General features: G+C 38.0%; 11 protein-coding genes, 1 long non-coding RNA gene and 1 pseudogene across 14 annotated transcripts; 7 read left to right on the top strand and 6 right to left on the bottom strand.

The window, feature by feature from the left end:
- Positions 1 to 6,683: 6,683 nt before the first annotated feature.
- Positions 6,684 to 9,196, bottom strand: LOC106655280 (zinc finger protein 570-like). Its single transcript, XM_023463315.1, has one exon. It carries the CDS (start codon positions 9,125 to 9,127, stop codon positions 7,175 to 7,177), a length of 1,953 nt encoding a protein of 650 aa, XP_023319083.1. The 5' UTR covers positions 9,128 to 9,196; the 3' UTR covers positions 6,684 to 7,174.
- A 3,863-nt stretch (positions 9,197 to 13,059) lies between these two features.
- On the top strand, positions 13,060 to 15,231 carry LOC106655279 (annotated as a pseudogene).
- A 15,686-nt stretch (positions 15,232 to 30,917) lies between these two features.
- LOC106655273 (tankyrase-like) lies at positions 30,918 to 32,564 on the bottom strand. The gene has a single exon (XM_023463432.1). It carries the CDS (start codon positions 32,562 to 32,564, stop codon positions 30,918 to 30,920), a length of 1,647 nt encoding a protein of 548 aa, XP_023319200.1.
- A 1,041-nt stretch (positions 32,565 to 33,605) lies between these two features.
- LOC111694623 (tankyrase-1-like) lies at positions 33,606 to 35,371 on the bottom strand. The gene has a single exon (XM_023463429.1). It carries the CDS (start codon positions 35,157 to 35,159, stop codon positions 33,606 to 33,608), a length of 1,554 nt encoding a protein of 517 aa, XP_023319197.1. The 5' UTR covers positions 35,160 to 35,371.
- A 6,849-nt stretch (positions 35,372 to 42,220) lies between these two features.
- On the top strand, positions 42,221 to 45,220 carry LOC106655296 (serine/threonine-protein phosphatase 6 regulatory ankyrin repeat subunit A-like). Its single transcript, XM_014375622.2, has one exon. The coding sequence runs from the start codon at positions 42,370 to 42,372 to the stop codon at positions 44,935 to 44,937; it is 2,568 nt and encodes an 855-aa protein (XP_014231108.1). The 5' UTR covers positions 42,221 to 42,369; the 3' UTR covers positions 44,938 to 45,220.
- Positions 45,221 to 54,869: 9,649 nt separating this feature from the next.
- LOC106655272 (tubulin glycylase 3A-like) lies at positions 54,870 to 65,249 on the top strand. Its single transcript, XM_023463427.1, has 12 exons — positions 54,870 to 54,985; positions 55,469 to 55,856; positions 56,516 to 56,627; positions 57,704 to 57,915; positions 59,051 to 59,308; positions 59,634 to 59,894; positions 61,331 to 61,538; positions 61,604 to 61,694; positions 62,042 to 62,187; positions 62,227 to 62,296; positions 64,179 to 64,438; positions 64,984 to 65,249. Exons 1-12 carry the CDS (start codon positions 54,870 to 54,872, stop codon positions 65,238 to 65,240), a joined length of 2,379 nt encoding a protein of 792 aa, XP_023319195.1. The 3' UTR covers positions 65,241 to 65,249.
- A 740-nt stretch (positions 65,250 to 65,989) lies between these two features.
- On the bottom strand, positions 65,990 to 94,253 carry LOC106655276 (zwei Ig domain protein zig-8-like). Its single transcript, XM_014375593.2, has 6 exons — positions 92,195 to 94,253; positions 77,570 to 77,736; positions 75,027 to 75,237; positions 70,191 to 70,318; positions 68,909 to 69,077; positions 65,990 to 66,667 (listed from the first exon to the last, which is right to left on the bottom strand). Exons 1-6 carry the CDS (start codon positions 92,280 to 92,282, stop codon positions 66,528 to 66,530), a joined length of 903 nt encoding a protein of 300 aa, XP_014231079.1. The 5' UTR covers positions 92,283 to 94,253; the 3' UTR covers positions 65,990 to 66,527.
- Positions 94,254 to 95,963: 1,710 nt separating this feature from the next.
- LOC106655271 (zinc finger protein 62-like) lies at positions 95,964 to 100,646 on the bottom strand. The gene is made up of 2 exons (XM_014375587.2): positions 100,353 to 100,646; positions 95,964 to 97,208 (listed from the first exon to the last, which is right to left on the bottom strand). The coding sequence occupies exons 1-2, from the start codon at positions 100,644 to 100,646 to the stop codon at positions 96,267 to 96,269; spliced, it is 1,236 nt and encodes a 411-aa protein (XP_014231073.1). The 3' UTR covers positions 95,964 to 96,266.
- A 5,513-nt stretch (positions 100,647 to 106,159) lies between these two features.
- Positions 106,160 to 108,572, top strand: LOC106655270 (fatty acyl-CoA reductase 1-like). The gene is made up of 5 exons (XM_014375586.1): positions 106,160 to 106,344; positions 106,720 to 106,941; positions 107,008 to 107,268; positions 107,363 to 107,590; positions 108,260 to 108,572. Exons 1-5 carry the CDS (start codon positions 106,160 to 106,162, stop codon positions 108,570 to 108,572), a joined length of 1,209 nt encoding a protein of 402 aa, XP_014231072.1.
- Positions 108,573 to 108,935: 363 nt separating this feature from the next.
- LOC106655269 (A disintegrin and metalloproteinase with thrombospondin motifs 12-like) lies at positions 108,936 to 113,143 on the bottom strand. The gene is made up of 12 exons (XM_023463416.1): positions 113,124 to 113,143; positions 112,342 to 112,506; positions 111,972 to 112,203; positions 111,746 to 111,905; positions 111,379 to 111,686; positions 110,978 to 111,102; positions 110,754 to 110,900; positions 110,497 to 110,643; positions 110,273 to 110,424; positions 109,634 to 109,722; positions 109,331 to 109,540; positions 108,936 to 108,947 (listed from the first exon to the last, which is right to left on the bottom strand). The coding sequence occupies exons 1-12, from the start codon at positions 113,141 to 113,143 to the stop codon at positions 108,936 to 108,938; spliced, it is 1,767 nt and encodes a 588-aa protein (XP_023319184.1).
- A 1,027-nt stretch (positions 113,144 to 114,170) lies between these two features.
- Positions 114,171 to 124,002, top strand: LOC106655278 (A disintegrin and metalloproteinase with thrombospondin motifs 7). Its single transcript, XM_014375596.2, has 18 exons — positions 114,171 to 114,574; positions 115,176 to 115,294; positions 116,571 to 116,719; positions 117,345 to 117,703; positions 118,289 to 118,553; positions 118,765 to 119,138; positions 119,208 to 119,482; positions 119,559 to 119,705; positions 120,493 to 120,643; positions 120,711 to 120,800; positions 120,871 to 121,186; positions 121,287 to 121,414; positions 121,576 to 121,823; positions 121,896 to 122,013; positions 122,134 to 122,396; positions 122,465 to 123,018; positions 123,092 to 123,265; positions 123,365 to 124,002. Exons 3-18 carry the CDS (start codon positions 116,641 to 116,643, stop codon positions 123,514 to 123,516), a joined length of 3,693 nt encoding a protein of 1,230 aa, XP_014231082.1. The 5' UTR covers positions 114,171 to 114,574; positions 115,176 to 115,294; positions 116,571 to 116,640; the 3' UTR covers positions 123,517 to 124,002.
- A 1,341-nt stretch (positions 124,003 to 125,343) lies between these two features.
- Positions 125,344 to 136,357, top strand: LOC106655277 (ras-specific guanine nucleotide-releasing factor 2-like). Of its 3 annotated transcripts, none has more exons than XM_023463365.1 (25): positions 125,344 to 125,812; positions 126,948 to 127,101; positions 127,175 to 127,305; positions 127,371 to 127,487; positions 127,694 to 127,800; positions 128,270 to 128,417; positions 128,649 to 128,977; positions 129,051 to 129,280; positions 129,357 to 129,553; positions 129,923 to 130,048; positions 130,308 to 130,410; positions 131,001 to 131,249; positions 131,312 to 131,478; positions 131,550 to 131,932; positions 131,991 to 132,097; positions 132,181 to 132,294; positions 132,378 to 132,584; positions 132,658 to 132,849; positions 132,930 to 133,195; positions 133,258 to 133,403; positions 133,499 to 133,883; positions 133,959 to 134,056; positions 134,125 to 134,407; positions 134,838 to 135,035; positions 135,195 to 136,357. In XM_023463365.1, the coding sequence occupies exons 2-25, from the start codon at positions 127,074 to 127,076 to the stop codon at positions 135,408 to 135,410; spliced, it is 4,527 nt and encodes a 1,508-aa protein (XP_023319133.1). In that variant the 5' UTR covers positions 125,344 to 125,812; positions 126,948 to 127,073; the 3' UTR covers positions 135,411 to 136,357. The 3 variants fall into 3 exon arrangements, with proteins under 3 accessions (XP_023319133.1, XP_014231081.1, XP_014231080.1); XM_014375595.2 differs by having other exon boundaries at positions 132,915 to 133,195; positions 133,279 to 133,403; XM_014375594.2 differs by having other exon boundaries at positions 132,915 to 133,195.
- Positions 136,358 to 142,646: 6,289 nt separating this feature from the next.
- LOC106655268 lies at positions 142,647 to 143,618 on the top strand. Its single transcript, XR_002763672.1, has 3 exons — positions 142,647 to 142,805; positions 142,875 to 142,995; positions 143,066 to 143,618. It is a non-coding gene; the product is annotated as an uncharacterized LOC106655268 (long non-coding RNA).
- The last annotated feature ends 561 nt before the right edge of the window (positions 143,619 to 144,179 follow it).

Genomic DNA, 144,179 nt, shown 5'->3' with positions numbered 1-144,179 from the left:
AATCGAGCGAGTCGTAAATTATTACAAGAATAAAATACGAGCGAGCAAAGAAATATTTGAAAAATTGAGACCCTTCGGGTAGTTTTACCCGAGTCCACATATGAGAAAATGATCAATCTCTCGAGTGGTGGACTTTTTCTGGAATTCTTAGCATAAACGTCCTTTTTCCGCCCGGACGTCGTGCGGCTGAAATTTCATTCAACCATGATAAATGATCCTGTGTATATACGTACGTACACACCGGTATCAGAAGCGAGATGTTTGTAGTTATACCATGGTATATGTACGGGGCACTACTGCAGCTCCGAGAGTTCACATACATAACGTGCGAAATGTAAATTAGTTTGAATGAAGGGCATGTGTGTTGAGATGGCTGGATGTGGGTGGAGTACGCCGTGTGGCGCGGCACACACACACACACACACACACACACACACACACACACACACACACACACACACACACAGACACATAAACTCTACGTCATGCAACACGTATAAATCCATGGGATGTTTCCCGTGTTCATGCGTGTCGTAGGGAGTTTTTAATTTAATGAAAAATTGGTTTTTAGGCCTTCATCGAGTCGACGCGAGCTCAGCATGTAGTGTACGACGTAACATCTTTTTCTCGCTAATTCAAAAAAGTTTTTTGTAAGAAATTATTACATATAAATAATGTTACTACACGTTGACAGACTACTAAACTTGATTATTTAAATTTCACAAAAAAAGTGCAATTTTAATCTTTTTTGGAGAATTTCATTAAAAAAGTATCATGCTTTTATATAGATTCTGAGAGTTCAATTTAACAAAAATGGAAAGATTATAAATAACTTTGAAAAACGTCCCTTATCACGAAATAACCCAATTACGTAACAGTGTTCTTCATTAAGCCATTTTCGAAGTAAATTTAGACTTGCATTAATCTGGTGTGCATTATGGTCGTTAGATTAATTGCATTACTTTACAATAGTATTTGCATTAGTGTTAATACATCAAATGAAGTCTGATAATAAACGATGAATTCTCTCAATTCGTTTACAGAAAATAAAAATCTTTTTATATAAATTATAGGTTAGCTTACTAAAAACAATGTGTTTTTGGAAGCAATCCTACATAAGTTATAGTAATAAGTAATAATTGTGATAATGTCTCTCTGGCACATAAAAAATTTTCCAAAATTTTTTTTTAGTAATTTTTTAGCAACGTTGCCATACTTAATTACTTTCTTTCTTGCGCAGTTGTAGAAACGGTTTCCCAACTTTTCCTCAAATATCTAGCCCGTAACGTTTGGAAAGCCGAAGATCGAAGCTGCCGCTCTACTTCAAAAATAATATAAAATAAAAAAAATTGATTTTTTACCCTTACAACTTTATATTTTTTCACATATGATCCACATAAAATTTGATACTTTTATGATAAATTGCAAGTGTGTAGAAGACGAATAGTAAAAAGTTATGGTTTACAACATACAACAACTTTTTAATGGCACATGTATACACTAGAAAATGATGCGAATAAATAACTTTTCATGCACCTGAATGACACAGTATTGCGCTATTGTATATACTCAATGTTTTTTTTTCTTTCCGAATACAAACAGAATATGTCTCTCATCATTTTATATTGACGTATGCAGATTTATCGATTCCCCTCGGTGCGAAAAGTTTTTCATGTATAGATATAAATTTTCAGCTTGAATAATGTTAAAATAAAATGCGCTGTTTGTAGCAAATTCTGAATAATTTACCATTGATTTTTCACATTTTCCAAAAAAAAAAAAAAAATGTGAAAAGTAAATGCTGTAAATACTCTCGTCAACGATCGAATGAAATCGTTGTTAAAATAAAAAAAAGAAACCGGAATAGATACATCGTGGAAATAAAATGCCGAAGACGATAATGTAAAAAAATTGCTTAACGCAAATCTCAAGACATTTGTATCCCAGTTTCGCGCGAATCGCACCGAGAGCTTGGAAACACATAAGCACGCGTGAGGCAAAAGTAAGAGCGCGGGTATACCCAAGCACGTCGTTATAGGTACGGGTCGGGCGAGGGCAAATCGACTACTCGCGATACACTCGATGCACGTGTGTATGTATGTGTGTAAGCTGTATAGGCAATATATCCTGGCAATAACACGTATATAGCTCGCAGCTAAATTCGACTCTGCACAATAGCATATTAAAATTCGATTTAATATCTTTTTCTCGATAATCAACTGCTGTACTTTATACATCGAGCTTATGTACATTACAACATATTTATGTACTTTGAGTTAAGTATATAAAGTGCGAGAGAGAGAGTAAAAGCGGAACTATCGAAAAACAAGGCAGAGACGTCGCACAGCAGCAGCAGCAGCAGCATCTGCATACATAGAATAAGAAAAAATCGAGAGAGAGAAAAAGGCAAAACATCGAGCAGCTGCAGAGCAACGCTTTTAAGCTCGAACATCGATGTGAATATAGATGTAAAAAGTAGGATATACGAAAACGCGTCGCGCGGCGCTATCGCTTAAATCCCTTTCTATCTCTCTGCTTCGCTTTCTATATCTCTATTTCTACTTCCTCCGAACTAGAAAATAGTACACACACGCGCACAATCGAATGGAATAAAAAAGAGAGAAAATCAAAGGACAATTCACAAACACGTGTATGTGTTTCTTTCAGCTTTCTTCCTTGACGATTTCAACGCAGTGGCGGCGGCGGCGGTACTCCCTTTTATCGTACGACGTACGTAACGCTGGAAAAGAGAGCTCCGGGGTTCATTTCTCCTATAGGTTTTTCTCTCTCTCTTTCTCAAACAGCCACTTTTTGCCGCGAGTGCAGCTCTCATGAAGTCGCGCGACGACGACGACGACGACGACGATAAGATAGTGAGCGCGCCTATGTAAGAAATAACGGATGGTGAGTTCGATGAGTTCTGTCAGAGAGGAAAATGGCGCACAAAAAGCCAAGAATTTCTCCGTCTGCTATTATACGAGTGCCGGTGCGACGAAAAACTTGAATTTTTTTTCACTCGATGTTCACTATTGTAACGCGACTCCTATTCTTTGATGTTTGACTTTGTCACAACAAATTTTTAGATATTTTTTTAGTACCAATAATCGATAGTTTTGTTAGTAAATTTTACTACATCTTCATAACTTACTGCTATGATAAAAAATTCATTTGTTCTCTAGTAGAAACGCCGAACGTTTCATGGCTAGTTTGTACTTAACGATGAAGTATTTATTTTCAAAACGAAGCATGTAGCATAACTCATTTACTACTATAGACTATGTACCGACTTATAAGATTATTATATAAAGATAATTAAACCATCAATGTAATTTTTCTATAACCTTCCTTTGACTTATACAATTATTATGACGTTACCACTTGCAGATTTAGTTGCAAAGTAGTATTGTCTAATTTATCGTGATTCAAAACTGGTCTCAACGTTACGAAATTTTAATTAAATTAACATTTTTAATGATAATTTTTTGGTCATCATTATTTGTTCTATCTCATCCTCGTGTCAATTACATTAATGCAGTCAACTCCCTTATATATCCTTACTCGTGTCAACAAAATCGACTTGTATCGCGATATAAACAAGTACTTGCCGTTTCTACAATCATGTTTCAACGTGTAAACAAAATAGCCAATGTTACTATCGGTGTATATTACGCAGCCGTGTAAATAGCATTAGTTTGTTTTAAAAACTCGAATCTCCCGGCAAAAATTTCCAACTTATCCAGCTGCACTGCTCATCCATACTTTTCAACACATCCGCAGCTTCTCGTGCACCCATGTAATCCAATCAGTCACGGCATTAAACGGCACAGATATAAATTCATGACGTCCAAGCGAGCATTTACGTGGAGAATTACATATGTCGTCTCCAATATAGGCTCGGCGCTTACACATACACACACACACATGGCTCGGGCTGTTAATAAAATTCCAAAAATTTGCATGGCACCTGGGAAACCCTCCCGAACGCTCGACTTGCGATTCCTGATGTTCGTAAAATTTAAAACGAGAGCTTTGGGGTGGTGGTGGTGGTGTCGACGGACGCCGGGGCTTATATGGTCTCGCCTACCTATCCTCGCAAATTGAGTTTTAAATTATTTCCATATATAGGCCGCACGGGGATATCAGTCGTGGGGCGCGTTAGTGTTATACCCATACGCTCGGAAAATCCAATGTAGCATCCGAAGTTACCTCTCGCTCGCGCGTATTTACACGTACGCGCGTGTACAAATCATCCCCCCATATATATCTATATCCATCTATCTATACCTATATATTACGGCATGTATAATACATTCACACAGAGATTCGCACGCTTCTGCTGCTGCCTCGTGTATATATATACACATATATACATCTGGGCGCGCGCGGAGCGCACAGTGCTCTCGGAGCTATCTATATTTGCACACATACGGGCGGCAGTGGTGTGTGCATATGCACAAACAAATTGAATAGCTTTGTTCGTAGAGCCAACAGAGCAAACGAGCACTCTGCTGCTGCTGCTGCGCGCACAGACGTGTATATACAGCATTCAATATTGTGTATTGGCTTTAATATGTATTGGCTCGTGTGTTGTAACGGCGGCACTTTTATAAATGCCCGAAAATCTGCAACGACGAAAATGTTATGTGTGTTACGTACATGTATAGCCGTGTATACTGTGTGCGTGTGTGGTTGACATCGGAGAGAAATATTATACGCGGCGCGCGAGATCCGTTCTTGTAATTGTGGTTTGTGAGCTCCGCAACCAACTTTAACGAGCATCCGCGTGTAAATTATGGCTTACCGAAAGGAAAATACACGAGTTCGAAAAGTCATACTATTCGCGTGCACACGATGACTGAGATTCTTTACACATTTTTATACATCGGAGAAATACTTGTAAAAAGAAAATCAATATTACATCAACCGAGATAAATGTATGTCAAGTCCCTTACGTGCGAACCAATTTCCGAAGGTCTGAACTCGAAAAATCAAAGCAAATTACGTATGCGCATCCGCGCGTTGTACATGCGTGTTTAGCGGAGCGTGCGCCGCTATTTCTGCAGCCCTGCAGAGCGCCCTAAACTAACTCGGGTATGCGTGTGTGTGTACATATTTTGCTGTACTGTGCTCCTTTTAAAAGCAACGCGATCTCCCTCTCTAGTATAGGTATGTGTGTACGACCTGTACGTACCACTGTACGTACGCTCGTGAATCTTAATACTCGCGTGCGCGCAAGGCGAAGATTGCGCGAAGCCTCTTATGCGCAGATATATAATTCGAGCGAGACAGAGAGAGAGAGAGAGTCGTGTGTTGCATCGCGCGTCCTTTGCATATGTGCGAAGGGAGAGAAAATTCAAAGCATTCGAGCATCCGAGCAAAAGTGTATGCAGGAACTGTGACGCGTCGTAGATTCTTTTACTTGCCGCACGTGTGTGTTAGGTGCCAACTTGAAACTGGAAATATTTTTCAAAATTTGGAAAGACTGTGGTCACGATTTGAAGAATCGATCGTTATCGCTTAGGGTAAATATAAATTTGACTGATGATGAAAAATTAATTTTTTTAAATTAATGATTTTGAGAAGGAAATATTTACTCGCATGATGTCGGACTAAAAAATGAAATGAGGTAAATTAAAAATATTCTTTGGCTAATTTTAACACTTTCATGTTGTTTACATTTTTTGAATAAAGTCGTTCTGCACCGAGATGAAAAATCGCAAACATCAAGATCTTGATTTTTGTATTTGAATTGTTCGTGAAATTCCATCTACCATCATTCTAAATCATTCGATTGCTCTAAATTCAGTTTTTGAGGGGTGACCGCCAGGATTCGAGACATTTGGAGATTATGGATCTCCGCAGTTTAGAATAGCCTACGATGTACAAAATAAGGCTCAATCGACACAATGCAGTGTGATTATATTGTCGAGAATGTAACGATGGACTTGCTAGTTTCCAATAATACATCTGTTGATAAAATCGAAAAGCTCATAATAAAATATGACACTTTTTATCACAATAAATATTTTTATTCAATGGAGCGTTGCAATTAGTGGTATCAGAAATTTACATCAGCTTTCCTCTTACAAATCAATAATTTCTGCCCATCAGAAGAAGAAGACGAAACGAGAATTCGAGTGATATATCGTGCACTGAGGAGAAATAAGAAGAAACAGTCGGAATGACCATACATATATCGCAGCGAGAGAAAATTGAATGTGTCACTCTTCAAAGTTCCACTTTTATCTTTCCTCTGTATTCGTGGCTCGTGTGGCGTGCTACACCTGCTAAAAGAAAAATTTTGACGCACCCCAACGAGAATTGTAATAAATGTGTATATATTGAAAATTGTTTAAATTTTCTGAAAAAAGCCTCCAATTTCGAATTAAAATCTAATTCAACTCAGACTCTTATTATCTGAATATTCAGTAAACGCTGATAGGTCCTGGAGCATAGATAGTCAAAATATAAAAAAACTTATAGTTAATGCCTTATTGAAGTAAACTCAGACATTAAAATTAAAGGAAAATCTGGTAGTTTGACATGTATCCTTTGTTGAAAATGTATCAGTACAGACTTATGCATGAAATATTTCGAACTAACAATAAGAATGAAGTTTAATGATTAAGCTTAAACCGTAATTTGAGATTAATTATATTGTGTATTGATTATATTGTGTCATGTTGTGTAGTTATGAGAGTAATATATTTATTCTTAGTACTTACAAATAAAAGTTTTGGACAGTATAATTTGTAATGAATATCAATTTACAAAACATTGACTGAATTTGTTTAAACTTGATTATAAGTAAATGGATCACAATTAATTTTTTTTTTTTTTTAAGAAATTATTCCCTGGTATTTTAAGTATCCCATAATAATACTTCTAATGTCCAAGCTAATCAATATTTATAGTTTCCTAAAACTATATTTTCTTCCAAATGCCGTAATGTACCTTAGATTCGATATCTTTTCGTCACTAGTGAAAAGTTTTCTAGTGCCGTCAATTGTGTATAAGTGTTGTCAATTGGTTGTGTGGTCAAAACCTTTAATGGCAAAGGATGCAATCGACGCACTATAAAAATCTTTTTTGATATCCGTTGTTATCAAGGTCTTATTACTATTTATGAACTGTCTTTTGGTGTCTTCTCAAGTTGCTCCGATCCGAAAATTTTTTATGGCGCATGTTGCACTCGAAGTCCTTCCGTCCTTCGTGAACTGTTTTTATGAACTGTTTTTATGTGTGTATTCAATCGGACTTTCTGTGTGAATGTTTGATGGCACACGTTGCACTCGTAGTCCTTTTGTTTATCGTGAACTGTCTTTATGTGTAATTTCAAGTTGTTCTTTTGTAAAAATTTTTTCTGACACACGTCGCATTCGCAGTCCTTTTGTTTATCGTGAACTGTTTTTATATTGTGTAATTTCAAGTTGTTTTTTTGTGAAAATTTTTTCTGACACACTTCGCACTCGTAGTCCCTTCGTCCTTCATGAACTGATGTTAAGTGTGCTTTCAAATGGCTCGAACGTGAAAATAATTTAAGGCACACGTGACACTCGAAGTCCTTTTGTTTGTCATGAACTGTTTTCATGTGCATTTTCAAAGAACCTTTCTGTGTAAAACTTTTCTGACACACATGGCAATGAAAGTCCTTTTGTTTTTCATGAACTGTTATTACGTGTATCTTCAAATGGCCTTGGTTTGTAAATATTTTCTGACACACGTCACACTCGTAATCCTTTTGTCCTTTATGAATTGCTTTTTGGTGTCTTCTCAAGTTGTTTTGCTTTGCAAATGTTTTCTGACACACGTTGCACTCGAAGTTTTTTTGTCCTTCGTGAACTGCGTTCTTGTGTTGCTTCAAGTTGCCTTGCTCTGAAAATACTTTGTGACACACGTCGCACTCGTAGTCCTTTTGTTTATCGTGAATCACTTTTTTATGTATCTTTACATAGGTCTTACTCGAAAATCTTTTCTGACACACGTCACACTCGTAGTCCCTTTGTTTGTCATGAACTGTTTTCACGTGTGTCTTCAAATGTCTTTGCTGTGTGAATGTTTTCTGACATACATTGCACTTGCTATCCTTTCTTTCTTTGCAAAACTTTTTCTGAACTGTTTTACGGTGCTCATTTTGTTCTTGATCACAATTGACTTCAGTTCTAGAAACTTGGATAAATGAAGTCTGATGAAAATCATCACTTTTGATTAGTGACTCTTGACAAGGATTTGGTTCAGTTGTCAAAATTTGTTCATCCACATCCTCCTGTACATCTTGATATTTGATTAACTGCGGATCGAGATCCATATGTGACTCAAGTTCACAATCCAATTCTGTACTTGGAACTTCATTAAATGTAGTCCAATCGAAATCGTCAATTTTATTTTGTGACTCTTCACAAAAATATGGTTCAGTCGCCAAAACTTGTTCACCTAAATTCTTCTGTACATCCTGTGGTTCAGATAATAGAGGATCGAGGCCTATATATGACTCAAGTTCCCAATCCGCTTCTATACTTGAAACTTCATTAAATGTAGTCCAATCGAAATCATCGATTTCATTTTGTGACTCTTCACAAAAATATGGTTCAGTCGCCAAAACTTGTTCACCTAAATTCTTCTGTACATCCTGTGGTTCAGATAATAGTGGATCGAGGCCTATATATGACTCAAGTTCCCAATCCGCTTCTATACTTGGAACTTCATTAAATGTAGTCCAATCGAAATCTTCGATATCATTTTGTGACTCTTCACAAGGATTTGGTTCTGTTGTCAAAGTTTGTTCACCCACATTCTCCTGTACATCTTGATATTTGATTAACTGCGAATCGAGGTCCATATGCGACTCAAGTTCACAATCCAATTCTGTACTTAGAACTTCATTAAATGTAGTCCAATCGAAATCGTCGATATCATTTTGTGGCTCTTCGCAAGGATTTTGTTCAGAGGATGGAACTTGTTCGCCTACATCTTGATGTGATGTATCTGTTAACCGGGGATCGATGTACACTTGTGACTCAAGATTATCATCCGATTTGTAATGGAACATCAACTGGTGAAATTCTAAGGTAATTGCACAGCTAAAATTAATTTGACACTTGAAACACGATGTCACAGGCGAAGACATTTTTTTTTCCTTGAACAACTAAAATTTCGTTGTTATTATTACTTTATATCGTACCGTCTTACTGCTCGAATGAGCCGATGGCTACTAATTAGTCCAACTCACTGACTCAAGAAATTAAAGTGTAAATAAATAGTCGATTAATCGATCCGATCAGGGCCGTAACCAGAAAATTTTTCCGTTCCAAGGTTTGGGGGTCAGCCCCCCCCCCCCTGCTGGGCCCTTGATCCGATTGAAATCAAAACATTATTTTTCGTCGTTATGACTTATAATATTTTATGCTCCAGTTTAAAAAATTAATAATAAAATATGGCGTATGGAACTAGTCTGAATAAGTGTCAAGAAATATCTTTAATTTTGATTCAATAGCACTCTAATTTATAAGTTGCAATTCGGTCACTACTTTTGGGCTCTTGTGCTATAAAGTATTGTACGCAACTTTCCAATCGCTTCTGGCATCTTATCGTACTTAAACTTACAAACTTTAATTTATAAGACTAGAAATAGTTTTATTTTAAACATAACTCTCAGACTCAACCATTCAAGAAAAATTTTTGTTTTTTCACGTATAAAAATTCTGCATAAAGTTAAAAAATTCGAATTGTTTAGGTGCCAGCGACCCAACTGAATTACCAATCGCTTGATCGTTATTTATATTCTTATCGCATGAAACTCGCATGAAACTATTTTTATTTTCGGGCTGTGAAAGAATTAAAATTTAACATAATAGTTTGAAATGCCGAAGGAACTTATTTTTGTTCTAAAAAAGCTGAATTGAAACATTTATTTTATAATTATCAAAGTTTATTGCAGGTGGTCGAATACTCGATATCCTATTTTTCCCAATAGTTTGATATTTGACCAGGACAACTAGGATAGAGTGTAAAATCATATAAAAAGAGATTTGATTACTTATAAGTGCATTAAACACTTCTTTCTAAGTATATAATGTTTAAAAAATTACTAATTAAACTAAAGAAAGAGCTTTTTACTTAAATAATAGCTCAAGTTGGTCAGTGACGATAATGAGTCTAGAAAGCCTATTTTGAACTTTGTTAAGTGTATATTTTGTTATAAAGTACCATTTTGATCGATAATTAAGGTGTTAATACTGATCGAATATTTGCGCAAAAATTTAATCATGATTAAAGCCAGCACCAACCATTAAATTGTAGGTTTATCTGTCCAACATATGGTTATTGGAATTTGAAACTCATCTCTTTCTTCAAAAATGTTTATAATTTTAGAAAATCGTAAGCATAGACTTCTACCGTATTCACTTGTTGTATTATAGCATTTTCAAAGTCGATGCTCTGTCGCGAACATGCTGTACGATCGATCCAAAATATATTCACTTACAACAGCGTAAAAGTAAAAAATACCATCGGATTCATAAAGAAAACCTTGAAATTAACATTAAATTACATTGTTCTTAATACAAGTGGAGAAAAAAAAAATTACCTTCGCTATACTTTTTGAAATTCGTTCGCACTATTTTCTCGTGAAATAATTCGAAGAAATCTCGATCGTCGGAATAATTTGTGTATCACGCGCGCGCGCGACGCGTTGGATCCAACATTTTTCTGGCGATATTGAAGGAACGCCGTGTACTCTCTCGCGCGCATAGAGCATGGACATATTATACATACACTACACACATGCCACTCTCGTTTCTCCACAGTCCTCGTATACCGTCTGTATGTACGTGTATGTGTTCCCCCCATGCCACAAGAGGTATAACGTTAGAGAAACTACGTGCACTACTACTACACTTTCACAACTGAAAACACGCAGAAGTTCTCTCTCTCGCTGACTTTAGACGCGCGCGCAAAAAGGAGGAAGTATAAGGAAAAGCACAAAGCACATTCGCACGGAGAAAATTGCATTTTCAGCTCAAGCGCGCGAGCACAGGTATTCTTTAGTGATGCCGGTGTGACGACGACGACGACGACGACGACGACGACGACGACGACGAAGGGAGTAAAAGAGAAGAGAAGAGAAGAGAAGAGAAGGGCATGTACGCGCGGGTGAGAGTATGGAGGAGGAGGAGGAGGAGGACGTGGACGAGAAACGTGAACACGTTCGTGCAGTTCGTTGCTGCTGCTGCTGCACTACACTTATACCTCGCTCGCGCGCGCGACACATTCTATACCGGAGAGAGAGCTAGGCAGCAGCATATCCTCGATATTCATATCTTTAATGTCACGTATATACCGGGAGCAGAAGCGAGAGAGAGAGAGAGAGTAGTCGGATCGTAGTATTATGGAAATCTACCCCTGGTACGGATGCCCTACATATACATGCACACAGACACACGCTCAGCAGCAGCAGCAGAAGCGAGCTTTCACGTCTTCTTATACCGCGAAGGAATATTTAAAATGCTGCGACAATTGGCCTTTTATTATTATTTTACTCGTCTTCTTCTCATTCTACTCTTTCTTTTTTCGTTGCTGCTCTTTGATGCGATGGGATTTTAAAGGTAACATGGCTATTTTATGCTTGAGCGTTAAAATTTATTTAATAGTCCGCGCAAGTGTATATATAGCCTCGATTCCGAGCTTTCGTAATCTTGAGAATCGTTAAGCTTTTCTGCGACTCGAGACGTAAGGACGATTTTTGTTCTCTTCTTTTTTTTCTTTCTTTATTCCGCATCGAGTGTCGTGATCGTGGAACAAATTTTATATGTATTTTATGATCGAGGATGATTTTTTTTTTCTTCTCTCTACCATGCTGCTGCTGCTGCCTTTGAGAAAAATTAAAGTATAAAATTTACATAATAAATTTGACTTTCTATTTAAGCTGAATGAAATTAGGAGTATTAAATTCTTTTAATAAAATTTAACAGTTTCTATCTTTGTGACGAGATTTTATTAGTAAACATTAACTATGCTCTACAATATTTTCAGCTTTGTGATGAAAAATAGCGGCAAATGCATTAGCTAAGAATTCCCTCCTAAAAATTTGAGTATTACTATTTTTATGTAAACATTATGCTATGAGTAACCATTCTGAAACATAAAAAGAAGACATTTCATTTTCAAGATATGACTTATAAAATATTATTCATTAAATCTTGACTCATTATTTATTTCAGAATACTACTAAACCAAGAAAAAAATATAAAAATAGTTATTTATGTAACAAGTGCCCAAAAGGCGTTTTTGGGCACGAGTGCCGGCTATGCCGGCTATTGCATAATTGTATATTTTGTAACAAGTGCGCGAAGCAGTTGACTCATCCAGGAGTTGTTTTCACCCGAGCGTAGCGAGACTAGTTGCAAACGATATTTTTCAACTCTGCTTGCGAGAAAATAGGATTTTCTGACGCTTTAAGGTTAGAAAACCCGTGTTTCGCGAACGCAGTGTTAAAAAATTTTTTTTACTCGCTACGCTCGGGTGAAAACAACTCCTGGGTGAGTCAACTGCTTCGCGCACTTGTTACAAAATATACTAGAATGCAACACGTGCCCAGATTTTTGCGCACAGTGTGCGGGAAAATCACCCACTCGTGCCAGCATAGCCGGCACTCGTGTCTTTTTCCGCACACTCGTTCCCAAAAACGCCTTTTGGGCACTTGTTACATAAATAACTATTATTTTTACATAAAGGGTTGGCTAAAATTTGACATTTCTACCAAAAAAATGCCGATTCAATCGAAACACAAAATGCTTAAATTAAATTAAATTAAATTAAAATTAGTTTGGGGTGATATGAAATTAGAAATGAATATATTTCTTGATATTTGTTCAGATTAGTGCCATACGCAATATGTCATTGTTAGTTTCGTAAACTGGAATATAAAATATTAATCATAACGAGGAAAAATGATGTTTCAATTTCAATCGGATCGATTATTCGACTATATTTATTTATACTTTAATTCATCGTGTCAGCATTCACATTCTGCTATTTACTCGAGTAAGTCGGACTAATTAGTAGCCGTCGGCCCATTCGAACAGTAAGACGGTTCGATATAAAGTGTAATTACTACGAATTTTCGGTTAATCAAGACAGAAAAAATGTCTTCGTCTGAGACATCGTGTTTCAAGTGTCAAATTAATTTTAGCTGTGCAATTACCTTAGAATTTCACCAGTTGATGTTCCATTACAAATCGGATGATAATCTTGAGTCACAAGTGTACATCGATCCCCCGTTAACAGATACATCACATCAGGATGTAGGCGAACAAGTTCCATCCTCTGAACAAAATCCTTGCGAAGAACCACAAAATGATATCGACGATTTCGATTGGACTACATTTAATGAAGTTCTAAGTACAGAATTGGATTGTGAACTTGAGTCGCATATGGACCTCGATCCGCAGTTAATCAAATATCAAGATGTACAGGAGGATGGGGGTGAACAAATTTTAGCGACTGAACCAAATCCTTGTGAAGAGTCACAAAATGATATCGAAGATTTCGATTGGACTACATTTGATGACGTTCCAAGTATAGGAGCGGATTGGGACCTTGAGTCATTTATAGGCCTCGATCTACTATTATCTGAACCTCAGGATGTACAGAAGAATTTAGGTGAACAAGTTTTGGCGGCTGAACCATATTTTTGTGAAGAGTCACAAAATGAAATCGATGATTTCGATTGGACTACATTGAATGAAGTTCCAAGTATAGAATCGGATTGGGACTTTGAGTCATACATAGGCCTCGATCCACAGTTAACCGAATATCAAGATATACCGGAGGATGGGAGTGAACAAATTTTGACAACTGAACCAAATCCTTGTCAAGAGTCACTAATCAAAAGTGATGATTTTCATCAGACTTCATTTATCCAAGTTTCTAGAACTGAAGTCAGTTGTGATCAAGAACAAAATGAGCACCGTAAAACAGTTCAGAAAAAGTTTTGCAAAGAAAGAAAGGATAGCAAGTGCAATGTATGTCAGAAAACATTCACACAGCAAAGACATTTGAAGACACACGTGAAAACAGTTCATGACAAACAAAGGGACTACGAGTGCGACGTGTGTCAGAAAAGATTTTCTCAGAAGAGCATTGTGACGAAACACAAAAAAATAGTTCACGATAAACGTAAGGACTACAAGTGTGACGAGTGCCACAAAGTATTTTCAGAGCAAGGCAACTTGAAGCAACACAAGAACGCAGTTCACGAAGGACAAAAAAACTTCGAGTGCGACGTGTGTCACAAAACATTTACAAAGCAAAACAACTTCAGAAGACACCAAAAAGCAGTTCATGAAGGACAAAAGGATTACGAGTGTGACGTGTGTCAGAAAATATTTACAAACCAAGGCCATTTGAAGATACACGTAATAACAGTTCATGAAAAACAAAAGGACTTTCAGTGCCATGTGTGTCAGAAAAGTTTTACACAGAAAGGTTCTTTGAAAATGCACATGAAACAGTTCATGACAAACAAAAGGACTTCGAGTGTCACGTGTGCCATAAATTATTTTCACGTTCGAGCAATTTGAAAGCACACTTAACATCAGTTCATGAAGGACGAAGGGACTACGAGTGCGAAGTGTGTCAGAAAAAATTTTCACAAAAAAACAACTTGAAATTACACAATATAAAAACAGTTCACGATAAACAAAAGGACTACGAATGCGACGTGTGTCAGAAAAAATTTTTACAAAAGAACAACTTGAAATTACACATAAAGACAGTTCACGATAAACAAAAGGACTACGAGTGCAACGTGTGCCATCAAACATTCACACAGAAAGTCCGATTGAATACACACATAAAAACAGTTCATAAAAACAGTTCACGAAGGACGGAAGGACTTCGAGTGCAACATGTGCCATAAAAAATTTTCGGATCGGAGCAACTTGAGAAGACACCAAAAGACAGTTCATAAATAGTAATAAGACCTTGATAACAACGGATATCAAAAAAGATTTTTATAGTGCAGCGATTGCATCGTTTGCCATTAAAGGTTTTGACCACAGAACCAATTGACAACACTTTTACACTATTGACGGCACTAGAAAACTTTTCACTAATGACGAAAAGATATCGAATCTCAGGTACATTACGGCATTTGGAAGAAAATATAGTTTTAGGAAATAATAAATATTGATTAGCTTGGACATTAGACGTATTACTATGGGATACTTAAAATACCAGGGAATAATTTCTTAAAAAAAAATTAATTGTGATCCATTTACTTATAATCAAGTATAAAAAAATTCAGTCAATGTTTTGTAAATTGATATTCATTACAAATTATACTGGCTAAAACTATATTTGTAAATACTATAAATAAATATATCACACTTATAATACAATTAATCTTAAATTACGGTTCAAGCTATTGATTCGGAACGTAGTGTAAAATAATTTTTTTCGCCGTCATCGCCAAATACCTCACATTCTCATTGCAAGTTCCGAGCTAATAGATCAAACTTACCGATCCTGTCCACTTTAACGAAGTACACGAAAAAAAAATCGTTTTTTTACAATTCAAAATTCAAAATAATGATCTAACATAAAGAACAATTTAATTGAATTAACAGCCCGAATCAATAATCATTTGTTCACAAACAGCCGTATAAAGGAAAACTTTAAAAAAAAGTGAAGGAACTGAAAACCCAAAGTAAACCGAAGTTTTTCTTCTGAGGCCAAAATAAAATGGGTAATAGTAAACAAACTTGGCAAGAAGTGAAACTTTTTTTGATTACCTTTGTTTTTCAATTTTTTTTTCTTTCTCTCTCTCTCTCTCTGTCTGTTAAAAGTTTCACTTTATACCGTTGCTCTCATAAGCTAATCGTTACCGATCTTCATTACGATATTTTTGTTCCACTATAAAACAGGCACCCGATCTAAATCATAAACGATAACAATAAAGCAGCGTTAGTCTGCAAAAATTCACTAATCCTCATTTTTTTCTTAAAGCTCCTTCGGGCGCTTTTACACAGCTGACGGCTGGCAGTCACCAACCTGAGGCTTTTTAACCCTTTGCAGTACGCGGCCGCAACAACGAGCTTTCGTCAATCGTCAATCATGAAAGCGCAGTACGGCGTATCTGCGATACAGCTTGCGTGCGGCATTGCAGTAGCCCCCGGCCCGTATATAGCCGCTTACATAATATCCTCTAATAATACTTATATTTATCGCGCAAGCTCACGCGTATTATATTGCCCGGCAAACACCACCACCACCACTCCTCCACTTAGCTCGAAACGGACTTAATTTATGTTTATCGTGATTAATAAACACAGGGCGAGCTGTGTGGCACGTATTATACGTATTATACACGTAGGCGCGAGGGCCTACTCGGCAGCTTATTATTGCCATGTATTTAATGTATGTTTATGAAGCTCGTTGAGAGTGGAGGTAAATGGAAAAATGGCTATAGCCGCGCGTATCGCAATAACGGCATCGATTGAAAATGCGTTTCAAAATTGGTCCCAGAGTTTAAATGTATTTTTCGTTTCGAGATATGATAACTATGATAAGCGAAATGCTTTTCTGAAAACCACGCGTACACGTATACATCTCGGCGGAATACATTTCACGGCACTGCCTGGCATAGATTCTAGTTGAAGTAGTAGTAACAGTAGTAGTAGCAGTAGTAGTTGTTATAGTAGCAGCAGCACGTGGGACTCTCTGAGAAAAAGTAGAGACGAGATTTGTCTTTTCGCGCAAAGTTTGGACATTACGGCGCTCGAGCCGCGCGGCACAGAATATAGTTGGGTAATGCAGTCACGTACTAGTTTGTGCTTGCAGTGCGTGACGAGTTCATCGCCTCTCGCCTCGTACTCTCGCGCACATATAGCAGCGGCGCGTTACCATCGCTACACGCTATACCGCTATAACTACTGTACGACTATACTTGTGCAGGCAAGGCCTATATGTGTGTGTGTGTGTGTGTGTGTGTGTGTGTGTGTGTGTGTGTGTGTGTGAGTAGTGCAACATCGTCTCCGTTCAATATGTATATTCGTCGTGGGGTTGCGAGCATTATAATCAGTAGACAAGGACGAGCACGAGTAGTTTCCACACACGTGCCCGTGCGCACGTATATATTTACTCCGAGTGAGTCGTGGTTTACGCACTTGTGTGGAAGCGTTGGGCGATTGTTGCGAAATCTCTTTCTATATAAATCAGACACTGTGACGTTCGAGTCTAGAGTGGGTGTTATTTAAAGTGTATTAATAAAATGTCTCGTACGTTCCTTTCTTTAAGAAATAATGACATTTCATCGTTAGATATTTTTTACACGGGGATGTAGTTGAAGGGATTAAAATAAAAAGTTGAGTCATGACAATATAAATAGCAGTTTGAGAAGTTATTGTTCAATTTAAAATTGAAAAATATGCACGAGAAAGATTTTATAAAGTTATATAAGCGTACTCATGTGAGTGTAGAAGTCAATGTCTCCCGACAAACTTAATACTCCTCGGGTTTGCATCGATCGTGTAATTCATCTATGTTCTTTTCAAAGTGACCTTTTCGTCCAAATGATTTTTTAATGAATCTCACTTTCGAAAGGTTTCCTACCGATATGTATTGCTTTCATATGCATTTTCAGGTTTCCTTTTAATCCAAATGATTTGTGGCAAAATTTTACATTCAAAGGGTTTGCTGCGATCATGCACTGCCATTATATGAGTTTTGAGGGTAATTTTTTGCCCAAAAGATTTGTAAAAAATGTCACATTTGAAGGGTTTGCTACGATTATGTACTGTATTTACGTGTGTATTGAGGCTATACCCTTTTGTCCAAATAATTTGTGACAAGTATCACATTCGTAGGGTTTACTCTTATCATGTACTGCACTTATGTGATAATTGAGATATCTTTTTCGGCCATATGATTTGTGGCAAACATTACATTCAAAGGGTTTGGCCCGATTATGTACTGAATTTATGTGAATTTGGAGATAGCCGTTTTGCCCAAATGATTTGTGACAAATCTCACATTCGAAGGGTTTGCTACGATTATGTACTGTATTCACGTGCCGTTTTTGGTGACTTTTGTGTCCAAATGATTTATGACAAATATCACACGCGAAAGGTTTGCTAAGACTATGTACTAAATTTATGTGAGATTTGAGGTTATATTCCAATCCAAATGATTTCTGACAAATTTTACATTTGAAAGGTTTGCTTTGATTATGTATTGAATTTATATGTCTATTGAGACTATTCTTGCCTGAAAAAATGCCTCTCTGTGTAGAGTTTATCTGTGTATTTAACCTCGTATTTTCTTTGTGTGTTTTTTGATACATTTTGCACTCATAAGATAATGTGATTTGAGAATCTTTTTCAAATATTTCAAGCTCATCATATACATGAATTTTTAATCTAGGATTTACTTGAAATTGGCAATTATTACGATAGTCGAAACCTTTTTTTATCAAGATGATTAGATATTTTTTGAACTGAATTTGGTTTTCCACTTTCACGATTGGTGGATAACTCTTCAGTTCAGATTTAACATTTTTGCTCTCAAAGTTTATGAATACTTTTTCATCCAATTGTTCCGATGACGCCATAACCTCATTCATGCCATTTGCCTAAAATTAAAATTTTGTAATAGTATTTTGATAATAGAAAAACAGAACAGTATTAAACTTATGAAACTCACTGGTAATTCATCAAACTTGAATGTCTCAACGTTTTTGACTTCGCAAGAGTCCACCGAATCGAAAATGTTATCGTCGCGTGCATCAGGCCAAGTATCGTTTGGCTCTTCTTTTACTCTAAAGAATTAAAAAAAATATCGTTGCATGCACAAAAAATGTCATACCTCACAGTTATCCATTGTGCTCGATTATACAATTCGAGGTTATGTGCCTCGAGAAGCCGACAACACTGAAGCGCGATTTCGCCAACTTGTAAACACTGCGGGCTTACCAAGGAATTTAGCTCTTTGTTAGCAACTGAACGCACTAAGTACTCGCGTATCAGCGAGGAGACTCCGCGATTGCGATGTTTCATTGTCGATGCTTTCCCCTTCCACAACCGATGGCTTGATTACATGTCTCCGGTATAGGGTAGTCAGATCAATCAATGACCGGGTAACAGTGAATGACCATTTTGAAAAATATCATATGAAAAACAATTAAAAATATATTTGTTTGGACGTAATTCAATTCTTTAGTGAACGATGCATCTTGTTTTCTATTTTCGATCATAATTTAACAAGGAAAAACGATAATTATTGCACATCCAAAAGTGGTCATTTACTGATCGAAAGCGGTCAATCACTGGTATAAGTACCCTACTTGTCGCGATTGGTCTGTATTTGAGTAGGTTGACACTGGTCAGCGATGCATTGAGCGCATATTTTTAAATTCCTGATAACGTAATATGAGTAAATGGGAAATAAATGTAAAGCTAACAAAATAAAACTTATATTATTATATTAATAGGTCATTGACTGTTCGGCAACGTACTTAATGCATATAAGTAAGTCACTTAAAACTTCTACAATTGTTGCCATAACTATAATTAACTTCAACTTCGGATGCGCATATTGCCATATTATTCACATTTAAATTTCAAGCAAAGGATAATTGTTTCTATTTTAATAGAAAGGTACGCAGGAGATTATAAATATTCTTTAAACTGACCGCTCGCTCGAGTCTCGCGAGCATAAAATTGAACATTGCTCGATGTCATCAAAATTATATTCACGAGAGACGCGTCGTACACATACACACAGCTTTACGTTCGCCTGTTTATATATAAAACGCGTATATGGCAACAAAATTTTAATTAATGCCTCACTTTTTAATTAAAAATACGAAAGCTTCGCCGTAGCATTTAATGTGTTGAATATGCGGTGTAATTGAAGCGGCCCGCGGTCTTTTATTATATTGATTTACCTTTATCTCGGGGATTACTTTGCGTGCGTGCGTCTACACACAAGCCGGACGCCGGGGGGTGGAGAGAGATACGATAACGCTTTTAACTCCGACACCATTTTCTTTTCGCCGAGCAACGACTTGAAATAAATTTTTTTCGCTTGCTAAGTCGCGTAGGCACGAGTATGAGCTTTTAGTATTTTATTCAGCTGTACTTATATTATGAATAATTCTCACAAAGTTAGAATTAATCCTTAATATTTTGCAAATTCTTTAAGAACTTCAATACCGAGCAATGTTTTTGTTTTTCAAGTTGTTCATTGATTACTCCCTATTTATTATTAGAAAATAACAACAAGATTTAATCAAACTTTATACTAGTCAGCCCCAGTATGTTTCGGAATATCTGGATTCGAAGTATAATTAAATCTTTCGTTACACATAGTATGTATAACTAGTCTACACTGCAAAACAACTTATCTTGTATGGATACATATGGCTTTTTCTCTGTCAAATTGAATATTATAACATATTTTTCAGTTTATATAATCAACAAATTGTTTGAATTCATTAAAAAATATTTGATCCTCTATTAAAATTTACAAGTAAAATTTTTACTAAATTTTTGGTTCATAATTGTTGAATTGAAAAGAATTTTATCACCGAGTCCTCGGTATTTCGAGAAAAAATTCTTTATATGGTTCCTCGCAATAAATTTATCAAAGCCTCAGGGAAAATGTCTCGGAATAATACCAGCAGTTTTTGAGTAGTTTATTCTATAAAAAAATATGCAACTCGAACTGTAATCCAGACTTTTATATGGTCTAAATGTCAAAAAGACTCGCAGCATAATAAATTCACGCTAACTCAATTCCAATGTATCTATAATTTATACCAATATTTTAAGTTATACCTTCCTCAAGAATTTTAACAAATCCAGGATCATTATCGAATAACATTTTGTGTAAAAATAAATTTTTTCTTCTTGACCATCGGATTTGACAGATAATCGACCATATACATAATACGGTATACGCAGCCTCGGAACGCTTATTGCATAAGCAAGTAAAGGAGTACCGGTATCGTGTCCTCTTCGTTGACATAAGGCTAACTTTGCCCATAATCTAATTCGATCGTACAACGACTAGAGAGAGAGAGAGAGAGAGAGCGAGAGAGAGAGAGAGAGGGAGTCAAACAAGTTTGCGGCAATAGTTTGTGATATCGGCAAACAACGTGTGTGTATATGTTCGCGTCTAAGTACATTCGCGTGTGTACGAGTATATGCATATGGTATAGAACAATTTACCTCACCGCACGAGAGAGAGAGAGAGAGAGAGAGAGAGAGAGAGGCACGTCGCATCTTCAAATGCGAAATCAAGATGTAGATGCAAGAGTATAGTAACAAAAGAAAAATATTCACTTTGTGACGTAAATATACGCGCTCGAAATTGAATTTTAAAACAAAAACAATCTAATGATTAAAAACCATTTAAAAATCCAAGACGCAGTTTAGATGAACTCGTTTGCGCGAGCACCGAGCATAGTCAATTTATTTGCTTCAGTTGTCGTCGAGTGTATTTATATAATATATAGTTCGCGTTTTCTGCTCAACGCTTCTTTCGCTTGTTACGCGCGTTATATATTTATGCGGGTGGCACAAACTGCTCTGCGCGTAACTCAATGAGCAATGCGCGATATATGCCGGCGCCTAAGTACACGTACAATAATAAATAAACTGCAATCGCACGAGTTTTGATACTTTCGGGTGCTTTGTTTCGTTTGATTTTACGTAAGAATGTGCATTTGGTTACTTTGCGCCTTTACAATGGATTAATAATACTCGCGCGAATGTGTATAGTATAACAACTACACCGCGTCTCATATCTCGCGGAGACTTTAAACACTTACTATATTCTATACGGCACTAGGCGGGAAGTTGGCGCGAACGGCTTTGCTCTTGGTGTAAGTATACGCATCGGTGGATTTTCCGAGTTTGCACTGCTGCTGCAGCGCGAGAGCTTCCGTCGAGTGTTACACGCATTTCTTGAGCTTGACAGAGCACATACGGTGTATGGAGTATGTGTACACGCTTGTAAGTTTATATGTGCATACTGAAATGAATTTATTTGAAAGTCTTAAAGAAGTTTATTTCGTATAACTCGTGTAATAAAGTGAAATAAATAATAATAATAAGCAGCTGTGTAAGAACAGCTGAGATGTGAAATTTCTTTGAATGAAATAAAAACACAAACACATTCTCGAATTTAAGTAAATTAATAAATTCCATTTATTTATTTGATTACCAGAAAATATTGAAAAATACTACAAAAATGTTCATCGCCATTAGGTATTTTGGCCAGCAGCTGCTAAACAAATATGATACAAGTCTTTGTTTATTAATGAGTCATCGAGGATCATTTCACAGCAAAGAATCGGCAGTTGGTAGCGCGTCAGCTTCAAGAATGAGTCCAAAGCGTAGCGTCGAAAAAATCTTCTCGACAGTTTCTCGCACAGACGTTTCACACAAGCCTCGCCGGGAGTATTATGAGGATTCCAATGAGCATCCACACGCGCGAACTTGAAGAAGTCCGAACAGGTAGGTAATTTTGCCGCTTCTCCGGGCCGTAACTGACTCAGATCATAGAGCGACAAACTCGGATTTATCATGGTTTTTTTCGCTTCCCTCTCTTGCTTGTTATTGTACCGACATTTTGCAAAAACAAAATTAGTATTCAAGAACAATTCGTACTCGTCGAAGAGTTGCATGATCGTCAGGGCGTTGCTTCTGCCCAGTTCGTATCCTCTATTCTCGAGGCGCTCGACGACGGTCAGAAGACCAGATGCTATTTTCAATTTGAAACTTTTACATTGCGGATGAAAATGTTCGCGAAAGTGACTTGCAGTCGGAAAAACAAAACTTGTTAGATCAGCGCCTTGATCCAAGAGTAAATCAATCACATCCGGCAATAATCTTGCCACGGCGCATTGAAGAGGTGTCCGGCCTGAGTTGTCACGGGCGTCGACTTGCACCAGCTGATCAAGTTCTTCGTTGGTCTTGAAAAATATCTCCAAGATGTCAAGGGTTTCGGAGCATTGGATGCAAACAATGTGCAAAGGAGTCGATCCTTTCTTGTTGGTTGCATTGGGATCCGCGCCATTTTTGAGCAATAATTCGACCAAATTTTTGTAGCCGTGATAGTCGATAGCCAAGTGCAATGGTGTGTTACCCCCACTGTCCCGAGCATCGATCTGCACTGGATGATATCTTTCATCGCTGGTTTCGAATAACATCTTCACAATTTCGTCATAACGGTCCCAGCAGCCGTTGCAAATAACGTGCAGCGGAGTCAGTCCGTCCTCGTTGGCTAAATTTGGGTCGGCGCCGTTTCTCAACAGCAATTCGGCGACGTTCTTGTGTTCGTTCACCACAGCAAAGTGTAGCGGCGAATCACCTGTTTCTGATATAAGTTGGTTGGGATCCTGACCGGCCTCGAGGAATTTCTCGACTTCGTCCACACAGCCAAACTGGCAGGCCACATGGAAATGTGTCGTTCCATCTTTGTCGGCATAATTCACATCGAATCTGTCGTATATTTGAAAAAGTTTGGAGACGATGGGACCTTCTTCGTCGTAGGGCACACGATGTATTGGCGTAGTTCGACGTAATATTGACTTGCCCCCTCTATCAACTTTGGGCTCGTCCTTGTAACCGGTGTTTATCACAAAGTCAACTATGGAGTGTTCATCCTGTTCTACAGACGCCGTGAGAAGACCATCGATTGCATCGGATCGAAAAATATCTCCAAGATTTGGAAGATCGCCCCGATAATTCCTGATCAAGTTCGAAACTGCATCAAGAAATTGATGATTCTTTTTTTTGATCTTCTTATAGGCCTCCTCCTCGTGCATACTTTTCAAGTTGCTTAAACAATTTTGGTTGTCCTCGGCCATTGTTCTACACACTCACGCAAAAGTACAAAAACTACTTGAAATTTAAAATAATTTTTTTTTCACAAAACCACTGACTACAAATACACCAACTACAATCGATGCGATTTTTTCTTGATGTCCTCTCTGTGGCGTCGTAAGGTGTACTGACTATAAGCGATACCAAAGAAGATAGATACTTAGGTATAGAAGTGTATTTCCCCATCAAAAACTGAGGCAAGTTCTGAGCAAAGTACTGCTCCCAAGAGATGGATGGCGCCACAAGCGGGCGTCGATAAATTGAGAAAAAAATATTTTTTTCTTCCCGTACCGGGATTTGAACCCGAGACTCCTGCGTGTCAGGCGAGCGGGCCAGCCACTCGACCGAACAGACATGTTACCAATGACAACCTAAGCCTCTCATTTGAACTATGCTCATACCATGATTTTGACATGCACTCGGATTATATATTTTGGCCATTATATTTTTTATTAAAAATTATTGTACACTCGGCAACAAAATTATCGCAACAAAAAAATTCATCGAAATTTCGTCGATTTTCAAATGCTTCTATCTTGGGCTAGATTTATCGTATCGACACGCTTTTTTTTTTAATTTCTTGGAAATTTTGTCCTCTTTGAATCCATATAAATTAAGATAAGATTCAAGTTAATGTTGAGTTACCAGTAGTATTTGAGCGCGACACTAAAAAGTACTGAAAAAAAATGACTGTTTGAACGTGTACCAGTACCACAGTAATTTTTCTATGGAAATTTAACACACACCATCGCGAAGTGCTCTTTTCAACGAGTAATTTAAAAAAAAAAGGACCTCTCTACGATTTTTTTAACGCCCTGTAGGTCGTTTTGAAGGTACGGTTTGTGTACGCAAAATGCCCAGAAAATCGTCTTGATTTCAGCTAAACGGGGGATTTTACGTACCTTAAATGGTATCTTCAAAACGACCTACAGGGCGTTAAAAAAATCGTAGAGAGGTCCTTTTTTTTTTAAATTACTCGTTGAAAAGAGCACTTCGCGATGGTGTGTGTTAAATTTCCATAGAAAAATTACTGTGGTACTGGTACATGTTCGAACAGTCATTTTTTTTCAGTAATTTTTAGTGTCGCGCTCAAATACTACTGGTAACTCAACATTAACTTGCATCTTATCTTAATTTATATGGATTTAAAGAGGACAAAATTTCCAAGAAATTAAAAAAAAAGCGTGTCGATACGATAAATTTAGCCCAAGATAGAAGCATTTGAAAATCGACGAAATTTCGATGAATTTTTTTGTTGCGATAATTTTGTTGCCGAGTGTATAAAAATGAATATTAATTTAATATAAAATTATAAAAATAATCTCTCACGTATACTTATCATAAGAATTGTGCAAATACTTTTATCGATGAACCATCTTACTTCTAATAGCTGAAACTGAAAAATAATTAATCTATAAACGCAGCGAATAATTAATCGTTATAGTGTTTTGCACTCGGCTAAATCCAGCTACATTAAATATTAAGTATTGTGTATTGTATATTGTTAAATTACGTTCGAAAAGTAAAATTTTACTATCAATTAGTAAGCATGAAGCATTAAAATTATGAAAAATGCAGCTGAAATCACTCGATGGAAACCAAGCGGGAAGGTGGCAAAACATTTCCATCAGGTTGGGGTACTGATGGGATAGAATAGGATAGGAATGGGATAAGGTATGGTGATGTAAGATCCTTGAAGTTTTGTATTGAAATTCCTTTTGAGTGAATATAACTTAACTTGAAATATTTAAACATTTTGAACATAATTACAAGTGAAATTAATTATTAACAACAACAAAACAATAAAAAAAAATTCAATCAAAAAGTATTCTCAACATAGCTTCAAAGACGAAGATATATTTTTTTTGAATATTTACAATATTATCAATTAAAAATTGTATGAAAAATTGAAAAATTACAATTAGAATGTATCAATAAAAAATGTTTGAACAAATTATATGAAATAATAATAGATCATAGTTTATAGTTGTTAAAAATGAGGGATTCGAAAATCAAATAAAAAAGAAGAAAAGAAAATTAAAGATATGATATATTATTAAATCATAAATCATGAATATTATGAGGAATAAAATTATAAATTAAAAATATTTGAAGTTAAATTTAAAACGAAAAAATAAATTATGAACTGAAAAATAAAAGCACGTTAGATTTGACAAACTTTTTGCATTTTCGTATCAGGTTTAGCAGCAGAAGTTTCTACATATTTCCTTTTAGAGCTTCGAAAGTCCTTGCTCATCCATTTGGAACGATATTTTAATTGCAAATAAACGAACGTTTCTATGATACATTTATGATGCTTGTGTTCGATTTCATCATGAACCCAAAACTCAGGAAATTGAAGAATAATCGCGTCTCGAAGTAAACGATAAAAAAAGTCTGAAATATTTTTGATTCGCGCGTTCTCTTCAAAGGCCATATCAGAAACTTCATAGCATAATAAAACTACTTGGAACAATAAATCGGACGGAACATTTAAACTACCAAATACATCACTTTGCGCGGAAGGATAAGCTCTGAAAAAAATGAGTGTGTCGCGAGATGAGTCTATTTGTAATTTATCATTTATAGTGTATTTCGAAAGACAATCTGCGCATTGATGCTGTTTATTTAATTTGAAAGCTAAGTACCCCGCGATGTATTTTTTTGTCTGTATTTCCAGTGTAACTGTTTCCTGCTCCTCCTGTTTAGTGGCGATCGTTGTTTGTGTTGTATTTGTTACTTGTGTCAATTGTGTTGTTTGTGTTGTTTCTGTCTCTGTTTTTTCTAGTGTTTTCGTTGTATTTGTTGTGTGCAAAGCGGATATTTTACTTCTAAATTGTGTATCATTCCTAATGTACCAATCTTCTACTTTTTTATCTATTTCTTCGGCATCGATCTTTTTACTTTTAACATACGAATTAAAATTAGAAATTAATAAACGCGCTTGATCGGCTTCGCAATTAGTTCCGACAGGGGGTACAAGCAAAGTGACTAACACCGCGTATTGCATATTTTTAATGCACTGGGTAAGCGTAGGGTTATTATTATAACCACAACGCTCTCTCAAAAACCCGAAAAAATTTTCTAGTTTATCCTGATTCAAACGAGAAGTTAAAACATACCGAATATCTTTGGATTTGAGTCTATCCCATAACAATAAAATACCGTTAATAGTTAAAATTAAGTTGGGAAAAACAGGTGAACGAGTTTCATCTACTATGGTTTTAATCCAATCTACAGCTTTTTTTAATTCGTCTTCAACCCTCGTACTTTTTGATAAACCTTTCCGGTAAGGATTGGGATCGTTAAAAGAACGAGCATTGAGACAATCGAAAATTCTATTTAATCTAGTACAAAAATCGGATGTTGCAGCGGCTATTCCGAGATCGGCTGTGTTTAAACCTATCTCTTTATTAAGGGCCGCTGTCATTAAAGCAGCACCCACGGAATGACTAAACACTTGAACAGCTAAGGAAACTTTCATCTTTTCGAAGGCTTTAGGTTGAATATGACGTTCAGTTAATTTATGTGCTGCTTTGCAAGATTTACCTTTCTCTAGCTCATAGAGCTGTTTTATAGGCAACCAAGAAACAATATTACCATCTACAGTGAAGTTATTATTTAACAAAATATTTCTAATACCTTTGAACATATGGGGAACATCAAATCCAAAGGAAATATCATTACCTTCAAATGTGAAAGACGGGTTTTCGAGAGTAATACCTAGTCTCTTAACAGCAGATCGATTGCTTGACGACTGGTCACAAACCATGTGATGAATGATAAAACCTGCCTCAAAAGCGAGTTTTATCACTTTTTTAATTATAATCTCTAATTTATATGCTGGAACTGTGCCAGCGGAAGGAACATAAAAAAATGGCTGCTTCCAGTCGTAAATCAAGCCACCGATCATGAAAACTAAAACGTGAGTAGCAATGAAATCAGAGGCTTTTTTTTCTCTAGTCTCATGCTGCCCTTTTTCGTTAAGCGGTATATCATCGAACTCTAAACCTAAATCTTCGAAACCCTCTAAAATATCTAATTTTATATTAAATTCTAATCCCGGTTTGATCATTATTTCATCCCACATCAAAACCCCTGATTTTTCCAAAAAATTTTTTGACTCTAATTTTATTTTTAATTGCTCAATTAAATGAATATTTTTCCCAGGCCTTAAGTTAATATTATTTACCCATTGATGAATTAAAGAAAGACACGGAAGATGAAAAAAACCCTTTAAATATTTATACGCTTTCGGAGACTTATAATATAAACCTAAAGCAAATTGCTTTTCGCTTTCTTCCCATTTTCGTTTCTTGCGATGATTAATTTGCATTTTAAAAAAATCTAAATTTTTACCCTCAATAAATTGGCTTGCACCCTCGATTACATCTTCTTCCGATAATTTAATCACGCGTTCCTCGGATCTTTTTAGTTTTTGTTTTAGTGTTTTTACTTTTCTTTGCAATTGAATGATTCTTTTATTTAAATATTCATTTTTACCAGCTAGAAAAATTTCTTGTCCACGCGGTCGCAAACTACGCTTCGGAAGTTTATTTACGGATGAGCAAGTACTAGGCAAAATTAAATTTGAATTTACTGATTCTAGTTGAACATCTTGGGGAACTTCTGCTACTATCTCTAATTGTTGTTCAATAGGAACGATATTATCAACAAAATTATATGGTTTTGGACTAGCTGTATTTATTACCGTTTTTTTTCCAACACCGCGAAATATAAAATCAGAATCTTGGAAATGACTACTGCATACTCTTTTTTCATGTAGCTGCTGGTCAGTTAAAGCATATAGAGATTCGTTGCCGCTCTTCATTAACCAATCATCCCGACTGTAATGAAAAAAGAGACAATAGACCCAGTTGAAGAAAAAGAAAGAATGATAGATTAAAAGAAAAATTAATAAAGGGAAGAATTCAAAAAAAATTATGCAATCCATGCAGCTCAAATACCCAGCAATGTTCAAGCAATAGACGTGAAAAAATCAAGTTTCACAGCTGCAAAAAATCAAACTCAAAGATCTCAGCCTAGTACTGAGTAATTTTTACCGAGTACTTACTGTGTAAGATCGAACCATTTGACATTCGATCAAATTGCACTTACCATGCGTTTAAGAATGCTTTCCTCATTCAGTATTGTCAAATCGTTTGCTTGAAAAATCACATAAAAATTAAAGCACCAATTGAATGCTCATAGACGATAACGAGTTTTATACCGTTTAAATATTCCGCGCGTCGAAGATCCGTAAAAACATACATTTTGATTTTAAAATGCTATTTTGCAATTTCGATTATTCTTTAATTTTCATCCTCGTGTGAACGTTATGAAAAACGATTGTTGTATGTTCGTGTGTACATTTTGAAAAACGATTCTTGTAAGAACGAGCATAAAAAATAGCTTTATCACAAAGGCTAATAGAGATATAAACGACAAAAAACATTTATACGTGCGGAATCGCTACTTTCAATCGCGCATACCGACATTTACATTAATTCACGTATTTTTCGTCAATAACATTTCTAATTTATTAAAACGTTACAATTTATAGCTTTTGTAAAGATGTGATTGACTTACGTCTGCTGAATGTGGACTATAAAACGATGTAAGGTGATACCAGGTTCTTCGTTGGTTTTGCCACAGCCAGCAAAACAGCACTTATGCCTCGTCATTTTCTTTAAACTAATGAACAATTTAACTAACTTATTGTAATGCACACACCCAAACACTGAGAAATAAAATAGTACACTGAAGCTAGATAATATTTTAGTCAAACGAATTACTGAGCAATCGATTGAACGTCTCGACGCAACAACGAACTTGCCCAAACTAGTCGAATGCAGAAAAACATACGATTAGGTCCAGCGACACGACGATGCTATGAGGTCGTCGATCGATTTTGTTATGATGAAGATGTTGGCGCGAAAAAATCGCGCGCGCCAGTGCACGAGTCTCGCTTCACTCGCATGTTTACACATGTATTATTTTCGGAGAATTGCGTGACCGTTGCAAACATTGCCAAGATGCGTGATATTCATTCTTCGTTGAATAAAAATTGTTGTATCTTGTATATTTAATGCTAAAATTCGTTCAGAACTATATAATAATGTACCTACCCACTGCGCAAATATATTGATTATTTTTTAGAACTTATTTTTATAATTTTATATTGAATTAATATTCATTTTTATACAATAATTTTTAATAAAAAATATAATGGCCAAAATATATAATCCGAGTGCATGTCAAAATCATGGTATGAGCATAGTTCAAATGAGAGGCTTATGTTGTCATTGGGAACATGTCTGTTCGGTCGAGTGGCTAGCCCGCTCGCCTGACACTCAGGAGTCTCGGGTTCAAATCCCGGTACGGAAAGAAAAAAATATTTTTTTCTATATTTATCGACGCCCGCTTGTGGCGCCATCCATCTCTTGGGAGCAGTACTTTGCTCAGAACTTGCCTCAGTTTTTGATGGGGAAATACACTTCTATACCTAAGTATCTATCTTCTTTGGCGATACACAGTGTGAGCTACAGTAGAGTATAAAATGTAAACACTTGTGGAAGCAGCGAGGTAGAAAGAATGCGATTTGACAACAAGCAGTGCGCACAACCCGAGCGAGGCAAGTAGGGGAGAGAGCGACACTGTACACAAAGACGTTGCAAAGGCATGTAAGCGGGTCAAGCAGTCGCCACCGCCGCAGAAGCTGTGAGTGGAGGGAGTCTCAGCAATCAAGATGGCCGTTCAATCACGTCGCAGCCGGCAACGCGCAAAAAACTCCGTCTCTGCAGAAGTTTAAATTCCCACGATTATGAAATGAGTAATTGCAACATTTGAAAGCTGAAAGCCGATGTGCTTTTTACATAAAGGTAAAATTAAATAAAACCAAAAAATTGAAATGAAAGTAAATTAATGAATTGACTTTTAGAAAGATTTATTTATCAGAATATAATAGAAAAACTGCAAAATTGAAAAACACCAGATATTTAAAAAATGTATGTATGCTTATCACCATTATTAGTTTTGGCTCGTCGCCGCCAAGCAAATATTCCATAAATCTTCATTCATCAGATTTTTGATAATCGTTTCACAGCAAAGAATTGGCAGCCGGTAGTGTGTCAACTCCAAGATAGGATCCAGGGCCCAGCGCCGAGAAAGTCTTCTCAACATGATCTCGCACAAGGGCCCGGTACAAGCCTCTCTAAACCATTTGGGAAAATCCCACCAATTTATCAAAAGCCAAAACTTGCAGTGGTCCGTGAACGTAAGTAATTTTTCTGCCTGTTCGGGTCGTAATCGAACCACGTCGTAGAGCGATAGAGTCGGATCTTTATCTCTTATCATAATTTTTTTCGCTTGTATCGCAAAATCCTCCGCGTCGCGCCAACATTTTCCAAGATCCACTGACTTCTCGAACAATTCATACTTGGAAAAAAATTTCACGATTGTTCGGACATCGCTTCGATCAAAATCGTATCCTCTATTTTTAATTCGCTCGACGACGCTTACAGCACCATAAGTTAATCTTAATTTTAAATTATCATAACAGTTATCTACATCGTCTATCTGGTCAAAACTCGTACCAAAGTAACTCGCGGTGGGAAAAACGAAGCTGGACAGATCAGCGCCACGATCCAAGAGTATATCGATCACATTCGGATTGAGATTTGCCACGGCTAATTGCAACGGTGTCCGGCCCAACTTGTCACGAGCATCGATCTGCACCGACTGCCGCACGTCGTCGGTGATCTCGAAGAATACGTTTAACACGTCGTAGTCATCGTGACGACTCTGGCTAACAACGTGCAGAAAAGTCGATCCTTCCTCATTGGCCAAGTTTGGATCGGCGCAATTTCTCAGCAGAAACTTGATGGAATTTTTGTCACACCAGAACACAGTCAAGTGTAACGGTGTGTTACCTAGCTTGTCCTGGGCGTCGACCTGAAACGGCTGATTTAATTCGTTGCTGATCTCGACTATCTTCTTTACCGCCGCGTCGTCTCCGCCTTCCGCACAAATGATGTGCATAAGGGTCGTTCCTTTCGCATTGGCCAAGTTCGGATTGGCGCCATTTCTCAGCAGGCATTCGATCAAATTGTTGCTACCCCAGGTCAGAGCCAAGTGCAGCGGCGAATCACCTGTTTCTGTTACGATGCAATTGGGATCCTGACCGAGCTCGAGGAATTTCTCAACTACGCCTTCATAACCATATTTGCAGGCCGTGTGAAAATGCGTGTATCCAGCTTCGTCGGTGTAGTTCACGTCGAACCTGTCGTATATTTTAAAAAGGCCAGGTATCACGATACTCCAGTAAGGGACCAGCCAGTGTCTAGCCGCAAGAGTCAGTGCTGTGGTGCGATGCAGCAAAGGCTTTCCATCTTTGTCGACTTTGGGCTCGTCTTTGTAGCCAGTTCTTATCAGAAAGTCGACCAGAGGTTTTGGTTCAATTTCGCTGTCAGCAGACTTTACAGACTCTGCGAGAAGCCAATCGATTGCACCGGGCTGAAAAATGTCTTTGAGATTTGGAAGTTGGCCTTGATAATCTCTGATGAACGGATACAGCTTACGAAGAAATTCGTGACTCTTTTCTTCGATCTTCTGATACGCCACCTCCTCGTGCATATTTTTCAATTTGCTTGAACAATTTTGGTTGTCGTCGGCCATAGTTCTACACATTAACAACAAAACACAACTACTTGAAATTGAAAATATTTGTGTACGGCGTCGTAACGGGTACTGACTGTGTGTGTATACTGTAATCCACTGACTAAAGTTTTAACTTTAGACGACCGACGTGCACCAACACGCACAGCGCGAGTAACGACGCGAGTAAGACGGAGACAAGCGAGAGAGAGACCGATACACGACGCTACACATCAAGACGTTGCCAAGACATTTGAGCGCAACCAAGCAGTGGCGCCGCGGCAGAAGCTGTAAAGTGGGCAGACTCACGAGGCTCGGCACTCGAGATCGCCGCAATTCACATCGCACGAAAAAGTCTGCCACTGAATATTCGATGTTAATTCCGACGATTATCGCGCTCGATCGTTTTTTACGAGTCTATGCTTCTATGGCCCAACTCTCGTGAAAATAATTTTTTTTCATAAACGTTCATGGTAGTTAAGTAATTTCTTTTAAATGCCTATTTAATATAAGTCGTACATGAATGGTTTATTTTTTCAATACAGAACTCGTGCAGCTAAAACAAATTACGACATAAAATTTTTTTAATCCTTTTAGTTTTTAATTAAAAATCGATTAAACGCTGCCCCACAGCAGGACACGTTTGGCCAGATCGTGGGGCATACTTGGCACGGTCAAATCTCAATTTTATTTGACTAATTTTGCAAATAAAAATACTTAAAAACTATAAGAAATAATTGTTGGGATCCGGAAGAATGATTAACATTTTACTATCATATTGTTCTTTTGCTGATACATCTAAATATATCAGATATATTTATAATGCATTCAGCAAAAGTAAACTAACAAACATTATTAATAAGTAATATTCGTCAAACTACAACTGTATGATTTTTGCTAATATAATAATAAGGAGCTGTGTAAAAGCAGCTAAGATGCCAAATTTCTTCGAATGAAATAAAAACACAAACTCATTTTCGAATTTAGGTAAATTAATTAATTCCATTTATTTATTTGACTACCAGAAAACATTGAAAAATACTACAAAAATTTTTATCAACATTAGGTATTTTGGCCTGCAGCCGCTAAGCAAATATGATACAAGTTTTTGTTTATCAATGAGTCATCGAGGATCATTTCACAGCAAAGAATCGGCAGTTGGTAGCGCGTCAGCTCCAAGAATGAGTCCAAAGCGTAGCGTCGAAAAAATATTCTCGATAGTTTCTCGCACAGATGTTTAACACAAGCCTCGCCGGGAGTATTGTGAGGATTCCAATGAGCATCCACACGCGCGAACTTGAAGAAGTCCGAACAGGTAGGTAATTTTGCCGTTTCTTCAGGTCGTAACTGACTCAGGTCGTACAGCGACAAACTCGGATTTATCATGGTTTTTTTCGCTTCCCTCTCTTGCTTGTTATTGTACCGACATTTTGCAAAAACAGAATTAGTATTCAAGAACAATTCGTACTCGTCGAAGAGTTGCATGATCATCAGGGCGTTGCTTCTGCTCAGTTCGTATCCTCTATTCTCGAGGCGCTCGACGACGGCCAGAAGACCAGATGCTATTTTCAATTTGAAACTTTTACATTGCGGATGAAAATGTTCGCGAAAGTGACTTGCAGTAGGAAAAACAAAACTTGTTAGATCAGCGCCTTGATCCAAGAGTAAATCAATCACATCCGGCAATAATCTTGCCACGGCGCATTGAAGAGGTGTCCGGCCTGAGTTGTCACGGGCGTCGACTTGCACCAGCTGATCGAGTTCTTGGTTGGTCTTGAAGAATATCTCCAATGTGTCAAAGGTTTCGGAACCATCCATGCAAACAATGTGCAAAGGAGTCGATCCTTTCTTGTTGGTTGCATTGGGATCCGCGCCATTTTTGAGCAATAATTCGACCAAATTTTTGTAGCCGTGATAGTCGATAGCCAAGTGCAATGGTGTGTTACCCCCACTGTCCCGAGCATCGATCTGCACCGGCTGATATCTTTCATCGCTGACCTCCAATAACATCTTCGCCATTTCAATAGAATAGTCACAACAGTTGTCGCAAATAACGTGCAGCGGAGTCTGTCCGTCATCGTTGGCTAAATTTGGGTCGGCGCCGTTTCTCAACAACAATTTGGTCACGTTGTTGCGATCGTGTTTCAGAGCCCAGTGCAGTGGCGTATTACCTTCTCCGTCCGTGATGCGATTGAGGTCCTGCCCGACCTCGAGAAATTTTAAAACTTCATCTTCGCAGCCAAAACGGCAGGCTAGATGGAAATGTGTTTGGCCATATTCGTCGATGTAATTCACATCGAATCTGTCGAATATTTGAAAAAGTTTGGAGACGATGAGAATTTCTTCGTCGTCAGGCACAAGATGTATCGGTGTGGTTCGATGTAACAATGGCTTGCCGTCTTTATCAACTTTGGGCTCGTCCTTGTAACCGGTGTGGATCACAAAGTCGATTATGGAGGTGTCAAGCCGATCTACAGACTCCTTGAGAATCCAATCGATTGCTTCGGGCCGAAAAAAATCTCGAAGATTTGGAAGATCACCCTCATAATTGCTGATCAAGTTACAAACTTCACCGAGAAACTGGTGATTTCGATTTTCGATATTCTGAGAGGCCATTGTTCTACACACTCACACACAACACAAAACACAATCGTTTATACAATGAAATATTCGTTCTTTTTCAAGAGAATCACTAATTACAGATACACTAACTACAATCGATGCGATTTTTTTTCGACGTTCTTACTATGGAGTCGCACGTTTTACTGACTAATACACAGTGTGATCTACAGTAGAGTATAAAACGTAAACATGTGTGGGAGCAGCGAGCTCCAACGAGGCAAGTAGGGGAAAGAGCAACACGAACAGACAGTTACGCGACACTGTACAGTGTACACAAAGACGTTGCAAAGACATGTGAGCGCGTCAAGCAGTCGCCACCGCAGCAGAAGCTGTGAGTGGAGGGAGTCTCAGCAATCAAGATGGCCGTTCAATCACGTCGCAGCCGGCAACGCGCAAAAAACTCCGTCTCTGCAGAAGTTGAAATTCCCACGATTATGAAATGAGTAATTGCAACATTTGAAAGCTGAAAGCCGATGTGCTTATTGCATAAAGGTAAAATTAAATAAAACCAAAAAATTGAAATGAAAGTAAATTAATGAATTGACTTTTAGAAAGATTTATTTATCAGAATATTATCGAAAATATGCAACCAGATATTTGAAAAAAAATGTAAATATGCTTATCAACATTATTAGGTTTGGCTCGTCGTCGCCAAGCAAATATTCCATAAATCTTCATTCGTCAGATTTTCGATGATCATTTCACAGCAGAGAATCGGCAGTCGGTAGCGCGTCGACTCCAAGATAGGATCCAGGGCCCAGCGCCGGGAAAATCCTCTCAACATGATCTCGCACAAGGGCACAGCACAAGCCTCTCTAAACCTTTTGGAAAAATCCCACCAATTTATCAAAAGCCAAAACTTGCAGTGGTCCGTGAACGTAAGTAATTTTTCTGCCTCTTCGGGTCGTAATCGAACTACGTCGTAGAGCGACAGAGTCGGATCTTCGTCTCTTATCATAATTTTTTTCGCTTTTATCGCGAAATCCTCCGCGTCGTACCAACAGTTTCCAAGATTCGCTGGCTTCTTGAACAATTCGTACTTGGAAAAAAATTTCACGATCGTCATGACATTGCTTGGTGTCAATTCGTATCCTCTATTTGTTAGTTCATCAATGACGCCTATAGCGCCGTAGGCTAATCTCAATTTAAAATTATCAAAATTGTCATCGTCTTTCTGGTCAAAACTCGCACCAAAGTAACTCACGGTGGGAAAAACGAAACTCAACAGATCAGCGCCACGATCCAAGAGTATATCGACCACGCCCGGTAAGAGATTCGCCACGGCTAATTGCAGTGGTGTCCGGCCCAACTTGTCTCGAGCATCGATCTGCACCAGCTGTTGTTTTTTGTTAATAATCTCGAAGAATACCTTCAACGCGTCATGGTCATGGTAACATTTCTGACTACTAACGTGCAGAGGCGTCGATCCGTCAGCATTGGCCAAGTTCGGATCGACGCCATATCTCAGCAGACGTTCGACCATATTTTTGTAGCTCGATTTCAGGGCAAATTGCAACGGTGTCCAGCCCAACTTGTCCTGGGCGTTGATTTGCACCAGCAGATATTTTGCGTCGCACAAATCGAATATCATCTTCAACGTCGTCTCACCGCCGTCAAAATCGCGAGGTTTGTCATCTTTGCAAACGACGTGCAAAAGGGTCGATCCCTCTGCATTTGCTAAATGTGGATCGGCGCCGTTTCTCAGTAACAGTTCTACCACCTCCTTGTTTCTGGCGACATGCAGAGGCGTATCGCCTGTTTCCGACACAAGATAATTGGGATCCTGGCCGAGTTCGAGAAATTTCTCGACGAGGTCGAGACATCCTGTATCGCTGGCCACATGGAAATGTGTAAAGCCCGAATCATCGGCGTAATTCACCTCGAATCTGTTGAATATTTTGAAAAGCTCACGAATCACGATATCAATACGATTGACAACACGATATTTTTCACACACATAATGCACTGGGGTGGTACGATGCAACACTGGTTTTTCATCTTTGTCGACTTAGGGCTCGTCTTTGTAGCCGGTGCTGATCAGAAAGTCAACAAGAGGTTTTGCTTCCATCCCGCTGTCATTATCAGGCTTGAATGACTCCTTGATAAGCTAATCTATTGCCTCAGGCCGAAAAATGTCTCCTAGATTCGGAAGTTGGCCCTGATAATCTCTGATGAAGGGATAAAGTTTACGAAGAAATTCGTGGCTTTTTTCCTCGATCTGTCGATAAGCCATTCCTTCATTCGTATACTCTGCAATGTGTTTGGAGCCAACTATACAAACAAAATCGCCCGTTATTCGAAATATTTATTTTTTTTCTTGAGAATCACTTGCTGCAGTCGAGGCGATCTTTATATCGTTTGCACTGCGGCGCCGTAACGTCGTACTCGAGGTATTTACAGCATCTGCAGTCTGACAATGATACAGGTAACACGTCGCAACAAGCACTGCGCTCGAGCTCGAGAATCGAGATACTACACAAACTGTCTGTGGCCGCCGCAGCACATGCGATAGAGTAGACTCTTGGCTGACTCGGTACTCAAGATCACCGACCACAGCGCGCTCGAAAGACTCTAAATAATATAGCCAGGCTCGCTCGCTTTTTTTGACGTATTGCATTATTATTATGTGAAAAAAAGTGATTTGCGGTGTCTATAGATTATTTTACGTCTTACCAGTACATTATATTGTACTTCGTATAAAAAATTGCAAAAATAAAATTTAATAGATAAATAAGCAGCTAAATGAGAACAGCTGCCAAATGTGAATCTTCTTGATTTTCAGTCAACAAAGCTGAAATGATATCATAATACTAAAAATAATATCTAAGTAAATTAATGAATTAATTTTTTTTTCAAATAATTTATTCGATTGATATGTAAAATCTACAAAATTTAATGACACCAGATATTAAAAAGTACTAAATAAAAATTAACTGCACATCACGAGCTTCCGTCTGCAGCCGCCAAGCAAACATTACACAAATCTTCATTCATCAGCTGCCCAATGATCATTTCACAACAAAGGATTGGCAGCTGGTGTCGTGTCAACTCCAAGAAAAGATCCAGTGCCCAGCTCCGGAAGAATCCTCTCGACACCATCTCACACAGATGCACAGCGCATGTCTTAATTAAGCATTTGGCACGGTTATTTAAATCGCCTCGAAGCAAGAATTTGAAGTAGTCCGCATACGTGAGTCGTTTCGCCGCTTCTTCGGGCCGTAACCGGATCAGATCAAATAGCGAAAAATTAGGATCTTCATCTTTTATCGTTATTTTTTTCGCTTCGATAGCAAACTTCTCGTCGTTGTACCAACATTTTTCAAAATCCGTCGACTTTTTAAACAATCCGTACTTGGCGAAAAATTTCATGATCGTTAGAGTGTCGCCTCGATCTAATTCGTATCCTCTTTTCTCAAGATTTTCGACGCATCTCAAAGCACCTGACGCTAGTCTCAATTTAGAATGATCAAAATAGTCATCGTCTTTCTGGTGAAAACTCGCGCCAAAGTAACTCTCGGCAGGAAAAAAGAAACTAGTTATATCGGCGCCATGATCTAAAAGCACATCGACCAAAATTGGATTGAGATTTGCCACGGCCAACTGTAGCGGTGTCCGGCCCAACTTGTCTCGAGCATCGATCTGCACCAGCTGTTGTTTTTCGTTAATAATCTCGAAGAATACCTTCAACGCGCCATGGTCATGGTAACATTTCTGACTACTAACGTGTAGAGGCGTCGATCCTTCCTCATTGGCCGAGTTCGGATCGCGCCATATCTCAGCTGACGTTCGATGAACTGGTCACCACCCCACGCGGCCCACGCCAGAGCCAAGTGTAACGGCGTGTTACCTAGCTTGTCCCGGGCGTCGACTTGCACCGGCTGATATTTGTCGCTACTGAGTTCAAGTATCGCTTTTATCAAGTCACTGTCGCAGCCATCCTCGCAAATAATGTGCAGAGGCGTCCGACCCTCTGCATCGACTAAATTTGGATTTGCGCCGTGTTTTAGCAATAATTTGACGACCCCCGTTTCGACGCCCACCAGAGCCAGGTGTACCGGCGAATCGCCTGTTTCTGTTACGATGCAATTGGGATCCTGACCGAGCTCGAGGAATTTCTCAACGACGTCTTCACAACCAAATTTGCAGGCCGTGTGAAAATGCGTGTATCCATCTTCGTCGATGTAGTTCGCGTCGAACCTGTCGTATATTTTAAACAGACCAGGTACAACAACATCCCAATAAGAGAACCAGTCTCTAGCCGTAAGAGTCAGTGCTGTGGTGCGATGCAGCAAAGGCTTTCCATCTTTGTCGACTTTGGGCTCGTCTTTGTAGCCAGTTCTAATCAGAAAGTCGATCAGAGATTCTGCTTCAACTCCGCTGTTAGCAGACGTTATGGACTCTGCGAGAAGCCAATCGATTGCACCGGGCTGAAAAATGTCTTTGAGATTTGGAAGTTGGCCTTGATAATCTCTGATGAACGGATACAGCTTACGAAGAAATTCGTGACTCTTTTCTTCGATCTTCTGATACGCCACCTCCTCGTGCATATTTTTCAATTTGCTTGAACAATTTTGGTTGTCGTCGGCCATTTTGCTACGCACTCACACAAAAACACAACGACCACTTGAAATTTGAAATAATTTTTTTATCTCGAGAACCACTTTCTACAGTCGATGCGATCTTGTTTGCGATTCGACTTTGTAACTAGTAATGCTCATTTACACACTCTGTACGATCTATATGATAAAGAGTGAGATATATTTCGTTTGTTTGCATGCACCAACACGCACAGCACGAGCGAGACCGATAGCATATGCACGACGCTACACAAAGACGTTGCAAAGACATGTGTGCGGGTCAAGGAGTCGCCACTGCAGCAGAAGCTATAAAGTGGGGGCAAGCTCTCGACACATGTCGCTACATGTCGCAGGGCGCGAAAAACTCCGTCTCTGAGTAAGTTCGATGCTTATTCCGTCGATTATCGCGCTCGATCGTTTTTCACAACACGGAGAGAAAAATCCGATGATCATTTCGCAGCGTTTATCTTTTAGTCCAGGCCCCAGCTTCGCAATGGTCAAAAAAATTTTTTTAGTCGAGTTTTTTAAACATTCCCATGTAAAATTGCCCGCTGAATCCGAATTTGCATGTTGCCAGGCCCAAAAACGTGCCCAAAATTGTTTAAACAAATTTTTTTAAACAAATGGTCAAAATTAATGTTTTTCGACCTGGCAGTACATTTTTTTGAGTTAATTGGATCATTTTAAAGAGAAAAGGTCTCTTGACATTTTTCTCTAAAGTTGATAGATTTCGAGTTATTCAACATTTTATGTTGCAAAAAACTCGAAAATGGCCAACTTCGACATTGAAAAAATTTGTGAAAAACGTAAAATTTTGATGTTGCCATGGCGTTTTCTTACACTTCAAACATCCCTTTATAAAGTCCCGAAGCGCTTTAGACGATAAAATTGTTGAAAACCTGTTTGTTATCAACTTTTAAATCAGCGAGTTTGACGGTATGGTTAGCCATACGCATTGCTCCCGCAACTTGCGCTTGAAATTTTCATCAATTTTATCGTCTAAAACGCTTCGGGACTTTATAAAGGGATGTTTGAAGTGTAAGAAAACGCTATGGCAACATCTAAATTTTACGTTTTTCACAAATTTTTTCAATGTCGAAGTTGGACATTTTCGAGTTTTTTGCAACATAAAATATTGAATAACTCGAAATCTATCAACTTTAGAGAAAAATGTCAAGAGACCTTTTCTCTTTAAAATGATCCAATTAACTTAAAAAATATACTGTCAGGTCAAAAAACATAAATTTTGACCATTTGTTTAAAAAAATTTGTTTAAACAATTTTGGGCACGTTTTTGGGCCTGGCAACATGCAAATTCGGATTCAGCGGGCAATTTTACATGGGAATGTGTAAAAAACTCGACTAAAAAATTTTTTTTGACCATTGCGAAGCTGGGGCCTGGACTATTTACACTGCTTTGTTTTGAATAGACGGAAAGTCGAGCGAGCGTGGATGGTCTCTCCAGCGATTGTCTTTACGGGAATGTTTTAACTCAGTATACATACGTCAAAGATTTTTATTAATTTCATTGAAACATAATAACGACTACTTGTGCGCTTTTTGTAGGCAATATAATGTTTTGTGAGTTATGGATACTCTACTTTTTCGACGTTTGCGAGGAGATCGTCTCGACTGTAATTCGGTTTCGTAAACAGCTTTCATAATCAATCGCGTGTATTTGTTTAAAGTAGGCGGAAGCTTGAAACTCGCACCACATAAGTGTAAGGCCAATGTGAGCATTTTTGCTCATGTCTCTATATTCGCTCAATAATTTAATATTAAAGATCTAATTTAACACAAAAAATTTCTTTTTTAATTGGTCGTATTGAGCTGAGCATGTTTAACATAAATATATTATTTAAATACTGGTATTAATTTTTTAATTCACGTAAAAATTTAATTCAAAGTTGAGCGAAAATACCCACATTGACCTTATGAGCCGTTTATAAGTACACATGTGTCAACGGCCAATTTCCATTTACTTTTATTCATTATTATCTTTGTTATAAATCAAGAGTATTTTGCATTTTAAATCGAAGACGAAGATACACAAGTATGCTATCAATTTTGCGATACGATGCCGTAATCGGTTGTCTTTGATTTTTAACACTAGGTACATTTCTTCAATTGAGCATCACTTTACAAAGGCAATTTTTATAACAAATGACTACATTTTCTCTGAGTCGTAAAAACTCGCAAAGGCAAATAACAAAAAACTTGAATCCTTGTCAAATCAGATATTTAATTTATCAACACATATATAAATAAAATAGGCGGCATTGAAGAAAATAATTTTCGTAAAAATCAACGAAATGAATCGTTACTTTTTACATTTCACGCGCTGTCGTTCCGTCAAGAATATTATAATTTTTAATTCATATTTAGCCGAAAATAATATCAAGCTTCGACTCGATATGTTTACATTGTTCGCTCGTATAGGCGCTCGGTTCTACACGATTTCGAGCAGTCTCCCGCCGAATGTCGTTCTGTGTCGAGTGCCGATCAAATCGCCGCTAAGTAACACCAGCGAAATTCGCGTCTACCGCAGCCAGTGATTCTTGTGAAAAAAAAGTAAAAAATACCCTCGCCTCGTGAGTGACTTAGTGTAGTGCGAGCTCGCTGATACGATGTCCTCGTCCGACAAATTAACAACGTTCAAGAGGCTACGCGAAGAGGCCAATGATTGGAATGACAAAAATAAGCGTCGTGAATTTATCCGCCAACTCGTCTCGTTCATCGGCGATTGGACGAGCGAACTTCCGAATCTCCGCGACTTTTTTGATCAAAGAAAAATTAATCAGCTCCTCGTCGATGCGGTAGAAATTATTTTCACGGGACAATGTGAGAGCGAAGGAAAAGAAATTATTGCTTTCGTGATTAGGACGGGCTACAGAGACGAGCCCCAGTTTGATAGAATAAACAAGCCAATATTGCATCGCCTCACGCCACTGGTTTATGTGGGTTCTTGTTTACCTACCATTAACGCACGCGAGACAGTCCGTGAACTTTTTAAAATATACGACTTTCGATTTAATTATTTCGGTCACAACCGCATAACACATTTCCATGTGGCCTGCGCGTATGGCTTCATAGACATTGCCGAGCAGTTCCTCGCCTCGAGACAGAATATCAATTGTCAAGATCGAAGTAATAATACGCCACTGCTCATGGCTACGTTACAAGGCGAAAAGGAGATGGCAAAATTACTGCTTAAACGAGGGGCCAATGTGTGTTTGTTCAACGAGCAGCGACAAACGCCTCTCCATCTCGTTTGCCAGAAGTACGAAGGAGATCACGACTTGGTCGAATTGTTGTTCAAGAACGACACGCGGCAGAGGATGCGTGTCAATGCCAAGGACAATAAGGGTAACACTGCATTGCACTTGATTCTGGAATATGGAAGGGAAATCAAGGAGACAGTCGAATTACTGCTGGCAAGAGGCGCCGATGTGGGTTTGGCCAACGAGCAGGGACAAACGCCTCTCCATCTTATTTGCCACAAATACGGAAGAGATCACGACTGGGTCAAATCGTTATTCGAGATCAAGCGCAAGATGCGGCAGGGTATGCGGATCAATGCCCAGGACAATAAGGGTAACACTGCATTGCACTTGGTTGTGGAATATGGACGGGAAAGCGAGAAGACGGTCGAATTACTGCTGGAAAAAGGCGCCGATGTGGGTTTGGCCAACGAGCAGGGACAAACGCCTCTCCATATTATTTGCCAAAAGTACGGGGGAGATCACGACTTGGTCAAGTCGTTATTCAAGATCAATGACTACAGGAAGCAGAGGGAGTGGGTCAATGCCAAGGACAATAAGGGTAACACTGCATTGCACTTGATTCTGGAATATGGAAGGGAAATCAAGAAGACGGTCGAGTTACTGCTGTTAAGAGGCGCCGATGTGGGTTTGGCCAATGCAAAAGGAGAAATCCCTCTGCTCACGATTTTTTCGAAGGGCGAAAAGGACCTTATGGAAGTACTTTTAAAGACCATTAACCGGTTTTGCAGGAGAAAAAGGTGCCAGACGTACCCGGTCAATCATCAGGACCGACGGGGTTGCACTGCGTTACACTACGTACTCGAACGGCACCAAAACCAAAAATGGTTCAAGTGGCTACTGAGTAGAGGCGCTAATCCGAACCTGCGCAACAACGAGGGAATGTCACCCGTCAATCTTATTTTTTGGAATTGGATGTGTGGAGCAGATGATTGGATCTTCAATTCATTCGTCAAGCACTGCAACGACACGCAACAGGCAGTGGAAGTCGATGCCCAGGATAAATCTGGTCGAATATTGTTGAACTGGGCTCTGAGATACCACGAAAGGACGAAGGTCGAATGGCTACTAAGGGCAGGCGTCGATCCTAATGTGGCCGATCAGGAGGGATCGACGGCTCTGCACGTCATTTCCCAGGAACTAGTTAAGGATCACGGCTTCGCGGAGTTACTCTTCGAGATCTGCGATGCGAACCATCGGACGGTGCAAGTCGATGCCAAGGACGAGTCAAATCGGACACCCATCGAGTATGCCCTGGCGAATTTCTATCCGAATATTGTCGCCGCTCTGTTGGATCACGGCGCCCGCCTCGTTTGGCCCACCGATAGCCACTTCGATGGGCGCCGTAGACGATGGGCCGGATGCATTCTGACTTTTGAGAGTAAATTTACGCAAATAATCGGCGCTCTGGCCATCATGGAGTGTGTAGAAAACAGAGATTACGATTTCGACCGAAGCCAGGCCCTAAGGATCATGAAATATTTCACCGAGCTCAAAATACTCGACGATCTTAAAAACGATCAGTACGATGTCAGTTTGCTGTCTTCCACGAGTGACGAAAATATGATGATCAAGCCGAGTCTGTCGATCCGCGACCTGGACCAAATGCGCCTCAAAGAGGCGTGGAAACAGCTCACGTATCAGGACTGCTACGATTACTTGTGCTCGATCAATGTTCGCACGATTACTCTGAGATTTCGAGAGATTTGCGCCCGAGCGATTGCCAAGAAAATGTTGAGAAAATTTTTACGGCCCTGGGCAGTGATCTCTTACCTGGAGCTGATTCGATATCGGCTGCCGATCGAGTGCTGTGAAACGATCATCGATCAATTGCCGAGCCGAGATTTATTGAACATCTGCTTCGCGGCCGTCGATAAAAATGTCAATTCGGAAGAACAGCCCGAAACGAAGTGAAGGGTAAAAATTACCCTAATGGATGTTGTACATTAAAACGAATGTAAAAAGCAACAATTGTAGATAGTTTTAAGGTGTGTTGTCACTTGAACAGCTCTCCGAAATTTAAGTCTTTAACTATAAGATAGATATTTGAGATAGAAATAAATGAAAAAAAGAGGGCTAATAATTTTATGATAATTAAATTTGAAATTTTGTTTTAAAACTATTGACTAATAATTGTAGTTAGTACATGATTAACATGTATCATCTGTAAAAATTCAAGCTTGATTTGTATAAAAAATAATTTTAATTAATTTTTATACAAATGAATTTTCAAAAATAAATAATTTGAAAGTAATGAAAATATACACAAGCAATTCTAATAATTTACCTCGAAACATTAAATATATACACATATGTTGAAGGATGTGAAAATATTGGAATAAACATCTCAAACCAGATTATCACATAAGTCCGAAATGAGACAAAAAAATTACAAAGAAGTGAGTTTAAAACAACGCAGTATAACACAACACGTTAAACAATTTTTTGACAATTAAATTTGAAGTTTTGTTGTAAAGCTATTGACAATTCATTGTAATTATAGTACATGATTAGCATGTAAATCTAAAAAATACAAAAATTAATTTATTTCACAAATGAACTTTTAACAATAAATAATTGAATTGCAATGAAAACGCACATAAATCGATATATGGGATGTCACATTCATCGATGAACGAGCTTATACTCATAAAGTAACTGTATATTCGTATACACGTACGTCCGTGATGATGTATAATTTGTAAGATTGACTCTCGGCTCTGAAACTGAGAAACTCTCCTGTATAAAATTAAATGAAATTCGCGTATATCGAGTGTACTTGATGAAAAGTCGGATTCGTCTGCAGAGCGCAAGATCACTATCGAATCTTGAAACAAACCGAAAAGTATTTATGAAAAATTGAATCAATTAATTATGAATAACAGCGGTAAAAAATATCTGAAAAATTAAACAATCGAGTAAATCTAAAATATTGAGTTAGCTGTCTATAGACAGCCATCAGAGGTTGAAAATTAATTAGCTGAAAACATCAAAATATGAAAGAAGAAAAATCTAGAAAAATTTTAAAGGAAAGCGTGTAAAATAGCAGAAAAAATTTTAAATAATCTAAAAAAATTGTAGTTCAAGCAAGTCAAAAATTTCATTGATAAGCAAACATTCAAAATCAAGAAAAGTTACAATTTCAGAATGAAAATACAACCAAGGAAAAGGGCTATGAAGTTTCACTTCTGGTGTTTAGATTATCTAAAATTCATTTAACTATATAAAAGCACCAGAATTGAAATTTTATAGTCTTTTTACTTGTTGGATTTTTCATTCTAAAATTTTAACTTTTCTTCATTTCAAATGTTTCTCTATCGTCATAAACCTCTGTCTCTCATGCGCAAGCGCGTACAAGTGAAAGTCCAGCGAGTTTCAAGTCGCCTCTGCGCATAGCTTATATAGCTTGGACGGTGGACCTCGTGTTCTTTTACTCTCTTCATAGATCAAAGTGAATGTCTACAGACAGTACAAATTACAACGTCGCAGTGCGAGCAGCAAAGTCCCATCTACTATAGCGAGTGATTATTTAAAGAAAAAGTATATATACTTTTTAAATAATCAGTGTTTGTGTATCGTGTGTTGGTGTTCGAAATATAAAATGTCTTCGTCAAATAGCGAAAAATCCGTAGGTGAAAGTGAGGCAGTCGACAAACACGTGGAGCATCCAAAATTAGAAAAATTGAAGAGGTTACGTGAAAGTTTCAATTGGAAGTTTGAAAATCATCGATACCGATTTCTCAATGAATTTGGACCTATAATAAAAGATTGGAAGGAACAACTTCCAAATCTGCGCGACATTTTTACAAAGCAAGAGATGGATTGGATTCTCACGAAGAGCATCAAAAAGTCTCTTTGGAGTGAGCGAATCGTCGATTTCGTTATTCGTAGCGGCTACAAAGACGAACCCGACTTGGACGAAGAGGGTAAGCCACTGCTGCGTCGTACTACAGCAGTACACCAGATAGCTGAATGGCACCACTGGGCTTCGAAAAGTGAAGTGCTGAAAAATCTTTTCAAAATTTACGACAAATTCCACGTAAATTATACCGACGAGTTGGGCTACACACATTTCCATGTGGCCTGCATATCTGGCCTCGACGACGTCGCGGAGAAATTTCTCGAACTCGGCCAGGATCCCAATTGCCTCGTACCAGGAACACGTAATTCGCTGCTGTACTGTGTTGCAGAACCGATTATACGATTGCTGCTGAAACATGGCGCCGATCCAAATCAGACCAACGAGGACGGATCGACTCCTTTGCATGTCATTTGTCAACTTCGCAACTGTATTACTCACTCCGTGCTCTTGATGCTACTTGAGAGCGTCGACGAAGTTCAGCAGACGGTGCTGATCAACGCTCAAGATAATAGGGGTGACACACCATTGCATTTGTCTCTGAAGGACGGCAATAATGAACGGACTGTCCAAGAGCTGCTGAGAAGAGGCGCCAATCCGAATTCAACCAATGCGAAAGGACAGGCTCCTGTGCACTTAATTTGCCAGAACAACTGGAACATTTACATTTTAAAGCGATTCTTCGATATCTGTGATGAAAAACGTCTGCCGGTTCTGCTCGATATTGGAGATAATGAGGGCAACACACCATTGCATTTGGCTCTGAAAAACGGCAAGGATATCTGGACTGTCGAAGAGCTGCTGAGACGAGGCGCCGATCCGTGTTTGGCCAATGCGGAAGGACAGACACCTCTGCACGTAATTTGTCAGAGATACGAGAATTTGGACTGGTTAGAGCGATTCTTCAAGTTCATCGACGAGTTCGAGAAGACGGTGCAGATCGATGCCCAGGACAACGAGGGCAACACACCGTTGCACTTGGCTATTTTGTGCGGAAACCCGCTGATGGTCAAGTCGCTGCTGAGACGAAGCGCCGATCCGTGTTTGTCCAATGCGAAAGGACAGACTCCTCTGCACTTCGTTTGCGAGAAAAACCAGGGATGGAACTTGTTAAAGCTATTCTTCAATTTCATGGGACGAGGCGCCAATTCGAATTTACCCAATGCGGAAGGACGGACACCTCTGCATCTCATTGCCAGGATAGATGTCCATGGCAACATAATTAGGATCTTTTTAATTACGAACGGAGAAGGGCAGCGGATGGTGGGGATCGACGCCCGGGACGATTCGGGCCGAACAGCGCTGGAATGGGCCGTGGCGAGTTGTTTGCCGATGGCCGTCAACAGTCTGCTGGATTGTGGCGCTAACGTGTCCGACTTCGTTTTTCCGACCCCGAGTGACTCTGATAGGTACTGGAGCGAGTATCGTCAGGGTAACAATAATCTTGGCAGAGATTGTTCTGTATTTAAACTGACTGCTGCAACTGGCCTGCTGGCCATCGTCGAACTGCTCGAGACGAGAGGCTACATAATGAACCGAGACGACGCCCTGAAGCTCATGGGATTTTTCGACAAGTACGGATTGTACGAAAGTACGGATTTTTCGACGAGTAAGGAGGTCGATGATTTGGTCGATTCATTATTCAAAGAGATGGCGAAAAATCCCACGTATATGGACGACTACAAGTTCGCAAGCTCGTACAAATTGCCTGAGCTTCCCCAAGAGTTTAGGGAGGCTTGTTATTCGCGCCTGTGTGAGAAAGTATTGACGAAATTTTTCCGCGATTGGGCCCTGGATCCTTTTATGCAATTGATACATTACCGACTGCCCACCGAGTGCTGTGAAATTGTCATTAAGAAGCTGAAGAACAAGGATTTGTTTAACATTTGTCTGACGGCTCCGGGACGAAGCTGGCGACAATAATCATGTTTGCAATTATTTTTTTCATGTACGATGTTGCTTTATCAAATAAATGAATATATTTAAAAAAATGAGGTTCAATTTTTCCATTGATAATCACAAGATAATAATTCTCTTCCCATCGACTCTTCTATCCAGCTATCGTCTCATCAATAATGCATTTTGAAAACAAAATTTTCATACTGCGGGAGCACTGGCAAAATCCTTTGGTTTTGGTTCAACTGAAAACATAAAGTTTCCAGTTCCACTTATGGTGTCGCTAAGTGTCCCGGCTAGGCTATTTTTTAAATTTGAAAAAGTGATGCAAAAATTTGACAGCATCGCTGAATATTTACGTGCGTACAAAGAAGTTTCACGTCAAAGCAAACGTAAAAAATTTCAAAATGAAAATTCAATCGAAGAAAAGGACTTCGGAAAAAGAAAACGTTTTTCATGGATTTTTATTATCGCGTTTTTAATATTTTTTGATTTTTTATTATGAGATATAGAAGCCTTGAATGAAACAATGAACACATATAAATTTTTAAAGATTTTTAGAGGATTTTCTTTGAAAATCGATTCTAGTTTTTTGGGTTGAAGCACGTATTTACTATTGATTTTTGAACCTATTGTCGTGTTTCTTACCATATAGAGCCTAAATACAAAGAAGTATCTGGATTGGAGATCGAAACAGGGTGAAATATAAAAACCAGTCCTGTAAGTTGATATGCATACCGAAATTAATTTATTGATACAACAGCTGTATGAGAAAAGCTGCAAGATGTGAACTTTTTTTTCGTGGCAATTTGCATAAAACTAAAATAAAGTGATAACAAACAAAATTTACATCAAAGTAAATTGAATAACAAAACAAACAAAAATAAAAAATCAAATATTAAATAACAAACAAGAAAAAAAGACTTATATAAGGAAAAAACCTTCATAATCTTCTTTATCTATACATTAATCTGTCAGGGGCTTTTCTATCTCTTCTGGGTCTTGGGTTATGACGTTCTCTTTCATTCAAATGAACATCTTTTTTATCCTTTTGATTTTCCTCCGTAGCCGCCAAGCAAATGTTCCATAAATCTCTGTTCAATAGTCGCTTGATAATCATTTCGCAGCAGAGAATCGGTATTCGGTAGCGAGTCAGCTTCAAGAAACTATCCAAAGCCCAGCGACGGAAAAATCCTCTCGATAGTTTCTCGCGCAGATGAATTAGACACGAATCGCGTGATTCATGTGGAAGGTCATCTAGTATCATCGTGCACGCGAACTTCAAATAATCCGAGTACGTGACTTTTTTCGCCGCCTCTTCGGGTCGTAACCGGATCAGATCGAATAGCGAAAAATTAGGATCTTCATCTTTTATCATTATTTTTTTCGCTTCGCTCGCGAACACTTCGTCGTCGTACCAAAATTTTTCAAGTTCCACAGATTTTTCGAACATTTCATAATCGGAAAAAATTTTCATGATAATCAGGGCGTCGCTTCGATCCAGTTCATATCCTCTTTTCTCGAGACAATCAGTGACAGCCAGAAGATCCGATGCTAGAATCAATTTATCACTGTCTCTCAGAATCCGCACTTCAAATATTTTGTGCCAAAAAGTCTTGGTCGACAATTCAATGGGAAAAACGAAATTTGACAGATCAGCGCCATTATCCAAGAGTACATCGACCAAACGCGGGTCTGGACCCTCGACAGCCAACTGCAGTGGTGTACGGCCCGAGTTGTCACGAGCATCAAACTGTACCAGCTGACCGAGTTCCCTGTTGGTCTCGAAGAACACCTCCAACGTTGCGGATGCCGTCCAAAAGCCCTTGCTCGTAATGTGCAGAGGTGTGAATCCTTCGTTATTAGCCAAGTTCGGATTGGCGCCGTTTTTCAGCAGCAATTCGACCAACTCATCGTTTGGGTACTTCAGAGCATAGTGCAACGGTGCATTGCCCCACTTGTCCCGGGTGTTGACCTGAACCGGACGATATTTTTCATTGCTAAGCTCGAATATCATTTTTGCCAAGTTCTTGTATTTGCCTTCCTCGTATTTGCAAATGTAGTGCAGAGGCGTCGATCCTTCCTTGTTGGCCAAATTCGGATTGGCCCCGCCTCTCAGCAGCAATTCGACCAACTCGTGCTCCGGGTTCCTCAGAGCGTAGTGCAACGGCGAGTCGTCGTCTTTCGTGAGGCAATTGGGGTTTTGACCGGCCTCGAGGAATTTCTTCACCTCGTCCGCGCAGTTCTGATAGCAGGCCAGATGGAAATGTGTGATTCCAAATTTGTCGGCATAATTCAGATCGAACCTGTCGTATATTTGGAAAAGTTCAGGAATGATGAATGCTATATCGTTTTCCAACGCATTATGTATTGGTGTGCAGCGACGCAAGATTGGCTTGCCGTCCACATCAATATCGGGCTCGTCCTTGTAGCCGGTCTCGATCACAAAGTATATAATGGAGATGTCAAGCCGATCTACAGACTCCTTGAGAATCCAATCGATTGCTTCGGGCTGAAAAATATCTCGAAGATTTGGAAGATCGCCCTCATAATTTCTGATCAAGTCACAAACTTCACCAAGAAATTGGTGATTCATTTCTCCGATCTGTCGATAAGCCACACCTTCATTAGAGCCGTGCAATGTGCTTAAACAGTTTTTGTTGTCCTCGGCCATTGTTCTACACACTCACGCAAAAGCACAATAACCATTTGAAATTTAAAATAATTTTTTTTTCACAAGAACCACTTGCTGCAGTTGATGCGATAATTTTTCGTTGTTCGCACTGCGGGCTCCGTAACAGATACTGACTTTAACTGACTGTGTGAGCGCGAACAACGCCTATTAGGCACCGATTTATTCCTTTTCACGATAATCACTCGCTACAGTTGATGTTATTTCGTTCACGCTATGGCTACGTAACGAACGATTTCACGAATAATTTTGCCTTTTCACATGTACTTGATGATCTATATTGAGGATCGCGCTTCGCGCTCCCTCTGGCAAGTATGTCAAAGAGAGCTGCCGCGTACGCTTCCTCACATACAATTGAGTTTTTCGCATCCCGCGAAAACTATTTTTCACTCTCATTTAAATTTGACAGTAGATATACTTATTCTGATAAGTGTTATGGATTTAATTATACACTGTTATAATGGGAGCGAACTTTAGCTATGGTCGTTTGTGAACATGCACCAACACACACTGATAAAAATTTACGAACTCCGTCATGAAATCCGCTGTGGTGAGGGAAGTAAAATGTTGTCTTGGTTCATGAAATCCTATAATTCTTGGGCCAACCACAGCGGATTTCATGACGGAGTTCGTAAATTTCTATCAGTGCACACAGCTCGAGTGAGCCAAGCACTATGCATGACACTGCATGAAGGCCTTCCATTAATTAAGTAAGGGTCTTTGGGAGGAGGGATAGGAAAACCACTTACATGACGGGGGGAGGGGTCGGAAAAATCGAAAAACACCATTACGTAATTAATGTAAGGCCCCCACAAAGACGTTGCAAAGACACGTGAGCGACCCAAGCAGTAGCCCCGCAGCAGAAGCTCGGCTCTCAAGATCGACGTCCACTTACATCGCATCGCGCGAAAAACTCCGTCTATAAGTATTCGATGTATTCAAACAATTATGGTGCTCACTCGTTTTTTACAAGTTAATGCTTCTATGGTCCAACAAACGTGAAATAAATTTTTCTTCGATAAAGTATACATGCGGAAGTAAAATATAATCTCATTTCCATCGTAACTTCTTGCAATTCTCACCCGCTTTCATGGCTAATTGCAGCGGTGTCCAGCCCAGCTCGTCCTGGGCGTTGACCTGCACCGGCTCATATTTGTCGTTACAGAGTTCCAATATCATATTTATGAAGTCATCGTCGGAGCCATTCTGAAGCAATCTAGCGAACTCTGTCTCTGAGAAATCTCCTTACATATACGATTATCACATGTTCGCTCGATTTCTATAACTTATCTTCTCCATCCAACGCGCCTATAGAAGTTTCAATTCAAAAACGGTTGTCATACAAGAAAAGAGAGTTACATCTCATTTCGCAGCAATTGTCAAAGTGACGAGGCAAGATACTCACGACTGTTCCGAGCACTCTTTAAGTGACTTATTTTTTGTTTCGCGCGACTCACGCAAGTTTACCGTGCAGAAAGCGTACAACGACGTATAAAATACATATCCTGATCCTATTTTGTGCTGTCTTGCTCGTATATATATACATACATAAATGCATATATAGCCCCCGTCGTACAGACAAGTGTTTAATTGACTTGTTCTCGCTCGAGAGGCTTAATAAGGATTCGTCGTCGTCGTCGTCGTCGTCGTCGTCGTCGCATCGACTTCTGTGCCCCACGTATATATTATAGTATATAGTTTCTCCTCTCGTGCGGATCTCCTCTCTGTCTCGAGTCAAAACCCTTATATATAATGGTATAGATCTATATATATGTACAGCAGCAGAAGCGCAGTGTGATGTCGACGACATTATGTAGCAACGTTGGAACACGCGATCTCTCCTGCTCTCTCGGTCTCTAAAGACTTTCTCTCTTCGTTCATTGCAGCCGCCACCACCGTCGAGAAGATAGAGTTCTCTTCTGTACATATATATCGGGAAATATAAGACGCTTGCAGAAAAGGGGAGCGAAGTAAAGATAAAACGCCCGCAGCAGCTGATCGGGTCTCTGTGAGTTAAATTATACACACTAAACACATATTGCGCGCGCGCGGCAAAAAAGCAAGTAAAGGATTCGTCGCGCGACTCTTGCCGCGCGAGAAGCGAGAGAAGTAAATTAATCGGTTTTATATTTCACGCGGCGGCCTAAGCTGCGAACGACTTTAATATATAGACTTTTCATCAGAAATATTAACCTGAGTTGAAATATTTTTCAAGCTAGCTGCTCTCTCTCTCTCTCTCTCTCTCTCTCTCTCTAGGTGCTCTGAATAAAGTACGTCGTCATATACTCGGTCTCTCTCTCAATATGAGTTATTTCCTACGTGTCAGGCCGAGTATTTGAATGAGGGAATTTTAGGAATTCTCAGTTGAGCATTGCGCTTCGACCTTCTAATTCAGCTTGCGAGACTTATAGTAGTGAGCTTATAGCTGTGCGAGAGAGAGACAGAGAGAGAGAGAGAGATCTGATAAATTATACGCGATTCTTATAGGAGCGATGAAGCCTCGCGTTAATTATCAGTATTTCTTTTTGTACAATATTACGTCTTTTCGCGGGAGACTTTTCGTAAAGTAGTTGATTTCGTTGAAAGTGGGTAATTTTTGAGTGATTGAGAGCCAAGGCTATGATGTTATGCAAATAGAAATAGATTTTATACTTTGTGCGCGTGATGAAATTTGGAAACGAATACAGTTGAGTCCTTTGGAGAAAATTTTTGATTCCTTTGCAAAATAATAAAATATCTTCTGCAGAGTTTGAAATTTAGTCAGGCATCGATGCTGCAATTAACGCAAACATACGTAAATTAACTGTAAATAACTATAATAAACTAACGTAAAATTAAACAGAAAAATTAGCTGACTTTTTGATGCAAAACTTCTAACGGGATGTTTGATAAGACAATTTTAATAAGTAAAAAACACATATTTCATTAAAAATTCATTACTAATTATATATTTTCACAAAGTTGCTGATTGTTTTTGAATACGAGCCATATTTAAAAAAAAGTCCTCTTACAATTGATTTTTTATCGTAACAAGATTTATCGTCACATTTGATTGTAAGCTTTTTGATACCGTCAATCGATGGTGTATTGCAAACTGCTAAGTGGGAACAAAATTTTCGTAGGGTACATTGATTTTTTACATTTAAAAACATAATTGTCACTTGCAATCGGGTAAATCTCATCTTGATTTACGAATTTTACTTTGCTTTATAAAAATCAAACTTCGATCGTATGTACTCTGAAGTTGGCTCGATCGCAGACTAGTTCTCCTCGTGTCATTCTCGGTTCGTCGTACACACAAAATTGTTTGGTTAGTTCATCCGTCACACCGGTTATTTTTTTTTCTTAATATTTTGGCTACTTTTATCACCAAAATTTCAATCAATTTGCGAGTCGATCATGGATAAAAACGGGCCGGACGCACGGGGGTCCAAGTGCGCGCGTGACAACGGCGTCGTCTGCGCGGGCAAGAGCAGCAGTGACTCTCGTAAAAAACGTCCCCAAGACCCGCCAAAGTATTACAATAAAAATTATCTCAGGCGTTACAATCAGAACGAGTCCACGACGTCGTTAACATCGTCGAGAGTCGCGTCGCGTTCACCCGCTCGAGGCATCCCCAGCAGCAGCAGCAGCAGAAGAAACACGTCTGCTGCTTATGCTCCGACTGATCAAACTTCTTCTGCGGGCAAAAATCAACAAAAGTATGCGTAATACTTACTTTTTCACTTAAACAGTAGCTGAAACTCTGTGCTTCTCAAAACACCGACTCTTCATCACGTCCACTCGGTAGAGAGATTTACTTTTAGTTCAATTTCCTTTTTTTTTCAAGTTGAAATCACTCCTGAAATGTTGAAGAAGTTTCTACAACTTTTTACCAATCATGAGCTACTATTTATATTTCTTGATTGATAAAACGTGATGTCAATAAATTTAAAAGATATAAATTAATGCTTTATTATCTCGTTACAAAATATCAATAATAATAATACGACTTTCAGAACAGATCCCGAAGTAAACAAAAACGAGAGCTCCGTCAATCCTTACAATCGAGCTCTGCGTGAAACCTCTCAGGTCTCAGCTACCGGTGCTGCTTCTACTGGCCAGCAGCAACAGCAACAGTCGTCGTCGCCGCCGAGCGAACAAGATTACCAGTACAGCAGTCTAGTTAATACGATGTCCTCGCCGGTCAAATCAAACAGCTATTTCAAGTGCAGCGTCGAGTCGTCGTCGGGCATTTGCAGCCGAGTCGTCGAAACCAGTGGTGGCATGACTAATGAGCTTCTGCTTTCGATTTCCGGCGAGGGCGAGGCCTCGAGCGTAGGCGGCGAGTGGACGAGACACGAGAGCTTCAAAAAGATCAAGAACCACGTCGAGGATGCCGTGAAGGTAAAATGTGCTTTGTGCGTCTGTGTGACTGTGATTACGCGATTTTAGTACTTGCGAATTTTTATCATCCGCTCGGGAACGTTTTTCGACGTAAGCAGATTAAATTATTTGACTTTTAGTAAAATATTCAAGAAGGACGAAAAAATCTCAAACATTTTTTAATATTTAAAAATTTTTCTTTAATGCATTATCGAGAGACTTTTTTTCCCTGAAACACAGAATTAAACTTGTATAATGCGCACAGCATTAAAATATTAATGAGAGAAAATGTACAAAAAGTCGATGCCTTTGACAACTTCTCGATAGAATTATACCTTGTACGAATGACAAAAAATCAATAATTTCTTTCTTCTTCGTCGACATTACCCCGTTGAAAAAGCAATTAACGCAGTATTTTTACAGCGTGACACCGATGCTGCAATTTCTCTTTTTTTTCGCTCGTACATAATTTGCACGTGTTCCGACTCGTGTAGAAATGCGCCTCGAGCCTGCGTAACAATGATAAAAAAAAAAAAAAATGGAGAAATGAAATTTAGATCGTCACATAAGATAGACGCGTAATAACCTTCCTCTCGTTTCGCTCGTTAGCTCGCGCCTCCGAAACTTGATTTTTCACCTCTCCTCTTGGTTTTATTTACCTCCCCCGCTTTTACACGCAGAAGCACAAGGTTTTCCTATTGCGAGGCGAGCTGCCAAGGCTGAAGGAGGCCCTTGAGGAGCGCGGCTGGATCCAGAAGTACGAGTCGACCAGGACGAGATCGCTGCCGTATGGTTAGTTTCCCTCGCTCTCTTTATATTCTTGAAACTATATTCAATCTCACGGTCGCGCGCGTAAGGGCCGACGTACTACAAACTCACCCACCCACGCATACACATGACTATAAATATGAGCTCGTGTGTGTGTAAAGCAAATATTGTCGAGAAGGAGAAGAAGAAGAAGAAGAAGAGAGAGAACATCGTTTCCCAGGCAGCAGTAAGCTTTATACATAAAGCTCGAGAATAATGACCGTATGAAAGTTTTGACGAGGTTCTCTCACTCTACGGCTTGCACCCACACACACAGCACACACGATGTAATATCGTTTATAAGGGAAGAGAAAATAAGCGTTGAGTGAGTTTTATATATATGAACGGCTTATTCTCTCTTATACTCGCTGCTGCTGCTGCTGGCGCTTATATAACTTGTAGGTTATTTTTATTATTATTTACGCACTCGCCGGGCTAGCGAAGAATTTACGCGGTTTACAAAACTATTATTACGCTATATATATTTTTGCAAAACTCGAACTGCGAGTAGTACGATATTTACAGAAGGGCTGGTCGTCGTCGTCGTCGTCGTCGTCGTTGTGAAACGTTTAAATTACACACAATGGGAGAACTTCAATTAATCTTTAAAAGCGATCGCGCTGCGTACACACGAAGATCGTTTACTCGAGATTTATTTTATAAACTTTTCTCTCCCTCTCTCTTCGAAAATATTCCGTGTCTGACTAAAATCGGTGTAAACTACTGGATTCTATACCACTGACTTTTAAGTTTTTGATACTTGGTATAATATTTTACATTAATTGGTTTCGAAAATTTTATAAAACTTTGTAAAAGTTCTAGGTTGACTGATGGCTCTCTCTCTCTCTCTCTCGCGCGTATAAAGTCATTAAAAAAAAGTGCAAAAAAAATAGTAATAAAATTTCTCTCTCCCGCACGCTAATGCAATACTGACGAGGACGACGACGATATACATACATATACAGCTACGACGACGATGATAAAATACGATACTCGACTCTTCTTTTTAACCGCGGGTGCACTTTATACACCACTACTTTACCACTACTATATATACACAGGTTGCTCGACGTCGCTCGAGGCCAAGTCGCTGGGCGACGTGCGTATGCCGGACGGCACGCTGAACGAGCGGGCGCTCACCTACTTCCTGCTGCGTCACGCGCAGCCCGACTTCATCTGGGACTGTCGCAACGACTTCGTCGAGTGGGATCGCGGCATCGGCTCGGCTGTGCTCCTCAATCGCTTTCAGAAGCCCTCGTTATACACTTCCAAGGTAAGGTACCTATACACACTAAGTCGACGGTTTGCGGCAGAGAAGATTCCGCATCTTTGCCATGCATATAAGCATCAGATCGGAGAGCGAGCGACGCTATCAAAGAGTCCCGTCATCGACTTGCTTTGAGCTTTTTTTAAACACGAAAGTTAGAGGCAGGATGATGTATTTTTCATATAGACATCGAGATCGTCGAGGGTTTCGTGTATGCATGATATTTAATTAAAGTGGTTTTTGATATGTTTTGGGAAAATAGGGTAGTAAGGACAGTTAATTAAAAATGTTTTGGGAGGAATAATTTTATTTTAGAAAATGCTTACCCCGTTAAATAATTATCCGTACGTTGATAAAACGAACATTTAATTATAAATCCAATTAGTTCGAATGAATATTTTAATTGGGTGAATAATATAATCTAAAACGTTCAAGCACGATAACTGATCAATGAAAGTTACCATATTATAAAATAAGGATACTTTTTAGTTTTGTAAAAAAGTGAGTGACGCAACCAAATACTGAAAAACCTTCCGACGTTTTATGAGCTCGCGCGTTTAGTATTCAAAGTATTCAACGTATGTTTCGTAAATAAGTCGGAGTAAAAAAAAAGCACCTCCAGAAAATAAAATGACTATGAACGCGATCAAAGTGAAATATCGATGTGAATAAGTGAAGTGGCCATTTGGGCTCGAGAGGAGGTAAAGAGAGAGAGAGAGAGAGAGAGCAAGAACAGCCTCCCCTGAACAGGACGTACGAAGCCATAAGTCGAGCTTAAGCTTCCCCCTACGATGTATGCTCTCGATACATCGCAAACGATCCTCGGATATATCAGTTCAAGCTAAAACGTATATATGTATAGACGATGATGGCGTGCACACAGGTTACGCACTCGAATGTCTTATTCTCCTTTTTTTTAAAGGAATGTAGTAGTAGTACTACGTCTATGTGTGTGCAGTGTGCGTAAACAATTGCGGCAAGGTGATGCCTCGCGTGTAATACTCGATCTCTCATGCCGCTTTGTCCTTTTTTTCCTCCTCTTCTCTCTCGTTTCCCGCCGCACATTCTTCTTGCTTCGACGAACACACAACCAACCAACCAACCACCATCACCCTCTGCTCTTGCTCTCGACGCCGCACAGCTCGGAATGGCTCACGTGCTGCAAGAAGCGCACTGGCTCCACGAGACGAATGTGGCGGACGTGTTTTTTCCGCGCTGCTACAATCCCAGCCGCGAGCTCTCGGCCCTGGTGCAGGACTTTCGTCGTAGCGCCGCCATAGTCGTGCTGCGCTGCTTCGTCGACCGCATGCGAAATAACATAGCCACTGGCTTGACACCCGCGCCGGTTTCGCAGGCGGAGAATCAAGCGGGAGCAGCCGTTGTTTCGACTGACAAACAGGTGAGACGAGAAGAGGTCATTTTCATCCCCCGTTGTGGCCTTTTTTTGTTTTTTTTTGGCTTTGTCGCCGCAAAGACGTGTCCGTGCGCGAAACACGAGTGGAATATATTTCTGCCGACACGTTTTATGGGTGACGTTAAAAACTTCTTAGTGCAGCGATTTATCAGCGTTTGTGCTGCTTGGATATTTATTTCGGTAAATTTAACACGTGTAAAATTTAACATCATTAAAAGTTTGTTTAAAAACGTAAATTCGAATTCAAATAAATCTCTCGTGCGTCCGATTCAAGCCTCTGATTACTAATTAATTGTAACGAGTTCATTAGCGAAATGATGAAAACAACAACAACAACAACAACAACGATGGTCGTCAGAACGAGATTTATCTGAATCTGGAGCCCGTGGAATTTTGCATCAGGGCCTGCCGGGAGTACGTTGCGGAACTCGAGCACGAGGACATCGACATGGACTCGGACAAGGAGATAAGCGACGAGGAGTGGCGCTCGTTCATCGAAGATTACGACAAGGTTCTGTACAAGATCGAGGCGCTGGATGAATTTTCCAAAATTACCGCCAGTGGACTCGAGGTATACAATTTTGATTATTTTAATCAAGATATTCATTTCGTGTACTCGAGGCGCTGAAAAAGATGATGGCGCAACCTCGATCCAGTCGACTCGCGCATTTAGAACTTTTTCATCAGCGCGCCCGAAGGCCATAATAATAATAAAAAATGGGATACACGGTAGTAATTGTAATATTGAGCCGCGTAAGTAAAAGCGGAGGGCGCGGACGAGAGCCGTACGTACATTAATCATTCTCCTGCGGGGAAAGAAGAGTATATAGCAGTGGTATAACGGCACACTTCCTCGCGCGATGCGCTGCGCTTGTTTATAACGGCGGTGAAGCCGAGTAGCCAACAACGCGCAAAAACTTGAAAAATAACGAGAGAACAAAGTGCAGTCGAATGGTCGGGATTTGTATTTCCAACCCCCGAGAGTTTTCGGAGGAAGAAAAGGAGATAGCTGGGTCGAGCAGCGACTACTTAAAACGAGATGCATATCTGTTTTCCAAGTGTAAACAGGAGGAAAAAAATGGGACATGGAAATAATTGCTCGAGTAGTTGTGTATTTTACAATTATAAATAGAACCGATGATTCTATACGTCCTCGTGTGTCTTGCGTAGTTAAAATGCCAACTTATTCAACTCGGTTAAGCAGAGGAAACAAGATATAGACGTGAAAGGGGAGCAAAGGAATTCGTATACGTATAAAGCTCTATTCCGTTGGTATTCGTTTATTCGCGCGCCACCCTAGATTCTTTTTTTTTGTATGCAACTGCATCGCTCGCGCGTGTATATATTCTGTTGATTTTCGCCCTCCTTTCTTCTCAATCTCTCTCCTTGAGTATACGGACAAAAAAAAACTGCTGATTCACTTGAAAAAACACCACAAAGTTTCGCTTTATGATAATGGACCACCACCACCCGACCTTCTTCTCTCTCAAGCATGAGCAGAGCAGCAAGAGAGAGAGAGATGAATTATTTCGAGCGTTAGCGATAAGGGAGCGCGGCAGCGAGAGTAGTAGAGCTAACGTAGCCAACACTTTTTGAGAGCAGCAGCAGTGCTGCAGGACTATGTATATGTGTGTGTGGGTGTGTGCGTTTGAATCTCGAGTGTCGAGTTGTAGGGTTGATGGAGTTATTACTAAGAATCGAGAGAGAGGATCTATTGTCGAGTGACTTTTATACACGGAATAAATTTACTTCGCCTTTGATAGATGACCACCGCCAGCCGACACACTTTTCCGCGTGCTTTCTATATTTTTATACCGACTCATGACTGATGCGAATTTATTCCGAAACGATACTTCCGTACGTACGTACGTACGCGAAAACTGAAAAATACACAAATTTTTTTGCACGCCCTCCAAGCGATGTCTATTCATGATTGATCTGTTATTTATAATAATTATTTTTCGATACGTACAAGTTTTTTTCTTCCCCCTTTTTGTTGTACGATAGGAATGTTACTCCGTGGCACAAGCCGTTCTGGATAAGCTCAAGTGCCTCGACTCGCAGTACGAACTCAACGGCGCCAGGAATATCTGGATCGTGAAGCCGAGCAATCTCTGCTGCGGCTCGGGCATCTTCATGACCCACGAGCTCAAGACGATCTTGAGAAAAGTCGAGTCCAAGCCCAAGGATTATTACATCGTGCAGAAATACATCGGTAAAATTTATTTATTCAATTTTTAATGGAATGAAATGTAATTTTATAAATTTTTTATTTTTCAGAGCGTCCGTTTTTGGTGTATGGAACGAAATTCGACATACGTCAATGGTTCCTCGTTACTTCGACCTATCCCATGACCATATGGTCGTTCAAGTATGCTATTTATAAAATTAAACGAAGATAATAAGTTAGACTCTAAAAGTTCGATTTTAAAATAAACCTTATCGTCCATACTAAACGATTTAATTCGAGCTAGTACAAATCGATATTAATATCCGGAAGGCAGTGGGTATAGTTTCGAATCTCCTTCGAGTGCGCACACACGACACACATTCGAAAGAGTAGTCCCTCGCAAGCTTGGGTCAACTCGCGATCCATCTCAATTCCGAAACAAGCGATGGGAATATCGTATTTGTCGAGCGAGATAGCTTTGGACTCGTGCGACTTGTAACACATACATAATATATAATGGGCTCTTGCCTCCTTCCTGCGTCCTTCAGGGAGGCACTGCTGCGCTTCAGCTCGAGGCCCTACACGCACACGACCTATCACGAGGCCATCCACCTCTGCAACACCGCCGTCCAGGAGAGGTACGACTACGAGCGCCGGCGACGTAAAAATCGCTACGCAGCTTCGACGGCTAGCAGTACCACCGGTGGAGAGGAGCAGCAGCAAAGGGATCGAGACCGGGATCTGCTCGAACCGACGGTGCGAGATCAAGGATGGGATTGCGAAAAGCTGAACGAATATTTGAAGTAATTTCACCCGATTTTACTCTTCTTCTTCCCCCTTTTTTATTATTTTTCGAATCCTCGAAATCTGATGTATGTGACGCGCGGTGTGGGTGGGTTGGATGAAAAAACTCACACAGCGCAGCAGTGGCAGCAGCAGCACACACGATTCATTGGATTTCAAGGTTTTGCTGCGCTCGTTTTTTGCTCCGTCGTGTGCCCTAGCTAAATTTCTCCGGAGTTTGCTATTTGTGATCTCTGCTGCACACACACCCAGAGCTACATCATTCTCCCTCTCTCCCTTTTCTGCGTTACTACCTCTCTGAATACCTCTTTTTTTTACAACTCGAAACAAGCGAAACTTGTTATCCGTGTCGCTCTCTCTCTTCTCCTGTGTACACTCTGTACGTATACGCGTAGCGCGGCAAAAATATACAACTACGCTTACACACACGTTTATGTATACGCAGTTTAACAAAAATCACTCGCTGTCCCTTCGTTGTTCCCTGCGCGACGACGAAGTAAATATATACGCGGACTTTTTTTCTATATACTCCCGCGACGCAATTAAACTCCTCCAATTATTTTACTGCGCGACGGACGCGTATTTCCTTCAAAGGATATTCGTTATAATGAATTCGCTTCGCGTTCTTTTGTGCACTCTTTTTCTTTATTCTTTATAATGATTTTATATTCTCTTTTATAAATTCGATATCGAAGTTATATATCGTATCAAGATTCGAAAAAGTAATCAAATAATTCATCGTGAATATTAATATAAAAATCCACGCGCGAGTTTTCAGCATTTCACCGCGAGTGTATAGCTTCGGTATAGTGTCGGATATCACGAGTCAAGAGAGCACGTTTTCATTTACCTGCCTTTCTTTTCATTTTTCTTCTTCTTTCTCTGCATTTGTGTAAAAACATCGGAATCGATAATTTTTGTCTTTTTTCGATGATTGTCGAGGTACACTTAATTTCATGAATCGCTGATTAATTGTTTTCATGATTTTAATACATTAGCGCTTGGGAGATTTTTCATTCTCGTAATCCCCGCGGAGGTCTCTTTGAATCAACGCATACGTACAAGAATAATAAACGTTTGACATAGCGTGGCTTTATGGAGCAGAGAGTAGGAGGTTTCATTAATTTCTCAAATATACACTCTTTTATATACATATATCGCGCGCCAACGATTAGCCCTTATATTTTAAAAGGGATTAAACGAGCGTACCGAGGGAGTTCTCTCCGTATTATAACATATAGGAATATAAAGGAGAGGATTCGCCTAGGAAATCTTTGCTATGACGAGAAGCTCGCTGCGCCTCGTCCTCGTCGTCGTCGTCGTCTTCCTTTAACCCACCAAAGAGACTTTGAATTTCAAGTAACTTAATTCTTCGCGTGCTCTCTTGATTCCTTCCAATTTATTTAGCATCGTCGCTTACTACCACTACTCTCCTTTCTCTCTGTGTTCTCTCTCTCTCTGCACTAATTCAATAACAGAGAATTTATGAAAGTTATAGTACACCAAAGAGTTGGGTTAAAGAGAATAAAAAAAAGAAAAAGAAGAAGAGGGAAGAAAATGAATCGTTGTATTAATTACCTTTTAAGATCTCGCGTTTTATTTATGATAAATATAACATACATCGTAATATGTTACCCCGCATTGAGAGTACATTTTTTACAAGCAATCAATTTCCCAGCGTTAATTACACCGGGTTCGGAAATTTCCTTTTTTTTCTTACACAGCGGCAGCAGCAAAACGTCGACAAGGGAACTTTCTTTGCTGCTGGTGCAGCTATTTTAAGCTGGCGCGCGCTCGCGAAAAAGGCATTCATTTTATCGATAAAAAAGAAGCGTTTAAAAAAAGTTTTTTTTTCTTCTTCTTTCCTCCTTTCCAACACAGGAGCGTGGGTTACGAAGGTGAGCCGTACTACGAGAAGATATATCCGAAGATGTCGCAGGCCATAGTGCTGACCATGCTCGCCGCCCAGGACTTCATGGATCGTCGACGCTGCAGCTTCGAGCTCTACGGCGCCGACTTCATGATAATGGAGGACCTCTCCGTGTGGCTGATCGAGATTAATACGAATCCAAGGATGCACCCGCCGAGCTCCAAGATCACCCAGCGTCTGTACGGCTCCGTGCTCGACAGCTTGGTAAAAGGTACGTACGGTCGAGATATGATAATATGTAAATTGGAGCAAAAATTTTCGACCAGCGATTGTTTGCGCTGTTCGCTTGTAAATTTTATCTTCTTATTTACTCTTCGATACGATTCGACTCTCTCGCTCGCTCGCTCGGCTCCGATGAACGAAAAACTCTAAATAGGGCGCGAAAAATAGAGAATTTTACATCGAGTTTTTCCTCGTTTATTGCCTGCTGCTTCGCCCGGAAACATTGATAAAAAAATTGACTTTTATTCATTTTCATCCGGAGAGTGAGCTCTGGAAAACAAATATGCAGAAAACAAAAAAAAAAAAAATAGAAGAAAAATGCGCTTGAAATATGTGCATTTTCACTCCCCGTTGTGTTCTCCTTATTTTAAAATGAAATTGCATTCAAAATTCGCGTTCGTCTATTATTTAAAAAGGAAGAAAACAACGGCATTAGAAATGTTTTTCCATTTCTCAAAAAAAAAATAAATAAATAAATAAATCGTATTCACGCAAATAGCAGTGAAAAGTAAACTATATACGTAAAAAATACAGTGGTAATGGACCTGTCGACGAATCCCGCGGCCGACACGGGCGGCTTCGAGCTCATCTACAAACAGATCATACCGGAGACTCAGCCCTACCTCGGGCCGTGCTTCTTCGCCTTCGGCAAATCGATGGTGCTGAATGAGCCGGTGCTGAAAAAACGACCCGGTTACGGCGGACACGATGGAAGTAACGGCAGTGGCGGAGGTAATAGCAGCGGCTCGTTCGTGCCCATGGAGCCTTGCTGCGGTCATCATGGCAAATAGAGATGTAACTGGCGGCGATTCGAGAGTTCTCGGTTTTCGGTATATAAATTTCGAAATGTAATCGTTGAATGGAACCGAGTCGAAATTCCAAGTGTAATAACAGAAACTCTCAATTAAAATATTGAGAAAAAAATTTTTTTTTCTAATAAAAAGTGAAACGCCAATGTATTAAATTAAAATAAAGTCTACTAAAAATGATTCGTATCGATAGCAATCGACACACCATCTCGAACAGTCGTTGATTTTATCGCCCTTTTTAACTCTCGCTCACAATATCCTCGGCACACACAAGTAGCCGTATATAGATATGGACAGTTGTATGTGGCGATGGTGCTGAAACTCAAGAGAGAGAATCCGAGCTGCTAGATTACCGCTGATTGTTTTCTTGAAATATACTGCTCGGCAGCTTCGAGGGGGGCAGTCTCTATTATTACGATTGTTATAAGTGTTATATGTGTATGTGAGTGGTGAGCTCCATGTGTCATTTAGTAACGAGCGACTATGGCTGAAGTTTATTTTGTCGAGTTATTGCGAGATGAAGAGGATGATACGTGAGAGGAATGGAGGTGTGTGTTTGAAGAGGCGACGTAATTTTTTATTCATTATATATCTTTCGCAGAGATCAGAGCAAACATTGGTCGGAAGATGAAATGCTAAATGAAAAATCAGAAGAAAAAAAGGAATCGAGTGAAGGAATGGTAAGTATAAAATTTCGAATTAATTTTTAAGACTTTTTCACATCGCTTTATTTAATAGATTTTTATACTATTAATATGTACATCAGAGAAACATAGTTGAGTAGTAATTTTTTTTTTTTCATTTTTTTTTCTCACTAGCTATTGCCTGTCAACTAGTCGACGTTGTCATTTCGCAGCGACATGTATCTCTCGTTAAACACATTACATATACGCATTTTTTTTCGGATGTGTGTCGTCAATCATTTTATAAACGGAAGGAGTATAATTTTTTTTTTATTACGGAGATATTTTTTTTTCTTTAATGATATGTATATACAGAAAAATCGTATCGTTATTATGTACAAAAATTGCATCGCGGGGGCCTTTAGAAGCCCTCGTTTTACAAATTATCATTCACGTTCAAATCTATATGGCTTCGAATAATAAAATACTAATATTTGTTGTTTTTTTTTAACTATAGGTGTATTGGATCGATTTTCAAGTTTTTTCGCGTCTGCGTCAACAGTTTTCTTATTAAATAAGTATATATACTCTTATCTTACACACTCACTCATTCACAGCTTTAATAAACTCTACGAATCCTGGCATTTTATAATTTACACAAACCCTTGACCTTTGTTACAAAAAACATAGCATCGGCCAGTAGTCCCAGAATCAGCAGCAGCGTCAGCGAGGGCGCGTACAGCGTCGTGCTGCCATCCCCGTGATACATTGCCGCCGGATGCTCCTCTGCAAAGAAAGACAGAAAAGAAAAATATAAAAACGTAATTTTTACTTCGAGAAGTTATTGCGTCAAAAATGTAAGTATGTAACTTTGCATAAAATATAGGCCATGACTTTTTCCCTTGAAAAGAGCACAGAGAGAATATTGGGTGCATATCCGTTTTAATATATACACGTATGAAAAAAAAGGGAGCGAGAACGCAAGGGAGAGGTCTCTTTGGTACATATACACGTAAGAGAGCTCTCGGGTGCCACTGGCGCGGCTTCATAAGTCAACGCGAGAACTTTCCTAGGCAGACGCAGCAGTAGCACACGAAGACAGAAGTAAAAAAGACCCTCTCTCTCGAAGGTAAAACGAGTGCAAAATGTGACATAACGCGGCGCGTGCCTGACTGCCTGCCTCGGCGCGCGAGAAAGATAATAGATTTCAAAAGAGACTGAGAGAGAGCTAGCGTAAGTTGAAAAATTGGCCCGAGACTTCGTTGCGACTGTTTGGATTTGCAGTAGCTCGCGAGAAAGAGAGAGAGAGAGAGGGATGACCAAAAATGGATGAAGTTCTCTTCTCTGCAAGCTCAACCCAGCCAGCCATCTTTTTTATCCCTGTCTCGAAGAAACGTCGCGACGGAGACAAATCGTACGTCGTATATCATCACCGCGGGTGCTCGTGTTAACCCCTTAGATATAAGCATTACACACACACACATTTCCCGAGTCAGAAGTCCTTACCGTGTGTCTCATTGCGGAGGGCTCTAAGGACACACAACGTCTTTATAAATAAAGTAGGTGTACACGCGAGAGTTTATGTGTGTCAGTGGCAAACACGTAAGCCCGGCCCGACACTTTTTTTTCTCTCCTATGACTCCCGATGAGCGGCGACGGCGTTAACGTTTACTTTTATAACTCGAACAAGTGCCTTATATATGTATTACGTGCGAGAGAAAGCGAGAGTCTTATGTATTAACGACGGCCATTCGAGCAGCAACGGCGACCCCCTGCTATACTACTACATCCTGCTGTGTGCTACGTTATATATGTTGTACACACATTATACATGAGCTATACAAGGGTGTGGAGAGAAATGCCGATGCTCGATAATACACACTCCTCGAAAAGTTTTCGCACTCGCGCCTTTTTTTGCTCTCTTCGTTGTAACAGCTCTTTGAGTGCCTTCTTATTCGACAAAGTGCTCTTAATTACTCGGCGCGAATGTTATCTTCTTTTTTTTTTATTTACGCTCGCTCGCGATGTATCTCTCTTTCCACTTAAAAAAACATAAGCTGCCAGAGGGGATATGTGCTACTATGCCACGTACGCTACACATAATTAATATTTTTTCTGTATTATATACAAAAATATACGCTCATATAATGCGCTAGTGCGCGTGTGTGCCTGCATAAACATCGTCGCAGCTCTCGAGTGCTTTTTTTATCCTTGAATAATAACGAGTCTCTTGCTGCGTGAGCTCTGCTTTAAATATTATAATTGCACTTTAGTATGACTGATGATGATTTTTTGTGTTTTGTGCCGCGCTTTCACGCGCGAAGAGCCAACGCCAGCTTTATACTATATATGTAGCACGCGTGCGTAAATAATATAAAGAAATAAAGTGTGTTAGCTCGTTTACTCGACTTGCGCGCGCGTTGCAGCTTAATCTAACGTGATGGGCATAAAGTATGAATATTCATCATCATCTCTCTCTCTTTTTTTTAATCGCGAGCACGAAGACGGTTGAAAATGGCCCGATGCGAGAGCTCTCGCGAGAGCAAGGGGAAAAAGTATTAGGCGAAAATTATAATTAAGTAAATAAATGAGTATCTCAGTTAATGACATAATGTTCATAAGCCATCTAACTATTTGGTAGATATAAAAAAAGATCTATAGGTAGAGGGATGTTTTGCCATCGCGATTCATCACGTTATTGGCCTCCGGGTCAATGAGGCTTACACATCGCTCCCGACATCCCGTGAAATAAAACGATGGCTGGCTTTTCTTCTCTCTCTCTCTCTCTCTCTCTCTCTCTCTCTCTCTCTTACTCTTTCTTTTCTCGCCATAAAGTCTCTCGAGCAAATAGAAAAAAGAAGAAAAGAAAAGAAAGAAAAGGAAAAACTCGAGCGTCGGGGGAGAGTATAGAAATGAAATGTATATGCTTCTTGACACGTATCTCTCTATCTATATAATAATAGCCGAGCGAGACGTTGTAACGCAACGAGGCACTCCATAATAATAAAGACGTTGTGCGATATTTACCCTTGACAACGTGCACTCTTATGCTGCCGGGATTGGCGTTGCTCGGCTGGCAGCTGTAGACCCCGGAGTCGCTGGAGACCGCGCGCTGGATCATCAATCTCGACGTGGTCTCCGGGCCCTTTTCCGTCACGAGGCTGATGCCGCCGCGCGGCGAGTCGAAATTAATTTCCTGCGAACGAGTGAATAAATGCATTATAATTATTATTATTATTATTATTATTATTATTATTTTTGCTTCGTAACCCGATCGATCGAAATTCCGATTCCGTGATAATAGTATGATATAATCTAATACGAACGACGGTGTATATCGTGTGCACGAGTGAGCTTGTTCAACACGTACTAGTATTCCATACTCTATGTACTGTATACGCAGAGAGGACTATTCTATTAATTGTCTGTACTCCAGCGGACAATTAAATATGTACATGTGTGTTGCGTGCATGACGACGTCGACGTGCCGAATCTCCTCTCCGCGCATCGACCTTTACTCGGTTCTCTCCCTCTCTCGTGCATCGATATTAATTATAATTTAAAGGCAAACTTTCTAATTGTTGACTAGGATGTATTGTGCATATATATACGCGCGCATGGGTGTATATAATCCCAGTCAGCGTGCAGAGCTCCGAAGACTCTTACGCAACTGCCGTCGCTTCGTATAGTCGTGCAGGGGTGCATACGCTGCTGCACACGCTAGAAGGAAATTACCGAATTGTGTATGTGTGCGCCCGTGTGATATGTTCAACGACCTGAATTGTGTGCGAGCTTCTACGTGCTGATATGTGCACTTCCAACTAATTTTGCTCTCTCTCTCTCTCTCTCTCTCTCGCTTGCTCGCTGGAGCGCACCCTCGATGCGAGTGCAGAGCTAAAGTATTATTGCAATTATTTATTAAAATTTTTGGCGCGCAAGAGGACGAGAAAGAATTTTTAATCTCTGGGCTTTTTAGAATTATACGCCAAAAACATCGTTGCGAATGTATTCTCGCGAGAATCGGTATATATGAAATCTCTGCGCGCGTATAATTTCGTCGTAAAAATATCTACTTGTATAAGAAATTAGATTTTCCTAATATTGCCTACGTTTGTGCACTCGCGGTGATATCTGCGTTAATTAACCGCATTCGCACGTGCGTTTAATGTACTTGAAATGTTTATGTACAAGCAATAATCTACCTAAGCATTATTCATGCCTGGCACAATGGTCCATGGTTGTATATCTATATGTGTGTAGGTGTGTGGTATAAGGAATGCGAGTTCCTATCTCTCTCTCGAGTACTCACCTCCGTGTTATGACTCCAGGTCATCTTCGGCGGAGGCTCCGGGGCAAATTTTACGAGGCAGGTGAGATTTATGGTGCTCCCCTTATTGACGAAGAGATCCGGCGAGCCGACGATGATGGTTTCCGGCTCTGCAGCAAATTCGTTGTATATATATTATGCATTATTTATTATACACATCGGAGAGTTTATACAGAAAAGATATGAATAATTGCACGGACTTGAAAATTAGAGGGGTAAAGCCCGCATATGCACACACACCCCGGCTAGATTCGATCGATCAACTTTTTACTATATACGACGTCGCTTGGCGTAATACCCTCTGATTGAGTTACGCGGCTGAGGATTATGACATAAAATATTCTTATTTATACATTATGTATCGCGTTGTGCGAATTGCGCTAAAGTCGGGACGTGCTTTGCATCGAACCCTATGTCGAGAGTTTCGATGCGAATGCACAGCATTTAAAATTAAATATAGACGTTTTGACGTTTTCGCGCGAGACCCGAATTTCACACGTATAAAAATCGGGAAAAGTTGGCATTAATTATTTAAGAGTCGTGGCAGATCTGTCACACAGCATAAATTAATACCATTTGATTTTCGCTTGTCGTTCTCGTCGAAAAAAGAGTCAAAAGATTAACAGTTTATATAAAAAAGTTTGAAAGAGTCACCGAGTCCGAGGAGGTCACGAAAAATCAGTTGCCCGAAAGATATACTTATATGATCCCTTCGTTAGCCTGAGTAAGCAAGATGCGATGTTAGCAGTTATAGTTATAGTCTAAAATCGCGATTAAAATATTTGCCACTTGACGCGTGTACCGGACATTAGAAAATTTTTCGGGGAGTCTTAGAAACGTGGTAAAACGAAGGAACAATTGACTCAACATTTGCTGATGATTTGTAGAATTACTCATAAATATACACGAATTAAAGCATAAAACTAGCATCTCTTGAAGTATTTTTCGCAACCAGATTGTAATACACACACAGGACAAGGTGACACATAAAACGTATGCACAATATTAACTGCGTATGAACGTATTGGACGGTAGAGGGAGAAGCGAACGATAGCGAGGTCACCTCGGTAATATGTGCGATCAGATCAGTGTGTTCAGTCGCTAAGCGAAGAGCTAAGAAGATTGTTTACGAATTGGTGAGATCGAGGCGTTTAACCTCAAATATTTTCTTAGTGTAATTTCTTGGTGTATATCGGGGCAATTTACACTGAATATACATGATAAAGCGAGCGATGGAAAGCAGCGACATAGTCAGGTATAATATTTTGTGTGATATATTGCGCCATGATCATTTTTGGAGCAATTATTTATCGAATTTGTTGCTCTTTAGGATAAAGGAAGAGCCGAACGATAGTTGGCTAGATGCAGGTGACGATAATGTTTCTGGTTCAGCGGACTTTCACGAAGCCAAAAACGTTTCAACGCTCCCGTTTTATAAAGCATCAGTGAGTTGAATTTTTTGAATTATGTTACAATACTCCCCAATACAAAACTATTATACAATTTTTCGATTTAGGCAGAACCCGCAAATGAGGCTGTGACGCTGCAGGAGAGGTTAGATGAAAAAATATTTATAGATGTTGAGTGCAAAAATGTTAAACCTGAACTCAAGTCTCTACCGATGACCGTCTGCAAATTCGAGTATCAAAATTGTTTACCTATTGTGAAAAAAGAAAATGAAAATTCAAGCAATAACATGAATGATAAGGGCCTTATAATTTTGATAAAAAAGGGATTCGATTATTACAATAATTGTCAATGGAATGAGAACTTCCGATTAAAACTTGCCAATAATGAGAAATTACAAAATTGTGGGAGAATTGTTGAAAAAAAACCATCGTATTTGTCAAAAATGTGTCAAGAAACTAATACAGCAAAGGTATGTTTGAAAAATCGTGCGAACACGATACTTGAAAGAAATAGAACGAACGAATGTCATATTTGTCAAAAAATATTTGTAGACAAAAGTCACCTCACAACTCACATAAATACAGAACATAATCATTGCAAACCATTCGAGTGCAAGATTTGTTACAAATCATTTGGATACAAATTTCATCTTAGTAGGCACATAAATTCAGTACACTATCAGAGCAAACCCTTCGAGTGTGATATTTGTCACAAATCATTTTCAAACAAGGCTAACCTCAAAATTCACGTGAGTTCAGTACACGATCATAAGAAACCCTTTGAATGTAACATTTGCCATAAATCATTTGGACAAAAAAGCAACCTCAATAGTCACGCAATAATACACGATGATAGGAAACTCTTTGAATGTTACACTTGTCACAAATCATTTGGAGAAAAAAGTAAACTCAAAAATCACAGAAACATAGTGCATGATCGGAAAAAACCCTTTGAATGTGACATTTGTCATAAACCATTTGGATATAAGAACGACGTCAAGATACATATAAATTCAGTACATAATCATATTAAATCGTTTGAATGTGAAATTTGTCATAAATTATTTGGACAGAAAGGCCATCTCAATGTTCACATAAACGCAGTACATAGTCGGAGCAAATCCATCGAATGTAAGATTTGTCACAAATCATTTGCACACAAAGGTAACTTCAAAAATCATATAAATGTAGTACATAATTGTATCAAACCCTTTGAATGCGAGATATGCCACAAATCATTCGGAGTAAAAAGAACTCTCAAATGTCACATCAATGTAGCACATAATCGTATAAATTCCTTTCAATGTGAAATTTGTCATAAATCATTTGGACGAAAAGATTATCTCAAAACTCATGTGAATTCACAACATGATCGTATTAAATCTTTTGAATGTGAGATTTGTCACAAATCATTTGGGCAAATGAGTGCCCTTAAGAAACATATAAATAGGGTACATGATCGGAGCAATACCTTCGAATGTGAAATTTGTCACAAATTGTACGGACATAAAAATTACCTCAAAGTTCATATAGATACAGTACACGATCATAAAAAATCCTTCGAGTGTGACATTTGTCATAAATCATTTGGACGAAAAGCTGCCCTAAAAACTCACATAATTGCTGTACATGATCGATGCAAGCCCTTTGAATGTAATAATTGCCACAAATCATTTGGATACCGGCATCATCTCAAAAGACACTTGAATAAATGCAGTACTTAATAGGAAACAGCCCTTTTGAATGTAAAGTTTTTCCACAAGTCGTATAGGCGAAAGGCTTAAATAAATACTTTTCGCAATTGCATTTTGTTAACTATGAAATGTTTCAAGACCGTGGGACAAAATAAGTTTGCATGAATATGACCAACGTATTCCATAAAAATTGATATAAATAATCGTCAATCTCGTAAAAAGGACTTTATGATATTTTATGCTATGTTATCTATTTTGTACTAATAAACTAATAAATTAAATAATACGCCTTGGACTAATTTTTTTAAACATTTTCAATTCTGGTAAAAATCTTTAATTAAGTTCGTAAAAAAATTTCAAACTTATTATTTACACGATTTTACACCATTTTAAATCCCTAGAAATTTTTACGTCAAAATGATTCAAGCTTCAGGAGTATACCAAAATTCAATACAGAATGACCCGTGATATTTACGGAAAAATGTGATTAATAATCTTAGGAACAAATAATACCTATCAAAATTTTCATCGTTCACAAATTTCCATCACGCGCGTCAAGTGAAAATAATATCAATCCCAATTGCAGCCTCTAATTTTCAACATTTTTCATAGAATTGCTCACGTATATAACGCAATCGCGAGCCGAGCGAGAGAAAGCTCGGTGCAAACTACTCGACTTTGCTATATATACTCCAAGCTCGAACGCCACTACATAGCTTCAAGCCTCCTCTGACCGATTCCGTGTGTATTATAGGGGTTGGCGCTGGGCCGCTCGACGTCGAGCAAGCTATATGTACAGGCGACGGCCGCAGAGCTTCGTTCATTCTCGCACACACACACACACATATAACTACTACGTACTACTTGGCAAAGTATATAATCGGCTTGAGGCTAAAGCTGTAAATTACCGAAAGTGCGTGATCGCTTGGAAAGCCGGTGTCGGTAACATCCGGGGGATAGCTCGGCGTATGCAGCCTCAGCCCGAATGCCACCACCACCACCAAGAACCGAACTATATATTCGTTTCTTCGGCAGCGAGTCGTCATAATGGAGAAACCCACGTAATTCACGAGTATAATATAACTTTCGCATGATATAGTAAAAGAAAACGTCGAGGCTAATTGTGCCTTCGTTTCCAATCGTACTTTATAACACGTCATTTCGCTTTTTTTCTCTCTATATAAACTCTCGATAATTCATACCCCTCACCCACGTTTTTTTTACCTTATACGACGTTACAATTTTCCAAGTTTCTGGGGCATACCAGCGCGCAAAAGTCTATAAAAACTCGTCTGATTCACGTATATATAACGTATATGTACATATAGAGCTGCGCAGAGCTGAGAAAAGTTATCTTATCTTATACGCGCGCGGCGAGGTATATAAGGCCTCCTCCTTCTTCTTGCATTTGTCCGTCGCGCCGCGCCCTCGCGTCTATTTTATTTCTGTGCACGCGCGCAACGGCGCCGGGAGAAAAAAAACTCTAGTTTGTCTATTACTTTATTTTTTTTCTGCCACGCACGTCTCGCGCTTCACGCGCGAAATGATTGGATTTTAAAAGCCATTCGGAATATCAATTTTATACACACACCACACCCGCGTACCCGAGGAAATAAGCATTTTCGTTTTATTACGCGAGCAGGGCTCGATCTAATATTATACGTCATATTCTCGAAGTTTTTTTATCGTTACTATCCGCCCGTAATAATACTCACCGACGATGGTCAGGTAGACCGGATGGCCGATGGGCGGCGTCGTGGATATCTGGCACTCGTAGATGCCCGAGTCCTTGCGCTGGGGATAGCGTATCTTGAGGGTCCACTCTTCCGTGTGGGGCGAGTGCAGCGCCTCGAAGCGCTGGTCGCTCGTGTACGTGTAGCGGCCCACCGTCAACAGGTGTATGTCCCGGTGCCTGACCCAAGACACCTGTAAAGCATATAATAGGTTTCGCCATATATGATTAATCCATTCGTCGCATCGATCGTCGCGAGCTCGCGGTTTTTCACGATCGTTCGGCAAAATTGTCGTACGAGCGAAGAAGATTTATGACGGAAAGTTGTGTGGTTTCGATCAATTTGGAGGGAGGACTGAAAATAAAATTAAAGGGAATGTTACCCTGATAGAAATGCTCGATATTTATGACTAGTTAAACAAGTTTCACGAGACAATTAAATTAAATTTATTCAAAACTATGCTTTGACTTATACAAGTATCTTTACTTCGTCACTCACAGATTTATAGATTTATAGATCCTCGACATCTAGCGGCGAAGACTAAAAGTAGCATTATATCATAATTGAAAATGTGTCTAATTTTTTTGAGCCGATTGAGTTATCATTTTCATGTCTTTTAAAATGCGTCTATAAATTTAATATAATTTTTTAGAAAAATCGCTACAAACAAATGGTGATGGATTTTAAAACATTTTAAAACTGTAATTTTCTAGTCACTATATCATTAAATGTTTATTATTTTTACCAGGGTATACGCTGTTACGAATTATTCGACTCGACGCGATTAAAAATATTTGTAAATGAGTTTTATGCCATACCGTTCCTAAAACAAATGGGTAATCAAGCGACCGAAGCGTTAAAGCATCGCTCATAATCGCGCGAAATTTTCGCGGTATACACACAATAAAAACTCCAAAGCTCGTTAGAACACCCAGAATCCTTTATTATTATTTTTTACGAGGATTCCGTATGCTCGGTCGACAGAGAAAACTTATATGCACGCGTGTTATATCGTGCATTTAGCAGTTTGAAACTGCTTAATACTTCATGAAATGCCTGCGCGAACACTTTCGTGACCTTTTTTCACTCTCCCTCTGTCTCTCTGTCTCTCTTTCTCTCTCGACTAGACAGGGTTCAATATTTTGAATTGGCTGATTCAACATGAAAAGCTCCTATTCAGTAAGGCACATAAAAGAGACAAATGTAGGTCGACAATACACTCGTCGGTTTCGTCACTCACGTCTGAACTACAACTGGCTTCTAGCTCGTGCTGCTACTGCAGCTCGGCACAGTCAAGCCATACATACACACACCCACCCACACGAACTCGCCAGAACTACTATAACGTGTATATGGAGTACTCCGATCTATATATCCGAATGATCGTCGTATACGTATGGAGTTGGGTGGTTTAAAATCCTTCGCCAGAAAAGCAGCTGCAGCCTTTTTGACAATCCGAGCGAAAGGTTTTCTATGTATTTTTTTGACAATCATCTCTCCGCACAGCTGCTTTCATTTAGCAAAAACAAAACCACTCTCCGTGTTACATCGTACGTAAAAATTACACGAATAAACACGTGCGTATTCTTGCAAAAATATTAATACGAGCTTATGCGCTACCCTATACAAGCTATTGTATGCACAGGCGCCTGGGCATCATAAAGTGAATGTTTGAAAATTTCATAGGCAGTTAGTACACCACACACACACACTATGTAACTATTACATGATAAACAGCAGGCCTGGAAATTTCATAATTGCATTAACCAAGTTTGTTGGCCCTACGCGAATAAACCTAGTTTGTCGAATGTAGACTAACTTCCTCCCCTGGACTAACTAAATATGGGTGTAGGGTAATTTTGGCTCAAGAAATTTCTGCAAAACTTTTATTTCGCTAAATTAGGAATGTTGCGCCGGGGTCAGCGACGCGCGCTCACTTGTGTAGCAGTACTTGAACTATTTCATACATGTCATTTCGGAGGGCAAACTCCGTCGGCGGCGCGGGGACTATTGCTACTCGTCTCTCGAAAATGACACACGCGAAAAATTCGCATTTATAATATTTTGCAACATGAGCTTGCGTTATTAATCAGAAAAACTTTTTTTGATAAAAAATTTGATATATATCGCGACGATGACTCTTGACTTCCCGGTTAATGCTTTAAGTCTCGGTGAAATATTTGTCTTTCCAAGATGAGTTCGACACATCGCTCGTTCGAAATGTATTATTATTTCAGAGCAGTGGGATCTATTTACTTATAAAACAGACTTACTCTAAAATGGACGCTCCGGCTTGAGAGCAAAATATTTCAATTTAAAGTATAATTTTCTCCCCGAGGTTTGTTATTTGAACTTTTTGTCGTTGTGCAGCTAATCATCGGATGTAAGAAAGGAGAGTGAGAGAGAGAGAAAGAGAGACTTTTGAATCGCAGTTAGTTTTGCACGAGTTTTAACTCTCTCAGCGCGCGAGAAGTTTTGATGAAAGGCCAAGCGAGCGAGCGCAAAGTTATTCATAGGATACTTACTGTTCGATTGCCCAAGTTTTTTACTTTGCATACCAGATGCACGGTCTTGCCGACAAGACCTGTGAAGTTCGAGCTCATTGTAGTATCGAAATGCGGTCCCGTGCCCGGCGTCGGCCATTCCTCCAAAAAATCCGTTCGGAAGTTCCTCAGTCCGCTTGCGCAAGATCCTGAAATTACACAAGAAAATGAAGGGTCATTGTCGAGCGAGAGGGCAGCGAAGAAATAACGAAGAGACTGAGAAATTTCGAAGGAAGAATCATTTAAAATTTTTTATTTACATGCCGATGGGTATTTTCATTTCTGATTTAATTATCGTGGACGTGACTGAACCATTCGTTATGCGATCATTATTATACTATTGATATGTATAAAGGATTTTTACTGATTAGAATTTTTTCCATTGATACTGGTTCAAACTACTGGACATAAACTAACCTAATGTGTAACGTTTTCCCAATATTTTATGGCTATAAAATATTCCACGTTTTCGTTATGGGGTTTTTTTGACTATGTAAAATTATTACAAATTACCACTTCAACACTTCTTCACTTGTTATTTCTGATTATCTTCATAACCAAAACCAAATATACGAATGATGTGTAAGTGTAAGTAGTCTTATGTAGTTATTTTCACTTTTCCATTTGCAGATTTATTGATTAAGTTGTCCGGCATCTAGTGGCGGAGGCTGGCTTTACTTATAAGCTACTGAACGCGTAGAATACACGTTACTGCAGGGGAAAATCTCATAACATTATCTTAAAATTATTTTTGCACTTATAGAATTATTTTCATTTCCCCACTAGTTACCAAGTTATACGACACCAAGTGATCTGGACATTTTTACATTTTTACATTCACTTTACCACTTGCAGATTTACACGTCAAGATATTTGCCATCTATTAATGGTATCTCAAACTATCATTTTCCTGTATTAAGCGGTTGGAAATTGATTTAAGTTTATTGAACGAAAATTCGCTCAATATTTGTAACATAATTGTATCAGAAAAATCGCCAAAAACAAGCAAAAAAATGTTAATGCACCTTAAAACGCTGTAAATGTCCGTTTTGGGCATTAAATGTTGAGAATTCCTACCAGATGTGTAAATTATGTTAAATTTAAATTTTATTATTATTTCAGACGATACAAAATCACACTAATGGCTGTCTTATCGGGTTTTAATATCAAAAACGAATTTTACTTAATGCATTTCTTTCTTTACCATTTCAATGGTAAAATTTATTCAAATACCCGAAACATCGATTTATTAATTTCCATCTGAATTTTGTGCACTCAGCATTACTTTTCAAGATGTAAATTTACGATGACCCAAGTAAATGATACTTTTTAAATCATCATTTTTTCATAGACGAGGTGATAAATTATTGGATCATAAATAACTACTCCGAACTCAGCTCAGAAAAGAAAATCATTTACATAATATCAATAAAAAAAAAGTGATCAATGATGAAAAAAAAATATCTGATCAATCACTGTCCGCTAAGTACCATTGAATACTTCATCGGCTTTATCTCATCGGTCTTTCTCATCTTGTCACGCTGCGCTGCTCTAGGCTTTATCCCGTTTTCGTAAACTACGTACTTTCTTTCAACGCCGCGGCAGAGATACTTTGCACGCCGTGCTGCAGCTTTAAGTCCTGCTGCCGCTTCACGTTCTATACGGCGTATATACGTCGAGTTTGCAGTGTGACCGCAGCAGCAGCAGTGCAGAAAGAGGAGGAGGGGAGAAAGGAGGGCGAACTCGAGGGGGATGGCCGCGAAAAAGAGAAGAGAACAAAGCAAAGAGATAAAGTTAAAACAAAGTTAACTTTTAGACTTTTAGTGAGAGAGAGAGAGAGCTAGGAGGAGAGTGGGTGAGAGAGAGAGAGAGAGAGAGAGAGAGAGAGAGAGAGAGAGAGCTGAGTCAGCATAGTACTAGGGCGACTAGCTAGAAAATCCTGCGGCGAGGCTTCAGAAAAAAAACCATCCCCCCGATGCATGTTTAAACTTTGTATACTTTGTGCCAGAGGTGCGTATGTCAGCATCCTTGAGCAGGACACCGGGCTGAAATTTATTCATAGTTTATGATCTCGAATTAATGTTGATAAAGACTCTTGAAAAAAGAAATAAAGAGAAATAGTAAGTAGTTGAAGTAATCAAGCTACTTTTCGCGCCGTATTTAAAAAAAAATGAAAAATGAGAACTCGTTTTTTATATTATCACGACGAAAGGATAAAAAGGTGCTAACGTTCACATATATGCATTTATAAACCCGAAGAAGTCGATATTATATAGAGAGACTAGCTATACGGGAAATTCCGGCGCGCGGTCTGCGCAGTTGGAGAGAATCGTTCGACGACATTCACGGAATTTGGTGCCAATTTTTATTTTCTCTCTCTCTCTCTCTCTCTCTCTCTATGCTCAAAGCGGCGGCGGTGTGTGCTTGCTCGGTGTTCGGTGTTCGGGAGCTTCGATTCGACGCTGCTGCTGCTGCTGGTAGCGGTGATTTATCACCGCCTCGAACTCGGCCGTTTAGGTCTCGCGTTACTACTGCAGCAAAGGAGAATCGATGCACGAGAGCGACTACTACTACCACTACTATTCGTGTCCCAATATTTTTCTTATGTTTCAACGATATCGCTGTACTCTGCGCTGCGCTGCGTTGCGGTGAACTGACCAGATCGAGATTTTAATTGAATTTCTTACGGAGGAAAGAATCGTATTTTATTACCTTTCGAATTTTGATATCGTTGCATTTACAATATTATTTTGTGCTTTATAACGGGTTTGGGAGTATAAAGGACTTATATTACCTATCAGTTGATTGACAATATAAAGTAACGCCAGGCACTTCACTACATACACTCTACAAGACTACACAACTACAAAAAAAAATACAGCTTCTCGAACATAATTTTCAAGAATAAAGCACGTCCGGGGCAGGGGTAGGGAATATTTGCTATGGCTAATAAATTTTACTCGCGTTTTTTTTGCGCGCGTGGATCTCCGAGGTCCGAGAGTAATTGCCTATTTCGCCGAGGTCCGACGATCAAAAGCTCGACATACGAGCCCCCCTCCGTATATATATAGCAGTATATGTACGCAGAGAGAGCTTAAAGTTTCATTGTTCGAATTGCACGCCTCGCTCGCTTCATATCGAAGGCTACTACTATGCTTTCGATGCAAAAATCCGATGTTTTTTCAGATGTATGTATGTATGATTCATCTCATAAAACGCCATCCACACGTGTAATATATGCGCGCATGCGAGAGCTTCCATATAAAAGCTCCGCGCGTCAGCGGCGAAAGGGATATAGCGGAGGAAGGCGGCAATAAGGGAAATAACTAGAAAACGAGCAGGAAGGCGCGCACACACATACACATACATGGCCAGTTCAGCAGCAGCAGTAACAGCAGCAGAGAATCTGGATTAGGCATTCTGGCAGGCTACTGCCATTAGGGAGATTCATATTTATGATATATATTCGGCGGCGAACGAACCAACTCGCGTATACTGGCGTGTGTGCGTGTTATAAAATCACAAGAGTCTTTTCGTGTCGGCGCGCAAGCGTAACGGAGTATATATATACGGTATCATCGTGTGCATAGGAGAGCTACGGCTGGCGGAGTTGCATCGGGAGGGAAGGGTCGAAGCTCCGAGAGTCGTAAATGCTGAAATTGGCTGGTTCAACGGTGATGCATGCCACGCTAGATATGCTATATGCTAGGCTCTAGCTTGCTGGCACATGCAAGTGCAGCTTATTTTACGCCCCTTTCCAGAAAGTTATTTTGTGTGCCCATTGCGCCTCAGTCACATGCGCGCGCGAAAGCCCATGATCGCTTCGAGAGGCTTACTACATATATACCATTCGAGGCATTATTACATTTTACGCTCTGACTAATGCCTAGGTGCTGGTGCTGGTCATACACGGAGAGAGCGACGACGACGAGGAGGAGTATATAAGCTTTCATCCTGCTATTATATTATTATATCGGTAGAGGGTTGTAAAAAGTAAACAATTACTACAACGAGCGGATATAGTACCGTGAGTGCGAGAGCCGAATATAAGCGAATAACAATTGCCTCGAGCTTCTACTCCTCCTCTCCGTGTTCGCGCAGGAAAAGCGAGAGACGCTTTTGAGCCCCCCCAGCTCGTGTGCTTATATATACGTATATGAGCTATATATGTAGCCTTTCGTGACTGCGTAGATGTGCTACTGGTGCTGGTGCTCGTTATCAGGAAAGGGTAACTGACAGTATATTATAAATGGGAGAGCAGGGAATGCACCTCGTGTGTGTGTGTGTGTGCGAGAACGCCTCGAGCTGCAGAATTTGCAGCAGGGGCTGCTATATATAGTAACCACTTCTCTCTTCGGTGCTATAAGCCCTCCCCATCAAGCTCGACACTGACTGGATCTCTTTTTATTTTAATAATTATTTTTGCATCGCTGCCCATGCAGCAGCAGCAGCAGCAGCGGTAGGATCGACTTTTTGACGCGCTGCTGGCGAGAGCTGCTGCTAACCGCGTTATAGAGAGCTGCGAAAGCTTCGATATCGTAAATTTTGAATCTAATAATCCGTGCGAGAGGATCTGATCCGGATCGCAAATCTGCTTGAGAAAATTTAGTTTCAGAGAGCCCTTCGTTTTTTAACCAGTTGGGCTTTAGAAACTGCGCGCGGTATATAGAAATTAGATAAAAGCATATTTCAATGCGTTCGTAACACGCGGAAATCAATGATTAAGTTCACTCCTTTTGCTTTATTAAGTATATATGTGTTTTGTACCGGGTGGTTTCTCTCTCATCATCACCAGCGCCACTACCACCACCTTCGTGCGCATTAAATATGTATAACAAAAGACAACATCCGCCGGGCGAAATCCGGTTAAAACCCACCTCATTACCGTGATTCAACTCTGATATTACGCTCGTTTTGATGCTGCTATACGGATGAATTTCCAAATGTTTGTAAAAATAACGGGATAAAGTCGACGAGAATGAGTTATATACTACAAATAATATTGTACACACACATCAAATAAACTAATGGATGGCAGAGAGAGGTAGTGACGTGACGAGAACAGTCGAATTATAAATGGATTTAATTTCAGGAGTGGATTTGAGAGAGAGAATTCGATATAATTATTTAATTCAAAATCAAACGAGCTTATATAACAGAGCGATGATGGAGAAATGATTAGAATACACGCAGTTAATGAGTCTAATTTTCATTAAATTTTGGGCACTTTTTATAACATTTTTATAAATATTTTGGGCTCATTAGCGCATCAAAATAAGCATAATATTGCCCGGATTAAATTAAAGTAATGAGGGGTTCTAAGTGGATTTCGCGAGGGTACGCTGTCTTTCATTGTACGTATTTCATGAAATTGGGTGAAAATATTCACAATATTTAATATATACCAGGAGTGATACTTTTTTTGACGCGAAATTTTTTTTTGTTATTTTAACCAAAACTCGTTTCGGCATGTTGGGTATGAGTAGTTTACTTGTAGTTCATAATCCATGAGATAGAGTCTTAGCTTGGTATAGTAAAAATTATGAAAAAATTTCGTATTATTCTCATTGGGTATCTAGCCTTTGAGATGTTTACCTTGCATTGTTCGCACGTATGTTTACGCTCAAGAATCGTAACATACACGAATCTTTATAAATTCATATAAAAACGCAACATTAATATGTAATTGAAGCATATTTTATGACATAAACTTTTCAAGAAATTCACACTTAATAGCTGTTAAGACATGACTGCCTATTAATTTGAAGATAGACTTATTTTTTTGTAGAAGAATGTAAGTATTAATAATCTATAATTTATTGTGCTTTGAAAAAAGATTGGTACAGTCGTCCCTGTTTTTACGCGGTAGTTCCGTACCAAAAAAGTACCGCGTACAAAAAATCGCGTAAAAAAAAACATTGCTCTTATGGGAAAAGGGGGGTTACATGCAAAGGTGTGACAAATTTTCGATTTCCAAAACATTTTATTCAAAAATACATGTAAATGTTACTTAAAAAAATCAGTAACGCGTGTCTGTTTAGCACGTCTCATAATATTTTTGTGTAATTCAACGTAGACAGTCACAGCAACTTCACAATCATGCTTAAATTTCATGCTACGCACCATGATTGGATCATACTCGAGGGCCACATCATTCGGGAAACTACATGAATATAGCTGATTAACAATAGAATAAGCGATGATCATTGGCGCTACTCGCGAAGGAATCCGCGTATAATCAAATCAGTGCGCGTAAAAAAATTTTTTCGGTCTCAATTCTGTAACCGCGTATAATTGAAATCGCGTAAAAAAAAGCCGCGTAAAAACAGGGACGACTGTAGTAATCAAAGGTGTTTTATTTAATTTTTAGCTTTTTGATTGTATCAATAGATGGAATATTATAAAATCGCAAGTAGCAAAACCAATTTTATACTACATAATACAGAAACACCATTGTCTCCGATACTCTTTCCGATAAACATTGCTATTTGAAGCAACACATATTTTCTATACGCCGTTGTAATTGTGCAAAACTCTACTGGTAGCAGCCACAACTGTCCACTTTTCCGTTTCAACAACACGAGCTTACATATTTAATTAGCAAATAATTTTGTGATACCAGTAACTAAGAGACTTGATTGCATCAAAAGATTGATTGTAATAAAAGTTGATACATTCGATTTTTAGCTTTTTGATTTTATCAAAAAGATGGAGTATTGCAAACTCGCAAGTCCATCGTTACATTCTCGACAATATAACCACGAAATATAAAAGTGTGGCTGCCGAAAAGTCAAATTGGGTGTTGATACTAGAACAAAAAGTTTTCTAGTTATATATGGCCGATATATAGTCCCCTAAAAACTTGATCAGAGAAAAATCTTCATTGCGTATAAATTGAAAAGTAAAGAAGCTAAATAAATGACTTTTACTGAGATCTATATTATTCATCCCCATCAGCGTTAATAATACTTAGAAAAATACCCTCCAAAAAATTTCTCACAAACTTTCGAAACCTATCGAAAGTATTGTTAATACCTCCTGTGTATATGAAATGACAGGCCTTATCCATACGGACACAAAAGTTTGCGCAAACGGGTTTGTCGTACGATTTTGCCACGGCCATCATCATCGACGTGGTAGTGGTGGTTGACTCGTTGATCTGTCGTTAATCACGCCGTGTAGCGCGTCAATAATAATAGCCGGCCATTAATTAATCGTGGCCCGCACGAGCAGCAGCAGTAGCACATTTGATATCGCACAGAGGGGCTCGCTCGCGTGTAAGCCTGATTGCGCGCCGCGGCACACAACGCCAGCAGCTGGTGAAAATGGGCTCCCACCCACCTACCCACCTTCGCTATCTTCTTTCTCTCTCTCTCTGCGTCATACATATAGTATAACCATCTGAACTGTAAAAAAAGCGCGAGATTTCGTCCGATGATGGACAGCTTAATACAGTCGGTTTTTAATGACCTCTCGGCTCGTTATCATGCTTGCACGCGCGGGCGCGATTTGCGTGTGCGGCAGTAGTGTGTCCCCGGGCAAAGGGAGCGGCTGTGCTCCGAAGCTCGTCCATACTCTACTCAAGCACTACGAAATCAATAAATCCCCCCCCCCCCCCCCCCCNCCCCCCCCCGGCCGATATTCTCTTCTCTCTTCTGTATATCTCCAGAGAAAATAATGATCCATATTTCCGGTTTCAATCGATATAATACGACTCGCACCCATTTATTATATATCTTTGCGAAGATCATCGCGTACGTGTGAAGTGTGCGATGCACGCGGGGAGATATTTGAATTTCGATATCGCGAACTAATGCGCGCGCGATCTCTTTGAGGGGGCGAAATGTGTGAAATTTAAGGATTCTAGGAGGATTTCCAATAATTACTGCTACACTTTTTTTTATCGAATAACATCAAAGGCGTGTATTCATTTACGTGTTAATAAATTCGAATTTTACAAATTCCCGAGAAGATTTTATCGGTGTATTATCGTATACATGAACTCGAGTTATTCGATTATTACATTTAACAGAGAGAGAGAGAGAGAGAGAGAGAGAGAGAGAGAGAGAGAGAGAGAGAGAGAGAGAATTTTTTTGAATTTAATCGAATTTATTAGGCAAGGCAATGCCGTATGCCTCAATGACGAATACATAATGAAATACAATTATGGTAAATTTCTCGATTTTACAATAGAATTAACAATAGATTTCACAGACAAATAAAAAATATAGAGAATAGACATAACATAATAATTTCAAGGTAGGATTAATCATCGGTGATCAGACCAAAATAAGTGCATGATAAAATTAAAGAGAGAGAGAGAGAGAGAGAGAGAGAGAGAGAGAGCAGTCGATATGACAAAAGGGAAAAATATAAAGCTCGAGAGCTACAAAGACGCAACAAAGTAAAGAAAAGAAAGTAAGACATTTTTGCGTAGAGCAGTACAGCCCCTGACAGTTGGAAGGCGGTTTTTCTTTTGCATGCGCATTTTTTCTCGACGCTGCTGCTGCTGCGTTGAGAAGCATGCAGTATATGTAAATATATAGGGCGAGAGCTTAATGCCTGGGCCTCTGCCTCTTGCTTGCTCGCGCACATTTGCGTCAGCTGGTCGCATTGCCTCTGCGGCGCGGAGAGTGCATCAAGCTGTATTTATGCCTGGCATTTTACGATTTAACCCCACGCACCGACGAAGTAATATTAGGTATATATATGTACGCACGCGCGTGTATGTGTATATCGAAGAAGAGAAGACGAGAGAGAGAGAGAGAGAGTAAGAGAGATATGGGAGGCAAAAAGCAGCGCCGCAGTATATAACGATACAATGGCGTATTTATGCCGTCGCGAGTTGACGCGATGCTGCTAGCTTTACCCGAAAATGATGTACAATCTCAAAAAGTGTATACTCTAATAAAGTATACGGGGAGAGTACGAAAGAATATTTGAGATCGCTAAATCACTTCCTCGTTGCCGTTGCATAAAGGTTCGCTCGTGTACATGGTTGGATCTTTACAGTTGCGAGATTGTTAATCTAAATTCATATTAGGTCGTGCTGGGAAAATTATTTTAAGTAGATTTTTGATGAGAAATGCAATTAGGAATAATAGTTTAGTTATGAAAAAAAATCAACAGTGAATGTAATTTTCGTCAAGAGTTGAAGGTACACAAGTGTAAAAGTAAAACTGAAATAAAATGAATGTACAAAAAAATTTTTAAATGCTATAATGGATTTAATTATCTTTAAATGTATTCATTTGATTACATGCAAAATCTGCAACATTAAATAACGAACGCGAAAAACATATTGTAAAAATGATGATCGACATCATGAATTTTGGCCCGTAGCCGCCAAGTAAACATGCCACAAATCTCTATTTATCAGCTGCTTGGCGATCGTTTCGCAGCAGAGTGACGGCAGCTTGAATTGGCTCGTCAGCCCCAGAAGATATTCCATCGTCCAGCGTCGGAAAAATCCTCTCGATATTTTCTCTCCTATGTACACGGAATAAGCCTCTTTGAGATCTTTAGAAATGTACTTAAAATCGTCTTGGAGCGCGAACCTGTAGTAGTCCGAGTACGCGAGTCGTTTCGACGCCTCTTCGGGTCGCATCATCAAGTCGTAGATGGACAGGTTCGGCTGTATCATCAACTTTTTTGCTTCGCTCGTAAACTTATGATATCCGTACCAATGTTTTCGAATATCTAACGAGTACTGGATAAATCCGTGCTTGACGAAGAATTTCATGATCATCAAGGCGTCGCTACGGTCCAATTCGTAGCCTCTTTTTCCCAGGCTTTCGACGACGGCAAGAAGGCCAGTTGCTATCCTTAATTTGAAATTGATTAAATCATTAGGCGTCATAGACATTTCAACGAAGTGACTCTCGGTAGGAAAAACAAAACTTGACTGATTAGCGCCATGATCCAAGAGCATATCGACGGCTTCCGGCAATAACCTCGCCACGGCGTATTGAAGAGGTGTTCGGCCCAATCGTCCCGGGCGTCGACTTGCACCTGCTGATCGAGTTCTTTGTTGATCTTGAAGAACATCTCCAACAAGTAATTGACATCAGTGCCGTCTTTGCAAATTATGTGCAAAGGCGTCAATCCTTTCTCATTGGCCAAGTTCGGATCGGCCCCATTTTTCAGCAGCAATTCGATCATCTCGTCGTGTGGACACTTCAGAGCATAATGCAACGGTGCATTGCCCCACTTGTCCCAGGCGTTGACCTGGACCGGACGATATTTTTCGTTGCTAAGCTCGAATATCATTTTTGCCAAGTCCTCGTCTTCGCCTTCCTCGCAAATGTAGTGCAGAGGCGTCGATCCTCCCTTGTTGGCCAAATTTGGATTGGCCCCTCCTCTCAACAGCAATTCGATCAACTCGTGCGCCGGATACCTCAGAGCGTAGTGCAACGGCGAGTCGCCATCTGTCGTGAAGCAATTGGGATCCTGGCCGGCCTCGAGAAATTTCTTCACCTCGTCCGCGCAGTTCTGATAGCAGGCCAGATGGAAATGTGTGACGCCGCAATCGTCAGCGTAATTCACGTCGAATCTGTCGTATATTCGAAAGAGTCTGGAGGTGACGAAGCCATCCTCGTCCCATTCGGACACGCGATGTATTGGCGTGCTTCGACGCAGTATCGGTTTGCCGTTTTCGTCGACCTCGGGCACATCCTTGTAGCCGATCTTGATCAGCGAGTCGACCAAGGAACCATCCGATTTTATGCCCAGAAGGTAATCGATCGCTGCGGGCTGGAAAATGTCTCGTAGATCTGGAAGTTCGCTCGATCTGTAGTTACAGATTTCGGAATAAATGTCACCGAGGAGCTCGCGACTCTTTTCTGAGAGCTCCCGATAGGCTGCCTTTGAACTATTTTGATTGTTTTGTGCCATTTTTCTAAACACTCTTGCACAGAAACACAATCGTTAATTATAATTTGAGATATTTGTTATTTTTCACGAGAATCACTTGCGACTGTCGAAGCGATCTTGTCGAAGCGACTTTGTAAAGTGTACTGACCTATATATACTGTGATTTATAAAGTGTAAACATTGTTATAAGCTCGTCGAGTAATAAGCTCGAATTATATTCGGTAATTTTTCAACTTGCAGAGTGGAGCTTGGAGCAGGGTTGGATTCGACTATCAAATGTAGGACCAGTTGCACACACACCAACACGAATAAAGAAGTTTTACTTCAGAAAGCATCAACACCGTTTAGCCTCTCAAATATCTCGTTCTCGACGAGGCGGAAAAACTTGATCAAACAAAAAGGAAAAAAGTCAATAAGAGTCCAACAAATCCACTTTGAACTAAAGTAAACAACGTGTAACAGCTTGAAAAATTTAAAGGGATCGAAGATCAGCTCTGAGATGGCGTTTGGCGTTGGCGTTTAGAGTACGATTTATAGGAGTTGCTATTAGAATGATTTCAAGTAGTAAAAAATTACTAGAAATTTTAATTTTATACTCACTATCACCTATGGAAAATTTAATTTTTCGTATCGTTGGAATTTTTCGATTCACGTAAGAATACATACGAATCCGTAAAAGACTATAATCGTATTTTCCTAGTCGCAGACAATAAAAAGTGTACACACACACACACAGCTGCTATATACCATACATTAAACGCGCGCGTACGTACGGTTATATGCATAATTAAATGAAAAATTGGCGAGAATAAATCATTTTGCCACTTCGATTGAGAAATACAAACGAACAAAGCGAGCCCGAGCGAGAGCAAGAGAGCATGAGCAGCATATATACATTTTTTGCTGCATCATGAACTATACTACCTTCCGGGTCAGCAGCGTTATAAAGCGCGCGTCAGAAAAAAAAGTATAAACGTATACGTATAAGCCAGCGTATATACGTACAATTATCTTCCTTCAAAGCTTCGTTAAAAAGTACAACCTATGCGCGGCGCAAGTACACGAGCCTCATATATATAAATATTTCGAATACCAGAAAAAAACGCGCACTGCTCTCTATCGGAGTAAAGAATTTTATTTTTATGAATATATTTTTGCCGTTGTGTTCCACGCGCGCGCGCTATATACTATTAGTCGTATGTACGATATATATTTTTTTTATACATTAATTCATTTTATGTTGCACATACCACATAAATATTTCTTTCTCGCTGTTTCTCTGTGTGCTCGAACACAGAGAACCTACATGTTGCGCGCAGTGAGAGAGTGAAAAAGAACTAACAATTAATCTTAATCAGAAGTACGTGTATGTGTACAACACACATATCTGTGCCCGAGCAACAACGTATTTTGCGGCTCCGCACATGGGCCGCGCAATGGTCATTTCGCGTCCGTGTGTGGGGTGGGCATGCATAGCTGCCGAGAGACTTGATCAATGCAACTCTCTCTCTCTCTCTCTCTGCTCTGTCTCTCTGCGTAGCCGCAATATATGTACATACAGCACAAGCAGTAGTAGGCAGGAGTGCCACCACCGGTCCACCCAGTTTTGTCACTGAAATTTTTTCTTTCTTTTACGCAAAAATGCGACGCGGAAACACGTACCGCTATACTGGAGAATATAATATCGCACAACTCGGCACCTAGTATGTATATTGTATACATGTTACGCGCGCGTGTGTGTGTGTGTGTGTGTGGGATATTATATCTGCAGAAAAGTGCGAGATTTTTCGGAGTACGAAATAAAAAAAAAAACAATATTCCCATACCAGCACGCGCCGCAGAAGCACAGTTGTCGGAGGGACACAAATCAAGTGGAATTTTCGAGCCCGCACGATGCGACGACGCTTTTTCGGCTGCCGTGGAGCGCACACACGTTAAACCTCAAAAATCCGCCATTATTGGTGACTTACAACTTCGCGCGATTTGCAAGCTCAGCTAAATGTAATAAGCAGCGTTTGATCAATGTGTAAAACACCAAAAACGAAGGATCGATTTTAATCGTTATTATTTTCGACAGAATTACTGCCATGCATTCAACAATTGCAGCGCTGCAGTCCTAAGTTTGAAAATTTTAATTATTATACGATCGCGAGGCAAAGTTTTTCGACGTAGAAACTATAGCTCGAATTAGGAGCGCCGTGTGTTCTCTTCAACGTTGTGTAAAAGGCGCACTTGAAAAGAAACTTTTCCCACTATCATGCAGCACGATGTGCCGCTTCTCTGTGCCAGGATTAAATGGGCACTATTAAAAAAAAAAAAAGTTTGATTTTGCACGAAACGGTGGAGGCCCGCTGCGCCGTGTGTATGTGTGCGTGTGTGCACGAAAGCGGAACAGCCGCGCCGTGTGCGCGAATACATTCAAAGTTGATAACAATTTTCAAATTAGCTCGACATGAATATGCGAGGCATAACGATAACTTTTTTTTGCTCGAGTATCTTCGCATTATTATCGCAGAGGTACGATCTACTATTTATTATATATACGCTTTTAAGCTGAGTGTAAATTTTGTTTCAAAGAAGTGGCGGGAGCTCTAATTTCAACCATATCTCTTTCCGCTGGTACTATAACGTCGATATCGAGGATATCGCACAAGAGTGCGCGCGGATTTATACGCTTCTTCTTGCCGGCTTGACCTAGTCTCTGTCGCATCGAAGCTATTTATGCTCGGTTTGTTTGCAGCGCGCGCGAGGGTATTAATCGTTTCCCAGAGACTCTCTTTGTCTTTTGTTCGTTCGCGCTTAATTTCACGAAATCGGGTAATATGTACCCTCGAAACGATGTTCATGTAAATGTCTATGTAATTATTATTTTCTTGCCATATACTTTATCGAACTTAGCTTACGGTGGAGGTAAATGTTTGTACAAAAGCTCCGTTCATTCCGTTTGAATATTTAAGACAAGGCGTACGGTTTTTTTGATTTGCAAACAAAGATCCTCGTAAATAAGTGTCTTGTGAAAATATACGTATTTGTACAATACGATTTATGCAAATATTTTTTTCAGTTCTTGCATCGATAAACTTTGCAAAATTACGATAGAAATCAGCTCATTCATATTAATAACACAAATAAATAATATATATTCGTGATTTTCCCGCTTACAGAGTGTAAAGCTTGCAGTTTTTGTCTTTCTCACTTTTTTTGTACGTTTTTAAATGAAAAGTCTGAATAACGAAATTCTTTAGAATTTAAAAAAAAAAAAATTGAAAAATAAGAATGAAAAACGGAATTGCGCTTAATCTAAAAATGAATCCAAATAGATTTATCGTTATAAAAACAAACAAAAATTACTACATGAAGATTGACCATAGGTGTCATATTTGATTGTGAGCTTTTTGATTTCATTAATAGATGGAGCATTATAAATTCGCAAGTGGTAAATATTTTTTCGATCAATTTATAATCAGAGAGAAATGAAGAATATAGATTACTGCCTCTTCTTAGAATATTGAAAACGAGCAATGAAAATACTTATTTCGACCCGAGCTTTGATCCGAGCTTAAATATCCTTTTTAAACGAAAATTTTTTAATCTCCATTACCATGAAAAATTAAAAGTTTCATATCACAGATTTTCAATCGTTTCCTTCATTCGTACGCTTGTTGACGCGCGTTTGCGCTTCAGGGGGAATCTTTACAAGAAAAAACACGTTATAATAATTCAAGGTAGACTCACCAAAATAAATCATAATGCACGTGAGGATGGATAAGTTAATAGGCATCGCTTTTTGACGACGGCTGCAGAAGTAGGCTCGAAGTCTCATGACTCTCAGCCCAGGCTATTATCTCGACTGCAGCAACATCCTCATGTCATCATATCGCACACTGCGCGCACAACGTTTTACATCATATCTCGGTGATCCACTCGATATTTATTCATTTTGGTTAATTACGCGCGTTGATCCGCGTCAATATGTACTCCTTCGCATTCTTCATTTTTGCTATTAAGCACACGCCGACCGACCGACCGATTACAAAAACTTCCGATTACGTAGCAGCTCTAGGTACTTTAGTTTATAATTGATGATCGGCCAGCCCGACGAATCTTTTCACAATCATTATTCATCCCAACCCGCGCGGGGGTTTATTGTTCGAAAATTTGATTGCGCTCCAGAGATGAGAGAGAGAGATTTATCGCGCTGAGATTTATCCTGATTATTGCGGCTGTCTGCGCTGCTGCTGGTCCAAGAATGCGCTTACTAGCTCGGCCGATATTCTTCTCTCGATCCTCTTTATATTTTTTTCGTGTTCGTGCATCGTCGGGGGGCAAAAAAAAAAAAAAAACTAGCGAAATATATCTATCCGACGAGGTAAAACGTGTTCGCCTCTCGGCGTCTATAGCTTTTGGAGAGGGAAAGATATCACTCGCGATAACACGGAAGAGCCCAGCAGCAGAGTCGTGTAACCCGAATCATCAACGGGGGTAGCTGAACTTCCTCTGCTTCTTCTTCTTCTTCCGGGTTGCAGCACGACGACGATGGTTATACGATGCACAGACAGCGACACACAGCTTTATCGCTTTATCGCGTTTCCTGTTCCTCTATACCTGCAAGAGGTCATGCACACGACGACGACGACGACGTACCGCCTCTTCTTTGTCGCACACTTCTACCGTGCAACTACTGCATTCCGCTCGGGGGGGTTATTCGCCGGGAATTCGAACCCGAGGCATAATTCAGCCATCGGGGGCTGCTGCTGCTTGCTTGGTTGCGCTTGTTTCATTTAATTTATCCGTACAGCAGCCAAGAAATTCTCAGAGAGTCGTGTAGTTGTTTTTTCTTATCGATATAACACGATCGCAGCTCTTTTCTTCCCTAGGTTTTTTCGCTCTCTTTACATTCGTTAAAATCCTTGTCGGCTAACATCATCATCGTCGTCGTAACAAAACCGACACTGTAAATTTTCTTCATTTACACATTATGTCACGAGGACGCTTCGTTGCATGCATCACTGCGAGCTTTCATAAACCGTAGAATTATACATCACTATGATGGATTTATACTGTATAAATTTCAAGATCACAATATATCACTACGACCGCAGAACAAACACACACACACCAACACAGACGCGTTAGCACACAGACAGCTGAGTTGCTGCTGCTGGATATCGTTTCTCTCGTTTAAAACCACAATTTGGAATTACCGCACTCTCTCTCGCTGTTGCTCTCGGCCCGAAACAAGCAGCGCAGTGGAATTGCTTACAAATCTCGGCCACTGATCCTCGAGAGCTCGGATGTACTATTTCACGTGGGATTTATATATTCTCACGGACACATAAACACACTGCACTTCGGAAAACGAGAAAGATTCGATTTATACAGTATAAAACAGCGTGTGTTTTATAAGCCTACGTACGAATTTAAGGATGTGAAATATTGTCACGTACTAAATACCCCTTAGGATGGATTAAGGATGTACACAGACGAGGATAAGCCACGGGGTATAGAATTCGGGATTAGCGCGCGCGATACCGACGAAAGCCTCTCGAGGGAAACAGAGTGTGTGTGTGTCACTTCAACTACTGTATATACTCCCCGCCTCGATCGCAATAAGTGGCCAGCTCTCTCCTGGTGTAACCGCAGGAGTGCAGCGCGCAGCGACTGCAGCAGCAGGAGAAGATGCGTCAAACACACTCGCAAGCACGACACTATACTCGAGCGCTCGCGTGTATATGTCACTGAACTGTCAGACTGGAAACTCAGCGGTGGTTGTGCAAGCAGCGGAGGCACGTGTCCGCACGGCGCGACACGATCCGCGGGACTGTTTTGGCGGAACTACTAGCAGCTGCGGCGGACTGTTCGACTTGCAGTGCAGTGCAGTGCTGCTGCTGTGCGCAGTGGAGTGCAGAGAGAGAGAGAGAGAGAGAGATGGTGGTGGTAGTAGGAGGGTGCACCCCTCGACGCCTCGCTGCCTCTTCTTCTTTACCCTCTGGCTTCGCTCAGCTGCCTTCGGGGAAGCCGCCGCCGCTGCCGCCGACACATGCATATACACGTGAGAGAGAGAGAGAGAGAGAGAGAGAGAGAGTGTGTGTGTGTAGTACGTATACGGGTGCTGGTAGGCGAGCGTGCGCACTACCGGGTGAGGCTCTCCAGGCTGCTGCTGTGACTGACTCGCTCCTGGTATCTATCTCTCGCTACTACCCCCTTAGTTCTGTGTGCAGTTTTACGTGTGCTTGCAGTCCTCCCCACCTCACCCCCCTGTGACGGTTCTATGTGCCTGATGCTTTTCCCCTATAGGCGCGTGTGATCTCTCTTCTCCTCGATTTTGTCACTGTACGCGACGACGACTACTTGCGAGCACGGGGCTCTTTGATGAGTTTGCTGCATGCGTTATTTTTTTTTTTTTAACCATTCCATCCTGCTCTTTGTCTTTTCGATCTCTCTGTGTACATCTTTTTCACTCGCGTGTGTCACGTGCGTCTGTATGTTCTTCTTTTCTATGTGTTTGAATCTGTGTGTCTCTGTTTCTTTTTCGACATCGATGTTTCGTAATAATGTAATGTCCGAAACTTTGTAAATATACATAGATAAAAAAGCATTAACCGCAGTGCAGATTTTAATGTAAAACGTTGACAATTTTAGTTTCAATTTTGTTAATGCAGGTACTTTTACGAGAAATCTTTGTTGAAAATGTCGCAAAGCTTAAAATGCATGAAAATGCCATCGCATGTACTGCTTTTGCAAAAATGAACGACAAGGATTAACATTTTTGCTCAAATATAAACATTATGACCATTGGAAAATTAACGCTTTAATGCTGATTTTTTTGCTTTATTTGCTCAGAAAATTCGATGAAATTTTCGAAAAATGTCAGTCTGTGTGTGGGTCGTGTTTATTGTCGATTTCAACGAGAATGAACGTATTTTAAGATGAATATAAAAAAAAATTATTATACGACATGTATCAAGACAAAAGTTTTTACGGTAATTGGAGACTAATTGTATTGTAATTCGGGTCAACTGACTAATGAATGAACGCCCACCAGTAAATGAATGGTTGTTACAAAAAATATTATCACAGTATTCATTATTTAATTAATTTAATGTACTAACCATTCATCTTTTCTTGGGTAACAGCACTTTAAACAACAACAATTTGATTTTAATTAAAACCATTTTTTTATTAGAAAGTCCATTTATATTACACGCCAGAGCATAAAATCATTCAATCACTGGGTGAAATAGGCATAATCAATGTTTTACCCAGTGATTGAATAGAAATCCTACAATTTCTTCGTTGCAGAGGTTATGAATTCATCGAGTCTAATCATCAAGAATTGATTGCTCCCGGAAGATTTTTACAATCATTAATGAGTTGAACTACTTAAAGTAAACTACTTAATATAAATTCTTCAATGAGACCCGATTATTTCATGGATGGTAACATAATATTCAATTATAAAATTGCCAATATCACACTTACATTTACTGGTTCAGCAGCGTTCATTCATTGGTTCGGAGCATTCATTTACTGGTAAAATGCATTTATAAATAATATTAATTGAATAACTTTGTTTTTTAAGAGTATTTAAATCTGAAAATCATCTACTTCATAAATAAAAAAAATTATTGTGGTTTTTATAATGGGATTTATGTAGCATTTTTTGTAACCATTCATTCACTTGATGGTTGACCCTATTTATAATACATTCGTCGACAGTGTTTACAAAAAGTAGTTTAGTCAGCATAGTTAGTAACTAATATAAATTTACAATATCAAATTTTTTATCAGTATGAATTGATAATAATTAAATTTTTTGTAGGGGATTTAAATTTTCATGAAAATCTAAATAAGGTTTCTGACCATTCTGTTCTTCGTGAATTGCGTTCTTGTGTGTCATCAAATGGCATTTCAAATGGGTAAATTTTGTAAGGCATACGTTGCACTCGTAGTCCCTTTGTTTGTCATGAACTGTTTTTATGTGTTCTTTCAAGTATTTTTGCCGTGTAAATGTTTTCTGACACACGTCGCACTCGTAGTCCTTTTGTTCATCGTGAACTGTTTTTGTGTGTATTTTCAAGTCGTTCTTTTGGGAAAATTTTTTCTGGCACACGTCGCACTCGTAGTCCCTTCGTCCTTCATGAACTGATGTTAAGAGTGCTTTCAAATTGCTCGAACGTGAAAATAATTTAAGGCACACGTGACACTCGAAGTCCTTTTGTTTGTCATGAACTGTTTTCATGTGCATTTTCAAAGAACTTTTCTGTGTAAAACTTTTCTGACACACATGGCACTGGAAGTCCTTTTTTTTATCATGAACTGCTTTTATGTGTTGCCTCAAGTTGCCTTGCTCTGAAAATACTTTATGACACTCGTCACACTTGTAGTCCTTACGTTTATCGTGAACTGTTTTTATGTGTATTTTCAAATGGCTTTGCTGTGTAAATGTTTTTTGACACACGTCGCACTCGTAATCCCTTCGTCCTTCATGAACTGCTTTCTTGTGTATTATCAAAGAAGCCTTCTGTGTAAAACTTTTGTGACACACATCGCACTTGTGGTCCTTTTGTTCATCGTGAACTGTTTTTATGTGTATTTTCAAGTAGTTCTTTTGGGAAAATGTTTTCAGACACACGTCGCACTTGAGGTCCTTTTGTCCTTTGTGAGCCAATTTCGGAACGGATCCATGCTGTTTATTTTGTTCTAGATCACAACAGACTTCAATTCTTGGAACTTCAATAAATGTAGTCTAATTGAAATCGTCAATGTCATTTTGTGACTCTTCACAAGGATTTGGTTCGGTTGTCACAACTTGTTCGCCTACATCCTGATGTGATGTTTCGGTTAACGATGGATCGGGGCACACATGTGTTAGTAATAAGATACACTTCGTGTGCTAAACTCTATATGCGTGTCTGCACGATGTGTGGCGCGTGTGCGTGTGTGCCGCGTGCGATGTGTGTGCGAGGGGAGGGGATACTGAGCGCGTTGCGTGACTGTGGCGTGTGAGGTGTCGAGCGCAGACTCAGGAGAGACAAGAGTCACTTGATTTTGGGCCGTCTGCGGCGAGGGTCGTGTGACCGAGATTGTACTTTATTTTAAGCTTTTCATCTAATAATAATTATTTTTCATCTTTTTAACTTTGGCTTCTGACTCATTCACATCCTGACCATAACACATGCGACTTAAGTTCATAATCCGACTCGAATACATTCAAACATTGCATACATGGGATGCAATGGAAAAGCAACTGGTGGCATGCCAAAGCACGTACACAGCTAGAATTAATTTGACACTTAGAACACGATGTCACAGACGAAGACATTTTTTTTCCTTGATTAACCGAAATTTTGTCGTAATTACACTTTATATCGTATCGTCTTACTGTTCGAATGGGACCATGGCTACTAATTAGTCTGACTTACTCGAGTAAATAGCAGAATGTGAATGTTGACACGAGGAATTAAAGTGTAAATAAATATAGTCGATCAATCGATCTAATTCAAAACCAAATTTCATTGTTGTTAATATTTTATCTGCTCTGAATCAATGTCAAGTAATATCATTATTCGTAATTTTATAAACCGTTATAAAAAAATCGCGACTTTGTCGCCACTATTGGGATCTTACTACTATATAACATTGTAGGAAACTTTTTATCGCACATATTGACATCCAATAATGTATATCACGATCAATTTCAATTAATGACTAAGATATATACTTAACTTTATTTTAAGTTCATTTACGTGAACTCTTCGTTGTAAACTTATGTATAAATGCTGATTTATTTTTTCTCCATAAATCGCACTATAATGCAGGAAAATAAAATAATATGCCTTGTTTTTAATGCAAAAATTAACGAAACAAAAATAATTCTACTCTCAATCTTAAATATTTCGATTGAAAATTAATGTTTTAATACTGATTCAGTTTTTGAAACAAGTACAAAATTCGCAAAAATTGAATCATAATTGAAGCATGCTCTCGACACTAGATGGTGAGTACCTTCGTGCGTGAATCTGCAAGTGTCAAAGTGAAAACAATGGTATAAGTTTACGTACAGTTTTCTCTGTAATCAATTAGCGTTGCGATTTAGTAGTTATAATTTTAAAAGAGGCAGAATCGTATGGGCTTTTTTCAATGTTTTAGGGCATTCGATTGGCGGGTGTCGATACAGTTAATGTAAAGTTTGCGACCGATTGTATAGTCGAAGTTACGCTGCTTTGACTAATACATCGCTTATACGAACCATCAGCGGAAGCGGGTCGACTGCAAATCGACTTCGGCAATTGATGCGAATCTATATCCAACTTATGTTGGCTCACGTGTGCGCACACGGAGAATCGTGTATTTTCGTTTGCCTCTGATCGCGAGGTAGTTAGCAAAAGCCACGACTACCGACCGACTATTCGTCGTCTTCGTCGTCGACGTTAATGTTACTGCCTGCGCGAAAACGTACATAGAGAGCTAGAAAGGCAAACACGCTCGTTGGTGAATAGCTCTTTACAAGTCAAAGCAAACGTATATGAGCGTTGGATCTTTGGGAGGATCTTTAGCACTTCGATACATTTTCTCGATTCGTGACATTATAATTATTTGTTTGAACAATAAATAATGATGGATTCATCGGCGTATAAAATAGGTGAATTTTACGCTTTTCAACTTCAAGAAAACATTTCTTTATTGGAGATTTTAAGTACTGTCCTTGCGTACATTTTCAATTTTAAAATGATGTAATAAATTATTATTATTATTGATTTCTGCCAATGAGCAATTTTATAAAAATCCTTAAAATATGACAATAAAATTACGATTGAAATGTTATTCACTTGAAACGTGTAATTGGACATTGTTAAAAGTTGCGTTTTCCCGTAAATATGACTCATCCTTATTTCGTGTTTTACATAATGCCAAAATTTTTGGAACTTTTTTCTCACTCTTTTCTGGACCTTGCACAATACTTATTTTTAAATAATATTAATTTTTAAATAATTAATTTTATAATTAATTTTTAAAAAATATATTTCACCAAACATGGAATACATAAAGTGAGTTTTTCAATGATATAATTATGATGACTTGATTTTACTTCATTAATATTGATAATTTCGACATTTGATGACATAATTTTTAAATATAAATAAATAAAATTAAATTACATTTGAACTAAACGAAAAGATTTCAAAGTAGTGCATATAAAGCCGTGCTCTAATTGTTGTTTACATTCCCAGACCGCTATGCAAAACGTGAAAGGTATTTTCAGGCCACGAGGTATGAAAAATAGAATACTAGCCTAAGCCACGAAAAAAGAAAGTCCCAGATGCCCTGGGACTTTGTTCTTTTTTGCGGCCAAGCGCCGTAATATACTATATAGCAAACCTTAACTTATTGAAGTTATTTCAGAGTGAAGGAGGAGCCTTGTGATGTTTCGTCCAGTGGAAATAATTCTGAAACGACTGATGCGAAACCCGAAATGCGAAAACTTTCATCTCTTACCAATTACGGCAGAAAATTCTGTAAGTATGGATAAGTTAAATATGAAACTCGTATTGTAATTATATCATATATGTGACTCTTATTTAATTTTTTTGCAGACCCATACCCAACCTTGTTTCTGTGATCCAAATTGAGTTGATGTTCTATCAAACAGCACACACGGCCCACAAAATACTTTCCCAGTACTTTCTGAGTATATTAGCCACTTACGATGCACATTTTCGCCGTTGGGTAGAGTTGTTTCGAAATCAGCTTTCGAAAAATAACGTGGCCCTGTTGCATACTCGCGCTTACTTTTTTTAAAATCAGTGTTCATATTTTGAGTAAAACCATTTGTCACGATATGATCTATGGTTGCGTCATTTATTACCCACAGAACCGGATCACTACTCACACTGACTGAATCACATGGTTCACGAATTATATGCTGATCGTGCAGCACCTTGTCTGTGTCGTCAATTGATCGAATTTCTTCTATCTCCATTGCTTCGTCACAAATATTTTTACACTGCAACATACTGCTGGCACCATTGTTAGAATCATCTTCGTTATTATCGTTCTTGTGAGTGTTAGTTTTAAACAGTTTGTCTATTTTCGGTGTTTTAGCGATTATTTCTTTATACTTCTCTTCTTTTTTTGCAGTTATTTTTCCATATTCACATCCACTCGATTTTTTTCTGATACTCATTTTATAAATGTTATAAGTAATATCCCACTATAATAATAAAAATTATTTTGACGCCAATTCTGCACAAGAATAGCTTATTTATTAGCGAATTGTGCTGCTCCAAAAGTCGCTGCACACTGACTAGTGTTCAATCGTGTCACTGTATCGAAACGAGTGAGCAAAATGTAAACATTAAGCATATCATATTTTGGCTAATGATGTTGCACGCGAGTGTATAATATTTTAAGTATTCCGCGCCTCCGCGAAAAAAGATCGCATACTCGCAGAGACCGCAGTCTTTGAGCCAAATTTATAGCACTGCGTGGCTAAAGTTCACGTTGAAGGCACGCTTTGCCGTGACTTAAGCTGCTCATTATTGCACCGCGGTGCGCATATCACACTCGTTACCCTCGTGCGCTAACCTCACACCGCGACGCTATTATGAGCACCTTATATCTCGCCAAAGGGGGCCTAAACGTGAATTTAGCACAGTGCTATAAAAAATCATATGATACTTATGAATCAAGTAGACCATTCTTACCACTGCACTAGCACCCTCGCTTCGCTCGGGTGCTAACCGTGCCGTGCAATAATGGCCTGTTTAAGTCACACGTATCATAATATACTATTTCACGCGCTCGGTCTTTCAGCCGAAGCAGCCGCGTGCAGTCTGCGACGACTCTAAAGTCGTTGACTCCAAATTTGTCGCAGACTGCGAGCGGCTACATTTCCGAAAAGTTTTTTGTTTACTTTGCCCAGACGATCATTTCGGATCGATGCAGCTCTTGCGCTGACGTGTGTTTGAACTTTTGTTGTGTTATATATATATATATATATTTATACGTATCGAAAATCTGAATGTGTATAGATATACATGTATGTGAACCTTTCTGTAAGACAGTGTCTTCTGCATTATAATTAACACAATAAATTAATTATTTTTCGTTAAATAAATCTAAACTTTTTAGTCGCTTCTAAGTTTGCCGCTCTAGGCCGTGGCCTACTCCGCCTATACCCAAATCCGCCCCTGATCGAAAAGTTATCTTAAAATCCGCATCAATACAGTGCACAACCATGTCACCAACACATCTGATATTTGCAGAAAGTCATTTTCAAAAAAGTCTGTTCTGAAAAACCACATCAATTCGGTGCATAATGGTACGAAACATACATGTGATTATTGCAGAAAATCATTTACACAGAAATCTCACCTCAAAACTCATATTGACTCGGTGCATCGTAATATAACCCATGACTGTGATATCTGTGGAAAGAAATTATCAACTAAATATTATCTCAACGACCACATCAACTCAGTGCACAATTATATCACACACTCATGTGATATTTGCTGAAAGAAATTGTCAACAAAAGGAAATCTTCGAATGCACATTGATACGGTTCACTACGGCTTCGAGCATACATGTGATATTTGTGGAAAAAAATTCTCAACAAAGGGTAATCTCAAAAAACACATCGATACGACGCATAATGGTATCACATTTACTTGCGATATTTGCGGAAAATCTTTTTCACGAAAACGAGTCTCAAAAACCACATCGACTCAGTGCATAATGATATCACACATTCATGCGATATTTGTGGAAAGATATCGTCAACAAAAAAGAATCTTCAATTGCACATTGATGCAAAGCACAATGGTGTCCAATATGTATGTGATATTTGCGGAAAAAAATCTTCAACCAAGAGTAATCTGAAACAACACATCAACGCAATATAAATAATGATATCACACTTCCTTGTAATATTTGCGGAAAAAAATACTCTGCTGAAAGTGGTCTCAAAATACACGTAGATGCGGCACATACAGGCATCACTCACGCTTGTGGTATTTGTGGAAAGAAATTTAAACGGAAGATAAATCTCAAAGCCCACCTTATTTCAGTTCATCATTCTCGTATAACAACTCAATGGATTAATAACATTCAACGTACGTGATCTGAAGACTAGTATTAAAATTTTCATTTGTTGTAATATCATAAATTCCTCCAATGTTATTTTATTATATTGTGAAAAAAACTTTTTTAAATTAAAAAAAAAATCTATACATTTTTGGAGGAAAATCAAGTACATTATGAATTCACAGCTAAAAAAATATTTAATCCCTCCAGTTAACATCAACTTTACAATGCCAATTATTTTGAGCACTCTTCCATAGTTCTGAATTTTGTGTACATTTTTTTTTGCCACTTAATTATCTATCTTTATCAGAACTGAACCGAATCCAAACTGTTTATGATATTTAGCACATTAATTTTCGTTAAGAAAATTTTAGATAAAATTTCTGTACTTCTTGTTTTATTATTTCAAATGTATTCAAATATATTGCAATTAAATTGAAATATTTTGAGAAAAAAGTATTTACTTTAGCGTTTAATTTCCATTCTTTTCTTTTGAATCTGTGATAAAAATAACCTTCACCAATAAATTGGCAAAGAGCTCCCTTGGAAACGAGACATTTTCTATTTATGTGTAAATTTCAATAAATATAAAAATACATGTATTACACGTCAACTACTTTGACCTTGAAAAAAGCCAAAAGTATAGAATTTTAGAAAAGAAAATAATAATGAATTTTTTGGCTGAAAATTAGGCAACTTAATCGTTGCGACTTCACTTATACGCGTTCAGAAATCTTATGTAAAGTCGCATTTTCATGTAAATGAATAATTTAAATAATTATTAATTAAAATTTTTCTAAGATTCGAATGAACCTTCAAATTTTTGTAAAATCAAACTTTAAAATTTAGTATATTTATAGTATACCGTGGGATGAATGAAGAAGTATGAAATTTCGTTATACTTTTTGAATACTGTTTTTAGTGTATTTTCATTTATATTATAATATACCATCACCACCTAATTACTACGTCAAACTCAAGACGGCGAGGGACAATCCAACTGTAAACACACGATCAAAATAGATAAGTTTCATAGATAAGTTTGGCAAATTAATGTGATTCGTTTATGTTTGTCTCCGAACTTTGATAGAACATCTGCTCCTATAAATGCGACTTTTTATGCATAAAATGCTACCCACCTACATACATTCAGACACCGTTCGAAAAATTAATTTCAATTCAAGAAAGGTCGATATTGAACCCATCACAGATTTTCCTTGATAAGGAAGCAAAAGTTTCACATTCGCCCGTTCGCCCACTGCATAAATGATACTCAATACTGCACTATTATCATCAAACATTTATAAGTTGTAGGCTAGATCCTTATATTTCAATGATTTGGAAGTGGTTTTTTCAAGAATAAATATATAAGAAACGCGTTTCAAAATTCAATGTCGAATGATTAACTAGATTTATTTGAAAAAAAAAATAGAGTTGGCACACTAAAAGCTACATCCTGGCAATAAATCGTGTGTCCATTTATTAGCCAGTCATGTGCAGGTACTCTGTGACGAAGTTATATTTTTACAATGATTTTCTGTCAAATTGTTGATCTTGCCTTTACTTCCTTTTACTTCTTTTCGTTGGCCAGAAATTTTCAATGAACAAAATGACATTTATGTTATATAGAAGACGCATCGTGAAAATACCGTTGATAAAAGAAACTCGAAGAAAACTTCAACGAATCCTTCATTGAATAAGTGCGAATCCCATTGACGTTGGGCGCACGCACAACTTGAGCGATTTATTTTTAATGTTTATATATTCGCCTGCTTCAGTATGTACCTAGGCCAACGCGGTGAAAGCGAAGCTACGTCGAGGCAGCGGCGAACACGGCAGCGGCAGCAGCGGCAATAGTATGGCAGTAAAAGTATATAGTGGAGCTCTGAGTAAACTCTGACGAAGTGGGCAATTCCATTAATTAAGTTAATTAACTCTCGACAGGTAACACGTACGCGCGCGGGCGCCGCTACACTCTACTATGGGGCATCAAAAACAAACTTTAGGATATGGTTCATAACGTTGTGTGTACAGTATGTTGCTTGGATCTTTTTTTTGTTTCGTTCAAGAAATTTCGAACCGAAAATGAATGATGCCGATGCATAATGAAGCTCGTGATAAAAATACATTTTGCCCGGAATATTTTCACGATGTTTCGCGTGTACGAGAGGATGAAAGAAAATAGAGTAAACCGATGAGCTTGACGATGATCCACATCCCCCGTGAACTCTCTGCTCTCAAAGTTCGTTAGAGCAACGGTGAATCTCTTTGTCTTTCTACTTTGTGTACTTAAAACATCGTGGCTCCAAGTAGACGCGGCGCGCTACTGCAAAATGAATCGGTGTTTTCGAGAAAGAAGACCAGAGGGATTCCTCGTTGACGAGCACATTATTGTGGGGATTAATATTAAGCTCGCAGCAAATATATTTTCTGTACTTTCATCTTTGCACTATCTCGTGGATGATATTACCTGGGGTTTGAAGGGTTAAAAATTTAACGTGTACCATAGCGCGTGTTAAAGGAGATAGTTGAAACTTATTACTGTGTGTGTGATAGTTGAAACTTACTGTATTTTCTCTATCGACGCATATAATGACTGTTGTGCGCTCGAGCCTTGTGGAAATATTGATACTTGAAATGTTGCTAAGACAGTGTGTCAGCTTGATGCAATTCTGGAAAATTACCAGCGCGTGCGAGAGAATATACATGATATTGTAACGATAGTTGCAAGCGTTACTACATAATATTAGTTTACTTATATTATGATAATGATTTTTGTGCTACGTTCTTTGTATTTACAATTAAAATGAATTTTTTTACGTAAAATGAAATTTTAAAAATGCTTAGTAAATATTTAATATCCTTTTAAATTACATCGTTTAATTACAGCTACGTGTTAGGCTTTAGTATGCGCTGGGTCCCCTGTTTATTTCAAATTAACAGATAACAAATATGCATTAACTAATATCACGTGATGTTATATACTTGAAAATACTTTGGGTCAAATGTACACTTAATATTATATGTAATTGGACCGCTCTATGTTCACAAACTATATTTTCAATATTTCTGAGGTCGATAATTTACAACTCTCGTAAAAAAGTTTTATTAATAATCAAAATTTCGCTTACATCTGATGCTAAAGAGTCATTGAGCAACATGATCTGCAGCTCCCGCAGACTCATAAACGCAAACTTATAATTATTATTTAGACTCTGTCATGCAGAAATTGCTTGCAACGCAGCGCGCAAAGTATAGTAGAGCAAGGAAATGGCATCGGAATGAAAGTTTGGCCTAGTATAGCACCGAGAGTTATATTCGACTGTGTGTGTATGTGCGAAGGCCTCGCATATGCTTGTTACATGCACCGGTCGTTCGGTGCCGAGAGTGGTCCCCACTTTTACACGCATTCGGACTTGGAGTGGCTACTGACCTATTCCTTTTTTTTTTTTTATATCAAAAGAGGTAGAAAGTGCACGCACGAGACTCAATGCAGCGCGTTATAACGTAACAGCAGCGCACATTCACTTTCTTGCGCGCGGCCGAGTCGATTGCATTCGCGCGGCGTGTGTGTGCAGTAGTGTGTCGCGCGGGGATATTCAGTTTTCGACCATGTCTCTGCGAGATTGGTACTCGGATCGCGAGATACTCCTCGTCGGAGTAACGAGCCAGTTGGGACGCAATCTGCTGGAAAAATTATTGAGATCGTTCAGAAATGTCAGAGTGCACGTGGTTCTGCGATCGAAGAACGATCTCGGCCCGCACGAGAGAGTGAAAAATATTTTCGAGTCCCATGGGTATGATATTTGCTTTTTGTAGTTTTGCAGTGCAGTACGAGCATGGAAGAAGTGAATGTTTTCGGAGAAAATGTTATCCGTTGCATAATGAGAGTTTCATAAAAGTGATTCGTGAAGGAGAATTTAGATTTCGCGTTGAATTAGCCCAAAAATACAATACATACATAAACGTTTTCCACTTACTTGAATTAATTTAACGTTACTGATTGCAGCTCATTCTAACAAGTATTGCCTAAATAATAATTAATCATATGAAAATGAAATTTTTTTTGTTATTTATAAAAGCTAGTAAATATATTAAAATTGATAATAATGTATCAGATCAAATAAAAAGAATTATTAAACTCTAACTAAAAATACGTAAATATTATTCAGCTATCAAAGGCTACGACAGTCAAATCCAAAAGCCCTATCACAAGTTTCTATTTACAATGGCGACCTGGGATCAGATAATATGGATTTGAAACCACAAGATCATCTTGCCATGAAAAATGTTAGTGTTGCTATTCACGCAGCTGGACCAACCAGTGCATTTTTTGATTACTGCAGAGGATTATCCAATTTAAAAGCAGTCATCACGGCAAAAAATCTGTACAGGTGTGTTAAAAATTATAATTCAATAGTCACTAGTTTCTGAAGCTTATTTTTGTCGTTTGTTTTTAGCTATAACGATGACATCATATTGGAAAGTTCAATGAACGAGCAGCTTCCGAAAGATTTGCCAATTGGAGTAGTAAGATTTTCGGAACTAGGACCCGCTTATCGAGAACCAATGCCAGGATTTGTGGAAGCTTTTCAAGGGCCAACAGCACTCATAGTTGGAGCTGGTTATATGTTTGGCTCTCGAAAAACGCCGGTTGAGATAATACCCGTAGATATTGCAACAAATTCGTTAATTGCTGTTGCATGGGATATTGGTACAAGGTATGTTCTATGGAAGTAATATATCACCTAATTTATTTATTTTTTCTTTAATTTGAAATTTAATATTAACTTGAATAAATGCTTACCTTTTCAGCGTTCGTGGATCTGAGCCACAATATTATAATGCAAGTACTGTTGGAGGGACTTGGGATGATCTTATCAAGAAGAGTAGGCGAGCAGATTCAAAATTTCCTTACCCTAATTTTAGAGTTAGAGGCATGTCGTCTTTAGTTATATGGCATTTTATCGTTGTTTTATTATTTGAACGGTTGCCATCAGCTATTTGTGACACTTGTCTTTTCTTGGCCGGCAAAAAAACAAAGTAAGAGTAACAACTTTAAAAACTGTATTATAGATAATAATTTGTGTATTTATTAAGTATAAATTTAATGCTTCAACTTTGCCTTTTCTCTTTTGAGTCTTGAAAATTTGACCACACGTCACCTATTGGCCACTTATGAACTATTGCGTGTCTGAAAAATCGTTAACGCATGTGAGATACTTAGCGCGCTTGCCTTAATTCACAATAAATTTAAATTTTATAAAATAATAGATTTCACTTTTTACTTACACATTTACAAATGGGCCATGTAAAATTGCAGTATATTTACTTCAATTTTTATATAAGTATCATTTCAATATTTTTTTGTATCCATTACTTTATTTTTCACATAAAAACCATTTGCTTAAGAGTAATTGTTGCAATTTTAAATAAAATAAGATATAATAGGTCATTTGTAGTAATTTTTACAGTGTAGCAACAGCTAGAGACGGATAATTGTATGAGTGACATTCATGAAAATTGGATAGGGATATACATAAGGGCGTCACTGCCCCTTTTAAATCTTATGTTAGGCAAATACTTTTAGTGTCCGTCCCTGGCATTTTTAAGTCTAATCTCTATAAAAGAATATGCTCAAAGCGACGGCAATGCTACCTTTCATGCGCTAAATGATAGATAATTAAAATAATTGAAATAATTAAATTTCAGATTCCTTGATGAACATACAAGAGTCCGAGGAATTCTCGACAATTTTGAAAAAACATTTTCTAGAATGTTGTTAGTCCAGCGAGAGAAAATAGAAAGTTTGCAAAAGAACTTGACTTTAGAAGACCAAGAACTGATTCCCATGTGTTCACCAATCGACGTTGAAGCGTACGTACTATGTACTGCGGCATCTGTGAGAAAATTGTGGGTTGATGAAAGCAACTTGAAAATAATCAATTTGTTTAAATCAATTTTGTTAGGTTTGATAGTATCACCATTAGTTTATTACTATTTTGTTTCATTCGAAAGATCATAAGTTTTTTAATCTAAAAAAAATATAATGACGGAGATGGATGTAAATAACAATTCTCTTAACTTTAAAATATTATTTTGGAAATCAAAAATTAGAAATTACTATGTTAGATTCTTATTTAACTAAACGGCAAAAATATTATATACTGAGCTTATACAAGAGCGATAAATATGTATTTTTTGTCTGTTACTTACATTAATACATATGGGTTATTTTTTGTACATTTTTGGAAGATATAAAAATACATATATTTTTGTACTTGAAGCGTACCTTTTTGATTTGTAATACTTTTTGGACATCTTCTCAATCTTATTAATTATTACTGAATACGAAAAATCCAGACATTTTTTTCCGCGATATATTCCTTTAATAATTATTCTACAAAAAAAAATAAAAAAAATAAAAAGAGAAAAATGTGTACTTTAAAAGGTATTCTCAAGTTGTATAGTTCGCTTATTCGCTTGCAAAGTACTTCTCTCTTCGACAAAAAGGTTAACATTTTTCGTCAAAAGACTTTCGAAAGTACTTGCTTTATTTAAACAGTAAAAACATAAGAACTGAGATACTCGAGTGAAAAGGTTTCTCTCGTACGCGAAGGTCGCAAAACTTTTTTTCATTTTTCTCGATGAATTACTGGAAAAAATTTCATCAACAAGGCTGCAAAAAAAAAAAAAATACAAAAACTTAGACGAGGATTGAAGAGACGTTTTTTGTTGCAATGTTATTTTTTCGTTTTTATATTCCAACTCTTACCCGCTTACCTGTGTGTTACAAACATTGTATCTTTTTCTCTCTCCGGTACAGTATTTTCCTCCGCTTTTCGGTACCGGATTGTTGCATTCTCTTTCGGCCAATTGTATGCCACCTCCGCATTTGTGAGAACATGATCCATATGGACCCCAAGTACCCCAGCCACCATTTACTGCTTGTTTATTCGAGTTGATTTTAACACATTTCTTCCGTAAACACCACTGAACAATAAGAATTGGATTATATAGATGTTACATAAACCAACGCCTAGTTACATTGTCTTCGTTTCGATTCGAAACCTTACGTAAACTTACTTTGCCTTCGGCACATTTAGTACCATCAGCTGGCGGAGACTTTGTCTTACATGTATTTTTACCTACGTTACACCATAAATTTTCACAGTCTTCCTAAAAACATCATTAAATTTGATATTATTAAACAATTCATTGCAATAATGAAAAATACGTCGCGAATAATTAATTAAGAACTAAAAAATAATTAAATAAACTTGTACACGGAGAGAAATACTTCGCTAGCAAATATTACTTATTTTCTCTAGAAAAAGAGCTCTAGAGTCGAATTTTGGGCGATTTCTACCATGTACATGCTAAATATTACTATAATATTGAGTTATTTTTGTAACTTTATGTTTCAAAAATATTTATAAGATATTTTAAAAATTGCTATGTTACATAGTAAAAATTGATATGTATTAAGTTTTACTTTAAATTATGGGAAAATGTGAGGATGAATATTTAAAAAATTATTTTGCACTGTAACAATTTTTATCATAGTCAAAGCTTTTCGATTTCGTCAACAGATGGAGTATGATCAATTCCCGCAAGCTGCAGAAAAGATGTCCGATTTACATAAAAAAAGTTTCCACCATAAAAATCAATTCTACAAATGTCTCTGTTGTGAAAATCAATGCCTTTAATTGGAAATTAAAGCACCTACTTCTTGTAAATCACAAAATGTAGAATTAGCATAATCCATTTGACACTGAAAATTCGCGTCATATATTGCACCAGGTAGCATCTTTGGATATTTGTATTTTTTTGGTAGATTGTTGGGATCGTTTCGCAAACACTCTCCGAGTCCACTTCTAGAATTAAATTTAAATGGCTTCTAAAATATAAATGAAAAATTCTTAATTTAGATATAATTTTATAAGTACTCAAAAAATGATGTTATGAATTTTCGACTGCACAACGACCAACGAATGGTATTGATAGAAACGATTGGCGACATGACGAAAAAACTATCGTCGCTGTCTTGAGAAGGACAACCACTTATATTTTCAGAGTCGTGAGCGCATCCGAGTCTGTTAAAGATAAATTATATAATCAAATATAATCGTTGAAAATCGATTAACTTTTTGTCCAATTTGCCGGACTATTTTTAGTAAATTTAATCCCACGAATTAATTCGTACGTGTGACCAATTTCGTGGGCTATAACAACCCCGAGTAATAGCCCAGAATCTTCGCTAATGCAGGCGGCCTTATCAGGATCGCAGGCGGCCGCAACGTATGCTAATCCAAGTATGTCGCAGTTATTTCCTTCGGCGCAAATATCACGTCTACCAAAAAGTATTATACTTAATTGTAAAGTCAGAGTTATAATTATTAAAAAATGTACAAAATATTATTTACACACCGAGTAACTAAAACTGCTACATTAAAATGACTTGGATTTTGAGGATCAGTAGGATTCAGCTTTTTAACCCACCCGGAAAAACTTTCCAAAGTTTTTTCTGCATTCCTACTTATATGCAAGTTCGGCTGAAAAACTTTTCGTAAGTATCCACATGAAACTTTTCAAAATTCAAAAAGTTGTATTATTTGTTTAGACATGACAATTCCCGTAACAATAATTACAAATGATTTTATTTTAAATCAAAAATTGTAAAATTCATAAAATGTTAAACAATAAGATATATAGGTTAGATAGAGTAATAAAAAAATAGAATTTTAGATCCACAATTTTGAATTAATGTTGAGGTGCGCATAAGACCATGAGGTAATCTTAATTTATCAATTTAATCACTGAATTCTTACCTCGTTTTCTTCACCTTCCAAGTATACGATTCTTTCCACAATAATATCAATTCGATTACCAATACTTGATTCACGATATAAATTGGACACCATACTCATAATCGTGAGCAGATATTGCTCGTGATTAATGTTTGTATGAAAATCTAAAAACGTACGATCAACAATTATTGCAATTTTAATGGTGTAAAATAAACTATGAGTCTTGAAATTTCTCTCATTTATTTCACGTTTATCAAGCTTCGATGTTCCCACTGCTGCTTTACTTTGAACGCGAAAAAACTGGTTATACCAAGATTTTTCCCAACCATCTGTATTGAGATTAACGATATTAGTTTTATTTATTTGATTGAATTAATAGTGTTTTTACCTTTGAGGAAACAATCGTTTGTAAGTGAATGTTTATTTTTTCTGTTTATGCCTATGTTTTTACCATAGATAACATGAACATATTTGCCATCAATATGTGGAGTATCTTTCAACAATGGTTCAATAAAGTAAGTATCGTCATCAATATTGATATAACCTGCCTTTTAAAGTCACAAATAAAATCGTTGAACAAGCACGTGATAATTTTAGAACGTCTGGATACCAACTACACCGTCACACAGCGAAACAATAGCTCGGGAATTAGTCATTTTTTCAATCACACCTCTGTAGTAACATCTCTGCTCACTCGGTTTTACGAAGTTCACTCGATCTCCGAAAGACGAAGTTGGATCGGCAATGGATCTCCTCTCGATGCTCAACGAACCCGAGATAAATTCGTGATACGGTTCGAGAACGAGCGAATGTCGCCTTCCGTGAAACAACAATACAAAGCGCAGACTGAGTGACAAAGGATAAATAAATTTGTCATAAGTACGCGGACGAGGCACAATACGAGTTTTCATTGTATATATTCGATCAATGTTTCATTGAAGTTATTCTAATGCTGGTATATAATCATTTATTGAGTTAATTTACGTCGATTTCGTGGATCTTTTATTTCGGCCGTTTTCTTCTTCGGAGTCGTAAAAGTGCGATAGATCAAATGAATGAAATGTACCGTCGTCGTTGACCCTATGAGGTATTAACAGTTCTCCGCCACTTATGTCTCTCGTGTATTTTCCTAAAGAATATACATTAATACTACTTAGAAGTCATAAATTAAATACTCGAAGTTTTGAGAAGACAGGACACGGTGTGAATTGATACATCAAATATATTATTATTTTTTTTTTTTTTGCTTCAAATTACCATGATATATCTTTGGCTTCGAGCAGCGGTCCAGTTTTTTGCGCGCACTTGTCACGACGTTGAAACACGTAATAAAAAGTATTATTATTAAAAAATACAAAGCGTTTTCATTCGATCTCGAACGTCTATGAATATTCATTGTATATATAATTAATCATGAAAATCTGCGAAAAGTCCGCAGCTTTTGGTGGTTAGCTAGGCTAATTCGCTTTTCGTTTGTTATACTCATCGAGCCGGAATCAAATACGTCTCAATCAAATTGAAATCCTAATAAAAAAAAGTGTCGAAAGCATGGCGTAGTGCATATTTATTGGATAGAATAAAAAACATCAAAAGTTCCTTTGACCATACACGCGCATAGATGAATGAAGTTATATGGCATTAAAGAAAAAAACTTTTTTTTTGAATAAAAAAGGCGAAACGTACGCAACCACGCATGCACACGCGCAATATCATGACAATGAGTCCGATCTGTGCTGCTGCGCTTTCATGTGTATGCGACGACGTACAGCATATCAGCTGCAGGCATCTTCAAGCATGTCGCGGCTATACATATCATACACAATATATGTAGTAAGCCAAGATATATACTTCCACGCAGTTGCCATTTCGCATTTGTCTCAGTCTTATGGTCGTCATATACACGGCTTGCAGCTGCCAAAGCAACAGCAGCAGCAGCAGCAGCATTTCTCAGTCTGTCTGTCTCTCTCTCTCTCTCTTCCAAGATGAAACAAGTCTACACGGCTACTTGGGTCGCGCATAAAAAGTAACTTATTGTATAAAGAGCAGCACGAATGTGTGAATACTGCCTGCCAGCCCGTGCTCCATATATACATATACGTGTGCTGGCCGTCGTCGTCGCCAACGCGCTCGCCGCGAGCCCGAAGTGGTATATAGCTGTATAGGCAGCGTTGTAGTACACGCGCCTGGGCTGGTGCCTCTCGTTGAATGGCGCCAGTCTCAGCGGTGGCGCTTGTAACTCGTTAATAGGCACTATACGGTAGTGCGTGTGTCTGTGTGTATGTCTGCAGACAGGAGAGAGAGATATACATACATATATAATAATACAACAAAAGCCAGAGAGAGAGAGAGACCGGAGCGAGAAAAGTGGAAGGGACACACAGCAGAGGAGTTTGAAAAAAAGAAAGAGAACGAATTTTACGCGAAAGTCGCGCCATGCACCGCGCGTATAGTACGCGCCGTGTTACGTGATGAACCAATGCGCGCCGGAGTCTGTCCAGCAGCGGCGCAGCTCCAACTTAAAGCGGTAGCAGCATCAGGAGCGACGGGGGCTATATAGTGTTGTGACTGCGCGACGGCGTTTTTATATACGGCCCACACACGCCGCTGCGTGGTAGCCAACACAGCTCGCGCACACGGCTCCGAAGCGAGTCTCCGACGCAGTCGGCGGCAGTTCACACACGCGCGCAACTTTTCAAGAGTGAGCCGCGCGACGACGACTGTCTCATACGTACTAGTAGTAGTAGACGTAGTCGTAGTTGTAGTAGTAGTAGTAGTAGTTGATAGTAGTAGTAGTAGTAGTAGCCGCTGCTGGTGACTGACTGACTCGGGGCTTATGCGCCTGCCACGAGCGCTAACATGTATTAGTTCGCGAATAAACCGCATGCCAACACGTTACATCGCTCATCACCTCGTCCGCGCGCCGTGCGGCTATATAAGCTCGTCATATATACCACCTCGATATATATACAATACATATATACCAGAGAGAAGCTGTACACGCGCGAGGCATATATTTACATACTGGCAAAAATGTAAATATATGTGTATACATAAATATATATCGTAAAGAGAAAAAATAAAAATAAATAAAACGGTATAATGTACTCGGTGTGATTATTTTTAGTTGCATCCACCAGAAAGCGCGTGTGTGTTTTAATAAAAAAGCTATAGAGCTGTTTATGGCCCAATTCTGGTCATTGACACTTTGACTTTTTCGGTGAGTTGATAAGGCAATTATTGACTGTATATATCGACGCGGCTTTTTTTTGACGGGTGCGCTCGAAAGCTCCGTGCGTAGAGTTATTTTTTCGGCCGATTGAATGACTTTGTTTCCATGTGCATATTGCGCTATTGTTGAATGAAAAAAAAAGTATTTTTTAAACAACGGATTCAATAATAGGAAAAATAATATTCTCTTTCTCTCTCGCTCGCTCGCGAACGTTTGCAGCAAAATACTCGATTACATCAACTTTATTTTTAGTCGCGTCAAGTGACGATCTTTTATTTCATTCATCTAATTAGTCGAATGAAGTTTTTAAACGGATTGGAGAGAAAAAAAAATAACACAACAAGATTTATTTGATTGGCTGGTATGGAAATTCATCTACATTTTATTGAAAAGAAGTATAAAAAAAAATTGTTTAAAAGTCGTCATCGATATACCGTGGTACTTTTGAATTGAGCGAAAAATCCTCGTAACTTAATAAGTGTGTGTGACTAGATTTTGTTTTTTTTTCTCTTATCGACTACTATTTTAATTATCAAAGGAGTGAATCATTTTTCGAAGTTAACGTGTGTATTTATAAAAAATTGTTTAGTTTAGCCTCAGCTCGTTTAACTTTTGTGCAACGAATGTTTCGTTTGACGCCTCATCATCCTTTCCACCGTCATCGTCGGCGCCGACGTCGTAATTTTTGTTGTATTCTCATGAAATAAGGTAAGTCGAGATAATTAATAGGTACATTTTCCAAACGGGTGGCAGGTACTTTTTTTTATAAATGAATAGGAATAATTAGTGACGAAAGGATATAATTAGAGACAAAAATGTGTATTACAGGTTAGAGTTTGAATAATAATTTTTATTTAAACAATTTCCAAAAAATTAGAAAGAATTTGGAAAATCCCCAGATCTATATTTTGAATCAACGGTGTTGATTTCGAAAGTGAAATGGTTCGTTACATCATCATAAATTCATCAATTTTCATTTTCGCTTGGAAAACTTTTTTTTTAAAAGCTCACTTCGATTTGCTTCAAAATTAATCGTGTTATAACTTCATTCAGCTCCACTCATGATTTCAATAACGATTGAACATTTTCGTGTTCTATTTCAATTATATCCGACAGCACGCACGCATCTTTCGTAAAAAATTGTAATGACAATTGTGGCTATTTAAAAAAAAGAACTAAATGATGAGGTGTCTTTTTTCGCAGTGCCTGTACAATAATACATTGAATATAAAAGTATATGGAAGTGTCTCAATGGAGAGCATCATCAATAGAATAAAAGTGAGACCTAGGAGAATATGAAATGTCTTATTTTATTAAACAACGCGAAACACACGTTGAAATGTTATATATCGCCAAAGCACATAATTTGAATGATTAATCTATATACGCGGTTTGGCGCCACTTTGAATTTCACGGCAGTAGGGAAGTACTCTATACACGCAGTAGTCGTCGTCGTCGTCTGAGTGCTATATAAGAATGACATTCCATAGACACCGAGCGACCGGCGTCCATTTGGCATTATACACTGTGCTTCTGGCGTCTCATGGACTATACACGATCTGATGCTAAATCTCACGTTTCGTTAACGTCTACACGCCGCTGCTCTCCTCTTGTTACGATGATTAATTCCGAGCGACCAAAGAAATCTATTATCGCCCGAGAGAGGCTATAGCCTATATGGCTTTGAATTAATGATAAAGTAACTTTAATCGTGTGTCGCTCTTTACCGAACTGAACCAAAGCCATTAATAAAAATGTAACGATTACGAATATAGCGCGTACGTGATACGAGTACGGTATTACACATATCGCGTAATTTGTTGATCATTCAATTTGAACGTTTAAAAAAATTACAATTTTTGACCATTAATTTACTTCATTTATATCGTGCAACGAGCCCAAAATACTTCATTATCACGTCTGAGTAGTATTTATGTCTTTGAAAATAATATCAGATTTTTTGATTAATTACGTATTTTTATAGGGTAATGCGCTACTCAAAAACATGTAGAATCAATCAAATTCAAATCAATGCATGAGAGATAGATGAAAAAATGAAAATGATTTTCGCGTGGATCATTTTATCCACAATTATTTCATTCATTTTTGCAACAAAGACGACAACACCGATAGGTATTTATACAATTTCATCCACTTTATTTAATTATTGTTAATTAATCATCTACCCCAGTGGAAAAAAAATTTCTGATCAAATATATAATCATGTATTAAACTTTAATGAAAGTAAAAAGGTGTAAAAACACGTATAATACGATCCATTTCGGACGTGTGAATAACTTTTTGCACTTTTTACTTTACATTACCTTTGTATCATTTCATCAAAGAGAGATAAACCCGTGTCAATTAAGTTTTATTCGTGAAAGAATTAAAATACAATTTTATAATTTAAAAATGTTTTATGTTTTTTACTCTTTTTTCTAAAAAAGTTTAATAATTCTTGAAATTTGAAATCCATAAAATAATTTGTAAGTGTCAAAAAATTTAATTCAATGTTGAACTTCATTAAAATCTCGCATAACAAATCAAAAGTATCATAACTCAATTTTACATTTTATTACAGTTTATAATGTAAATGAGAGTATTAAACTTTTATTTTTATCTTTTTTTTCACCACTGGGGTGGGAGAGTGTTAAAATTATAGATGTCGAATTATACATTTTTAGAAAATTAATACTTCAATACGTAGATGATAATCCTTCTTTACGATGATAAAACGAATTCTTTCCCTTTATATAAGGACTCTACACTCATCAGGACCACATAACTTCGCACGAAATCGTGTTTCCCCGCAAAGTAACTCATTCGGGTGAATTCATATCGCACGACGTGACGCACTTTTCCAATTCAACGAGCAGCGGCAGCTACGATCCGGAAACTGTCCATTATCGCTTGTCAACGGGCCACCAAGAGGAGGAGCTGCATCTCGAGTTGGTACCCGCGAACGAATTCATCTCACCCGCGATCGTCGTCGAGAAGCACCGACGCAACTCGCGCCAGCGACGATCGGTCAACCAAGTCTCCAGCAAATGTCACTTCAGAGGAATCATTCGAGATCAACCCAATTCGAAAGTAGTTCTATCCGCCTGCGATGGTTTGGTAAGACATTTTAAGCCGCAACGAAATAGTCATTCGCCCGCGTGTAATTTTACGTGTCCTGCACTTTTAAGAGAGTACAGAAAGAAAAAAATCCATCATGACACTGAAACACAGACGCGCTGCTGCTGCTGCTGCTGCTGCTGCTGCTGCGTGTGCAGTGCGGGTAAAATTGCTAAAGGCACGTGACGCATACAAAATTAAATGCTCCAAGTGCCTCGGAAGCATATTTGCTCGCGCAAGTCGAGTGTACGTCTCGGCTATAATACCACGTCGTCGTCGTCGTCGTCACAAGTAGCGTAGGCCTTTTTGGCGCACAATGTGCGCAAAATGCCACGGCACACGTCCGCATAAATAAGCATTATAAGCAGCAGTGGTCAAGAGAGCTCAAACATATTCTCTCTCTCTCTCTCTCTCTTTCTCTCTCTCTGTTTGGTTTCAATAAGAGCTGCTGCTATCTTTTCATACTTTTCTTAAACTTTTCGTAAAAAGTTGCATAATTTTATTTATTTTTGCGGGGTTATTTAAGGCATACAACGAAGATTATGCATGTGGTTGTTTAACGAAGCGCTATCCTATGTATTTTAGTCCGGCTATTTTCACGGTAAACACGGGCAGCTATGGGTAGAACCAGTTTCAAGAGAGCACGAGCACAAGTATAAAGTCACACAAGAAACTCGACCACATATATTATTCCGCAGACGCCGGAGTGATAATGGCAAGTCCAAAGATTCACCTGCCTCCGCGTCGTCGTCGTCGACGACGAAGAAAAAGAAGCGAATGCGATTCTTCAATAAGCAGAAGCCAAGACGTAAAAAAAAGACGAAGCATGAGAGAAACTGCGGCACCCGCGGTGAGAATCCACGATTTGGCGCTTAGAAGCCTCGTAAGTTCGAGCCGCGCCAAATCATTATATTATCATTATTATTATGTATTCAAATTTACTTTTAATGCGTTTCCGAATCTCTCTCTCTCTCGGCTTATCTTTTGCGGTCTATTAGCGGCACGAATCGGCGGCCTGTCTTGGCGTTATTTTTGAAATATCATTATTATTAATTTCCCAGAACCGAGACGCCTGACCGAGACTCTGCTCGAGTGGCAATCGCAGCCGGGCTCGGTTCAAGTTCAAGGGCGCGGCAGGCGTCGTCAGAATCTGCTGCCGCCTCATTACCAGATGCACCACTACTCCCATTCGCTGCTGCTCGATTCGGCCTCTACTGCCCGACGTTCCAAGCGGTCCATCAGCCGACCGCAGCACGTGGAGGCTCTGGTGGTCGCCGACACGACCATGATGGCCTTCCATCAGGACGGCGACGTCGAGGCCTACCTGCTGACCATCATGAACATGGTGTCGTCGCTGTATCTCGACCCGACCATCGGCAACTTTATCAATATCGTCGTGGTGAGGATCGTACTGATGGAGGACGACGAGGCTGAAGTAATTTATGACGAACATATCAACGTGGGAGATTCGTAATTTCAAGTAATAATAGCTTTTGAACTTCAGCAAGGATTGAACATAACGATCAACGCCGACAAGACTCTCTACAACTTTTGCAAGTGGCAGCAGAAGCTCAATCCACCGGACGACTCGCACCCGAATCATCACGACGTGGCGATACTGATCACGCGCCAGGACATATGCTCGCGCGCCAACACGCCCTGCAGCACGCTGGGCGTCGCCCACGTCGCCGGCATGTGTCAGCCCGATCGCAGCTGCAGCGTCAACGAGGACAACGGCATCACTCTGGCTCACACCATTACTCACGAGCTCGGTCACAAGTGAGTCGTCGTTGAGCAATTATCGAAAAGCGAGTCGTATAAATTTCTTTTTTATGAAAATTATTTTTCTCTCTAGTTTCGGTATGTACCACGACACGGAGAAAATCGGCTGCGGCAAGAAGGACGGCGAGAAGCTGCACGTGATGACGCCGACCTTCGAGGCCGACACCGTCGGGGTCGCTTGGTCGCGATGCTCGAGGCGAGACATCACAAATTTCTTAGAGTACGTCGCAGCGCATTTGGTACATACTGCTATCCTTAAAAACAATGTTCTAAAAATTATTGCGAGCAAACATGATCATTGACATTTACTCAAGTTCTCCTTCATAAGTTTCAAAATCTCATTTGTGCGAATCCTTTTTTTAACTTCGTTACGACGGATACTCTGGTGGAATTACTCAACGTTCATGGCGGCCTAACGACCAAAAACTGACGATTTGAAGTTTTTTTAAACACACTATCATTGATAGTTTTATTTTTGGAAATTTTTCTGTTTAAAAAAATATAAAGCGCATTTTTAATAATCTGAAAATGACAATTCAATTGTTACAAATTTTTGAAGTACTTTGAATACGATAATAATACTTTAAGCATTCACCACTAGATGGCGAATAGCTTTATCTGTAGATCTGCAAGTGGTAAAGTAAAGATAGTTGCATAAATCAAAATACAAGTTGGTTTGATTCTTTGAAATAGTCGGTTTGACCGAAAGAAAAGCTTTTTCGTTGGCCAAAAATGATTTATCAAATGTTGAGCATTTTTACGAGGGTACTTGGAAGTTGGGAGTGGAAAAAAAATATTTATGTACAATTTATATAGAAGCACTAGTCAATTACAGTATGTTGTTTAAATGCGGATATGCGCATTTAACTAAAAAGTTTTTATAACATTGAAATATATGCTTTAACATTCAGGAAAAAAATTACTTTTATTTCTTTCCAAACAACTTTCTATCCATTTCTAATTCGTTTCGATGCCGCACTAAAGAATTTTCATTTTCTTCATTACAGTCAAGGCAAGGGTGAATGTTTGGAGGACGAACCTGCCGACAATGACTACTCTTACCCCGACTTACCTCCTGGTGCTCTATACGACGCAGAGCACCAGTGCAGACTTCAATTCGCGGTGAAAGAATCCTCGGTCTGCTCACCTCTGGAAGAAGTAAAATTAATTCATTGAACTTTTTACGATTTTCCCGAATTTATTTTCACGCTATGAATCGTTGCAGATATGTTCCAAGTTGTGGTGCATAGTCGACGGAGTGTGCACGACGAACTTACATCCTGCAGCTCCAGGCACTAGCTGCGGTAAACACAAAGTAAGAATAACCTTTGCTCACAAAATTATACTAACGCTACAACTGAGAATACATTTTTTCTTCGTTCAAGTGGTGTCAAAATCAAGAGTGCGTCCCGATCGTCGACCAGCCCGACCCGGTCGACGGCGGCTGGGGCGAGTGGGGCTCCTGGAGCGAGTGCTCGCGCGGCTGCGGCGCCGGCATCTCGATAATCGAGCGCAAGTGCGACCACCCGGAGCCGGCGCACGGCGGCAAGTTCTGCATCGGCAAGCGGCGACGCTACAAGATCTGCAACACCCAGGCCTGTCCCGAGGGCACGCCGAGCTTTCGCAGCCAGCAGTGCGCCGGCTACAACGGCGTCGAGTACAAGGGCAAGAATTACACTTGGCTCCCCTACTTCGATCAGAGTGAGTTAATTTTCAGCTCGCAGCAGCCGAGGGTTATTTACAACTCATTTTGGATTATTACGTTCTTCTCTCTCTCTCCCTCTCTCTGGTGCTTTTCCAGCCGAACCTTGCGAACTGTACTGCACCGACTCGGAAGAGCGCATTATCGTACCTTGGGGAGAGGCGGCACTCGACGGAACGCCCTGCAACGTTGGCACGAGGGACATGTGCATAGCAGGAATTTGTAGAGTAAATATATATAAGCTCTTCTTATTATAATTTTTCAAATATTTTGATTGTCGTTCAGTAAATTTCAAAAAATTCTATCATTAAAATTAAAAAAAAAAAAAAAAACTGAAGAAAAGTTTTAATCTAATCTTCGTAGTAAAAATCTTATTTTTATGAATCAGAAAGTTGGATGCGACTGGAAAGTCGATTCCGACGCCATCGAGGATCAATGCGGAATTTGCCACGGCGACGGTACTCAGTGCATAACTATTCGCGGCGTTTACGACGAGAACGAGGGTGCGGACTACAAGCAAGTACTTGTCATTCCGGAGGGCTCTCGTAACATCAAAATCGAAGAAGTCGGTAATAGCAAAAATTACATCGGCATTGGTCGCGTAAACACGAGTGAATTCTTTTTGAATGGACAAAGGTATGATTATAGATACTCGTCGTTGTAATTTTTCCGATCGAAATTTTAATAATTTTATTATTTATCGTTCAGGCAAATTACGTTAGGTGGGGAATATCAAGTAGCCGGCACACCTGCTCTGTACGAACGTGACCGGGATAAAGAAAAAATTCGCATCCCAGGACCTATAAAAGAAGATATCGTTGTTTACGTAAGAGCTTTATATTTGAATAAGTTAATAATTATGAGTAAATTGCTTACAGCTCGCTGAATTATTGTTAATTACAGCATTTATTTGAATTTATATATTAATTATATATGTTTATTTTAGCTAATTAACAGAGGCAATTATCGAAATTTGGGACTACGTTATGTGTATACGATACCAAAGACGGATGCGAATCGTACGCCGGAATATTCTTGGGCTTATTTCGATTGGACGGTGTGTTCTACCACTTGCGGCGGTGGCTCGCAATCTTCTTACGCATTTTGTCAAGAGGAAAAAAGTGGAGTCGTCGAAGATAAATTTTGTAACAATATAATCAAACCCGAGCCATTGACTCGCGAATGTAACATGCATCCGTGCCCTGCAAAGTAAAAAATCAATAATTATTAGTAATTGTCTTTTATGAAAAATTTCGATACTTACTCTATCGTTGTAGATGGTGGACAGGGCCATGGCAAACGTGTTCCCTTACCTGCGGCGAAGGAGCTTTTCGTCGTCGAACAGTCATGTGCGTCTCCACCGGTAAGATCGAATCCGAAGATCAGCCGGAAATTGCTTTACCCGATACAGAATGTGATAAAGACGCGCGTCCAGAGGAGGTCGAGCCGTGCTCGGATTTACCCGATTGCCCGACGACCAGCGAAACATCGATCGTTATTTACGTCGAGGAGCAAAATACGACGTTTTACAACACCAGTGTAAACAGTCAAAAAGTAAACGACGGAAAAACGCTGTCAGAGGAGAACAAAAATAATACCGAAATCGAACCGGAAATATTGGAATTCGACAACGTGATCGACTTGGAGAATCCCGGAAATAATTCGATGTACAATCCCAAGCCTCAGTGGCAAGTTTCGAAGTGGAGCATTTGCTCGAACGGCAAAAAAGTAAGAAAAGTATACTGCTCCGTGGAAGACGATTCTTCGGCCTGTGACTCGGAAAACATGCCCCCGATCGAGGAGCCGTGCACAAAAGGAAAATGGGTGTCAGGTGACTAAATCGTGAAACTATGAAAAAAAAGTATATAAATCAAATGCATAAATAAACTATGGATCCCCTGCAGGAAAATGGAGCGCCTGCAACGCGACGTGCAGTAAAAAATCTGGACAGAAGTTCCGCGACGTCATTTGCATAGATAGACAGACGAATCAATCTTCGAGCGAGTGCAACCTGCATCGAAAGCCGCACGAGACAAAACGCTGCCACCTCAAAAAGCCCTGCGCCGACGATAAATTAAGTAAATGGATTTTCCAAATTTGTTTTTTTTTTTCAACCAACTTCGCAATAACACCCAGGTACTTTTAAAAATTAATTCTCACCTTTTTTTTTATTGCAGCCTGTAAAGATAGCATAAATCCCTCGTGGGTATGTGCGTCCTATCGACCGATGTGCGAGGCGTCAGCCGTGGTGCGGGAAAAATGCTGCGCGTCGTGCTCTAAAAAGCGAAAGCATGTACGACACAATCGTCGTCAAGGGGCTTCGGATTGACTTTTTTTGTCAAGCTCAACTTAATAGTATATATAACATATACGTATTTATATCCTCTTCCAATTAATTGCGGTTTTATATATCATTTAAGTGTAACTTTTTTGGTATATATCTATTGTACGACTTTATTAATTTTAAATTAATATTTGCTATTGAAATTACATTTACGTAAAGGGTAGCTCTGTACTCGAATGCCTTGTAAGCTTTGAAAATTACATGAATGGCCATGTATTACGAATTCATTTAATTTTAATGCTTCTCTTTGAACAGTTTGAAATGGCTTAAGGCCTCGTTTAAAGGGAGGAATTTTATAATTTCTTTAGAGCCTGTATTATTAAAACATTTATTAAGTTATCAGCTAACATGTATTCAAAATTTAGTAGACGTATTCATCAAGTGTATAATGAAGTTGTAAGGATAAAAATTGACTTGATGAAGTACTTAGGTGATATTGAATTCTATTAAAGTATTTCAAAGTATGGAAAACATTGTGAATTAATAAATTATCAAAATATAATAAATTTATACATTTTTTCTTTATTTTTAACTTGGTCTTGTCTCTTTTAATCTTAAGGTTTTAAAACATGATGATTTTGCATCCATAATAGAATACACGTTGAATTAAAGAAAGGATTTTTAAAAGTTTGATGATCATTACTTATGCATGAATATAGTTCTTGGCGATACTAAATGAGTATGTGCCGGAGTCACTTTGAAATTTTTATAAATCTTTGACAAAAATATAGATAGTGGGAATCAAACGAATTTTTTAACAATCTTTATATTATGTTCACTGATAAATACTATCTGATTCGAAAAATGATATTTACCATGTTTTGGTAGCCCTTATAATACTATCACATGGTTAAACATCGACAGACGGTATAAGAGAGGGTCGGTATAAAGGAAACTTCAGGGGTAACAACTCGCATGTACTTGATGTTGATTATAAAAACAGTTACCGTATGAAGTAAAAATTATTTAAGATAAAAAATGTATTTCTTTTTTAAATTACTCCATCAGTAGTATCAAAATTAAATTTCTTATAGCCATATCAAATCAAACATAATTAAATGCAATGAAAATTTGGTAAAGTTTGGTAAAAAAAAATTATAATGAATGGTATGCGAGTTAATTTTGTGCAAATTGTTTCATCTTATCAAAAGTACTGTTACTACAATTCGAAAGTATAACTGCAATTTGGCAATATAATTCGGAAGTATTTAATATTTCATCATACAAGTTTTTTTACTTTAAAACATTGGTATTGATCATACAGATCATTACTTGCAAATGCACTATACTTTTTTCTTGTATTCAGAAACACAATATCATGGAGTACAACGCCTTAATTTCGAACATTGAGAAGCAACAGTTTATGCGCCTTTATTCTCATTTACATAGGGTTTGATTAATTTGAAGTATTAACTCAAGCGGGTAAAATTACATAAAGGTTTGTAATTGCGTTTATTATTTATAGCGCTTACGTGATCAAACAATCAATAAATCTCAAATCGCTCTTGAAAAATATGAATCTATCGAATAAACTAAAATCATACGTAGAAACCGTAGTTTAAATATTTGCGAATATAAAAGTCAATTAACATTCACAGAGAAAATTGGAATCTCATATGACTGTAAACATTGGAAAATGTTTATTGCAAGCGCTGGGGAAAAAGAGAGGTGGAAAGCCTGGAAACGAGGTCAGGAAGAGAGATACGAGAGAGGGTGGTAGTAGGTAGCTGGAAGGGAGGGTGGAATACAGGTTGAAAGACAGGGGAAGCTATTGGCGCTATGAGGCTTGGCTCACTCGGAGACTGACTTCGACCCAGGTTATACCACATTGCTCGATCCGCGTGCACCTTGTTTTCTAAGTTGTATTATCTATTTTTTTCTTCCGTAATACCATCAGAACACTAATGAGGATGTAGCTTTTTTTTATATCGATGTGAAATTCACTTGGTGCCAAAAGTACAAAACTGCGAACTTTTCCGAGCTTTATAAAATTTTTAAACTAAGTACACGTCTATCTAATTGTTATTGTGCATTATTAAAAATTAACTCGAGAAGCTGTTTTACATGGAAACATAAAAGTCGAAGAGTACATTAAGTATTATGAAAAGTGCCGAAAATTTGAAACAAAATCTAGATTAAGAGGAAGGAAAAGCTACTGCTGCTGCTGCTACTACTACTACGACTACTACTACTACTACTACTACTACTACTACTACTACTACTACTACTACTACTACTTTTTCGCACAACCCACAACTTCAGACTACAGCAGCCAATGCAGGTAAGGGTCGAACGTTATATATATATATATATATATATTCCTGTCTTTATTCGTACACATCGATGATACAAAGATATTCTTTGCCTCCCAAGCATGACCCCTCTGGCTGTGTGTATATATCCGTGCGATTGTAGGGCGCTGAAGGTCACCGTTAACAGGTGTCTATTTTGATCATGCGCGTGTCATACTTGGTGGAGGGTATATATACACGGATTGTTGCTCGCAACAAACTCGAGCATACGTACAATACATACGTACGTATATACATACACGTGTGTGCAATGTAGCTTATTAATAAATCCCACATTTATATATGTAACGCATACGTCAAAATAAATATTGAATTGGCCTGGGACACACGAGCGCACACGAGTCATGCATAACTAGGTCAGATTCATGCGTTTTTTCTTTTTTTTTGCACCCATTAACATTTCATCGCGAAACACAAGTGGCGCGTACAAAATTTATTGCACGGATGAGAGAGAGATGTAGATGAATTTTTTAAATGAGGTACTATTTTTGAGCGCTGTATACATTTGATGATGAAAACTTCGAGGAAAATGAAGTGAATTTTTAAAAAATTTTCATGTTAAATGTTGAATATTCTAGTTTTAAAATATTGTGTTATTTGACAAAAAACGAATTAACAATTTTTTTAAACTCTTAAAAGGGAACATTTCGCCAGAATATAAAAGAAAAAAATATACCAATTTCATAAAGTACCCGCGAAATCCATGGCTTCATTTCCTCAAGTGCTTCAATACGATGCAGTAATAATTGTGTATTATATTTTACTTTTTTGCAAATGAAATTGAACGAAACAACAAGTACATTCACGGTCGAAAATAGCTTCAACGTGTCATACGAATTTGTTTCATTTCAGTTATCGATTACACGAATGAATGAACAATTATTTGAGAGTTTCAGTAAAATACTAATTTAGTGAAAATACTAGTTGTGCATTTGAATAGTATGTTTAATCACTGAACAATTTTCGTTACTTTGCTTTTGTAATACTCGACTTCTGTTCGACGCTACTCTAACGTATTAATTTGAAAACTACAGTATTTACTTAATCACTTAAACTCATGTTTTAAATACATCAATTAACAATTTCACTATATTTTGATTTCAGACAATGACTTTCAATGTATAAACATGTTCAAAGTACTGTAAAATTATGCACACATCCAACGTTAAAAATAATTCAAAATCCTTTCTATCAACATCTAAATAAAGTCAAAACCACAATTATCTCAGTATGCTCAGTCCGAAGATGCAAAGAACTGGTGAGCTATAATTTGATCTTTTTATCATACCAAAGCACAAATTATAGTTTCAATGCTTTGATGTATTTCGCAGTTAGAGTTAATGACTCTCAACTGGTGATGCTTTCTGAAAGGGCGCATTACGATCACTCGCTGTCGGGTTATTTGCATAAGCGAAATGCCGATTCGACGAAATGGCAATTGCGCTGGTTTGTTCTGTATCAGGTAAAATTATTTTGTCAAACAGTGTAAATAGTGATCGAAAATTATTTAATGCTACATTTTTTCAGAATATTCTATTTTACTACGAAACTGAAACGAGCTCGCGACCGAGTGGTGTTATATTATTGGAAGGATGTTACTGCGAACGCCTGATATCAGCAAAAGGAAAAGACTTGGAAAAACAAGTAAGAAAATCGTCTTCAAATTTTTTTTATGATTATTTCATGGTAAAAAATAGTTTTGAAGTATAAATTCATAGTACTTTAAGATATGACACGTACCATACTTAAATCCTACAACGAAAGCCATTTTCGTTTTGTCCTTAACTGTAGCTTTAGTCTTTGTAATCAGAAAAGTATGTGTTTAATATTTTTAATATATATTATTTCAGATATGTTTCGCCATATCGTATAGAAGAGAAAATCAAAGACAATATGAGTTGAAATCTGCAACTGAAACAGATTGCAAGATGTGGATTGATGCAATACGTGAAGCTAGGTAAATTAATATATAATTTTTTGATAAACTTAATGGCTATTTTTTGACCAACACGAAAGTTTCTTGGACTTATAATGACCATTTTAGACGATATAAAACTCATAGGGATACAAAGACGGTTCAAAGATTTCGTCCGACTTGTTCTTTAAAAACGATAATACCAGTTTAGGCCATCACCTCTAGATGGCGAGTACCTTTATCTGCCGAACTGCAAGTGGCAAAGTAAAAATATAAGTATAAATTAAAGTGGTTGAAAACTATTATTTGTATCCGAAAGGAAAATAGAGCCCATTTTCGGATCATTTAAAATACGCTTAATATTTTTAACACGATTGTAACATAAAAATCGTCAAAGCCAATTGATAATGTATTCTACAACATTTTTTAAAGTCATTTTTCGGTCACTATGAGCATTTCTACTATGGTCATTTGAAATGAATAAAACGTATTGATATATTTTTTATTGTAGCTTTAATAAACTCTTACTGCAAAAAGAAGAACTCGAACAAAAGCATCTGCACTTACTGCAAATCGTCGAAAGTGAAAAAACAGCTAAATGGCAGTATACTCAAAATTGTGAAGAGCTCACGTCTGAACTTAAAAAACTACGAGCAGAGGTTGATAAAAAAATATTTAAGAGATACCAAAACCAGGCTCAAGAAAAATTTTCAAAAATATTTTTTCTGATTTTCATTGTCATTTACGTATAAGCTTTTAAGAGATAAATATTCAGAGAAAATTTCGAATATTGCGTTTAAACATTTTTATTTTAGCTTTGGTATCTCTCAGAATTGTATAATATTTAAATTAAAAAAAGAGTATTCTAATTCATCTTTTATCCTTTTCAGTTATGCGCTCTGAAAAAAGAATTACGTCCAAATTCTTCAAGTACTTACAGTTGTTCTGGACGCAATGTTTTTCAAAGAACGTTATCCCAATCGATGAATACTAGTGGAAATGCCGGTTCTTTCAATTCAAGCAGTAATACAGAAACCGTGCCTGAAGAAGCGACTAATTTTACGGGATTCAAAGATTTATCAGATTCTAGCAACGAGATGCAAAAAATTAAAAAAGTTCAAAGTTTTTTTCGAGGTTGGTTGTGCAGACGTCGTTGGAAACAAATCGTTGAACAATATATTAAAAGTCCACACGCCGAGAGTATGAGAAAACGGAATAGGTAAATAATAAGTCTCGCTTATAGTCAAAATATCATACCCATAAACTGTGAAGTAATTTTCAAATCTTTTCAGTCTGGTTTTTCAAATGGTCGAAGCCGAGGAAGAGTATACCGAACAAATGGAAATTCTTGTTAGCTGTTTTTTAAGACCCTTTAAAATGGCAGCGAGCTCCAAGAAACCTCCCTGTAGTCACGAAGATGTCAACAGTATTTTTTTGAACAGTGAAACAGTACTATTTTTACATCAGATATTTTTAAAGGGCTTAACGTCTCGTATGGAAAGTTGGCCAACACTAGTTTTGGGTAATAACAATATTTTTTAATTATTTTTATTAAAACAAAAATTTTTATTAAAAGTAATTATATTCTTGTTTTGTAGGTGATTTGTTTGATATGTTACTACCAATGTTGTCCATTTATCAAGAATATGTTAGAAATCACCACTACAGTTTACAAGTTCTTACGGAATGTAAACAATCCTCGCCCTCGTTCGCAGCTCTTTTAAGTCGCTTAGAGAATAAAACATCGTGCCATGGGAGATCGCTAGAAACTTTTTTAACTTACCCAATGCACCAGGTAAAGTCTACAATAGCTATTATTTGTTTTAGATCTCTCAGGTACCCTTTACCGTTTTTTGTGAGGCATTTTTCTGAAGTATTTTTATTCCTCTTTTGCTCATTATTCCGTGAAGATTAATTTTTTTCTCACATTTATTCACTGGTTTTAATTTTCAATGCCCGCAAGGTGTTACTCCGCCGTTTGATGAGAATGATTTGAACTAGTTACTGAAGTTTTGCTCGACTTTTGTAACAGCATGAATAGGAGTTTCTTTTTATAAATTCATCTTTAATCCTTCAGTTATAAAATTTTTTAAATTATTTTTTAACAAATTAATTTCTATTGAATTTTTATTTTATTTTTAAAAATATATTATCAATGTTTCAGATACCTAGATATATCATAACTCTACATGAACTTTTGGCCCATACTCCGCACGATCATGTTGAGCGAAAAAGCCTACAAAATGCTCGTCAACAACTTGAAGATTTATCTAGACAAATGCATGATGAGGTTTGTTATTAAATTGAAACTTGATTAATGGTGATCAATAAAAATTAAAAATAAAATACAGATAAAATTTTTTGAAAATATTTTTTGTACTATAACTACTAAAAGAGGGACCTTCAAGGGATGGTGGGAAAAATATTATACTAGTTAATACTTAATTTTAAAGTATCTTATATTTAATTTGTCAATCAATATTTTCGATATTAATCTATCTGTTTTTTTATTGAAAATGTTTTGAATTGCTTTTAAAATTTTTGCACAGGTGAGCGAAACAGAAAATTTAAGAAAAAATTTAGCCGTAGAAAGGATGATCATTGAAGGCTGTGATATTTTACTTGACGTTAATCAAGTTTTTGTTAGACAAGGTATGTAAACATTGTATGATTCTGATAAAAAGAAGACTCTCAACATTGCGGTTAATACATTTGATTTTTTTTTATGCTTAAAACAGTAATTTTAGTTAATCAAAATTTAGAGCGTTTATTTGTATTGTAATTATTATAAACCGAAAAATTCAATGTTTTTCCGTACACAGGACCAACTATAGAGTGTTTTAATTATCTTAATCCGTAATAAAATTTTAATGATAAAACGAAATTTTTACTATAATGAGTTTGTTGTGGGGAGTATGATGGTAAGAAACAATCGTACAAAACTAAAAAAGCCAATAAAGTGATCAATCAAGATTTGAAAATTATATGATCTCGGAATAAATAAAGTTGACAATTCGGACGCGAGATGGCGAGATAAATTATATAGCAAATGCTTAATCATAATATAATTTATAGTTTGATAAATAAGTTATTTTGTATACTTCTTAGACGATAACTCTTGTTAATACGATGCATTTTAACAAATTACAAATAAATTGTGTGTTCTAACACAAACTATAAGATTAATTTATATAATATAACTTTAGAACTCTGAAAATAAAATGATTTTTTTTCACTTGTAGGTGCATTGATTCAAATTTTGGGAAAGTCCAGGGGTGCTCGAAGTAGATTGAGCTCGCATTTCGGTGGTAAAAGTAGTGGGGACAAAGAAGCTTTACGACAGTGTTTCTTGTTCTCAAATCATTTATTGCTTACAAATCGTCAAGACGACGATGGCAGGCTCAGTCTTGTTGCAAAAATCGGCAAAATACCACTTTCCGATGCAATTTTGGTTGAAGATCCCGGTGAAAACAATTTCACCGACGAAGATGGTAAGAAATAATGATATTTAAAAGCATATACTATTTGTACGAATTGATAAATCTTCTTTCAGCTCTATCATTATGCTCGGTTTCGAGCGGAGTCAGTGAAACCAGTGGCACGGGAAATGCTTCCGGAAACATCGGTACTCCGATACACAATCGCGATTTCAAAATCATTTTCGATGGTAAAACTGGCGAAAATCCCATTATAATCCATTTGGTTGCACCTACTATGCAGGTATAGTTTTTTTATTACAATTATTAGTTGTTAAATGAGCAAAAAGTATACTTTTAACTTTATAATTTTAGGAAAAAGCAGCATGGATCAGTGACATTAGTCAATGCATGGACAATGTTCACTTTAATGATTTACTCCGTAGTTCATTGTCCGATACAAGCTCAGTGACAATGCCCCAATCGATAAGAAACGATCCGAAACTTTTCAAAGATGACGTTGACATTCGCTTCAGTCGTACTCTCAATTCGTGCAAAGTTCCACAAATTCGTTACGCCACACCAGAAAGATTACTACAAAGACTCACCGATTTACGGTTTTTGAGCATCGATTTTTTGAATACTTTTCTTTTGACGTACAGAGTTTTCACCGATGGAGTTGCTGTTTTAGAGGCATTGAAGAGAGTTTTTTACGATGCCGAACCACCGGATGCTCAAGCTCCCAGGGGATCGATGATGTAGGTTTAAAAATAATTTACTTTACAAAACGTAAAATAAAATCTATGTGAATTTCAGCTCTTTGGATACTGCCGAAGTGAATACAACCGATGCAAACTTGCTCGACGATCGAAGAGAAAGTAATTTGTCTCCGCGACGTACGAGTGGCGCGAGTTCGGTTTCAGGTGAGAACCTATTTTTGATTAATGTTCGACAAGTCCATTCAATTGATGGAAATTCATTTATGGTAATTTTCTTCGACTCGTAGGTTACGGATCCGAAATAAGCGAGAGTCGCGAAACTGGAGCGTATAGTTCTGCGAATGAAGCCATTCTGCACAATTCGAATGCAAAAAGTCATTTACGATTGGGTGGCAAAAAATGTGAGAATATTTTTTCTCAATAACACATACAGTAATTACCTTGTTTCATAAAATATTGATAAATTTTTTTCATTAATTGATAGATGATGATCAGCATCTTAGTTTGATAACGGAAACTTCTGCGGCAGCCGAAAGCGTCGATGACTTACAAAATACATCATTTTCCAAAAAAGCTCGTGATCAACGAACTAGTACGGGAGTCAAAGTTCAAGGGAACTCAAGCGACGACGGTTATCACTTGACTATCCCAAAAATGATAGCTGTTTCATCGAGTTCGGAAACATTGACAGGTAGTTCTTTTCATACACTTTAAATTTACGATTTGATTGACAGGATATAATATTTAAATTGCTATTCTTTCAGAAACGACTCTGATTAGTGCTCCATCATCGCCTAGTAATCTCAGTTCCGTTACTCTTGTTGGTTCGACTGGCTCTGGTTCCGGTTCCGAATCTGAAAAGAGCCCCGTCAACCTTAAAGAAGGTTTGAATGACAGTTTAATATCATCGGATGCAAAAGATAGTTTCGCATCCACTTCTGGAAAGAGTACGCAAGGTAATGTTATTTTACAAAATTATAATTTCAAAATTTTGAACTTTTTTTTGAATATTTACTCGCAGAAACTCATTTTGAAGCTGGAAACGTTCATCAGTCTCCATCCAAATTAGTGAGCTCCGATGCTGTTAAAAATTCTCCTTGCAAAATTCCCCGGGGTAAAATATTAGCCGATAGCGGAGACAACAATGCGCCGAGCGAAAGAGTGACATCGACTGCCGATACTTTCACCACAAATTATTTTAAAAATCAAATCGGTCAGCCATCAGGATCGGATCATCGAGCGTCCATTGTTTCAGCCCCGATGTTATCGTTCAGAAGTGGATCGATGTCTACGATTGCATCGGTAATAAACGTCCCTTATACAATCTTTCGATCAAATCAAGTGAAAAATTATAATTAAATTAGCATTGCAACGGTTGGTTGCAGAACTTTTTAATGGGACGGAGATCGTTTCAAGATAACGAGGCCAATATCGCGGTACCGCAAAGTTTACAGCAATCCTCCAGTAAAGCAGGGGTAGTCATTACAAGCTTTCGACAAAGCGGACGGAGGTAATTAAATGCTTCATTAATTAATATAGGATTACATTTTCAAATGGTCTCGACGAATTATTATTTAATAAATCGTTTAAAATTTTCTTTCGCAGAAGTAGCACGTCTACGGCCGCGACTGCATTCGCCATAGCTACATCTGCCTCAAGTAATCCTCCGGATAAAACGTGCGGCAATAGCGCGTCCAATAATCGAGCGTCGTACAGAGATAAGAACAAGCGAAAGGAGTCGGTTATGTCCACGGCAGCGACTATGCGCGTCCTAAACGTTTTGAGACACTGGATATCGAAACACGCCCAAGATTTCGAAATAGATGGGAAGTTGAAGAAACTGACGATCGAATTTTTAGAGGATATAATTTACAGCCCGAATCTTCTGCCTGCCGAACACAAGGCAGCTAATCAATTGTTACGATTGATTACAAAAGAAGAACCCGACCGTAAAAATGTAGATTTGAAACAATTACTCATGCCTCCACAGGTATCGTAAATTACGATTTAATTTTAATAATTGAATAGTTTATTAGCATAATTTATTCATGAATCTTCATTGCAGGTCCCAACAAAAGAAAGTATTGAAACATTATCTGCGCTAGAAATAGCTGAGCAAATCACTTATTTAGACTATCAAATTTTTAATTCTATTAGGAGCGAGTAAGTACAATTTTATCATGAAAACATTTTCATAACAGTTTACATGCAAATTGTAAATAATTTTACAGAGAGTTTTTGGGCCAAGCATGGATGAAAGCAGACAAAGCCATAAGAGCACCCCACATAACACTGATGACTAAGCGATTCAATGAAGTATCGCAGTTGGTGGTATCGGAAATCATTCGCAAATCAAATATGCAAGCTCGTGTGGCTGCGATTGAAAAGTGGACAGCTGTGGCTGATATAAGTCGAGTTTTGCACAATTACAACGGCGTATTACAAATATGCGCTGCTTTTACAAATAGCAGCGTTTACCGATTGAAAAAGACGTGGGACAAAGTGTCAAAAACGGTAAAGAAAATCAAATAACATTGTAAATACCGTCGTAATTATGCTTTGATCTACGCCGGTATCTAACTTTCTTATGGTATAAAATTTGTTTTTTTACTTGCGAATTTTCAATACTCGATCTATTGATGGAATCGACAAGTTCATAATTAAATATGACAGCTTTGATTACGATACATTTTGAATCTTTCCTCTTTCTTATGTTTTCCCATATTGATATAGCTCATTTTGCAAGTTAATAGGATGCTATATAAGAACAGCTGTTGGAAAAAAATCATTTAAAATTTTACTAAAAATTAAACCATAATTAATCCAGTTCATTAAAAAAACTTGTTATGCTCAGTCAATGAAAAGTGGATCTTCATTTTTATCTTATTGTATATTTCCAGAATTTTTTATTTAAGATTTTTTATTTGGATTAATATTCTTTTAGACGAAGCAAAATATTGAAAGACTACAAAATATAGTATCATCAGAACATAGATTTCGAAATTTGAGGGATGCCTTACACAGATGTGATCCTCCATGTATACCTTATCTGGGTCTGTATCTAACTGATCTTTCATTTATCGAGGAAGGAACACCTAATTTCACCGCCGATGGTCTATTAAATTTTTCAAAAATGCGAATGGTAATATTTGAATATATTTTTTATGGGAACTATAATATCCATATTCACTTATATCAAATCAATTCCTATCAAAGTTCGACTCCCAATAACATTGAAAAATAGTATAGTCAAAATTTATTTGCTAAAGTTGTTTTAAATTTTTTGCATTTATTGTTTCAGATTGCCCACGTAATACGTGAAATTCGTCATTTTCAACAAACACCGTACAAAATTGAATTAATTACCAAAGTGACAAATTACTTATTGGACACAAGCTTATTATTAGACGAAGATGACTTATATCGAATGTCATTAGAAATAGAACCGAGGTCTTTGAGATTGAACAGCACTACTCTGACGGTTCTTCCTACAAGTTTTAATAAAGTTGCAAAATAAAATACACGAAATTAAGAAGTTTCTGAACATTATCATGATAGACTCTGGTTGTCAGTATTAAAAGAAAAAAAGAAAAAAAGAAAGGATCTAAGGCATTAGCTAATGATCTTACAATAGAGTTAACTTGAATTCAACATACGTATAACTTAATGTTATCTATTTTTATTATTAATAATTAATTTTACAAGAAACATTTTCCTTCGAATTCTCTAAATTGTTGAAAATGAAGACACTACTACAATTTTCTAAGAACATTCCAAACTAAGACTGCCTATTTAAATATAATATGAAATCATATCCGAAAATATCGCATTGTTTTAAGTGACTATTATATAGTTAAATAAGATTTCCAAAAATTATTCTTGATAATATTTGGTCGTTAATATACATTGTTTATACACTGTAAATATTTTAGAACACTTGTAAAATCTGAAAAAAATATCTACAAATTGAGAAGAGGCTGCACCTGGAGCAAATATGAAAATGTTTAAGTTAATTTTTACGACTTCTATTGACTATTTTCCTAAATGGCTCTGTGACTTTGTTGATATATTTTCAATGAAGTGTACCACAGATTCACTTGAAAAAATATTTCGTAGAAGTTGCAAAAAACTAATCTAAATATTTTTTATTTTGCCTCAGCTTTCGTCCTACTTAAAAATTTAGAATGAAAATCAATTTTCCATGCGTTCAATTTCATCTATGATAAAATGCTATTGAAAATTGTTATAGTTATCTACTTGGGTGAAATGAAGTTTATATTATACTATAAATTAATATACAAAATGTTGAACTTGATAATTTTGTTCCTTGTAAATTTATAAAATTTTAAATGTAGAATATGGAAAGTTATTCAGAATATCTGAACGTTATAAAGATAAAAAACAAACGCACAGGGTTAAATTTAGTTATAATTATTTTTTGAGCTGTTTTTATGAAGAAAATTCTTGATGCACCATTTTTTAAATATAATTTCTTTTAAGTGAAAGTGAAAGAAAATTATGGGTATGCAACAAAAAATTACTACTTACCTATATTAAAAGTTTATCTTAAAATTTATTATTTACTTAACAATTTGTTAACGATTTCTGCACCCATTACGGAGAGTAATGCGTTTACCTAGTGAAATGACTAGAAAATAGTACTACTATTTGTAAAGGGAGTCGATATGTTATGCTTAATTTGTATTTTATTTTTAGTTACATTTTACTACCGAAAGTAAATAGATATTTTTAAGTCAATGTACACGCGTAAGCATAGATGTAAAAGAATTGTTGGTCAGAGTAATTATTGAACTAGACTATTAATGAATATAAGTATTTTATTCCATCTAATAACTTCCGATATTACTCTTCAAAGAAGAAATGCAATTTATTAAATTGTGACTGAAACTATCAACTGTGATTCTCGTTATAACAATCATGTAAAAATAAAATGTATAAGTATATATCAAGTTATTGTGATCAAACAAATTGTTTATACTGCGTTGAAATTTCTTATACTCGATAAAAAGAAAATAAATAACCTTACGTGTGGTTAATAATTTTTTGTAAGTATTGTGTCAAATCGTACTTTATGTCGAATATCATTGAAAGTAGTATAAAACATTTCTTTTTAGACAATAAAGAGTGTTAAGGTAATGATAAAAATTAAACTGTTGACTATTTTGTTCAAAAATAAATCATAGTCTCATTTATTTGTATCGTTTATCAATATAGTCAATTAAAAATCAATACACTTGCTTTTTTTCTAATCCGACCACATCAAACTCTTCTCTTTCAGTTAATAACAAAATGTCTCTTGGGCTCGACAGGGTTTCCCTTTTTTTTTATACGCAGTGTCTGTCAAAACCAGGCCCTGTCCTTCAGGCAACAACAAGCTTTTAGTTTTGGCAATCTGCGATGGTCGGCCGGGCGCGGTGTACGTGGCCAGAGAGAAATTGTGATACATTTCTGCGGGAGCTCAAAATCGATATCGCGCGCTGTTTTACACGAGTGGATATTGGAGCGCGCGATTGGCAGTGCACGGTATAAGTATGCGCGTACACTACGAGGCGATTAATTCTGCAGCAACATCATAAATGTAGTGAAGTAGAGGTTCTGCCTATTTTGACCCCTATACCATTGTTATGATGGCCACTTACTTCAATACTTAAGTGACCCTTACTACGCTGCATTTATGTTTTGAGGTTGTTGTAAAATCAATCATTTTATATTGTGCGCGTATAGCAGGTTTTACGTTATTCCAAGTCTATGTTGCAAATGTTGGACTAAAGATAAACTGTCCATTAAAACTATCTATTCTAAACTTGATTTTCATCTGGATTTTCCAAACATTTTTTTTTCATAATATCTACGTCAACGCTTTTTTATGTATAAAGGTAATAAGACTTTATCTTAGAAGAAAATATCTTCACTAACTAATTATTTTGGAAATAATAAAAGCTAGGAAAAATTACTTTTAACTTTCTTTTTATTTTCTTCTAAACATAAAAATGCTACTCTTGGTAAATAGCAACTGTACAAAATGCTCAAAAACTCTCGTAACAATTAATTTTTTATCGCTATAGCTTCATTACTTTTAACAAAATAATTCCTACTCTGTAGATCCAACTTTGAGTCTACAAAAAATGATTGATCATCGAAAAAAATGTTCTCTCTCTCTCGACTCCACCACAAAGCCTGCGCTGCTGCATATATTTCTCTTCGAGGTGTTAAAGAGCCCGCGAGTGCAAAAAAATGCGCAAAATCTGCCATAAATTATCTCTCTCACTCTCTGCGCTCTCGCATCATTCATAAAAGGATATACATACTTACGCGATGATAATTTTAAACATTGAAGGGGGTAAATCGATACGCTCTAATATGTATGTAGCCTCATTTTGATTGAAAGCTTTTGAAAGCCCTGCAAACGCGAGTGCAGAGCCACGCGCGCGTTAGAGAGAGAGAGAGCCAAAGTATGAATCAAAAATAAGAGTCTATTGGGTAGAGGTACATAATGTNCACTAATTGAAAGCATATAATATCATAATGAAGCTGTCAGCAGCTCTTCGCGCAGAGTAGTCGTATATATATAAGTATATAGCTTAATTTTGTGACGAAAAATGCGCGTCAGCCCTCTCGCTCTCTCTCAACGTATAAATTTTACATAGCAGTAGCAGCGGCAGTAGAACTACTAGTAGCAACCTTTCCTCTCGCACACACACACACTCGGCTCTTCTCTCTTTCTCTCGCTCTTTCTCTTTGGGAGCGATATATTTCAACGTATTCATTAAATGCACTCGCGTATACCACCAAAGTAACGGCGTCGGGGCACATGTATATCTCTTACAAACCTTCAACCCTCACGCTCATTAGCAGTTCTCGTTATGTGCGTGAGTGCGTTTACCTCTCTCTCTCTCTTTCTCTCTCTCTCTCTCTCTCTCTCTTCTCTTCTCGTTTCTCTTCTCTCTCTCTTTTCTCCTACTTTCACCACCAAAGGCAGAAAAAAATCTGTCATGGTCGTACCGCTGCTGCTGCACGTATGTTATATTCTGTTTCAGTAAAAATATGCATGTGCCATAACAGCTGTGTAGCTTGGCAAAAAAGAAAGGTAGAAAAAAAATGTCCCGTGTTAATTCTAATTTTCTCGGCGCAGCGCGTTAGAAAAATGATTTTGAATAAAATTGTAATAATAATAAAATTATTTTTAGAGCGTTTCGTGGAAAAAATGAGTTTTTGCTTTAATTCACTAGTTTTCGTCGTTCTACGATTTCTTAATTATACGGTGTAGAATTTACAATAATTAATGACTATGATATGAAAATTTCGTATGATTTATAAATGTTTTTTGCTATTATTTGGAAAAAAAACAACTGATGATTTATTGCGAAGTAGCGTAATAATATCCAAAATTGTAAACAACTTCGCTTATTTTATACATATTCCTGAACTTTTTATTGCAGGTTGTAGCTTAAATAATATTTTTCCTTTGTAAGTGTCCAATTATTTCCAATTTTTTTTTTCAAGCTATAATGCAATTCTCTGTATTTTTCCGCGTTTCGGTGAATTGGAAATGTCAAGGTCAACTATGCACGCGTGAATAGTGGAGATAATCTTACATAATTAATCTTGCATAAATTTATAGGACTTATTTTTTTCCAGACTCGTGTGCAAATCAATCTGAAATAATGATGCACATTACCTCTACAGTTGTCTATTGTAGTAACATATAATTTTAAAATGTAGTCATTTTAGTTCAATTTATTAAGTAATTTTTGGGCCACAAATAAAGTACCAGGTTTTTTCAGCGCTTGTCCTTGCAAAAATTCACATAAGTAGAAAATTATTATCAGTAATATAGAAGTAAACATTTTTATTAAATATTAATTTTTGACTATTATTTCAACAGATAAGATATGTAGAAATATGTTAAGGGTTATAAGGGGGCTTAATTGTTTCTAATTTTTTACTTACAGTTTTAGACTATTTCTAATTTTTATCGAATATACCATATTTAATTAATTATTTTTAAATAGTATATTCTGGAAAAAATTGTAATACAAGTAAATAAAGTTTATCATGTGTAGCTAAAAAATTTTCACTTTTACAGCTTAAAACTTAAAAATCAAAAATTAAAAATAATTAAGCCCCCTCATAGCCCTTAAGTAAGCCATGATTATTATTAAAAGAGATTTAACCTCACAATACGTTTTTATTTTTGATAAATTTTTATTGTGACTATTCATTGATTACGTTTGAAAGTACCCATGGAAGCTACATATCATTCCTCAAGGTCGTTTATGGTAGAACATTTTTATTTTCATTTGAAATTTATCGAAGTTGCATCGTTATCACCATATCAGAGTCGTTTACGAAAGATTATTGGCAGATCGATTTTTATATTTTTCTTCACTCATGCTATAGTGATGCAGGTATGGAAAAATGGAATTATTAATGCTTGATTTTGAAATTTTTTTTGAATTTTTCAATTCACTAATTTGTATTTGAATTTTATTTGCATATTTTTTTTATCGAGTTCATAATTTTTTCGACAGCTGTATGCAATATTAAAAGAATACCGTTTAGGAGGCAGACCTATCGAAGTATACGTTGCCCTTATATTTGAAACTCTTACTGGAATACTTATGTTTGCACTTTACTTAACTGGAACATTTCATCAAAAAACCGTAACAAGTTTAATCAAAACAAGTGTATATAAAAAGTTTGAACATTCAATACTACTTGTGTAGGTAAAAGCATTTCTTCAAGTTATTGTAGCTGATTACGAGAACTCCGAACTCGAAGCTCGACAAATCATGAAAACTAGTATGAGACAGATATACATCATTTCTATGATGTTTGCTTGTTAGTAATAATTTAATTCATGCTAAGCAAATATTCGTAATTGTTTTGTAGCTTTTTCCGTGAAAAGCTTTTTAGGGAATCATTCCAATAATTTTATAATACTTTTTGTATAATTCCAACAGTGGCAATAATTTTGGAAGGTGTTGTCACGCTAGGATGTCCATTTTTAACTCCATTGTTATCGAATCGAATAATCAGCACCACGTATAAACCAATCCTTTCTACCATTGGGAATTTTGAAATAAACCGAAAATCACTCCTAACGATACCTTTCTGCTACAATTGCATTTGTTTGATGTCTCTCATCGTTGCAGTGGTCGCTGTTTTCCATGCCTTTATAACTTGCATCGCATATATAATAGCAAAGTCTCGAGTCGTCAAGTAAGTTGGAAAATTTATTTCTCACGCATCTAAAAATTACAAACGTTTCAGTTATCATTTTCAAAAATTGAGGCAACGGTTTCACGACACCTCAACGGACAAAGATGCAAGTTTTCATCAAACGATTTACGAAGAAACCAAAATTATAGTCAAAGATCATCATTTTTGTTACGAGTATTAATCGATCTGGTGTAGTTACTTAATTATGTAATATTTTCGTGTATGTTTTAAAATGTTATATTCTAAATTAAAAGGCAGGTAAAACGAGTGAATGAAATTACTCGAAATATAGCACTTTTCGTTATGTTTCTAATTTTATTACTCATATCAGTGGCAGGTGCAATGGTTCGTTGAATTAAGCTATTTATTTAAAAAATCGATTTTGATGAAAATATTCGTGAGGGTTCATTCATGTTTTATGCGTTTATTTTCAGGTTGTTATAGAAGCTAAAAAAAATAACGTCGAAAATTGCATCAAAACGACTGCTGCTTTCGCAGTTATAATGTTCGGAGCATTTCTAATGAGTTACGCAGGACAAAAGTTGGTTGACATAAGTGAAGATATGTTTGCAAATTGGTAAAATCGATTTTTCATTCTAACTAAACACGTACTTGTAAAATAAAAAAATAATTCATTTGAAGTTATGATTGTGGATGGGATAGTATGTCTGTAAAAAGTCGTAAAATGATTTTATTTATGATTCTTCGGGGTTTACGGCCATGCAAACTTACCGTGGGTCCAGCGACGGCGATTAATTTTGAAAATTTCACAAAAGTTAGTGTACAAGATTAATCAATTGAATGAACGTGAGGGTTATTTATTTAAAAATTTAATCATTTTCTATCACATAGCTCCTTAATACATCAATGTCTTATATTACCGTGATGATATCTCTCATATAGTCGAATGATGAATATTTGTCAATCATCAAAAGCTACAATAAAGTTTCAAAAATTGTTTTATTTTAAAAATTGACTTATATCCTTCTACTTTTTCTCTTCTTAATTTGATAAAAATTTATTGGCAACTTAAAATATATAAATCTAGCACATCTAGCAGAATATAATATTTGGAATTTTGAATTTTTTGGCGCTGCTCTAAGAAAACTCGCGCCACCCATCTAAATCCAACGACTAATTACAACACGTTCGTTGTGAATACACAATCGAATCACCAATTTTTTTAGAGTAAAAAAAAATTACAAATCGAACTTCATTTCCAATGACTGTATTGGTTTGTATTTAAATTTGTATGTCTCTTTTGTCTGAATATTTCTCCGCAAGCCTCACAGATATATTCAATTCTGCGCCTGGATGACTGATATTTCGATTACAATTTCGGAGTAATTGTAACAACACGAGAGTTCTTATATATACATAGCAAAACATAACTGGGTATATCCAGTCGTCTGTAGAAGGGGAAAGTATCGCCGAGGATGAGCTATCAAATTCGCTGAGTCTCTTTGCTGATAGATGAGTAGTGTATTATTTCACCAGCGGAGAGCTAAGTTCCTGCAGTAAGCAAGTATTTACACAAATTGGTGAAATCGGAGTATAGCGTTGTAGTCTACTTGAGGAAGATAACCTCGAATATTTTTTCTTTTTGATTGAATATTTTTTCTCGAGTCGTTGTGACTTTAATCAAGAGAGTAATAGAAAGTAGAGTCAGGTATAACATTTTTTATGCATGTTCTTATATTTTTCAAGCGATCGTTTTATCAGATTGACTATCGTTAAGGGTAAAAGATGAACCCGCCAATAACTGGGCAGGTGCAAGTGATGATTTCAATTTCAATTCCGACTTCAACTTCAAATGTGAAACCCAAAACTTTGAAATAGTCCCGTTTTGTAAAACACCAGTGAGTTTAATAATTTCAATTATGTTCTAATTTTTCACTGTCAATACCTATAGTACAATTTTAATTTTAGGCTCGCAACAGGAATGAGGTTATGGAATTACAGGAACGTACGAATGATAAAATACTAATAGATTTTGAGTGCAGAGATGTTAAATGTGAACTGAAGTCATTATCAACAATCATCTGCAAAAATGAACATCAAATTTTCTCACCTAATGTGAAACTAGAAAACGTAAATCAGACCAATGACATAATTGAAAATATATTCATTGACTTTGAGTGCAGAGAAGTCAAACCCGAACTGAAATCTTCATCAGCAACCGTTTTCAAAACCGAGCATCAAATTCGCCTACCTAGTGAAAAAATAGAAAAAAAAATCCGACCTTTGATATAAATGAATATATGAACATTGATTTTTTAGTACCAAATCGAATCAAGCCCTTCAAATGTGACATTTGTCAAAAATCATTTGGACACAAGAGTAAGCCTTAAAATACATGTAAATACAGTACATAATCGTAACAAATTCTTCGAATGTAACATTTGTCATGCACTATTTGAACAAAAACTACACCTCAAAACTCACATAAATACAGTTCATTATCGTAGGAAATGTTTTCAATGTGAAATTTATCATAAATCATTTGGACGAAAATATAATCTCAAAACTCATGTAAATTTAGTACATGATCGAATCAAACCCTTCGGGTGTGAGATTTGTCACAAATCATTTGGTTACCAACAAAACTTAAAAAATCATATCAGTGGAGTACACAATCGAAACAAACCCTTTGAATGTAATATTTGTCATGCATTATTTGGACAAAAACCCCACCTCAAAACTCACATAAATGTAGCACATAATAGGTTCACGATTGTTGTAGACGTTTCGAATGCGATATTTTTCGCTTAGAATGTGATTTTTTCGAAGTTATTTGGGGAAAAAAGTCACCTCAAACGTCACATTAATGATTATTTTTGATAAATTTTAATAAAATATTTTATTAAATTGTATGTGGAAGTAGTAGTCAAATAAGATCTTATGCTTAGCTTGAGGTTGCGTTGATGGATAATGATCCATCGAAGAAAATGAAATGACCTAGAACTTAGTCGTGTTAAGTTATCACTTAGAATCTTACGACAAACAGCTTAAATATTCTCAGTGCTCTTCGCTGAAGGGTCAT

Source organism: Trichogramma pretiosum, unplaced genomic scaffold (assembly GCF_000599845.2).
Source record: "Trichogramma pretiosum strain Unisexual culture from Peru unplaced genomic scaffold, Tpre_2.0 scaffold91, whole genome shotgun sequence".
NCBI lineage: Eukaryota > Metazoa > Arthropoda > Insecta > Hymenoptera > Trichogrammatidae > Trichogramma > Trichogramma pretiosum.
This window is presented reverse-complemented; position numbering and strand designations above follow the sequence as displayed.

Excerpts from the sequence above, each read along its gene's own strand:
- LOC106655276 (XM_014375593.2), bottom strand. The coding sequence starts at position 92,282 with ATGAGACTTCGAGCCTACTTCTGCAGCCGTCGTCAAAAAGCGATGCCT. Across the intron at positions 77,737-92,194 it reads GTGCATTATGATTTATTTTG|GATCTTGCGCAAGCGGACTG; the intron begins GTGAGTCTACCT and ends GTGTAATTTCAG. Across the intron at positions 75,238-77,569 it reads AAAACTTGGGCAATCGAACA|GTGTCTTGGGTCAGGCACCG; the intron begins GTAAGTATCCTA and ends TATGCTTTACAG.
- LOC106655272 (XM_023463427.1), top strand. The coding sequence starts at position 54,870 with ATGGATAAAAACGGGCCGGACGCACGGGGGTCCAAGTGCGCGCGTGAC. Across the intron at positions 59,309-59,633 it reads TTGTTTCGACTGACAAACAG|CGAAATGATGAAAACAACAA; the intron begins GTGAGACGAGAA and ends CGAGTTCATTAG. Across the intron at positions 61,695-62,041 it reads ATGACCATATGGTCGTTCAA|GGAGGCACTGCTGCGCTTCA; the intron begins GTATGCTATTTA and ends TGCGTCCTTCAG.
- LOC106655271 (XM_014375587.2), bottom strand. The coding sequence starts at position 100,646 with ATGAGTATCAGAAAAAAATCGAGTGGATGTGAATATGGAAAAATAACT. Across the intron at positions 97,209-100,352 it reads AACCATGTGATTCAGTCAGT|ACTACATTTATTGAAGTTCC; the intron begins GTGAGTAGTGAT and ends GATTTCAATTAG.
- LOC106655269 (XM_023463416.1), bottom strand. The coding sequence starts at position 113,143 with ATGCCTGCAGCTGATATGCT. Across the intron at positions 111,906-111,971 it reads TTTCGCTGTGTGACGGTGTA|GCAGGTTATATCAATATTGA; the intron begins GTTGGTATCCAG and ends TGACTTTAAAAG. Across the intron at positions 109,541-109,633 it reads CTAAATGTGCCGAAGGCAAA|TGGTGTTTACGGAAGAAATG; the intron begins GTAAGTTTACGT and ends CTTATTGTTCAG.
- LOC106655277 (XM_014375594.2), top strand. The coding sequence starts at position 127,074 with ATGCTCAGTCCGAAGATGCAAAGAACTG. Across the intron at positions 130,049-130,307 it reads CTAGACAAATGCATGATGAG|GTGAGCGAAACAGAAAATTT; the intron begins GTTTGTTATTAA and ends ATTTTTGCACAG. Across the intron at positions 132,850-132,914 it reads TTCTGGAAAGAGTACGCAAG|AAACTCATTTTGAAGCTGGA; the intron begins GTAATGTTATTT and ends ATTTACTCGCAG.
- LOC111694623 (XM_023463429.1), bottom strand. The coding sequence starts at position 35,159 with ATGGCCTCTCAGAATATCGAAAATCGAAATCACCAGTTTCTCGGTGAA.
- LOC106655278 (XM_014375596.2), top strand. The coding sequence starts at position 116,641 with ATGAAAATGATTTTCGCGTGGATCATTTTATCCACAATTATTTCATTC. Across the intron at positions 122,397-122,464 it reads ATGCATCCGTGCCCTGCAAA|ATGGTGGACAGGGCCATGGC; the intron begins GTAAAAAATCAA and ends CTATCGTTGTAG. Across the intron at positions 123,266-123,364 it reads CTGCGCCGACGATAAATTAA|CCTGTAAAGATAGCATAAAT; the intron begins GTAAATGGATTT and ends TTTTTATTGCAG.
- LOC106655296 (XM_014375622.2), top strand. The coding sequence starts at position 42,370 with ATGTCCTCGTCCGACAAATTAACAACGTTCAAGAGGCTACGCGAAGAG.
- LOC106655273 (XM_023463432.1), bottom strand. The coding sequence starts at position 32,564 with ATGGCCGACGACAACCAAAATTGTTCAAGCAAATTGAAAAATATGCAC.
- LOC106655270 (XM_014375586.1), top strand. The coding sequence starts at position 106,160 with ATGTCTCTGCGAGATTGGTACTCGGATCGCGAGATACTCCTCGTCGGA. Across the intron at positions 106,345-106,719 it reads AATATTTTCGAGTCCCATGG|CTATCAAAGGCTACGACAGT; the intron begins GTATGATATTTG and ends AATATTATTCAG. Across the intron at positions 107,269-107,362 it reads GCATGGGATATTGGTACAAG|CGTTCGTGGATCTGAGCCAC; the intron begins GTATGTTCTATG and ends TTACCTTTTCAG.
- LOC106655280 (XM_023463315.1), bottom strand. The coding sequence starts at position 9,127 with ATGTCTTCGCCTGTGACATCGTGTTTCAAGTGTCAAATTAATTTTAGC.